The sequence below is a fragment of the Peromyscus eremicus genome, chromosome 4 (genome assembly GCF_949786415.1).
Source record: "Peromyscus eremicus chromosome 4, PerEre_H2_v1, whole genome shotgun sequence".
In the NCBI taxonomy this organism is placed as follows: domain Eukaryota; kingdom Metazoa; phylum Chordata; class Mammalia; order Rodentia; family Cricetidae; genus Peromyscus; species Peromyscus eremicus.
Genome location: NC_081419.1, coordinates 96152680 through 96292031, shown reverse-complemented (window position 1 = coordinate 96292031; position 139352 = coordinate 96152680). Strand labels below are relative to the sequence as shown.

The window sequence follows — 139352 nt, the reverse complement described above, 5'->3', positions numbered from 1 at the left end:
GGTTGGATTTGTTTCTCATCCTCTGTTGCTCAATGAGTCCAGTATGGATAAGAGTGCTTGCTGTACAAGTTTAGAACCTTAGTTCAAATCTTGTGACCATATTTAGAAGAAGAAGGAAAAAGTAAGCAGAGCATAGCCATACATGACTGCAACCCCAGAACTGGGAGACAGAGACAGGAAGGACTTGTTGGTGGCCAGGTTAGTGAAAAGCTCTGTTTCAAGGAAATAAGGCAAAGAGTAACATAGTAGAACACCTAACATTCTCCTCTGGCCTCTGCATGTATGTATTGGCATGCCTACACACACACATGTGCAACACACGCACAACTAAAATTTACAAGTAACATTTCACTAAACATATATAATCAATCTTGATTGTGTAAATTATGCCTTCCTGTATAGGACAAGATACCGGAATTTCAACTGAATATTAAGAAAGCTGGCAAACCAGGCTTCTACCCTCCTCCAATGCCCTTGCTTACCCCGGCCTGTGATCCCTTGTAGCTTCTTCTTGAAGACTAAAAGAAAAACACAGGAGCAAGCAGAGGTCCCCATCATCAGTCAGCTTTGTGCCTCAGGCTCTCCTTCACTGTGTCTGCCCTTGCTGTCTGTTTAGGAGTGCAGCTCTCAAGTTAATATTTATAGATTTTGGGCTATTTTGCAGGTCTAAGAATTCTGTAGGAACTTTCAACCCAGGGCCTCACACCTGCTAAACAACCATTCTACCACTGAGCTACATCCACAGCTAATTATGCTGAAGATTTTAACAGGTATATCTGCAGGAGCATTATCCACCACTGGACTGGTTAGTGGGTGGTATGCAAACAAGGTTCAGTAATTTTGTACTGGAAATATGTTTCCTAGAAAACAGGACTATGCATGACTTTATGCCAAATGGCTGATAGGAATCCCTTTATTAGTCCTTTTGACAAATGTGTAAGTACTCACTATTACCCTGGCAACTGCCTTGGTTTCTGAGGATACAAGACAATGTCTTTTCCATTCAGAAATTTAGTAATCACTAAGTGTCGCATCCTGCACTACAGGATCCTGGAAAACTGATGGGGGCAGATGCGGGGATGAAGAAATAACACACTGCAGAAGTGATAGACACACATACAGAAAAGTTGGGATTGGGTGAACTGTGCTTGCTTTGACCAAGGGCATCTACTATCCAACCCAGAAATTCAATGTGTTTGTTATATGTAGCACCAAGAGGCGGGTTTAGCTCATCTTGTGAGGAGGTCTCTGTAGAGGAGCAGTCTCAGGCTCTAAACACCTGGAAGAAGGGAGCTGAGGTGGTTGGTGCTTTCTGCACACTGTCAACATTCACACATGGATCAGTGGAAGGCTTTGCTGTTTCTCTGAGCCTGACCTGGGGAAGGTTTTGCTATTCTCTTGGGTCTGAGGCATTGAGGTCCTTGGCATAGCTTTGCTCATGTCAACAGTACACATCCATTTAGGATTTCATCTGCTCCCCACAACTAAGAAAAGGCAGGTGTGTCAAGATGCTAATAACACTTGTGCTGAAGAGGCCTCAAGCTAGATAACAAAGGGTATTACTGAGAAACTGATAAAGGGAGGTTGGGGAAAGGAATGGAGAGGGGTGCCATTTTGTTGAGCTTGTGTGTTTGGTGTTTACTTAGTCCTTATTTGCCTAGCTGCTGTACCAGCATCCTTTTTCCTTTCTCAGAGCCTTTGAGTGTGTCAATTTTCTCTTCAGTCTGAAAAAAAAAATCCTTTTAGTGTTCTCTGTAGACCTGGTTTAGTGGTTACAAATTTCTTCAGTTTCTTTTTGTCATGGAAAGATTATCTTTCTCCTTCAGTTATGAGATACTTTGCTAGGGAAAGTAACCTGTGTTGGTACCTGTCTCTCACACCTTGAAGTATCTCCAGCTTTTGACATTTCTGTTGAATAATCAGCTGCTATTCTGATGGGCATGCCTTTATATATTATGTGGTGTTTCTCTCTTGCAGTTTCCAATGTGTTTTCTTCATTTTATGCCTTTAGTGTTTTAACTATTATAAGACCTGGGGAGCCTCTTTTGTGGGCCTGTCTATTTGGTGTTCTGTATACCTCCTGTTCCTTGATGGGCATCTCTTTCCCTAGACTTTAGAAGTTTTCTGCTATTTCTGCATTTCATTTTGGTTTTTATTCAGTATTTCTATTTTTTTATTGTTCCATTTTCACATCCCATATTGACTTCCTTATTTAATTCAGCTGTTTTTGTTTCCTTGGGAATTCATCCAAGAGCTTATTTGTGTCCTCTTTTATTTCTTTGAACATATTTATAATCATTTTTTAGAATTCTTTGTCTGGAACTTCATTTAAGTCATTTTCACTGGGATCATTACTGTCATTTTGCAGCATTGGGAGAAGATGTGTTAACTTGTTTTTCACGTTACTTATGCTTTTGAATTGAAATTTGCACACTGGTCGAATTTTTTAACTTTTAAAAATTTCAGTGACGTTTCTTCTGTCAGTGAAACGGTTTGCAGTGCCTAGGGGAAGTAGGTTTTAGTAAGACTAGGGTGTCATTTTCCTCTGGTAGATGGTTATTTAGGGCACAGGAACTATCCTCAATACTTCCCTGAAAGTAGAATGCTATCTGTAACAATAGTCACTCTGTGAAAATGAATTAATAGTAAATTAAAAATCAATCAGCCTCAAGCATCAATCATTTTATGGAATAAAGGAAAAATGACAATATTGTGTGTGTTACTATATTAGTTACTGTGAGTATGAGTGGAAAGAAACAGAAAAAAAAAAGAAGAAAACAGAGTGGTCTAAAGTGAGTAGTATCGGGTTAATTGGAATAAGCAGAGATGGGGACAGTAGTAGGAGAAGTAACTATACAGGAGAAAGGGGAGACGTATGAGTAGCTTGACTAAATGTAGACTGAAAAGAAAGAGGAAATGTATGTTATCAGATAATATGGGACAGTCCAACACCTTAGGAGGCTGAGCCACAGAGACCCTGCACACAGGAGGCTGAGCCACACAGACCCTGCACACCAGGAGGTGAGCCACAGAGACCATGCACACCAGGAGGCTGAGCCACACAGACCCTGCACACCAGGAGGTGAGCCACACAGACCCTGCACACCAGGAGGCTGAGCCACAGAGACCCTGCACACCAGGAGGCTGAGCCACAGAGACCCTGCACACCAGGAGGCTGAGCCACAGAGACCCTGCACACCAGGAGACTGTGCCACAGAGACCCTGCACACAGGAGGTGAGCCACACAGACCCTGCACACCAGGAGGTGAGCCACACAGACCCTGCACACCAGGAGGCTGAGCCACACAGACCCTGCACACCAGGAGGTGAGCCACACAGACCCTGCACACCAGGAGGTGAGCCACATAGATCTTGAACACCAGGCTTCCCTAAGTTCTTTGGAAGAGGAAAATGAAGAAATTCAAAAGGAAAAGGTAAGAAGAAGAAACCTGTACAGAGCAGAGAGTATCCCGCCTACAAAATTGGCATTGCGTGTTAAATAAAAGAGAAATAGATATAGTGGGACAAGAGAGGTGGATAGGGGTGTAGGATATGAAAACTTGCTGGGCTGAGTGGTAGATTTAGTCTTGAATCTCCTGGCATCCCTTTCTCATACCTGGAAACTTCTGTGTGATAGAAGACCCTGACCTCCTTTGAATGACTGAGTTAAAGATGCTAGTCCAATCTGTGAGCAATGCTCCACAGGCAGAATCTCAGATGCTGGTGGCACTTGCGTGTTCCTTCAGCGCTCCAGTTGCAAATGCTGGCCTCACTCCTGCACAGCTCTTTCCAATGCCTTGCATGCTGCCTGGAGTCTTTGCGAAGATCCCTCTAAACTTTGGGTTTTGAGCTCACAGAATGGTGCACCATGGTTGGGTTCTAGTAAGGACTTACTTCTGGGCTGCAGGCTGTACTTTCTTTTCCTTCATATACTCACCGAGTCAACAAAGGACTAGAAAGTTCTGGGACTTGTTTTCCAAAGACATGAACTCAAATCATGAAGGCTCCATTCTCATGGCCGTGTGGCCTTCCAAGACTCTCCTTCCCAATACAGTCACATTGGTGGTGGTTGGGACTTGGCCCATAATATGATATCAGACAAAAACTGACACACATCAATTGAACAGAATAGAGAGTACAGCAATAGACCCAAATCAATTTCCCACAAAGTTATAAAAGCAGCTCTATGAGGAAATGCTGTGGGATGTTCTGTACAGCAAATGTGTTGCTCTGATTGGTTAGTAAATAAAACACTGATTGGCCAGTAGTCAGGCAGGAGGAAGTATAGGCGGGACAAGGAGGAGAAGAATTCTGGGAAGTGGAAGGCTGAGTCATAGACACTGCCAGCCGCTGCCATGACGAACAGCATGTGAAGATGCCGGTAAGCCACAAGCCACGTGGCAATGACGAACAGCATATGAAGATGCTGGTAAGCCACGAGCCATGTGGCAAGGTATAGATTTACGGAAATGGATTAATTTAAGGTGTAAGAACAGTTAGCAAGAAGCCTGGTACGGCCATACAGTTTGTAAGCAATATAAGTCTCTGTGTTTACTTGGTTGGGTCTGGGCGGCTGTGGGACTGGCAGGTGATAGAGATTTGTCCTGACTGTGGGCCAGGCAGGAAAACTCTAGCTACAAGGAAAAGATAATCTTTTCATGAAATGACACTAGAACACACATCTACACACAACACAAAAAGCAAAAACACGACATTTAATTTATTATTTATGTTTTAAAAGTGATTCAAAATGGATTTTAGACCTAAATCCAGACATGGCTGGGTACAGTGGGATAGCTTATAGTCCCAGCTATTTGGAAAGCTGAGACAAGAGAATTGCTTTGACCCTAAGAGCTCAGGGAAGCCTGGGGGAGAGACTAAAAAGAAGGGAAAAATTTTTTTAGGTATACAAAGATTATTTTAGATACAACACAAGCAGCAAAATGCATACAGAAAACTAACAAACTCAATTTCACAAAAAAAAAATAAATAAGAATTTCTGCTCTTCAAAAGTCTCCATAGAGAATGAAAATAGGCTGGCGAGATGGCTCAGCGGGTAAAAGTGATCGCCAGGCAGGCCTGATGACCTGATTTCTCTTTGTTTTCTCTTATTTAATTAATGTTTTTTCATTTATTTTACATACACAGTTTCCCCTCCCTCCTCTCCTCCTGCACCACCCCCCCCAGCCTCCCATCTACCTCCCTCCCCATCCACTCCTCCTCCATCTCCATTCAGACTGGGGCAGGCCTCCCATGGGCTTGATCAAAGCATGGCACATCCAGTTGAGGCAGAACTGAGCTCCTCCCCCAGCATCAAGGTTGAATGAGGTAATCCATCATGGGGATTGAGTTCCTAAAAACCAGCATCCATCATGGGGACTGGGTCCCTGAAAACCAGCTAAGCGCCATGGACAGGTCCTGATCTCACTGCTAAGAGCCTTACAAACAGACCAAGCTATACAACTGTCACACACATGCAGAGGACCTAGGTTGGTCCCATGCAGGCTCCCTAATGGTTGGTGATGACCTACTTTTGATCCTGAGGCCCATAGTGGAAGAAAAGAACTACTCCTGGAAGTTTTCTCTGACCTTTACGCACAAATAATGGCATACAGATGCCTGCATACACACACACACACACACACACACACACACACACACACCCTTAAGGGTGTGAAAATAAATGCCCTAAATAGGTACAACATATCTGCAAATCCCATCAAATCAAGGACTCACATGTATACATATACAGGTTGTATACTTAAATACCTAATATAATGGGTTATTATTCTAATTCCATCATCTATTTCATCTCTTTGTGGTTTCTTCTTTAGACATTTTATTGCTAGTATTAGGGTATGTTTGTATATGTACATGACATGTGCAAGTGCCAGCACCCACTAAGTGGAGGCCCGAGGACAACCTTCCAGAGTAGGTCTTCTCCTTCCACCACTTGCTCTATGGATTCCAGAGGACTGAATCAAGTCCTCAGCCTGGCACAGCAAGTGCTCTTACCCACTGAGACATTTCGCAGACTTCTATCTTGTATCTGTTAGTTTCCTCCTTGTTAAGGGTCATTTATCACATACGGGATAATCTATGGTACAAATATGTCCTATGTCAGTGGGCAATAAATTTTTCTTTATGTCCTTAAATATTTCTGGACTCTATCCCTGAGTATTAATTAGATTACTTAGAAAAGGGTTAACCTGTTGAAACTTCCTTTATACTTTCTTAGGTGCAAACAGCCTGTAATCCCCAGCTCTCTGGGCTGGAGTCTAGGCAAATATGTCCCTGGAACTTTGCTCAGTGCTCCAGTGCTACATAAAGTCAGGTCTTTCCACTTTGGCTGTTAGGGTCCCAGCCCTGTGTGAATTCCAAGGACCCCCCTGCCAGGTCTCTCAGTGGTTGTTTTCCGATCCCAACCGTCTCCTGAAGTGTACTCGCTGATCGGCTCCCTTGTCAGACAGCTCTCTTCTCCGAACTCTGTTCTGTGAATTGCAGCCACCTTGGCATCCCTGATGTCTCAGCTCAGTGAGACCACAGGGCCATACCTGGCATCCCTGAACTGGAACTACTCTCAGGCGGTCAACTGAGACATTGACTGTAAGGTCCATCTTGTTTACCTTCTTCTAGGGTTTCCATCTTGCATATCTGTTCTCCAGGATCTGAAAAACATTTTCAGGATTGAAGCTGGGATTATTCGGCTGCTTAAGGTAAGAGGATAAAGTTGGCCCCTATTATTCTATCTTGGCCAGAAATGAAAGTTCATAATTATCAAGCACTTACTATTATGTTGGACACAGCCTTAGATGTTGAAGATACAGTAGGGACCCTCACAGGAAAAGGCCCTGGCCTCCAGGAGGATGAATTTTAATAAAGACCTGTGAAATAAGTATGAGATCCAGCCAATACACAAAGATCTGAATGTTCCCTTGGTAGGGACCTTCCATGTCTACAACTGTGACTTCATACAGCAACAGACTGCATAGAGGGCAGAATGGGTTACATAGAGAAACACAGCTAAATTGATACAGATAGACTAAATTAAACGGGTATTTGGCAATAACAAATCTGAAACAGGCTGCCTGAGAGGCTGATGTGGGAGGCTCACTTGGATCCAGGAGTTTCAGGTCAGCCTAGGCAACATAGTGAGTGCCCCCACTCCACTCCGTCAGAAGAAAGGAAGATTGAGGAAGAGGAAGAGGAAGAGGAAGAGGAAGAGGGAGGGAGAAGGAAGAGAAGTGGGGGAGGGGGCAGAGAAGAGAAGTAGAGAGAAGAGTAAGAGGGAGGGAAAGAAGGGAAGGGGAGAGAAGGGGAAGGAAGGGAAGAGGGAGAAAGAGGAGGGGAGGGAAAGAGAAGGGGTGAAGAGATGAGAGGAAGGGGAGAGGAAGGAGAGAAAGGGGAGGGGAAGGTGAGGAAGGGGAGGAGAAGGAGGGGAAGGAGAGGAAGGGGAGGGGAAGGAGAGAAAGGGGAGGGGAAGGAGAGGAAGGGGAGGGGAAGGAGAGGAAGGGGAGAGGAAGGGGAGGAAGGGGAGGGGAAGGAGAGGGGAGAACTAATTGGTTAATCATAGTGTTCATTTCCCAGCTCTTTGTGAGTCTAAACTGAGTTAATCCGTGTAAATCATTTAAAGCTCAGTGTCCACCGCAGGTTAATTTAAAAGCTATTTAGGAACTCAAACCCACATTTAACAGACCCACACTCAGAACGGTATTCAGTATCTGTCTATCCATATCCAGTATTTGTTATTATTCCTATTTTTCTTTTATTTTTGTTGTTTGGCTGGTTTTTTTATTTGTGTGTATGTATGTGTATCTGTGTAAATGTACACGGGTGCTATTGGAGGGCAGGAGAGGTCATTGGACCCCCTGGAGCTGGAGTTACAGGCAATATGAGCCTCCCAGTATGGGTGCCAGGAATTGAACTCAGGTCCTCGGGAAAAGCAGGAAATGCTCTTAACTACTGTGCCATCTCTCCAGCCCCTTGTTGTTTGGGTGTTTGTTTATTACTCTTCTAGCCTAAGATTCATTTCCCCCAAAAGACTATGTCCTTTCCAGGAGTAATTATATAAATTTCAAGTGCTAGTATAGAATGAAAACATGTGCTGGGCGGTGGTGGCACACTCCTTTAATCCCAGCACTCGGGAGGCAGAGGCAGGCGGATCTCTGTGAGTTCGAGGCCAGCCTGGTCTCCAAAGCGAGTTCCAGGAAAGGCGCAAAGCTACACAGAGAAACCCTGTCTCGGAAAAAAAAAAAAAAAAAAAAAAAAAAAAAAAAAAACATGTGTCTCCTTTCCAAAATGTACAGAATATTCCAAGACGGTATTAACAGAACCTTCAACCAAGCACACAGCCCTCGGTCCTGTGATACTGCCCAGGTCACATACACACATCCCCGGCCCTGTCTAACCTCCAGACAAGTCCCAGCCTCTTCCAAGATGCTGCCAGTCACGTGTTAAACAGACAAAACCTCGGTAGCAGCCCCGGTAGCCGTAAAACATACGTAACCGACCAACAAATCCGTCACTGGGACTTCCACACGGTGCTTGCTGGGGCTGCTGTGCCCCAGGAACTTAGGAACTTTCTGGATGATGAATGATGAGAGAGACAGAAGAATCAGAGGTCTCTCTAGAGAAAATCCAGAACATTCATTTAAAATGGAGGAAATATTTGGAGGAAAGAGAAAGAACCAACCAACTTAAAAGTTCAATTTTCTTATCTTTGGCCAAGCAGTTTACTAGGTGGATGCACTGTGTGTTACTTTGTTATCAATGAAGGAAGAGAACAAGCTTGGGAAGCTTCCTGATTCCAAGAAAATGATGGAAGAAATCAAAGTACAAGGGAGCACTTGGAGGCCAACGAATCCCTTCCTTATTCAGTTCTACCTGACCTTAGCACCATCCAAAATGACCATTGTTAATGGGTGTGAAACAGAGATCCTTGAAGCAAAATGAGCTGCCAGGATCTCTGGAGATCTTCTTGATAATACCAACCCCACTGGCTGGGATAAAACAGGTCATCAAGCTGCAGGTATGCCTGGTAGACATGTCACAGGGACATTCTACAGGTCATACACTCAGGTCCACAGTGAACCTGCCATATAACTTAGTAGAGACAGTATGCATTCATCTCTCCCACCCTGGTCTCCCATACATACTCCTGATTTTGCAAAAACCTGGTCTTACACCTGCATGGTAGTGCTCAGGAGAGTTCAAGGCCAGCCTGGGCAACACAGTGAGACCTGGAACTCCCCTTTCCATTACAACAACAAAATTATTTATCTTCTCCCTTCCTTCGTCCTGCTGACAGAGGAAGTATTCCTTATGCTTGCTTCTGTGGTTCTGTAACCACATTAGCACTTTCTTCATATGGCCTTGTGGGGAAGTTAGATGTGCTCTCAGCAGGGCGTTCCAAGAAAGTTGTGGAGAAGAAATGGAGGCATGGAATAGAATGCAAAGGAAAGCATCTAGAGATGCATTTCTCTGGCAAGGTGCAGTGGCTCACACATGCAAACTCAACACTCAAGAGGCAGAGGCAGGAGGATCACCAGAGTTTGAGGACTGGTCTACATAAAGAATCTCAAGTCAGTCTGGGCTATAGAATAAAACCCTGGTTCAAACCCCATTCCCCCAGAGAAGAAGAACTCAGTGTTTTCTGAGCACAGGAAGTAGACTAAGAATATAGCCGCTCCTAAGGAGCTACGGTGTCTCTGTGGTGCTGAGCCAAGGCTTCTGTCCTGTCTCCTGAGTGTGATGGGGCTACTTGAGGCATAGCAGGGCGGGGCTGGAAGCACACTTGTCAGTTCTAGAGATCCAGCCTCAATGGCCTTCGGGAATCATCTTACTGGAGCTCAGGATCTTTATTCTCAGAAGCTCTGTTCTTGAGAAATTTTTGAATTGAACTCTGATTTTAAAAAGCCTGACTTCAAGCATTCCTCATTTAATATTAATTAATGTCTTATTGATTTGGAGTTGGCTAATCATCTGCATGACTAAACTGTTAAGAGGGACAAAGTCTGAGAAGATCATTTTCCATTGACCAACTCCTGGCCTTCCTACTATGTGTTCTAACTGTATCCCATTGGAGAAAAATCTACCTACATTTGAAAAGCAAGTATTCAGGGAATAATCATTGGTCAAACTATGTGCTTTTAATTATTTCAGAGCTTGAGTCCTTTTGGGTTTGGTTTGGTTTGGTCTTTTATTGTTAAGACACGAATACAAAGATTTGAATTTGGAAGTTCTGTGGGCAGAATGACCTAATGAGGAGACTACCGAACTTCCTCAAGCCTCAATCTCCACTTCTGTAAAATGGAAATGATAGTCACATATGCTTGTAAGGTTACTGGAAATGGGCAGGCAAGATAAAGGTTCTTGCCACCAAGCCTAAGGACCTGAGTTAAGTCCCCATATACATAAACGTAATTTGTAAAAAGTTTATTGGAGACATTAAATTACAACAAAAATTAAGGAAATAACAAATGTGAAAAGTTATTCCAAAAATATTACTGTAATAGCCACTTTAAGTATGAAGATGTTAATAACGGTCACTTTTTTCTCTCTTTTAACTTAAGCTAGATTGTTCTTTTACATTTCAGGTACTACTACCTCCATTTTACCTGCATTTTCTCACTGACTCCTAACCACAAACTTCTGAGGAAGGTACCTACTGTTATGGTAGTTTTCCAATTCAAAGAGATGAACTAACTTGCCAAAGCCATCCAGTGGGCAAATGGTTATTTGAGCCTAGAGTCCTCACTGTTAACCCGGACTTCACTGTTCATCCTGCCTCAACCACCCATGCCTTCCTCATCCCTTCCTACTCCAATTTCATGTATCCTTTAAGACCCAACTCAATCCTACTTTCCCTGACCTCAGCCTTCAGACTACAGTCCAGCACCCTCATGTAAACTAGCTGTCTTCTGCTACTGCCTGAGCTATTCATGCAACAATCACGTGGTGTCATTTGTATTTCTTTCTAGTCTTGCTGTTTGTCATGTCGTCTTGTATTGTGTCCTAGAAGAAAATAAATTATTAGCTTGTTAGTTTTTTTTTCAACTTGGCATATCTAGGGTCATCTGGGAAGAAGCTGCCTCAACTGAGTAAATGCCTCTCCAGCAGATTGGCTTGTAAACAAGTCTATGAGTCAGTCTCTTGATATGGGAGGCTCCAGCCAAAGGTGGATGGCAACACACGTGGAAAAGCTCTGAATTGCATAATAGAGTAAACTGTGAGAGCAAGCCAGTAGACAGTGTCCCTCCATGGTGTCTGCTTCAGTTCCTGCTTCCCGGTTCCTGCCCTGTGTCTCCCCTTCACGATAGACTGTAAGCTGTAATACGAAATAAACCCTTTCCTCCCCAGGTTGCTTTCGGTCACTGTGTTTTATTGTAGTGATAGGAAGCAAATGAGGAGATTCATGTAAAAGCCAAGGGGCGATCTGGAGGAATTACACAGCACCAGGGATGCAGGTCAATGATAGAGCACGCACTTAGTGTGCTCGGAGCACTCAGTTTGATCCCCAACATCAGAAAAAGCAAACAGGTAGAGGAAACACTTATTCTTATGAAATGAAAAAATTTTTTGCTTAATTCTGGAACTGCAAATACAGTTTATCAAACACTTAAACTATTAAACACTTAAACTACTGTATTTGCAGTACCTGTAATCTCAGCATTCAAGAGACTAAGGCAGGAGGATCACCGTGAGTTTAGGGCTACCTTGCACTACATGCTGATGTTCAGACCAGCCTCAAAAACACCAAAAAAAATGTATTTGGCAATTGTCTTGATTGGCTCTTTTGTTATGAAAAGCCATGAGAACAGAGACCCCAGGACAGTAAAACAGTAGTTGTGTAAAAAACATTAAAAGAAAAGAGAAGTTCCTAGGATAGTTGCCTGAACCATCCACAACAAAAGAGAATGAGCCTGCTGTTCCAAGGTAAATATATTCGCACTTATGTATTTATTTATTGTGTGTGTGTGATACACTTGTGTGTTGTATGTGCATACGTGAGTGTGTTCACCTATGTATGTGTGTGGAGGCCAGAAGAGGATGTGGGGTGTCGTACTCTATCAGTCTACACTGTGAATCTGGACCTTCACTGACAGCTAGCAAAGGTAAAAGATCCTCTTGTCTCTGCCTCCCGTGATTATGGGGTTCTGTGTGTATAACCACACCTGGCTTTTTTACATGAGTGCTGGGTATTTGAACTCGGGCCCTCATACTAGTATGGTAAGTGCTCTTACCCACTAAGCCATCTCCCCAGCCGGAGAATGCCCACAATTACTTGAGAAACGAAAAGCACTTACCTGGTGCCTTGTGACCCACACAAATTCACTGCATGGTGGTCAGAGTGTTCTGCACCAGTAACACAGGGAGACTCGCTGGAGCGTCTTGGGAGAAGAGACAGACGTGAGCAGCACACAGGCCAGGCCAGTGAGGTCTTCGCAAAGGGAGCAAAGGCAAAGAAAAGGGGCCTGTAGCTGGGGACATAAGCTCAGCTGTTCAGCACTTGCCTACCACCCAAAATGCCCAAGCCCCATTACTGCAAAAGAAAAAGAGACAAAAAGAAGGAGGCTGAGAAAGAAAGGGGACCTCTAAAGGTCATGTGCTAAAGCTCAGAGTGGGGGTTCACCCCTGTGACCCTGCACAAAGGAGGCTGGCACAAGACATCACAAGTGTGAGGCCAACAAAGGCTACCGAGTGAGACCTTGACTCAAAACATTGTTCTTCCTGTGCCGAGGGGCGGCTTCACAGGCCTCCTTCTACAAAGTTTCGGGAACGTCTGCTGGAGACATTGCTTGCTGTCAGCAGTATTTGGAGTGTTCAAGATGCCGGGTGATAATTTTAAGACTTCAGGGAAGTGGAGAGGAGATGGGGGGATGGGAGCGAGGAGGGGTTTTAAAATTAGCCCACTCAGCAGTGAGAGATTTCAGAAGAAGCAGGCAAACAGAACTAGGGGTTGCAAAGAAAGAAGTCCCCCAAATTCACGGAAATATCTGAAGTGATGATGTGATGGCTGAAAAAACTCCATCTTGTGCTGGGTATCCATCTTGGTACCCGCTAGCCATGTCTCTTACTCTCATCCCTGTAAAGTAAGTTCCCAGTAGCCCCGACTCAGTGACCATCTGCCTGTTATGATGTGACTGACTGCTTTTTGGCTTCTGTAACCTGCTTATGCAGACATTGAAGGACTATTTTGAGGCCCCCCTGACTATTTAATCTTGGCAGAGCAGAACAGCTCTTGGCTTGCTTGTGCAGATATTTGTAGCTAGAGTTTTCCTGCCTGGCCCACAGTCAGGACAAATCTCTATCACCTGCCAGTCCCACAGCCGCTCAGACCCAACCAAGTAAACACAGAGACTTATATTGCTTACAAACTGTATGGCCGTGGCAGGCTTCTTGCTAACTGTTCTTACAGCTTAAATTAATCCATTTCTATAAATCTATACCTTGCCACGTAGCTCGTGGCTTACCGGCATCTTCACATGCTGTTTGTCATGGTGGCAGCTGGCAGTGTCTCTGACTCAGCCTTCCACTTCCCAGCTTTATTCTCCTCCTTGTCCCGCCTATACTTCCTGCCTAGCCAATGGCCAATCAGTGTTTTATATATTGACCAATCAGAGCAACACATTTGCCGTACAGAACATCCCACAGCACTTCCCCTTTTCTTTCTTTCTTTTTTTTTTTTTTCAAAAAGGAAGGTTTTAACCTTAACAAAGTAAAATTACATATAATTTGGGAATTTGGGCGTAGCTTCTCTTACTACTTCCTGCTGGAGGGGGCGCTGTATCTTATGGGGACACAAAGAAAATTTTAGAATTATGGAATAGTCCATGAGGCTGTATTGTCTGAGCCAGTTGCCTTCAAACCATTCTGGATGTTGGATCATCTGGGCCAAGGTGTCACCGGAGACCTTTCAGGGGGTCTTGGTTGGTCAAACCTGATGTATCTTAATCTGGAACAAATCCATAGCCTCTGGCTTTCTGTGGGAACAAAAGCAGAGTCTCCTTTCCAAAACAACACATCCTTACATCCAAATTTTGAAGTCAAGGTATCTTTAAAATATACATATTGGTTTAACTCAACATCTTTTACGATCAAATGTTTTTATGCAGTTAAAAATCCCAAAGACAACACAATCCAGATTCTCTGTGTAATATTCATCTTTACGTGGCTTATTTTTTATATTAATTTTACTGTCTCTTTAAAGACTTTATTTTTAAAAACTATGTATTTGTTTATGTAACAGTATATATCACCTTTTTTGTCTCTTTCAAGCCTACGTACATTTTACACACACTGTAAACTATTACATCTGAATCTGTCTTATTGTGAATCTATTGCTTTAAACTGCAGCATTTGTAAGACTGAAATGGCGCTTTGGCTGCTGGCTCCGCCCACCTCAGCTTCCCAACATGGCGGTGGTACGTTTACTGCCAGCTCTGGGAGCTATCGTGGGTTTATGCTTTTAGCCAAGCAGCATGTAGCCCAGAAACCTCTTTTTTTTTGTTTTATACTAGCAAAGGCTAAATCCACGACGCAGCTTAATGTGCCACTTGCAGAGGCCTCATTCCCACCACACGGCAGGTCGAGCACGCACGCTAGGAACCCACAAGTAGCTCAAACCGGCAGCTGCTGCTCATTTGAGAGAGACAATTAGGAAGCTGTTTTTAGCTCTGTTTTAGAATCTTTTCTCAGGTTTTAGGTGGAAACTCTTTTTTTTTTCAGAATATGAAAATTTATTATTGCATTTCTGTTGTCAAAATTTAGGATCTTGGTCTTTCCTTCTTGCCTTTGTACAGGGCCAAAAGGGACACATTGGCTACTTTAACAACCTTAAAGCGGACTCCAGGAATATCACCTACAGCATGACCTTTCCGACCAAATCCAGCAACCAGAACTTCATCGTTTTCCTCAGTGAAGTTCAAGCACCCATCGTTGGGCACGAAAGCTGTGATCTTCTTGCCATTCTTGATGAGCTGCACCCTGACACACTTCCTGATGGCAGAATCTGGCTGTTTGGCTTCAACCCCTACTTTCTCCAGCACAATTCCCTTGGCATGAGAGGCACCTCCAGACAGATTGGCCCTCAGGGCTGTGCCCAAGTGGCCTTTCTTGTATTGTTTATCGTGCCACTTCTGGTCCCGTCGGTGGCTGCGGAGCTTCCTGGCAGTACAGAGACCACAACACTTGCCCATCTTGCCAGTGCCATGGGCCCGAGAGAAAGAGAGAGGTGGAAACTCTTGCCAACACGTTGGGTGCCATTTGTAGCTAGAGTTTTCCTGCCTGGCCCACAGTCAGGACAAATCTCTCTCACCTGCCAGTCCCACAGCCGCTCAGACCCAACCAGTAAACACAGAGACTTATATTGGTTACAAACTGTATGGCCGTGGCAGGCTTCTTGCTAACTGTTCTTATATCTTAAATTAATCCATTTCTATAAATCTACACCTTGCCATGTAGCTCGTGGCTTACCGGCATCTTCACATGCTATTTGTCATCGTGGCGGCTGGCAGTGTCTCTCTGACTCATCCTTCCACTTCCCAGCTTTATTCTCCTCTTTGTCCCGCCTATACTTCCTGCCTAGCCACTGGCCAATCAGTGTTTTTTTCATTGACCAATCAGAGCAACACATTTGCCATACAGAACATCCCACAGATTTTCTTGTGGTTTCCATCATTAAAAATCCTTCCCTCACCCCCTTCTAATGGCAATCTCAAGTTTGGCTCAGAGATTGTTGTCCTACTAATGGTAATCAATAAATCCTTTAATCATAATTGGATTCAATCTATAGCCTTTTCCTGGGGTCATGAAGTCCATAACATTTGGAGGTCTCTAGTCTGGGAGAGCCTGGGAGGTCTGAGAGGTCCCTGAGAGACCCTAGATACAGGACTGGGGGATGGGGCTGGGGTGGGGGAGTGGGGGGATTGGAGGGGTGAGGGTGGGGGATGGGCTTGGGAGAGGTCCCAAGCGGGAGCAAGTCTAAAGTGGGCTTGATAGGCCCTTGGGACTCCAAGGTTATGGCTACCACAAATTAATGATCACTAGTCAGGGATTGCCCCAAGCAGAAGCAAATCCAAGATGGACTTGAGAGGCCCTGGGGAGCCCAGACTGTAACTACCACACATTTACAAATTGAAAACAAAACAAAAGTAAGAATTGCTAGCCAGCAGCATCTGCAACTCAGACCTGATTGGTGAGGATGAGTTTTGTTGTTGTTGTTATTGTTGTTGTTGTTGTTATTGTTCTGTTTTGGAGTCTGGGCATTTGGAAGAGAGACATGAGGACATGGACAGAGTCACAGACCCAGTCTCCATGACAAAGGAGATGTTCTTCTGTCTGCTAATCTGGCCTATGAATGACAGTGGCCACCATGTGTCTGTTTGTTTGGTCTCCTCTGGTTGTGTGGACAGTCTGCCTTTTTTAAAATGCTGTTTGCTTTCATTTGGTGGATCTGTGTTTTCTGATGTGCTCCTAAGTTTTGTCGCAGACCAGACATAGGAGCTGGATGGAGCACGGCTAAGATCCCTCCGGGCTGCAGGCTGTGTCGTTTTGGGGAGGATTTCAGGGAGGCAGACTGTTCCTGGCTGCCTCCATGCCAGCTCCCGGAGCTTGCTCTGTCTGTCCCTGTCACTGACTAGCTGGGGCCTGCTGTCTAAGCCTCATGGGTTTCACAGATTGTTATCTCTGAGCTCTCCTTGCTTTCTGTTTGATTGATCTGGTTCCTCTCTGCTGACTTGCCCGGATCCAAGTGTCTTTGGGGGTATGGATAATATTGAAGTATTGTTTTATGCTGTTCTACTTTACTGAAAACCTGGCCCTGGAGTTGTGTTATGGTCCCCTTCTCCGGACCAAAGCATGCTTGTTTAAAAGTTTCTTCCAAAATCTCTGTCCTAGGTCTTGGCCATTTGACTCTAGGACACAGAGAGAGGGAGAGCAAAACAGGACAGCCCAAGGAAAGACACTAGGTGCTCTAGACGAGCTGAAAAACAGACTGTCCCGACAGGAGTTACTGCTGCTTAGCTCACACTCCTTCCCTTGGTTTTATTTAACTCTCTAAAACTTTTGCTAAAGTATAAACTTACCTCAAGATTTGTAAGACTATTATATAAACTTTTTGTACCTTAAAGTTTGTAAGCTTATTGTATATACTTAAAAATTGGGCGGTGGTGGCGCACGCCTTTAATCTCAGCACTCAGAAGGCAGAGCCAGGCGGATCTCTGTGAGTTCAGAGGCCAGTCTGGGCTACAGAGCAAGTTCCAGGACAGGCACCAAAACTACACAGAGAAACTTTGTCTCAAAAAACAAAACAAGACAAACAAACAAAAAATGTATTGTGGCGGCTAAAGTAACGTTTTAAGTTTAAATTACTGTATTTAAAAGATCTATAAAGCAGAAATTCCTCTAACCTGTAAACCCCACTTGCCCAGGGACAGATAATTTCCTGGAATGCTGGGGGCTGTTGTTCCTGTAAGATAACAAGCCACATGTTTTCACTTCCGTAAACAAGCTTGGTTGCCCAGCTACACAGGATGTGCTCGATCACACCTAGGCAGGGGGTACTTCGGCAGGAAGTATGTCAGGATGTATGCTTGCCCCCACTTAGAGGAAGGCAGGAAGTATGTAGCCTTGTGGGGTTTGCCTTTATAAGCCCCTGATTGATGTAATTGGTGTCATACTCTAGGAATCACAGATATGGACCCAGCCAGCGTCTGTTGTCCTGGCTAGTATTTAATAAAGCTTGCTTCAAATTTGGCTCAAAAATTGTGGTAGTGGTCTTATTCTGGCCTCGTAGGATTAAGAGCATTCAATTAAGCTCCTTAAATTGAATTGTTATAGTTTTATCCTTTGAAAGTATAAATGCCTTTCCAGGCATTTGATGTAAGAATTAAAATATAACATTAAAACTGCCTTTCGCCGGGCGGTGGTGGCGCACGCCTTTAATCCCAGCACTCGGGAGGCAGAGCCAGGCAGATCTCTGTGAGTTCGAGGCCAGCCTGGACTACCAAGTGAGTCCCAGGAAAGGCGCAAAGCTACACAGAGAAACCCTGTCTCGAAAAACCAAAAAAAAAAAAAAAAAAAAAAAAAAAAAGGAAAAAAAAAAAGACTGCCTTTCAAAACATAAATTGGAGGCAGGAAATTTTTTGCTAAAACCTCAAAGGAAGCAAGGGCTGTGCCTGCAGCAGCCCTGCAGAGGCACTCTGGGGGTCTGCTTTTCCCAAGGGACGAGCCTAGGGTTCAGCTCCTTTTCCAAAGAGGCCTTGTCTGTGACTAATAAGGCCGCCACTGCACGTTTTCTAAGACAAATGACTGTTCACACGCATGTATTATATGTCTGTTGTATTCAAGATGTTGTATAATACATGAAGTATTAGTGGGAAATTTTAATTCAGTTGAGACAAATTTATTGACCATTATCTTTTGAATTTATTCAGGCTTTGCCTCATAATTATAAATTTCATACTTTAAAAAAACCATTTGATTCCTTACTAATTATAAAGTCAAATACCACATTTTATAAATTAACCTTCTAACTTCCCTTACTTTAAATTTTCTTCAGCAGCAAAACATAGTCCCTAATTATTGTTGTTGCTGTTATTGTTATTATTATTAATTTTCAGAACATTACAGAATGTAAGAAGGATATGCTGGACAGCATTAGTAACACTGTGAAGAGTCATGCTAATGGAAAATACTCCATGGTCTGGCAAGCTGAGTGCCGCCTGCCTGGAAGCCCTGACCTGAGCTTGGTGTCCCATGGGCTGTGGGACCAGCCCAGAGCACTGGGCCTCACTGAGATTCAGCTCTGGGTCAGAACACTAACTAGGCTCAAGAGAACTTTGCAAAGGCCAAAATGTCATCATTCATGTGTCGTCTTGCTGAATTTTCCCAAAGTAACAGTCTCTAATTTTTCAAATCCCTATTTACAAAAGATGGAGCTTTGAGAGATGAAACCATGTGCCCAGCTGCTACTGAGTGGGCTCTTCCCTACGGGTCCAGAAAGCTGAGACGGTCCTGAGGCACAAGCTCCAGACAAACAGGTTGCAAACATGCCCTCGGTATTTCACAAGTGTAGAGGACACTGATTACGGAGACGCTCTTGTCTGTAATCATGTTGTCCCAGTTCCTGAAAAGCCTTCCTCAAACATCCTTGCAATCAAGACAAGCCTAACTGATACTCCCATGAAACAACGGGGATATCTGTGACAGTGGGGAGGGAGTCGAGAGCCGCCAGCTCTAAAATCTGCAAACACCACCCATGATTCAGCCCATAGGCTGGGTTCTCTAGAACTTTCCAAGGTGACATCTTGTTGACCCTACCAAAGACCAGAATGCTACCTGGGAGAAAGGCAGAATGGAATGCCCTGCCATGGCCTTTTAACGCTCATACCCCTACCTTACCCCACGTCCCAATGTCACAACAGAAAATCACTGTTTCTGAAAGGGTGAATGTGTAAGAGTGGAGAGGAGCCATGGCTGAGGCAGCTTATATACTAAATGGGAAGCCAGAAGAGTCTTGGGAGTGAGTCCTCTCTCACTTTGTCCATTTGTCCAGCCTCGGACTTCCTCTCTCTGGTTTGGTCATGGTGAGTTTCGTTTGTGTTATGCAATGCTGGGGAGAGTTGCCTAGGACCCCAGGAACCCTGTGCAAGTCCTCTTACGCTCATCTACACCTCCAGCCCTCTCTGGCTTGACTAAAACTATCCGCGAGAAATAGATCAGTGCCCTTGCTGGAACCCCCAAATCAGAAAGTACCTCTGTGACTTCTGTCCTCTGTTGTTAGAGGGAGGCAGCCTATATCCCTCAAGGTTATTTCTCTGACACCTCCATCAGTGTCTGGCTCCTTATCATTTGTAGAATGAAAGCATTTTGGAAGCCAGTGAATCCTTGTCGAGACTGTAAAATCACACCTTTAGTCTAAATTTGCAGATGGACAGGAAGGCTGTGTGTTGGGCTCTTGAGCTACAGCGAAGCTATCCCATCAAAGCATTCCTAAGAATACTTTAAATGCTAAAACTATCTTGGGGAAAACTGGTCTCTGGTCACTTAGAACAGCCACAGATTCCTACACAGTGTGACCCTGAGCTTAAGGTTAACCGCCTGATTATTTAACTGCTCTCCCTCTCTCTCTCCATTTCCACTTCCCTAAACAACTCTTTGCAGCAGATGTTCGGAGATGCCCTTCTGGATATTTCACAGTTGAGGGGTTTGCCCTTTAAAGCACCAACGGGAAGTGGAGACTGCTTCCCGATAATCTGCTTGGGACAGTCCCACTGGCAGTTCAAAAAGACTCCGTTTGACTTATCCGGGCCTCTCGGGAGTTTTTCTCTCTGGGTACTCCATAACAGCTGCCTGTGAGCTGCCTGTGGGCCAAAAGGTGTTGGACAGAACTGTTGAGCACAGGGACTTCACGTGACAAAAGATCTCAGTCCTATGTAGGCCCTAGACAGAAGAACGAAGAAGAAAGTTAACTCTAATTTCTGCATCGCTCTGGGTCTTGGGTGGCCTCACAGCTCCTCTCCCTGATGTATAAACTTGTCCTCCTACTGGGGTCATAGGACACCAGTATGCCAACTGGGATACTGGAGAATATGTCCCCATCTTTCTAAGCCACACAGCAAGTGGTCCGGGTCAAGCCATCCCTGCTTTGTGTTTCTCTCAAATTACAGTCAAATTAAGTCATAAGGGTGGGACCCTAACCTGATAAGATTAGTGCCTTCTGAGAAGATATACCAGACAGCTTGCTCACTCTTTGTCATATAAAGACAGGATGATGTGTGACATGTGATAGTCTGCAAGTCAGGAACAGATCTGGTCAGCAGAAACTAAATCACCTGGGACCTTGACCTTAGGCTTCCAATCTCAAGAAATCATGAAAAAGCAAATACCTGTTGTTTACGCCACTGAGGGAAGAGAGATCTGCCCTGCTGAGGACGTCAGCTCCTCTTGACCTCTTCAACCTTTCCCCACCTTCAGGACTCTGAATAAAGTGATTCAGCTGCCCATAAAAGCAGAGAGATAGCTTTGAATAAGTAAACAAATGAACTAAAGGAGCAGCAACCAAATCTGTGGTGTTTTGCTGTGATAGTCAGAGCAGAGTAAGACACCTGCCTCCTCGTTAATGCTTTAAGACCTACGCTGGTCTGCTAGGGCAGCTCAGGGATAGAGCACTTGGCTAGCATGCCAGAGGCCCTGGGTTGAACCCCCAAGACCATGAATAAATAAACAAGTTAATTATTTTTAAAATTATATTCAGAGGCTCAGATAAATAGACATACTCAAACCAAGATTTTAAAAGACAAGAGCAGGCCGGGCATGGTGGTGCATGCATGAAGTCCTAGCAACTTGGGAGGCCAAGGAAGGATGGTCTCCTGCAAGTTCGGCACCAGCCAAGTGAGTTTCAGGCTACCCTGTATGGTTGTGGTCCTGGTGAGACTGAGGTCCTGCCTCCTTAAAAATAAACTAACCAACCGGGCGGTGGTGGTGCAAGCCTTTAATCCCAGCACTCGGGAGGCAGAGGCAGGCGGATCTCTGTGAGTTCGAGGCCAGCCTGGTCTACAGAGCGAGATCCAGGAAAGGTGCAAAGCTACACAGAGAAACCCTGTCTCGAAAAACAAAAAACAAAAATAATAATAATAATAAATAAATAAATAAATAAATAGAAATTAACTAACTAAAAGAGAAGAGCACACTTACTGGACAGTGGACAGACTGTGATGGAGAAGGTGACCTTCCCGAGGTGACGCCCATTCATTGCACTGCTGACCCCTAGATTTCCCCACTACCACATAATATGTGATAATGGGGAACTTCACTGATGCCCTCCCCTGTAAATTAAAAAAAAAAATTAAATATCATAAATAAAAGCCAAGAGCATAAACTCATGAGGGGTACAGCATCATATATACTCTGTGCCTAATGACCTGGCCCAGGAGGTTCCTTTGGAATTTGTCAGGAAAGGAAGCATGCCGCTGCTTCCATTGGCCCAAGTTCCTTTTTTTTTTAACCCCCAAATTACTCTGCCTCTGTTTGGTTTGCCACTAGGGGTCACTATGTTTTGTTTTGTTTTTTTCTGCTTTGTACACATATCCGGCCTGTGCAAAGTTGGTTTCGTCTTGGGTAAAAACACTTTCGGTTTAAGCAATAGTCTTTTTAGTTCTGAAGATGCCTGCTCAGAACCAACAAAAATGGCCTTGTACCACAGCCCTCTAGACACATGTGACTGGTGGAAGTTCTGTTCTCAGCAGACCTCCACAGGTTCAAAGATATCAGAAGAGCTCCTGTTATTTATTCTTTCTACAAAGCATATTTATTATTATTAATAATAAATAATATTATTATTACTCTGTGTGTGTGTGTGTGTGTGTGTGTGTGTGTGTGTGTGTGTGTGTGTTGCATGGGGACACATGGAGGTCAGAGGCCAACTTTGTGCACTTGGTCCATTCTCTCTCTACCTTTACCCGGGTTCCAGGCACTTAACTCAGGTCACCATTCTCACCCATTAAATATCTTTTACTTTCCTGTGGCTGCGATAAAACACCGTGATCGGGACGACTTTCAGAAGAGTTTGTTTGAACTTATTGTTCAAGAGAGATAAGAGTCCATCGCGGCAGCAGGGCACGGCAGCAAGAAGCAGGCACGGTGGGAAGTCAGGAAGCTGAGAGCTCGCATCCTCAACGGCAAGCGTGAAGCAGAGAGAGCGTACTGAAGGAGCACAGGCTTTTACTCTCCAAGGCCCAGTGGTGTTCTTCCTCATGTTCCTCCTCTAGCAAGGAAGCACCACCTGCACCCCTCCAAACAGACCACCGGCTGGGAACCAGGGCCTGCGGGGGGCTTTCCCCTTACCGTGTTGTGGTTTTGCCAATCTTGGAAGAAATAGACTCTATAGGTCAAAAGAACTTAAAAACTCCAGGTGCACCATGGGGCCTGGCAATACCGGAAAACATGTCTTCATTTCAGCCTCACTGTGAAAGACGTGGATTTGAGGGATCACTGTTGAAATGACTGTTACCTCGAGGTCGGAGGATGCTTTAATATCCTTCAACGTCATCAGTTCAGCTGGTTCCCTGTGAAGGGAAATGGATAAAGAGGTATATTTAATTAGGGGAAAGAATATTCAAAAGCCTTGGGGATCGGGGTTGGTCTCTGTGAGCACACTACACATCTGAAATCAGCTAAACAATTTGCTGACTAGAACTATTTCTCCAGGTCTCTCAAAAGATAAAAAACAATAAAGTACTTGGTGCTAGCAGAGCATAAACCGTGGCAAAGGTTAATAAGCAGTTATAACGCATGAAGGATGGAATTAGATGGTGATTACCTTTCAGATTAAGGAGGGGTGTCCTAGGGTTTGCAGAGCTACCAGGTAAGTTAGATGTGTGCAGTGGGGACAGCGTCAGGAGGGGGTATGAGGCTACAGGGTGAAGAAGCCCAGGAGAATTGGCTGGGCAGACAGCCAGGAGTAGGGGAACTGAGAAAATCTAGGGGCAAGAACTGCTAACTTTGGTTGACTTTTCGGTTGACTGGCAACTGGGCACTTCCCAATCCCATGCTTTGGGGTGGCCATAGAGCCAGACACCACAAAGACACTTTCAGATTGATACACAACCAACTGCCTGCAAGGGGAGGCCATAAAGAGCCTACTGGTAGCATAAAGGTACTTTTTAAACTGTTACAGTATTTATCTGTATGGTCTCATCTTAACCTTCTTCCTCATTAAAATGGCAGGCTGTCAGAAATGTCCACCTCTGCTATGTTCTGTAGAAGTACAAGACATGTCTACAGCCTGAGCTTTCATGGCCTTGGAGACTTCCGGGAAAGCAGGTCCTACATTCCTCAGCACACTCAGTAACTTTTTCTTTGCAGCCCATTGAAAAGTCCTGGTATTTCCCCTGCTAAAACAGCTATTCATCTATACCTGAATAATTTAGAAATGTTGTTTATGTATAAACCAAGTATTCTAAAAAATTTCCTTTTCAGCATTCATGAAGTCTGCACTATGAGCCTGGTGTGATAGAGTATGCCTTTAATCCCAGCATTCCAGAGGAGAGGCAGGAGGATCTCTGTGAGTTCGAGGACAGCCTGGTCTACATAATGAGTTCTGGGACAAGCCAGGACTACATAGAAAGACCCTGTCTCAAAAAACAAAACAAAAACTGCACTATGGCCTTCTGAGACCCAGCAAGTTAAAGTTAGTAAGATGACTGGCAGTATGTACAAGAGACAGAGATTTGCAAAAGCGTCTGTTGGGCAATCAGAGATCCATGTTTCCTTGAGAGCATGGAGTTGTTGGGCAATCAGAGATCCATATTTCCTTGGGAGCATGGAGTTGTTGGGCAATCAGGGATCCATATTTCCTTGGGAGCATGGAGTTGTGAGCTGTTGAAGCAGAAATAAGATGCCTTTTAGGTGACGGTCAATTTCACTTCCTAAGTATCCAGCCCCACCGCAGTGCAAAGGTGGATAGGTTTCACTCTTTGTGTCATGGTGTTAGCCACCAGGAACTACACAGGGGTCAGCTGTCTCCCACAAGTTACTTTGCGTAAAATAGCACTATTTCTGTAACCTTGATAAAATGAACCAAAGAATAAGAGCTGTGGACTCTTCAGGATTCATCCAGTCCAACACCATTCTTTTACAGATAAGAAACCTGAAGCCCAGAGAAGGATGCTATTTGATCAGCTTATAGAAGACTAAATGATGACCCCTTAAAAGACACTTCTCATCACTGGGCTGGCTAGACCAGAGCCTCCCTGCTCTTCCAGAGGATGAGTTTAATTGTAGAGGCCTGGGTTTGATTTTCAACATCCATAAAGACTGTCTTACAACCACTTGTAGGTCCAGTTCCAGGAGCTCTGTCACCCTCTTCTGGCCTCTGCAGGGATTTGCATGCATGTGGTAAATAGTCACTCAAACACACACATACACATAAACTAAAAATGTTTTAATAAAAAAGATTTCTAGCAGGCATGGTGGTACAGGCATTTGATTCCAGCACTTAGAAGGCAAGAACAGACAGACCTCTGTGTGTTGAGGCCAACCTGATCTACATAGCAAATACCAGACCAATCAGAGCTACATAGTGAGACTCTAACTTAAAAAAAAAAAAAGAAGAAGAAGAAGCTACTATTTCTATCTACTAAGCCCTGAAATGTCGATCATAGCCTTAGTTGGAAAGTTGTCTTTTTTCCAGGTATGACAGTGGTCACCAGTCAGGATTTATGTGGACCCTAAGTTAAAAAGCCAGAGTGTCCTTATTGGAAGGAGGCAGAGGGAGGTGACATGTGAAGATGGTGTTGCAAATGCCACTGGGAAGCCAGAAGGGATGTGTGGAGCCACCAGAAACTGAAGGAGGTAGGGAAGGACCACCCCTTGAAGGAGCCACTGGAGAAGCCCAAGTCTGCCAGCACCTTTTCCAGCCTGTAGGCTCTGAAACAGGAAGGGAACAAATGTCTTTTGTTTAACACCATTGCTGCTATGGCAACCCTAGGAGATTAAGATGGTGTGCAAAGGTAGAAGCCGGCAGGAACCCAAGTCTCTGGACTTCTCCCTCCATCCTGTCTCCTTGCCACCATTTCACGTTCTGTGAATTCTGACCTTGTCAAAGACATGAAAGTCTTCCCCTTCTCCACATGACCTCTAAGACTGAGGTGACGAATATTGCAGATACTTCTGTTTCCACAAGTTGATATTTAGTCCATCCAACCACTAGGCTTTCTGGGCTGGGAGGTACTAGATCTGGCTATAGTATTGTTAATAAGGTGGCTGTGATCTGGAAGACAGGAGTCATAAAACATAGCCAAGAGAATCCATTTGTTTCCAACAAAATATAAAGAAAATGTGTAACAGCTTTCTAGCTATTTATTTATTTATTCATCAAATTGACACATACTAGAGTCATCTGGAAAAGGGGAATGACAATTGAGGAATTGCTATCATCAAACTGGCCTGTAGGCAAGTCTGTGTGGCATTTTCTTAGTGGTTGGTGTGGAAGGGCCCAGTCCACTGGTGGTGCCACCCTTGGCAGGTGGTCCAGACTCTCTAAAAAAGCAAGCTGAATGAGCCATGGGGAGCGAGCCAGTAAGCAGCGGCCCTCCATGGTCTCTGCTTCAGTTCCTGCCTCCAGGTTCCTGCTTTGAGTTCCTGTCCTGCCGTCCCTCGGTAATTGACAAGGATCAGGATTTGTAAGATGAAATAAACCCTTTCCTCACCAAACTGCTTGTGGTCACAGTGTTTCTCATAGCAATAGAAGGCAAAGTAGGACAAGACACTTGGGTTTGGTTTCAGCCTTTGCTCTCACACTATCCCCCTCATCCTAGGATGTGAGGATGAGCACATCGACACCTTCAGTATGAGTTTTATGACTACGAATGAGAATCAGTGGCAACTATTCTATATGTGTTACCATATAGACAGAGAATGTTATTGCTATGATTAGATGATAAATTCGAGCAGTTTTATCCAGAGTGTGTAAATTTAGTCTCACTCATCTTTTCCTTAGCCCAAAATTATTTCCTTTTATGGAATCATGTCCCTCTAAAATTCCAAAGTTAAACTAAAACTCATGCTTCAGACTGTAACCTATGTGGAGGGGTCTAAAGAGGTTAAAATGGGGCCAGTTAGGACTAGACTACTCTATTCCAACAAGAGCCCTTATAGAAGAGAAAATGTTATATCTAAAGAGATAACATGGCTATGCACACGCAGAAGGGAGGCCGTATGAGAACACAACAGGGAAGCCACTGTCTGCAAGCCATGGAAAGAAGCATTGAAATGAGACCACTTTGACCTTGACTTGTGGCCTTCAGAACTGGCTCCCATTTGAGGCCCTCACTAGGCCACACTTTGTCACGACAGACTTAGCAAACTGGTAACTTTCTCATCTGTAATCCCAACACTGAAAGGGCAGTGGCGGCAAGATCACAAACTTGGGGTAGCCTGAGAACTTGATGTTGTGAGTGTTCCCTTCGTGACTTGATTCGGGGCTTGAGCACCCAAAGAAATTAATTCACACTCCCAGCGGGGTCTTCACTCATCTGATTGATTCCACGGCAGGGTAGGAGGTCCAACACCCAGCTGACTGCCACTAGCCCTGTGGTAAGGTGTGGGGCCTGCGGAGCACCTCCTGTCTATGCTGGGAATCTGGCTGGCTTGATGTTGTGTGGGGAACCATGGCTTCTGTGAGCTCGAGAGTATGACAGCCACATCGTGTCTGGAAGAGTTTTCACAGCACTCCTCCACGTTTGCAGCTCTTCCATCCTGCCCATCTCCTCTTCCAAGATGGCCCCTGAGTCTTGGAAGGGTTGATAAAGATGTCCTATTTAAGGATGCGCCTTTGGCCTCTTTTTTCTCAACACTTTGACTAACTCTGAAGCTCTGCACTGACTGATGCCCCTGCAAAAAGAATCTTCTCTGACTACAGTTAAGAGCAGCAATGATGATATGATATAAATATTTAGAAGACAATTTGACACGACCACTTAGAAAAATAACAAGAGCAGGTTCTGTTCCAGAGCCTGTGGCCTCACGCTCATGGATTTTTGACCAAGGTTACGTACAGTATAGGCATGAAAGTCCCTGTGGAACAGGCCTCAACCCAATCAGAAATTGGTTGTTACTCCATAACAGCTGTGTGCCACTAGGCATATCTTGCCTGGTGGGCCTGTATGGTGGTGTGCAAGGTCAAGCACTGGATAATACCATTGATGTCTTATCTCCCTCAGTAGCCTATGTGGTACCTTCTGGCACTGTGAAAGATGGCCACAAGGAGAAGTCTCCAGGTAGATTTGAGATTGATTTTTTTTTAATGTAACTGCACTCTTGAGCAATAGGGTCTCACCATGCAATCTCCCCAAGTCAAGTAACTAAGGGCAATGCAATAGCCCAAGTTGTTTTGGATACCTCTGGGGTACCTTTGACCAGTAACTCAGGATGATATCCCCGATCCTGCAGTTTTCATTTGATAACACATATAGTCTGGGAGTGAAACTGTATATCATTACAGAAAAATTCTGTTAAAATTATTTTTAAGTCATATTTTGAAATTAGCTTACTAATTAGTGGATTTCTGTCTTGGTTAGGGTTTCTGTTGCTGTGAAGAGACACCATGACCACAGTAACTCTTATAAAGAAAAACATTCAATTGGGACTGGCTTAGTTTCAGAAGTTCAGTCCATTATCATCATGGCGAAAAGCATGGTGGTGTGCAGGCAGACATGGTGCTGGAGAAGGAGCTGAGAGTTCTACATCTTGACCTGCAGGCAGTAGAAGGAGACTGTGTGCCACATTGGGCATAGCTTGAGCATATGAGACCTCAAAGCCTGCCCCTAACAGTGACACACTTCCTCCAACAAGGCCACACCTACTACAAAAAGGCCACACCCCCTAAAAGTACCATTCCCATTACCTATGGGCCAAGCATTCAAACACATGAGTCTATGGGGGTCATACATATTCAAATCACCACAGTTTCCATTAGATATTTTCATGCACCCTTAGCTTTGGTTAACCTACTCAGTATCCCCTCCTCTCATGAATTCTCCCACACCATCCCCCCACTTAATCCTCTAACCCTTCTCTTGTTTCATATCACATGTATTCCCTCTAACTAGATTTTAATTGGGTTGTGAGATATTAGGCTCCCAGAGGGCTTAGCTGTCCCCACCCTGCACACCTTAGACCTTCCATGTATCAACTTTTCACCTCTCTACTTTAATTTACCTATAATTTACTACCCTTTCCCCTAATGTGCCCCCCAAAATGCCCCTTTCTGGTTTCCACCTGTGAAGCATTCATCTAACTATTCTTTATCAATAAAAACTCAAGAGTCAGATATCAGGTAGAACTTGAATGATCAGAGAAGCAACCAGTGACCTCTTCTCTCTTTCTCCTTCCTCTATCCAAAAAGGCCAAGAGTCTTTCTAGACCCTTCCCTACTACTTCCTGTGTCTCTCTATCTGTCCTCAGTCTCCTAAAACTTCTATTGCTAATTTTGGTCAGCTAGTAGCTAGCTCCACCCTCTGGTTCAAAGTAAACTTTATTGTCAGTCTCAGGAGTGTCAGAATGAGATCAAAATATCCCACAACATTTCCCCCTTTTTGTCTAAATAAAAAGGGAAGGTTTTAATTCTAACACAGTAAAACTATATACAATAAGAACAATTATCAAGTAAGATTACATTCACAATGTCCAGTCCATTTGCATTTAGCAAATTCAGAGAAAATACTCCATTATCTATCCTGTCTTAGTAAGTTCAAAGTTTTGTACCTAATTCACTTCCTATCCTAACTTGTATAGGATGGTTTTGTGTGTCAACTTGACACAAGCTAGAGTCATCAGAGGAAGGAATCTGAGCTGAGGAAATGCCTCCTTGAGATCCAGCTGTAAGGCATTTTCTCATTTAGAGATCAATGGCAGAGGGGCCCAGCCCATGGTGGGTGGTGCCATCCCTGGGCTGCTGGGTTTAGTTACCTGTTTCAGGCTCAAGCCCAAAATCATGTACAGAAATCTAGATGAAGCCTATTTCTAGAAATAGTGCTCTATATGACCATTAATATCATGACAGAAAGATATATGTATATGTGTGTGATATTAATTTTGAGAAAATATTTATACCTTAAGAAAAATTTTAAAGAGACAAAATAAAACCAAAGGATTATGAGATTAGTTGCAATAGAATAGTCCCTGAATTTTGGTTTTTTTTTTTTTTTTTTTTTTTTTTTTTTTTTGGTTTTTCGAGACAGGGTTTCTCTGTGTAGCTTTGTGCCTTTCCTGGAACTCACTTGGTAGTCCAGGCTGGCCTCGAACTCACGGAGATCCGCCTGCCTCTGCCTCCCGAGTGCTGGGATTAAAGGTGTGCGCCACCACCGCCCGGCTGAATTTTGTTTTTTCATCTGCCCTATACCAGGTGGCTCTTCTGACATGAGACAGAGATTTGGGATTTTCCTTTTAACATGCTTGCTTAGGTTTAGAGAAGCCATGCTCCAACTACAAAGCCAGCTTTAATTTTTAATTGAATTGGGACTACAAAAAGAACATTTACCTTATATGTCTGTAGAGAACAGTAGAGACAAGCATTTGGGAAGATTTATGAAATTTTATCCTGCTGGAAGTGTGCTATACCCTTAGGCCAATTTATTCTTTTTCTTGGGACATTTTCTCTGGATGATTCTCCCTTCTTCACATGTCTTATTTGTTCAGTGGTCTTCAGATTCCTTAGTTAGATGCTTTTATTCTCCTAGAAAGACAAAAACAAAACCCTGCCCCAACCTTAACTTTGGGGAGTTTCCCTTTTTTGGCAGGTTATATCTGATCCAATGAAAGGCATTTGCTAGTCTTATAAGTTAGCTAAGATTGAATGGCTATGCTGTTTGATGAACTACGGCCTCTGCTAATCAAGAGGTCTCTCCTGTTTGAATCTAATCTTAATCAATTTTGATGGTATCCATAGCTTTTCTTCTCCTGTGGAAACAAAAGTAAAACCTCTTCCCCAATGTAATACATATCCTGGTTTCCATTCTGAGGTCAACACATCCGTAAAGTACACAGGCTGATTTAATACAGTGGTTTTTTTTCTACTATCCAATGTCTCTCCACAGCTGTCATTCCTTTCTCAATGGAATTTAAAAAACTTAAAGTTAATAAAGCATTGTGTAATCTATCTCTGGGGGATCTTTATTACCCTTTTCTGTTTATTAAACGTAACTTTGTTTTGTTTTGTTTTGTTTTGCCTTGCCTTGAACTCACAGAGATCTGTCTGACTCTACTGTTATTTGAATCTTAGATAGTCTTATAATTAAAAAAAAAAACTCAGAGACAAATGTCAGGGTGAAAGCTGAAAGATCAGAGAAGAAGAGCAAGCCACAGCCAACCTCACCTCACCAACTCCTCAGCCAATCTTGTTTCCACGAATCCTCAGACTAAAAGCCTCTGAGTCCTCACCCAACAGGGTCTCAGCTGAACTACCTTAGCTCCTGTTTCCTCACAACTTATATACCTTTCTTTACCCTGCCGTTACTTCCTTGGATGAAAGGCATGTGTGCTTCCTAGTACTGGGATTAAAGGTGTGTGCCGCTACTGCCTGGCTCTATTTTCAATGTGGCCTTGAACTCACAGAGATCCAGATGGATCTCTGCCTCCTAAGTGATAGGATTAAAGGTGTGTGCCACCACTGTCTTGCCTCTATGTCTAATCTAATGGCTGGCTCTGTCCTCTAATCCTCAGGCAAGCTTTATTAGGGTACACACTATATCACCACACTCTACCTCCCGAGTACTGGAATTAAAGGCATGTGCCACCACCACCCAGCTTATTAAGCATATCTTTTAAAGTGTGATTAGATCTTTCCATAACTGCTTGTCCTATGTGGTATACCTGTAATATGCTTTATATTGTAATATGCAAAAAACTGTTTCATTTTACTAGACACATATGCTGGAGCATTGTCAGTCTTACTTTGTATAGGTATCCCCATGATGGCCATAAAATAAAGGTATCATGTCCTTACAATCATTGTGGGTAAATGATTTATGTGGATGCTAAGAACCTGAACCATTCTCTGTAACAGACTGTCTAATGGAACTCAGCATCCCACTGCGGTGTTTCCCCAAGAGTTAGGAAGTCTGGAACTGAAGAAATGGCTCAGTAGGTAAAGGCACTTCCTGCCAAGCCTGATGACCTGAGTTTAATCTTCAGGACTCATGCAAGTTGTCTTCTGACATCCACTAGTGTGACAAGGTGTACATGTGCAAACACACACACACACAAACCAGCAACTTTCAGGACAATATTAAACAGTCATCTATGTAAGGGGAAATGTGTGTGTAAGTTCAGAAAAAAGAGAGTGACAAGAAAAATGTTTCAACAAGTAAGTTTATATTTCCAAACTTCAGTTTGAAAAGAATTTCAACTAGTTACAAGTAGAATAAAGATAATAAAACACATACAGGCACATCATAACAAAATTGCAAAAAAAAAAAAAACCAAATGATAATAAACAACTTTTCAAAGTGCTTAGGAGGTAAAGATTGATATCTTACATAGAGAGAAAGAACAAGTAAGAATTCTGTAGTTTTCTCATCAGAAACAACGCGAGCAAAAGACAGAGAACAACACCTTTAAAGTTCTGAAATTTGAATGTAAATTGTTGGGATTCAATACAGAGAGGAAATTCTTTTCCAAAACAACCGCAGGCCAGCAAGATGACTTAGCCAGGAAAGGTGCTTGCTGCCTGGCCTGACCACCTGAGTTCCATTACCTGGGCCAACAGGACAGAAGGAGAGAACCAAGCAACTCCTCCAAGATGTCTTCTCTCTCTCTGTGTCTCTCTGTGTCTCTCTGTGTCTCTCTGTCTCTCTGTCTCTCTCTCTGTCTCTCTCTCTCTCTCTCTCTCTCTCACACACACACACACACACACACACATTAATAAATATATGTTGTGAAAAAAATTTTAAAGGCAAAAAAGTGACCTTTCCAGGCACCCAGCACAGGAGGGGATTTACCAACAGACCAGCAGCATGAGAAATGTTAACAGAGGGAACATTCAGTAACGGGAAAAGGACACCAGGACAAGGTAGGTACCACACAAAAGATCTAGCATGCCATAGTGGTAAATACATGAGGAAATTTAAAAGGCATTTTTTCTTGTTTTTAAATTCTGTTTTAAACGTTATCAATTGCTTTTTTTAAAATACTAAAGTATTGTGGTGTTTATCACACATGGGGGTGTAAACATACATTATCAATAACCAAAAAAAAAGGTCAGGAGAGGAAAGATACTACATAGTGAGTTCATGGCCAGTCTGGGCCACACAAGACCTTGTCTCAAAACAACAAAGAAAAAAATGAAAAAGGAAGTTCAGTTCATCAAAAAAAAAAAAAAAGTAAGAAAATAGAAAAAACAGACTTAATTTAGGAATCGGTAACAAAGCTTTGGTTTAGGGTTTGGGTTTTTTAGTGTTGGAGACTGAATGCAGGGTTTCACACAGCTGAGCACGCTGAAATACTGAACTGCCGAGCCCAGCCCTTGACATTTTCAAACGTTGACTTCACTGACTCTGTGACAGAAAATCCCTTCCTACTGGTCAGTTCTAGAACTGGAAACCACTCTCTGCCATCTTGCAGACTCAGGAAAAGGTTTCAGGTCTTGGGACAGGAATAAAGTCCCACAGGAACTCCCCGTGCCCTCTTTTTAATGAGTGTGGAAAGATCTAGAAACAAGAGGCCAACTAATGCAGGTGTCTGTGCTAGTCACTTGACATGTGTGTATCTCGGGTGACAACAGCAGCCGGAAAAACAACCACTCTGGGCCAAAAGTGTCTTACACAGCTTTGTAGGGCCCGCCATACTCAATATTTTAAGAACAAAATAAATCTTGTTTACGGAATGATGGGAGGAAGGGAAGAAGGAAAGGAGGGAGGGGAGGATGAACTTGACTATGGAATTTCCAGAGAATCCCTGAGGGTCGGCTCAATTAAGTCAGATGTGTCTTCCAAATTAATAGACTCTCACAACCGCTGCTTCCCAAGTCAACCTCTTGGGATGCAGCACCTCCTGGTGGAGACCTGGGTCTGCTGCTGGAAAAAGTTAGGGCGCTGGAGAAGGGATGTATGCTGGAGGAGCTCTCTCTGCCAGCTTCTTTGTTGGCTGTCAAACCTAGGGAAGACCTTGGACCTCAAGCTGGAAATGTGGGGTGTGGTAACAACACTTGTAGAATCAAAAGGGAAAAATAGTTTTAAAAAGTGAGAGCAGCAACTATATTCATAGCAGCATTATTCGTAATAGCCAGAACCTGGAAGCAACCTAGACACCCCTCAGCTGAAGAATGGATAAAGAAAATGTGGTACATATGCACAATGGAGTACTACTCAGCAGTGAAAAACAATGACATCATGAAATGTGCAAGCAAATGGATGGAACTAGAAAATATCATCCTGAGTGAGGTAACCCAGACTCAGAAAGACAAACATGGTATGTACTCACTCATAAGTGGATACTTGATATAAAGCAAAGGACAATCAAACTACAACCCACAGCTCCAGAGAATCTAGGAAACAAGGAGGGATGTACGGATCACCTTGGGAAGAGAAAATAGAGGAGATCCCAATGAGTAAACTGGGGACGGGGGGGGGGGAATAGAGGGGAGGGGATGGGGGATGAGAACCTGGGGGAGGGACAGAGTGGGAGAGCAATGATTGAGATATCTTGATAGAGGGAGACATTACGGGGTAAGGGAGAAACCTGGTGCGAGGGAAATTCCCAGGAATCCACAAGGATAACCCCAGATTAGACTATTAGCAACAATGGTGAGGGTGCCTGAACTGGCCTACCCTGGTAATCAGATTGGTGACCCACAACCAAGCACCAGGCCGAGCTCTGGGAGTCCAGTTGAAGAGAGGGAAGAGGGATTACATGAGCGGGGGTGGGGAAGTGGGGGGATGGGGGGCATCAAGATCATGATGGGGAAATCTACAGAGACAACTGAACCAAACTCGTAGGAACTTACGAACCATTAGACCAACAGCTGTGGAACTTGCATGGGACTGGACTAGGCCCTCTGCATTCGGGAGGCAGTTGTGTAGCAGGGTCTGTTTGAGGGGCCCCTGGTAATGTGATCAGCATCTATCCCCGGTGCATGAGCCGGCTTTCTGGATCCCATTACCTATGGTCAGACATCTTGCTGACCCCTGATAAAGCAGGGAGGGGCTTGGTCCTGCCTCAACTGAATGCACCAGGCTTAGCTGTCCCCCCATGGGAGAACTTACCCTGTTGGAGGTGAGGATGAGGGGTTGGGGGGTGATGGGGAGGAGCAAGAGGAGTGATGAAAGGGGGTTTTTGGTTGGTATGTAAAATGAATTAAGAAAAAAAATTTTTAATTAAAAAATAAAATAGCCAGGTGGCAGTGGCGCATGCCTTTAATCCCAGCACTCGGGAAGCAGAGCCAGGCAGATCTCTGTGAGTTGAAGGCCAGCCTGGTCTACAGAGCGAGATCCAGGACAGGCACCAAAACTACACAGAGAAGCCCTGTCTTGAAAAAACCAAAAATAAAATAAAAATGTTTTTTAAAAGTGAGACCAGGGAAGGAGGGTACCAGATGGGCACTGAGTGGGCCAACTGGACCGTGCTGAGGTCATCCCAGGCCAGGCTCTCCGGGTCTCTAGCTCTTGGCTTTGCCATCCCAGAAACAGCATCACCCGAGATAAGCAGAGGAAATGAATCACACCCGCCATACCCAGGAGTCTAAACTGTAAAACCACTGTAAGGTGAACCAGCCAACAATTCAGAGGCTTGAGCACAGCCATGCCTGCCCTTCCCTGCGGGCAAGTCTGATTGGCAGTCATATCACTGATGAAGACTCATCTGGGGCCCCGAAGTCAGAGCAGGGAAAACAGGCAGAGCGGCCCTAACAGAGGATGTTACAAACTTTTGATTGCTGGGTTGACCCATGTCCAGAACGACAATATTCCTGTCTGAAAGACCGGTTCCGGGAAACACAGGAGAGCATCCTCCTCTGCCCTCCTGTCCCCCACTCCACCCACAGACTCTTCCTGCACCTGGGTCATGACACATCCACTTAGCCTCCTTCTGCTCCCTGGTCACAGAGGCGGGTGACCAGTGGGGTACCTTACGTGCCAGATGTTTCCGAGTTGTGTTTTCTTGGTTGTTTTACGTGTGATGCTTATAGAGGGTTGACATAGCAACAGAAAAGCCCATTCAGGGAAAACTAGTTCCTTCTGTCAACAGGATGAAATCTCTTGCCTGGGTGTAGACCTCCCATCCCAAGCTACCCAAAATGTAAGATGGTTAGTTAATCGAGTTCAGCCACCAATCATCTTGCTAAGAGACCACCCCTAGGAAGACTCACCTTAAACCATGCTAAAGAGATGGGTGGCATAATTATCTCTTTAACAAAAGTTCATACTTTGGCTTCTCAGAATTTCCACCCCCAGTACAGCCCTACAGGCCGCTATGAGATCCTGCTGGGTCTGCCCACCTCAATGAGTCCTGACTAAGAAAGGTATAACTGTCTCCCTTTTCTTCTTTTTTGGCTACTTCTTACTGACCAGAGCCTATACATGCTCCCCACCCCCCACCCCCCCAGTACTTTGGGCTTTTCTTACTTTTTCTCTAATCCACCCCTCCTTGTTGGTTTAATTCGAACAGCATGGCTTTTCCCTTTCTCGCCTCCATTCTCTTCCTCCGGGAAGCCGCAAAGATTGACAGCTCGCCTGCCCTGTGGAAGTTTTTTCTCTTTCTTTCTTTCTTTCTTTCTTTCTTCCTTTCTTTCCTTCTTTCTTTCTTTCTTTCTTTCTTTCTTTCTTTCTTTCTTTTAAACTCTAATAAAATTGTCCACTTTGAATAAAATTTGACTTTGCTTGAATTTGAAACTTTTCCTGCCTTTGACCTAATTGGCAGAGAAAATGAAATCGTTTCTGCACCAATAAACATCAGAATGACTGCTCCTTCCTCTCTGGTCATCCAAGCAATATAGCCACGGACTTGACCAGATCAGCTGAGCCTGGTTGCAAGAAGCCATCATGATTGAGCCAGTGGTCTTCTGCTGTTCTCTCAAAGAAGGAAGGGGTGGAGAGGGTCACCGAACTCTCCCTGAGATTCCAGCCACTCTTCCTGGCCACCTGTATGTCATTCTGCCCTAACTGCCCATGACCTCGGATCTCCAGAGACAATACAGTTTATATGCTAGGGGACTGAAGTGGGGTCCATCTCTGTGACTGTAGGAAGAAGCCATCCTGCTGGGTGAACACTTTCTAATGTGGCTGCTTTCTGGTCACCTGCCAGTAACCCCTCACTCATGCTAAGTAAGTACACCCAAAAACCTTCTAGTTTCTGGGGGGACCTTTGGTAGAATTGCACTTCGGTTTGTTAGGACCTTAGAAGGAGTGGGTAGACGTGGTTTATGTCTTCCCAAGGAAGGAATGCTTGCAACACCCCCACTCCCCATTCTGGGTGCAGCTCACAGGAACATCGAGCCACAGTCCTGGTGACTTGAGTGGTTCGCTTTCTGTTGGTGACACTGATTTCCTAGATACACAACTTTTAATGCAGTTTAATGGGTTTTCAGGTTCGCCTCCTATGTGTCCTGTTCGGAACACTCTTAAGGTACAAGCTGTCCTGTTACATGGCTTTAAACTCACCAAATCTAGTAAACTCCCGGGAGACCCAGGGAAATTACAGCCCGCAAGGGTGTTTTCTGTTTGGTTTTGGTTTGTTTGCTTTGTTTTGCTTTTTATCTTGCCGGGCTTTGGGAGTGCAATGAAGCCTTGATTTCGGGCACTGTGCAGTAAGTAAGTAGTTCCTGATGGATTGTGGGTAAAAGAGGAGCACAACCCCATTACACTGTCCATCTTTCCCAGGAATGTTTCGGACTTGTACTGCCACCCCAGACCCCCTGGGAGGAGCTCTCTCATGCCTTTCTTGACAGTCAGTCACGCAGCCATCATCACCTGCCCAAGAGCCAGCGCCAGAATTCACTTCCAGTTGGCCTAAAGCCAAAGGACAGGACTGACTTGGTTGAGACTGGGTTTTTTTGTTTTTAAGCACATAAAACAAAGCAGTAAGTGCATTTTGCTTTACCCTGAGGTAGACTGGTTAGAGGAGGCTCCAGGAGAAAACACCGGCACCCACGAGGCTTTCATTAGCACTCAACAGTGGCCACAAAAACTAGCGCCTCAAGTACGGTGGTAGCTTTCGTTTGTCACATGGTTTGGTATGTTTTCCTACCCACCCCACTCTTAACTCTTAATGTTTGCTTTGTTCCTATTCTCCCTATGTCACCCGTGATGGAGTTTTCAGTCGTGTGAGGTTTTTAAAGGACTAATATTTGGCTTAGCCACTGGCGGGGCAAAAATGAGGAAAGTACCTCGGAGAAATACATCCAAAAGCGTGATACAGTACTTCATCTGTCAAAGTTGCAACGTTAAGTCCCCACACATGTCATCTCTGAGAATTAACCAAGCATAGGGGGAGGATGATTAATTACTGGGGCGTTACAATGACTTCGCCCCCAGGGAGGACATGACATGGCTAAAAAGGCGCCCTTGCCGTGCCATTGTTGCCACAATGCCGTGACTCGGATTCGAACCGAGGTTGCTGCGGCCACAACGCAGAGTACTAACCACTATACGATCACGGCGAGCTACCGGAACGCCACGTCGTAGCACGTATCCAGTGGCGTCCTTGAGATGAGAACGACCAATGTCCTGCGATCCTTATACTGTTGAACCTCACAGACCCCAGCTGACCGTAACGAGGAGCTACGCATTTCCCGCGTTTCCGCTTGGCCTTGGGAACGCTCCACAAAAAAAGACGAACATCAGAGTGCCTGACAAGCCCCGCGTGATCGCGACTGGGAAAACTAAAACTCGGGAGGTGGTGGCGGGAAAATCTCGAGTTCGAATCCAGCCTGGACGAAATGAGACCCTGCCTTTAAAAAAAGGGGGGGCGGGGGTAGGCCTCAGCCCCTACCTGTTAAGACCGCGGCGAAGCGGAGGGATTCACCCAGCCAGTGAGCGGACCTAGCCAGGGAAACCAAAGCGCTTGCGCGCACTCCCGAGTCCCGCCGTTGACGATAGGCGGAAACAAACGCCAGCAAGCCAGTGACATCAGAAGGGGGCGGGACAACGAATAGAGAAGAGATCAAGCAAAGATCCCTGACCCTAGGTTCCCGGTAGCTCGCCGTGATCGTATAGTGGTTAGTACTCTGCGTTGTGGCCGCAGCAACCTCGGTTCGAATCCGAGTCACGGCATTGTGGCAACAATGGCACGGCAAGGGAGCTGTGTTTTGTTCTTCGATTCCATTTTAATCCTGACCTCACATTCCGGAAAATGGATCTCGAACCCCGGTGACAGTTAAGAACTGCGTTTATACCAACCGGTGGTTCTGGCTAAATTGGACTAGCAGAACACAGGAGGCTTCCATTCCAGTTCATGATGAAAATGCATTTTCACTGCAAAGTACAGAGATCACGTCAGCCTGGAAAGTGAAACATACATATGTGTATGTTTTCATAAAAGTACGGTGTCTTTTTTTCTTAGGTTCCTATACAGCTTTGGCTTTCTACAAGCTTCCATCAAAGCACTGGAGTAGACGCCAGAGTGATGAAGAGTCTCCGCAGAGGGAGTGACCCTTGAGACAGCTCTTCTAAGTAGGATGGGACTCTGTCAAGCAGCAATTTAACGTGCAAAGACTTGACCACGGTCATGAAAAGGCGTTGTGAGTCCTCTCCCAAGTGTTCCCCCTGGGTCATCTTTAGAGCCTGCCCGCCTCCACCGTGCTGGCGGGACCTGTTGACTGAATGGGCACCAGTCGGTGGGGCCGGGAAATGACACCGAAAGCCACGCCAGCAGGGAAAGCGGGCGTGAAATGGTGAAAGGATTTAGCTGGTGTTCAGCGAGATCTCTAGTGGCCCTGTAATAGGAGAGGGTTGAAAAAGTGGCCACTTGGAACTCACTTGTCAGAAACTGCTGTCACATCCTCTGCTTAGTAAACAGCCACTGCCCTCTGTGGAAGCCGTCACATTCTAGGCGCCGCGTGGGCGCGAGGGTGGATGGACAAGGAGAAAAACCGGACCGAGTCCCAGCTGCCGCCCAGAGGGGTCAGAGGTGGGCGCGAAGCCGAGAGGGAGCATCCCGGAGTGGGAGAGGCTGGAAGGAAGAGGCGGGCGGGGTTGAGGCTGACACCCAGTCACTGAGTTAGGTCCACACGGTCAACCCCGGACTGAGGACTTTCGCCCCCTCCGCAAAGGTCGTGGTGGGTCACTGCTGGGGGCGGGGGACGATCAGCAGCCCGGAGATCCAATAGGGAGCGCCCCCAAAGGCCCGGGAACTCTGCACAGAGCCCGCAGGCAAGTGTCCAGACCCCCGGAGCCCGGCCTCCCCAAGACAGTCAGCTCGGGTCCCTGGACGCTCAAAGGTCTCCCGCCAAACCCCACACCTGTCACAAGCGAATTCTATGCCCGGGACTAAGAAACCAAAAAGCCCAGCAAGCGGCGCGATGCGCCTGCGCATTCTCAGGCCATAGGTTGGAGTCCCGCCCAATAGATGGGTCATTTAGTGACGCAGGAAGTGGGATGGCCTATGAGTATTGAAGAGAATATTCGGAAGAGCAATTTTACAGGTCCCCGGTAGCTCGCCGTGATCGTATAGTGGTTAGTACTCTGCGTTGTGGCCGCAGCAACCTCGGTTCGAATCCGAGTCACGGCATTGTGGCAACAATGGCACGGCAAGGGGTCCGTCCTTTTTTTTTTTTTCTTTTGAGTCTTCATTTTCTTACAGGAACCACGGTTTCTCTCTCTCTCCCTTGAATACTAACTAAGCTCTTCTAAAGATCGCCGCCTCTAAGAATTCTTTAACGCTCCGAATAGGGCTTCAGCTCGAACAGCTTCGGATCCCTTCCTCCTGGAACCCTGTGTCTAAGCCATTCAACACGAGCGAAACAGCACCCCTGTGACCTTGTGGGATTTTTCTCTCCCCGTTTTTTATTTTTAAAAATTGCGTCGTTCGTTTGTAATTACAGACGGCAAGTGCCCAAGCTAACCGGAAGGTTCTCATTCTTCACTTCGTCCTCCAAGTATTGCCGTTTTCCAGTGCTGTTATCTTGTCATGATAGTGGAAAAAAAAAAATACTTATGTATTCATATATGTAAAGATAGTCCTCTTCTTCCATAAAATACCTATACCTCCAACTCCCAAAAATCATAATACGAGAACAGACCACGAAGTGATAGCTTTGCCTAGGTGGGTAAGGGAGCTCACACTGAGGGAACCTCCACCCATCTGCAGGCCTGTCTTCCTTCTATCTCCCACCTCCCAGCCCTGGTTCCCATCTAGTTCGAGTAGAAAACATTAGGGTGAAGAAGAAGAAAAGAGAAGAAAGAGATTATCCATTCAGACCTGAATTTAGAGACTAGAAGAAGAAATTGTCTTGGCAGTCCACTTGAAAGCCCTTCAGTCTCATCTCTTAGTGCCAAGAAAGATACAATGTAAGTGAGTCCACTAAAGCTAGAAAATGCAAGGCGTTTGCCAGCAGGATTCACTGGGTCTTTTTTGTTGCTTGTTTACTCGGGCTTTTGTTGTGGCTTTCATTGTTTTTAGGACTTGGATTTTTTTGTTTGTTTGTTTTTTAAGATCTTAAAAATATTTATCTTTTTTATATGTATTAATATTTTGCCTACATGTATAGCGCATACCCAGGGAGGCCGAAAGAGGGTGGTGGACCCCAGAACTGGAGTGCTGGGACTGGACCCCAGTCCTCTGCAAGAACAGCAAGAGCTCTTAGCCACTGAGCCCTCTCTCCAAGTGCTCACTGTGATCCTCCTACTTCAACCTTCCCAGGGCTGGGATCACAGATGTGCACCACCATTCAGATTCTCTAAGTTTTGACCACGATTGTGTTCCAAACACACACAGCTCCACCTCGATTTTTTTGAGGCAGAGTCTCATGTAGCTGGCCTTGAACTCACTTTATTGTCAAAATTGACTCTGGATTTTCCTGCCTCAACTTCCCAAGCACTGAGATTACAGAAGTATACTACCACACCCAGCTCCACAAATAAATATTTGAACAGAGGGCTTTTTGTTTTCTGTCTTTCCCCTCCCCCAAGATCTTGCTATGTTCCCTCGCTAAGCTAGCCTCAAACTCGGTCCTCTAGCCTCCAGAGCAGTTGAGATTACAATATACGTAAGTGTGCCTGGCTTCAGGAGGTTCCTTACAGCCTATAAATGAGTGGCAAGGTTTGCTTTATGATTGCAAGATTTTGCTTTATGCTATGTTCTTTCAATATAGAACCGTATTATTTTCATATTAAAGAGAGAATCTGTGATTCTAAAAAAAGAAAGTGGTGCTCTCCCATTTTCCAGTAACACGAACCCTCTGTACCCACGTCCTTCCTCCTTCCTTTCCTCTCCTCACTCCCTTCCACTTTCTCTTTCATTTTTCCCAGCCTTCAAAGGGACATGACAGTAAGAGAAGAAGTGAAAGTTGGTGGTAAAAGTTTGGAGCTTCAATGAAACCCTAAGATAGTCTTTGGCAGTGTGAATTCATTCGAGGCACCACGGCTGTTTGTCCTCTGCCAGTTGTACTTGGTGGGAATATAGCCCAGTGTGCCAGACTTTCTGGTGTTTTAGGAGAAGCCAGGAGCTTGGAGTTTTATGCAAGATGTCCAATAATTATAAACATTGGAAACTAATTTAATTTTTTAAAACAGTGAGTTGATCAAACCTATGTAGGACAAACAGAAGTTGATATAATGAGGAGCAGAGGTTTAGTGGCAAGAGCACTAGGACCTGGGTTCTATTCCCAGCACCCACACAATGGTTCACAACCACCTGTAATGGGATCTAATACCTTCTGGCATACAAATGGTACACAGATGTACAAGCAGGCATAACACCCATGTGTATTTTTTTTAAGTTGGAACAAATGGAGCCCACTCTCAGTCTTAATGAATAACAGAGCACATATTTGAGAAAGAGAAAAAATTGATGTGAAGTTGATGAGACCAAGTAAAAAGCACACAGGCACCTCTTGAGAAGGCTCTCATTGGCCAAAGGGGGAGAATTTGAGCATCAGAAAGAATAATCATATAATGATGATGTAGTAGTTTTAATAGATATGCCCCCTCCCTTAGACTCATGTGTTTGAATGTGTGGCCTATAGGGAGTGGCACTATTAGGAGGTGAGGCCTTGTTGGAGTAGATATGGCCTTGTTGGAAGAAGTGTGTCACTATGGAGGCAGGCTTTGAAGTCTTATATACTCAAACTAACCCCAGTGTGATACACAGTTCACTTCTTGTTGCATGAGGATCAAGATGTAGAACTCTCAGCCCCTTCTCCAGCACCATGTCTGCCTGCATGCTGCCATGCTTCTCAACATGACAATAATGGACTAAACCTCTGAAACCTTATGCCAGCCCCAATTAAATGTTTTCCTTTATAGGAGTTGCCATGGTCATGGTGTTTCTTCAAAGCAATAAAACTCTAAGACAGATAGCAATAGATTATATCACACTGAAAATTTATTTTTGGCAGATTTGTTTTTTTAATTAATTAATTTAGTTAGTGAGCGAGTGTGTGTGTGTGTGTGTGTGTGTGTGTGTGTACCATGGGTGTGCAGTTGCCTATGGAGGCCAGAAGACAGTGTCAGATACCCTGGGAGCTGGAGTTACACATAGTAGTGAGCCTCCAGACATAGGTTTAGAGAGTCAAACTCTAGTACTCTGAAAGAAAGCAAGTGCTCCTAACTGCAGAGCCTGAAAAAAGGTCTTTTTAAATGTGTATGGGTGTCTCACCTGCATGCATCTCTGGTCCCCATGTGCATGCCTGGTACCTGTGGAGGCCAGAAGAGGGTGTCAGGTCCTCTGGAACTAGAGTCACAAAGGGTCCCAAGCTTCCATGTGGGTGCTGGGAACTGAACCCAGGCTCTTTGGGAGAGTAGCCAGTGCTCTTAACTATGAAGCCATCTCTCCTGCCCCTGAAAGAAAAATTACTTTTGCTTTCTTTTTTTTTTCTCTTTCTTTCTTTCCTTCTTTGTTTTTTTGTTTTGTTTTGTTTTGTTTTGTTTTGTTTTGTTTTGTTTCCCCATAGGCTCTCACCAGCTTTGGCTGGTTGGGGGCTTGTTTAGGCTAGCTTCAAACTCACAGAGCTCTGCCTGCCTCTGACTCCAGAATGCCAGAACTAAAGGTGTGAGCCATCATATTCAGCTTGAAAAATGATTTTTTAAATATATTTATTTTTATGTGGATGTCTGTGTGTGCCTGAATGTATGTGCACCATGGGTGTACCGGAGCCCTTAGAGATCAGAAGAGGGCATCAGATTCCCTGGAACCGGAGTTACAGGCAGTTGTGAACCATCATGTGGTCACTGAGAAGTGAATCCAGGTCCTCTGCAAAAGCAACAAGTGCTCTCCACCGCTGAGCCAGCTCTCCAGCCCTGTGCTATACTTTAATGTCGTCGTCTATCCCCCTGCCTCTCTGAGATCTTGTCCCCTTTCCTAGTAACTGTATTCCTACCCTCCAGTCCCACCCCTGTGAACACTGTCTGCCGCATGCTGTGGCCGCCTCTAGGCCTTTGCTTGACTCATAATGCCCTCCTGGGTTGGAAAGGCACTTCACCTTTTATTTCATCTATCCAAATCTTGAAAGAGTATAGAAAGACAGGGAACCATATAATAACATGGGGGAAACAGAAGATTTTTCTCACCCAAGAGTCTGACTGAAGCCTCGAAAGGTTCCTACCACCAAGGCTAGTGACCTAAGTTCAATTCCCGGTAGAATTCTGGAAGGAGACAACCAACTCTAACCTACACACACACACACACACACACACACACACACACACACACACACACATTGGTGGAAGTATTAAGGCAACTCCACGTAGTTAAAAGGGAGGTTTATTTGGGGGTTTTACTTACAACAAGTAAAGGGATAGGTTACAGGATCTGGGAGAGGTGAAGTGCAGTCCAGCGGTGTTCTCTGGAGAACTCCACTCAGTCTACCATCCGGCATCCAGGATCACCTGGAACCAAGAGAGCCAGCACATCCGGATCTCAGGTCTTAAGGGGTCTCATCTTGACCCCACCTCAGGGGCAGGCCATAGGTAGGCGTGACAGTTACTGGAAGCCTCACTGGGGGTAGTACTTCCAGGTCAAAGCTAGAACAGCTACCCACCACACACACACATTTTTTGTTTGTTTGTTTTTGTTTTTCAAAACAGGGTTTCTCTGTGTAGCTTTGCGCCTTTCCTGGATCTCGCTCTGTAGACCAGGCTGGCCTCGAACTCACAAAGATCCGCCTGCCTCTGCCTCCCGAGTGCTGGGATTAAAGGCCAGCGCCGCTGCCACCACCACCACCCGGCATCACACACACATTTTTTAAATGTTAAAAAATTCCAAAACAAGATTTGCTGTAAAGGCTGCCAACATAGTATTAATCTCCCTGTCATACATTGATATTTCACGCTACAGTAATAGCAGGCTTAAGTTCTGGAAGTATGTGACCTTGAGTAGGCCCTCATTCATTTCCCCAAACATCTCCTGAGAATCTCTAACAGAACAGCTAGCTTTGCTCATAGTAAAGTTATCCTACATTCATTTATCCTTGTGAGCTAGGCTTTCACCTTATCAATTATAGTCCTGTCCAGGACCCCTGAGGAACCACCTTGTGGTCTCATTTGGGTTTCTTAGCAGCACTTTGAATATGTTAACTTCAAATCCCTCCAAAATCCTAATTACGATTATTGTAAAAAACAGAAGCCACCAAAAGCAATGAGCATTACTCTCTTAGGGAGCCTACAGGAGCCTGTACCCACACATGGGAATGTCTTGCTTCTTCAGCTGTTCTTTGAGAAGCCTACACCCATGCTTTTCTACTGAGAACTTCTCTTTCTCTTAACATTTATTAGTAAGCCTATATTAGAATTTTTTAAAAAATTATTTATTTTTATGTGTATGGGTATTTTTGCCTATATTTATATGTGTGTATGTGCTAGAAGCATGGGAGCCTCTGAGACTGGAGTTGCTTGACATGGGTGCTGAGACCAAAGTCAGCCTTCTGGAAGAGCACCAAGTGCTCTTAACCACTGAATCATCTCTTCAGCTCCCACTTTCTTGGTTTTTTGAGACAGGAGTCTCCCAGGATGGATTTGAATGCATCAAGGGACTCCTCCTGGTATAGCCTCCAAGTGCTAGATGATAGGCATGCCCACCATATTTTACAGGGTTCTGTTTTTGCTTTTTGAGACAGGGTCTCTCTGTTATGTACCCCTGGCTGTTCTGGAACCCAATATGTAGACCAGGATGGCTTCAAACTCCCAGAGATCCTCCTGACTCTGCCTTCCAAGTGCTGGGATTAAAGTGGTATGCCACCACACCCAGTCATCACTACAGATTTGTTTTGGTCTGTGGGACAGGGTTTCAGACAGCCCAGGCTGGCCACAAAGTCCTTATGAAGAACTGGGATTATTTGTGTGTACCATGTATTAGTCACTGTTCTGTTGCTATGAAGAGACACCATGACCAAGGCAACTTACAGAAGAAGACATTTAATTGAGGACTTGTTTAGAGTTTCAGAAGGTCAGTCCATTATCATCATGGTGAGGAGCATGGTGGCAGGCTGGCAGGCAGGGCGCTGGAGAAGTAGCTGAGAGCTTTAGGTCCTGATCCACAAGCAGCAAGCAGAGGTGGGGAGTGGGGGAGGGGTGACAGGGGCTGGGCCTGTAGTGAGTTTTCGAAACCTCAAAGCCCACCCTCAGTGACACACCTACTCCAACAAAGCCACACCTCCTCCAGCAAGGCCACACCTCCTCCAGCAAGGCCACACCTCCCAATCCTTCCCCAAAGCATATGAGCCTATGGAGACCACTCTCATCCTAGCCACCAGGCACCACCATGCTCCCCGCATTTTACATTTTTTGAAGTAAACACTAGTGGGGTGGCTCACACCTGTAACCCCAGCGCTTGGGAAGCTTGAGACAACAGCCTTGCTGTGAATCTGAGGCCTGACTCTAAGGTGACTACCAGGCCAGCCAGGGCCACACAGCAAGGGCCAGTCACAAACAAGCTAGCTCATATCATTCGTCACCCTTAATCTTCACACCAACAACTATCATTACCCTGTTCTAGGACAGGAGCAGGGGCATTGTCCTGCCCACGTAGCTGGCTAGATCATCCAGCTGTTGACTCCTGACCAATGACTCCTCCATCCTTTCACATTTGGTGATTGTGGCGACCCTTTCATAGGGATTAGCTAGAATCTCCTCAGGTACCTGCCATGTCTTTGTTCCCCTTTGCATCGTTAGTTAATATTTTAAACTGTACACTCTGGAATGGGAACCTCTTATTTTCTGTATTATACCTCACGAAGCGACAGTTTTCAGTGTCTTTTGTAGGCCCACTATCCAATGTGTAGTTGGAGTCCAATAGCATTTGTATTACCTGGGAGTACCCCAGCTAGACCAGAAAAAAAAAATGATAATCTGCAATACAACAAGACACCCCACCCCCACCCCAGGAGATCAGAGATCACATCACTGTATGGGAATTCATATACATTAGAATTTGCACACAGCAAGAAATTTAACATATTTGAAATCTGGATTCACAGGAATAATAGATTTGCTGTTTTCCCATCACACCCTCCTTCCTTAGCTTTGAACTCACCCCTCTTTGGAGACTTACCTTCTCTCTGCTCATACTAAAGGTGGTGCTAACCCATCAACTCGACCCTCTCTGGAGCCTGGGGCAGAGGATCGCTAGTTTAAACCAGACTGAGCTTTTACAGGGAATTCCTGGCCAGCTACAGTATGAGGCCCTGTCTCAGAAACAACCATAAGCAACTCCGAGAGAGTGTCGAGGCACAGAAGCAGTGTGCAGAGCCAGTGCCACGGGGAGGTAAAGCACATAGTTTTCCGCGGTGTGTTGTGGGGGTACCTGTTGGCCTTAGCTTTGGGGCTACAAAACTCCACTTCGTTTCTAAGACAAAACGCCAAGCACCTGGGCATCAGAGCAGCGTTGGGACCCTGAGAGGTAAGGGGCTGCCGACAGACAACATTGCAACTGTTTCTCGACTTGATTTATTGACTTGTCTGTTTCTATTCTGTCAGTAACCTGATTGACAAACCCGGGGCGTAGCTTGAGGGATTTCCACAAGAAAGCTGTGCCACCTTCAGGGCTGTGTGGGCCTGCTGGGGTCAGGTGCGACCGTGGATGGGAATTGTTTGTGCGAGGGTTGTTAGCATGTGAAGCGGGTGGGTGTATGTGGAAACCAGAGCAATGGGTGTCTCCGGGGAACTGATTACATGCGATGTGAGAAGTTTGCCTGGATAGAAAAGCAACCTAGATTTGGGTATGAGCTGAGGGGTAGGAGGAGGTAGGCGAGACTCCCAAGGCGAGGGCAGTAATAGGTACATCTAAAGAACAGTTTCTTCCTAGACTCTTCTTCGAGAGTGTTGTTTCTGGGCTTGTGGGGAAGGAATAAGATGGGTGGGATGTGCCTGGGGGCTCGTCTTTCCGCGTCTGACGCCAAGTGGGGAGCTGGAGAAGAAGAGCAGATGGGACCAGGGAGCCCCCACCCCCCACAGGAGCACGCGCAGCGACACGTGGAGGAGTCTCCCTCGGCGCGGCAATCGCACCCCGCACCCCTCCGTCTCCCACCCACTTCTCTCCAGTCCTCGGGTCCCCGTTAGGCAGCGGGCCCCGCCCCTCTTGTCGCTGCGAGCCCCGCCCCTCCCGCCGGCGCGGCTCCGCCCCTTCTCGCCCCGCCCCCGCCGCCCCGCGGTCGGCTCGCTCAGTTGGGAGGACCCCATGCTACTGAGCGGAGCTCCTCCTCCGGGCTCCGGCCCGGGGCCGCGGGCGCAGGGCAGCGCGGGGGGCGGCCCCGGGGGATCTCGCCGCGGGGCTGGGGGTGCGGGGGCTGGCCCGGGAGGGGGCGGCAGCGGTGGAGTCGCGAAGTGGCTGCGGGAGCACCTGGGCTTTCGCGGGGGCGGCGGCGGCGGAGGGGGCGCCAAGCCCGCCCCCCCAGAGCCGGACTACCGCCCCCCAGCGCCCTGCCCGGCCGCGCCCCCTGCGCCGCCCCCGGACATCCTGGCCGCCTACAGGCTGCAGCGTGACCGCGACTTCGAGGACCCCTACTCCGGGGGCTCCTCCGTGTCCGCCGCCCTTTCCACCCCCGCCGCCCCTGGCCCCACTCCGCCCCCGCGCCACGGCTCACCCCCTCACCGCCTCATTCGGGTCGAGACCCCCGGCCCCCCAGCTCCCCCTCCGGAGGAGCGGATCTCCGGACCCCATGCCAGCAGCGACAGGGTGAGTGCCGCGCCGGGCGTGGGTGGCCAGGAGGGGTGGTGGTCTGTGGTCTGGAGATTTGGAGAGGGACAAAGGTAGCTTGGTTGGGGCTCAGCCTGTAGCTGTCGGTGTTTCTGGTTGACACGGGGGCTCAGGTTTTAACCCCTTTGTTAGATTCTCCACCGGCTAATCTGAGCCCCAAACTGCCCTGTTTCCTGTTAGGGCCCCAGGACTGGTGGTGACCTGCTCCCTCATGGGTACTCCGAGCTTTGCAACCTCCACCCTGATCCTGGAGCCTTTTTTTTTTTTTTCTAACGGACATGGAGAAGCATCCCCCCCCCCCCTTTGCTGGTTTATGGCCTTTGTGCCCTCTACAGAGCAGCGGCTTCTCTGCCCTTTGATCTCTGACTCTTTCCCCCAAGGCAGAACCCGCACCAAGCTTCTCCCCCGACCCTACCCTTTCTCCTTCCCTCCCACCCTGTCCTGGAGTCCAGGCATCCCTGCAGTCTGAAGCCCCAGAAAGGAACTGAAAAGTGAGATTTCTTACGTGAACACAGCAAGCGCTGGCCTTTGCCTTTCCCAGTGAGACTAGAGGGGGTGAGCTGTTTGTTGGACGGCAGATGCCAAGATGGGCATTGTGCAGCTCTTGCTGAAGAAACTCACCACTGGGGTACAGGGCGCACTCCTTCCAGTGTTCCCCCCAGTATGAGGAGGACACTTGATGGTCAGGACCTGTTGCCAAGTTAGGGCTGAGCAGCCAAGTCCATTCACCATCTCCACTTGGCCTCCCTCTTCCTCAGTCCATCCTGAGAGAGGTTGGAGCTTTTCTTGGATCTGCAGATGCTGGGGAAAAGAGGAAAACTCCCAACAGTCCCCCCCCCCCCCATCCCCAGGACACCTGCTTTCCTTCTTAATTCCAGTTTTATCCTGTCCTGGAAGACAGACGGCTGAAAGCCATCCTTAGGCTCCCCCACCCCTAAATTGGAAGATGGTAACTCCGTGAGCCACCCCCAGCCCTGCTGTCCTCCACGTGTCTCAGAGCTGGTCTCTCCTCCGTGGAGAAGATTTTTATCTGATGAGAGAGCAGTTCATGTCCAAATCCTCAGGTTTCAGAACTGAGGTTTTCAGCCGAGAGAACTGTCGGGCGAGGCTTCCTGGATAAGAGAGAGGTGTCAAGGTCGGAACAAGAACCCCAGATGGGTGAATCATTCGCCCCATAGTTCTTTCCATGGAGCATGGCTACCCATCCTGGCCCAGCATCCTTAAGCTGTAAAGGGAGGCTCAAGGGTGCTTCTCCCAGGCTGTACCGTCTCCTTCCTAAGGGCCCTTGCTGCTGTATGATGTGCTGGTGGATGGCAATGAAGCAGAAGGGAATAGCTAGGCCTTGTCCTCCCACTGACCAGTTAGTCTCCTCCTCTCTGGCCACTGGCTGTTGGCCCATGGCCTAAGCTGTCCTTGGCTATTTTCCCCCCTTTCGTGGCTTAGAATGGCCTAACAGGCTGCCCACCAGGCTGTGGGTTCCTCCAGGAAAATGTCTGTTTTTCCTTCATGTCTCTGCAGTGTCTGGCACAATGTCCTGAAATGGTGTCTGTCCGTTCTCAGGGACTTCCAAGACACAGTTCTTCCACTTTCTCCCAGAAGCCTCCAAGGAAGGAGCTGTAGCCACACACACACACACACACACACACACACACACACACACACACCCTCAGGGCCTTCTTGCCAAGCCCATCCGCGCTTCGGTTGGGTCAGCTCTGATCTGTGGATTGTTCAGACCTGGGGGAGGGGGTGCACAAGAGGTGTCTGATTCTCCTGTCAGCCAGCCACAGAGACAGGAATGAAATCCAACAGGCTTTCCCAGGAGCCACACAATCTGCGCTTTCTTTGGTGGGTGTGATAAAAGGATCCAGGATGTGCCATCTGAGCTGTCCCAGGGGCTGACCACGGGCTTCTTATTATTCAGAGATCAATCAACTCCCCCACAATCTAGGAAAAGACTTGGGGAGGTCCCAGAGTCTTCCCCTGGGAAAAGCTAGGTCCAACAAGATGCCTGAGCTCTTACCCTAAACCAAGTGGCCAGACACCCCCAGGGCCTACAGAGTGACACGTGTACGCTGCCACCTCTGGACCTCCACTCCCGCTGAGCTGCTGTTTCTGTGCTGTGTGGCTGCTTCCTTCCTCTTCGGAGCTCTGCAGAGCTCCTTGGCTGGCAGAAAGAGGTGCCAGGACGCTCCAAGAGGGGCTGTATCCCGAGGCTGGATGAAATAGTTAGAAGTACTTCCACTCTAGGCTGGAGAAGCCAAGGAGCCCACAGGGTGGGGAAGCGGGAGGGAATGGGGATCTGGACAGGGCCCTGACGTCCCGGAGGGTTCATTAGCCTTCTTCCTATGCAGGGCTCTCTGGCTGCCAGCCCCTCCTGAAACCCACTGGTATAATTGGCAGAGACACACAGCTGACCATCTGGCCAGGCCTGGCAGGGCAGGTGTGGGAACAGCAAGATCGACACCCTGTAACCGGCAGCTAGGGCCTGGCCAGATGGCCCCCGAAAGAACTCCCTCTGGTGCTGGGCCCTCAGCCCACCTCCAGGCTTGGCTCCGGCAGAAGGGCCAGCATGTTGGGCCTCCTGTCCATTCGTTCACTGCTCTCCAAGCTTCAGCAGGAAAAAAACGTGATCTAATTAGGGAAAGGGAATGAGGCTGTGATTAAATGAAGGCTGACTTGCCTATCACATCTGCAGTGTGTCCTCTGTGATGCCAATAGAAAGTGGGACCGGACATGGATAATAAAACAGGCGCCCCGTATTGAAACCAGACCTCTTATTCGTAGCTCGTGGGTGAGACCCTAGGGCTGGTGAGTACCCAGCAACTGTGTGTAGATATTTCTCATTTTTATGGGGAAAGACTCATAGCTCTCAGATTTTTACAGGAGTTTATAGCCTGTCAGAGTGGTATTCATTAACAATTTAAAAAATTATGTTTGTATGTATCTGTGTATGGCTTTGTGTATGTGAATGCAGTGCCCTTAGAGACCAGAAGAGGGCATCAGATTTCTGGGAGCTGTAGCTACAGGACCAGATGAGGGTGCTGGAGACCAAACTCAGGTCCTTTTCAAGAGGAGTGTGTGTCCTTAACTACTGCACTGTATTTCTAGCCCTATACTGGGAACCTTTTAAAAAATTTAAACATTTATGTATATTGTGTGTGTGTGTGCTCACACACAGACACACATGGGAAGGTCAGAGGAACCTCTGGGAGTCCAGTGTCTCCTTCCACCATATGGGTTGCAGGAATCAAACAGAGGTAGACTTGGTGGCGAGGACCTTTACCCCCGGGCCAGCTTACTAGCCCCAGTATTGAGAACTTTTTTTGGTTTTTTGAGATAGGGTTTCTCTGTGTAGCTTTGCGCCTTTCCTGGAACTCACTTGGTAGCCCAGGTTGGCCTCGAACTCACAGACATCCGCCTGGCTCTGCCTCCCGAGTGCTGGGATTAAAGGCGTGAGCCACCACCGCCCGGCGCGGCTGAGAACTTTTAATAACAAATGTGTGTCACAGTGTACAGCACAGGCTTGGGTCATCAAGGCCCCTTTTAGAAGGGAGTGGGCAAGCAGGAACAGTAAAGTGAGGCAAGAGGTATCTGTATTGGATCAAGGCCTTCCTGTCCCGATGTAGTGGAGGACTCATAGCCAGTGTTCACATGTGGAGTGTGTCCTTCTGTGACACTGGCCTGGGTACTGAGAGGGACACCTGTTCCTGGTATTTTTTTTTTTCTTTTAAGGTTTTTCCTCTCTCCCCCCCCCCCCCCCCTTAAGCTCTCCTTCCCATGCCTTCAAGAGTGTGGAAGTCTGCTTATCTTGTGCTTATTCTGTGTTGGAGATAAAGGGGGAAGTCGTGGCAGAGGGAGGAGTCCAGGGGAGGGACTTCTGTGGCCCAGTTAGACCCGCCCTGGGCTGGTTGTCTGTGTTATCACTGGCACTTCAAGGATGCCTGAAGAATAGGACTGCTGACGGACGGACTGTGGGATGGGCCTGTTTTCTTAGTGCCGCCCCCTCACACCGCAGTCCCACAGTCTGGAACCAGATGTCTAGGAGACATCTGCCCTGGCTTGGCCCGTGAGCGACTCGGTCACCATCGCAGCCCTTCTTGCACTCTGCCTTCTGAGAGCTGGCGACAGCTGAGCCCCTGGTGCTGGCGGATGGGAAAAGAAAGCTGCCTGAGCTAAGTGAGTCTTGGCTGGGGCCGAGTGCTTAGAGGGGTACCTCCTGCGCATTCTACTTGTCTTCATCCCAGAGCCAACATGACGTTATGTAAGAGCAAAGACGGGGCCCAACTCCTGCGTGCTGTAGGCTTGTGGGTAACTTCAGAACCCTCCAGGTGCTTTACCTTCCTAGAGGTGTCTATCAGTATGAGCTCCTGGAGGACCCCAAAATTTGGTCTCTTTGACCTTAGTGATGCAGCGGCTGGCATTTCCTGAGCATGTGTCCTGTGCCTGGTGCCGTTTTCCAGCAGCTAATGTGTATTGGACCAGTCAGCGTTTATAGCAACCCTGTAATAAAGACTCTATCCCGGGGTTGTACACGGGGATCAGAAGCACAGGGATGTTGAGTCACACTTGCAGGGCTTCTCAGCTAGCAAGAAGGAGCCATGAAGTCTACAACACAGTAGGACTTGGGACTGAGCCCCACGCCTGGGCCCTCAGCACCTGCCACCAGTGCCCAGTAGAGAGGTGGTGTTCATGCAGCATTTGCTAACTAGCAACGAGAGACTCTTAGAGAAGAGATGATGTAGTTCAGTGCTGAATTCACTGTTTCCCGAATACGAGGGCCTAGCCCTGGTGGGACTGTCTTGAAGTGGGCACAGACATGGTATACCCCAAGGCCTTATGAGGGTTGGTGGCAGCAGCCACATGTCCGTGGTGGTTGAGTGTTTTGTAAGTATGGCATTGCTTTTGTAATTAGAAAAGGGGAAATAACCCATATGTTTGATGTTGGCATTTCCCAGGCATAGACAATAGGAGAAGGTATTACAGTAAGTAGGAGCAGCAGGGACAGATGTTTGACCTCAGGAAAGTAAGTGCTGTACTGTTAACCACACTGATTAGTTCATAGGTTTTCAGTGACTGTAAATATGTTGGGGGAAATACTAAATTAAACAGAATCAGACTGTCAATGGACAAGTGATTTTTTTTTTCTCCACTGTTGGTGGTGGAGGTGGTGGTGGTGGTGGTGGTGGTGGTGGTGGTGGTAATGGTGGTGGTCTTGTAATGCTAGGCAAATGCTTTTATCATTGAGATATGTCCCCAACCCTAAACTAAAATATAAACCTAAAAATTGGGGGGCGGGGATTGGAAATGCCTGTGAAAAGGCACTAAATGTAAACTTGAAGCAGTGGAGTGAGTGAGTTTGGGAACTCTGAAGTCCCCTGAGCACCTGTTCTGCAAACCCCGGAACCCATGGTCGGCTCAGGAACATGTTGCTTGGGCCACCTGCAGCGTGGACGAGGGAAGCAGATGGCAGGCCTGTTAGCTACCGTGGGAGAGCTGCGGGAGGGGCGGGCAGGAAGGAGATGAGGAGGCTGAGAGCGGCTCCGGGAGGGCCACTGCCCAGCTGAACAGATGGGTGGCAGGGTCCTAGAGACAACCTACCGGATGGCAGAGGAGAGGGCGGGGAGGGACACGGGCCCCTTTGAGTAGCCTGCTTTACCTCCTTGCTGGGAGATACTTCAGCGTGTTAGTGGCACGCTGGCTAGAACAGAGGCCATAGATGCTTCAATGTCACCTTCGTGTCCGGTGCCTTTCCAGTGCCCTAACTGGCGGTTCCTCCCATCTGCCCTTGAGCCAGAGGCTTTGATCCCTGTTCAGAAGTAGATTCTGCAGTCAGCCTGCCCCTCCCACTGCCACTCTGGCCACTCGAAGAGCAGAGCGATTGGGGCGGGATGGGGCATGTTGGTGTCACCTCTGGGATAGAAGCCTGTGTAGCAGCTCTAGCAAATATGAATTCAGTATCTATGGTGTGCTGGGGCCTGTGATGGGTACTGGGCAGAGAGTGGTCATATCAGAGGGGGTCCAGGCCACAAACAACAAGTCAGAGTAGGCCAGACATAGTCCACAGGGACAGTTTTTCTGTAAGCAGTTTATCCCCCTGTAGACACAGAAGCACTGGGCAAGCAGGCCTGGGCTCTGGCTGGAGTTGTCTGTGCCCAGAGTGGGTACCAGTCCTGCCAGCCTTCCCAGCTGGTACCTCGGCTGTCACTCCTGTGCTGGGCCGCCTTGTGGGTAACCCTCTGGATGCCCCAGCCCAGGGCGGGGGTCTGGGGCTTCCCAGAGCAGGGTGTGGAGCCAGGAGTGGAACAGAGGAGCCATTGAGCTGCCAGTAGAGCCGCCACCACCTGGTTGCCCACGGGCACTGTCAGCTGGCGCTGGGGAGGCCCACACCAGCCTGGGAGGGGTCAGGACTCCAGGGAGAAGCAACCGTGTGCAGCTCTAACCAGGCTTGCAGAGGGAAGGCCTGGAAGGGCTCTGAAGTGGGGCCCCAGGAAGGGTGTTGAGGGCTTGACCTCACTGAGAAGCTGGTTAGAACCCAATCCTGCTTGGAGAGACTTGGTCCTCCTCTATGACCCTACTCTACCTAGGTTCATGTTTTCTCCCTCTTCTAAGTCAGTCGAGGAAGGGTGATTCTGCCCAGTCCTCTCATCATGAGATGGATTGAACGTAATTACTGAGAGCTTTCAGTTCCTGGGTGTTTGGCTGTCAGTGTGGGCCCTGCCCCCTGGACGAAGTGCACAGTCTGCCTGCAGACACCCAGGAAAACAAGCATTTGCCACACAAAGCGATCAAAGCCTGGGACAGAGGCACCTCACAGGCCTGGAGAAGCATGGGAAGGTCTTTTGAGGGAATAAAAATGAGTAAGGATTGGCCAGAACAGGAAAGTGGTCCAGGCAGAGAGGAAACAGTTGAATAAAATGACCATAATGCTTTCAGAGCAGTGGTCCAAAGAGAAAAGGAGAATCTTACGTTCTTTAACCTTAAATTCTTCCCGCAAAACACTGGCGACCTGTGTATTGTAAGGTTTGAGGATAATGTGTCAGGTGACTCAGACACTTGTTGAGCTGCTGCTGTCACACAGGAGTTGATGCTGTGTGCTGACTGGCAGAGTTGCAGCAGTGGGCAGTGGGTGATGCTGTAGGTGCCGCTGACCGGGGAGAAAAAAGCTGGGCATGGTGTGATGGATTTCTCTGTTTCCTGGAGAAAGGAGGACCTGGGGTGAAGGGTGAGGGTGAGGGTGGTGATACAAAAGAAAGATTTTTCTCGTACCCCTGATGGTTGCTTATTGAAGCTAGAGACACAAAAATGGGAGTTGTAGGCTGGCACATGGCTTGGAGTGCTGATGGCTTGGTGTGACGTCCCCCAAGCAGGCAGGTAGGAGAGGAAGTAAAGGAGCTGAGGGCCAGACTGAAACAAGGTAGTGGGAAACACCTGAGGATAAGCTAGAGGCCGCCATTGGGGCACCCTCAGAAATCCGTAGATGGGCCAGATGGGGTCAAAGGAACAGCCAAGGGATGCATGAGGTAGGGTCGGTTCTTTGTCCACCTCATCCTTCCAGAGGCCCCGGTTCTCAGATACTCTCACCGAGGGCAGGGTGGTCGCCCTGCTCAGCTGGCTCCCACAGCTCTGATCCAGCTCAGATCTGAAGTCTAGGCTTCAGTTTGGTGAATTGCAGGATTGGCCTCTCCCTGTGGCACAGGCCCCAGAGCCACCTCGGACTCCACCTGTGACCCAGTGAGTGCTGTAGTGCTCCAGGGTCTGGCTTGGTGAGTCCTACCTTCTCCTGCCCAGTTTGGAGAAAAACCCCATTGTCCTCAGCCCTACCCTGACCTGAGCACCTCAATTCATCTGCTTTCACTGGGAGAGAGTTGATGGCTAACCACTGTATGAGAAAGAGATGGGCAGCTGGGGAAGTGGGAAGTTAAGACTGGCTTTCTGTCCTGATCTATGTGACCTCAGGGGCGCTCAGTAGTGTCCCAGGGCGCCCCAAGGCGTTTCTCTCCCAGGAGGCTGAGAAGCCCACTGGCTACAGGTAGATAGCCCTGTGCACAAATAGCAAGAGCTCCAAATTGGATTCTTCCATTTAAGCAGAATGGCTTGGGGTGTGTTCCCTAACTACCTGTTCTCCAGTTTCTTCAGAGAGAGTGTATGATACCCCCATGACAGGGACGTGATAAGGCTCAAACACCGGAATGGTGACGAAAGTGATGTCTCTGCTTTCTTTTCTTTTTGTGTTTCGTTTGAGACAGGGTCTTCCCATGGAACTCTGGCTGGCTTGGTATTCGCTATGTAGACCAGGGTGGCCCAGAACTCCCAGAGCTCCACCTGCCTCTGCCTTCTGAGTGCTGGGATTAGGGGCGTGTGCATCACCATCTGCTTTGTTCTCGCGGCCACTGGCTGTTTCTTTGTTGACCATCGGAAGTGTGGCAGGCTGCACTGGGCCGATCTCTGTTGCCTTGCTGTGCTGCTCTTCCAACCCCTGCAGAACAGTTGTGACCAGTGCTTTTGAGTTCTCTCTGGTGAGCCACTGTGCTCCAGCCTGGACCCTAAGATAAACTCCTAAGACCGAGTGGCATCCTGCTGACTGTTTAGCCTAGGACATGACCACGGGGCGGAACATTAGCAGGAAAGAAGGAAGCGCCGCTTCTCCTCAGGGAGCAGAGCGGCTTGCCCATGTCTGAGCCTCGTTCTCTCTGCCGACCCCCACAGCTGGCAATCTTAGAAGACTACGCGGACCCCTTTGACGTTCAGGAGACCGGTGAAGGCTCGGCAGGAACCTCAGTAGCTCCAGAGAAGGTCCCCGAAAATGATGGCTACATGGAGCCTTATGAGGCCCAAAAGATGATGGCTGGTAAGTACTGAGGATGAGGGAGATGCTCCCTGAGGCCTTGGTCCTGTGGTCCCTGGAAAATGGGGAGAGAGCTTGTGCCCAGTCCTCAGGAATGTGGCCAGGGCCTTCAGGATAGTCATTTTGGGAGAGAAGGTGTAAGGTGTGACACCTGAGGCCATAGAGGAGGCCACGTAAGCAAAGGCCCAGGTGAAGCACTGGGGACCGGAGGGGCAGGATAGTGGTAGAGATCAAGTCAAACAGCCCCCAAAGAGTCAGTAGTCTTGGAAGTGTGATGAGTTTGAACTGACATTGTCGAAGAGAAACACTGACAGATGTTGAAAATGTAGATACATTAGGTGTCATGGAGTGGTGCGAGTATTTCCCAGTTGGAGAAGAAAAAACTGAGTCAGACCTGCCCTTGGGGAACAGGCCAAGAGATGACCCAGGGAAAGGGTCAGAGTGGGGTGAACAGAGAGGACAAGCAGGCCAAGAGAAGTGCTGGTTAGCCTCTGAGATGGCCGAGACCGAGAGGAATGCAGAGGGTGAGTGAAGAGTCTGGACTTGTGCCAAAAGGAAGAAGCAGGATTAATGTGGCATTTAAGGGGAAGTTGAGGCCGTGGTATACAGAATGGACTAGAAAAGCTGCCTGTCGTAAAGTTGAGTTAGCAAACTGTTTCAGAAAGGATTGAGCTTGTTGCTTCTTGATGTTGTTGTTGTGTTTTTGGTTGGTTTTATGAGACATGGTGTCAAAACGTAGTCCAAGCTGGCCTGGAACTTATTATGTAGCCCAGGCTGGCCTCAGATTTATAGCAATCTTCCTGTACTTACCTCCCAAGTGCTAGGATTACAGGCATGTGCCACCATGTCCATCCCAGTTGTTTGAGTTCTAAGGGGCCAGTAATTAAAAATTCTTTCTTCCTCTCCTTAGAGGAAATAATTAAGACGTAAGATTAAGGAAAGGGCTAATAGAGACTAGAATGTCAGCTTTAGTACTGGTAAAGTTGATCGAAGAATATCACTTATGGAAGTTAGCACAATGGGCTTCCTAACACTTTTCAAGAGAGTCAAACTTGCCCACTCAGGCTTGGTAGCGCAGGGTAGCTGTGGGCCTCCGCACTTCATGGAAGAGAAAGAACCCAGTTATTGTCTGTCTGCAAGAAAGCAGAGCTGAGGCAGAGAGTGAGCACTCACTGGCCAATCAGATAAGCTGTTCTGCCCTCTTCCTCCTTAGAGATGGGTGAAGGGACAGAGTGTCACCCCAGGAGGGTTATTCCAGGGAGCCCTGGAAACCTGAGCCCAGAAAGTGGAGGTTTGTCCTAGTAAAATTCTAGATATGGAGAGGTGAGGTTGAAAGTCATGAGGTATTTGCCATGAGCAGATGAGATTTAGAATGCAGAGGGGGGCTGGAGAGACGGCACAGTGGTCAAGGGCACAGACTGCTCTTGCAGAGGACTCGAGTCTGTTTCCCAACACCCGTATCTGGTGGCTCACAACAGCCTGTGACTGCAGCTCCAGGAGTATACAACACCTCTGGCCTCTGTGACCATCTTCGCTCATGTGTGCAGACCTGCATTCACACAGACACATACACACGCTCAAAAACTAAATGAAAAAAAAAGAAAAGAATGCAGTAGGGTCAGGCCCAAGGGAAACATCATAGTGACCAGAAGTGGAGAAAGTGAGAATGCTACCCTGTTTAGGTCTGAGAGATGATAGCATGAGCCATGAGTGTTCTGGAATTATACGTGAAAATGTAAGTGTTTACGTGTGCATTTTTCTTTTCCTTTTCTTTTTTTTTTAAGATTTGTTTATTATGTATACAGTCTGTCTGTATACTAGAAGAGGGTACCAGATCTCATTACAAATGGCTGTGAGGTGCCATGTGGTTGCTGAGACTTGAATTCAGGACCTCTGGAAGAACAACTAGTGCTCTTAACCACTGAACCATCTCTCCAGCCCGTGCATTTTCCTTTTGGGACAGTGGGACCTGGGGGAAGGGGATGGTACTGGGCATTAAACCCAGGCCTCATGCATGCTAAGCAAGTGCTCTACCACCGAGATACAGTCCCAGTCCTAAAATATACATTTTTGTGGCAAGTTAGCTCTGAGGCTTTTTATCAGATTTGGGTCAGTGATCCCCAAAAGATTTCCCAAGCTCCCAAGAAGGTAGTGAGTCTGAAGGGAGCTGATGTCAAAATGAAGGATCGTTAACTCCTGTGCGAAGAGGACCAGAACTCCAAACGCAGGGGTGCTGTAAGTCGGGGCAAACAGTCAGGAGTCAGGGTAGAAAGTAGTAAGTGAGACCTGGGCTTGGAGACAGAGTCCAAAAGAAGATCCGGGAGAAAAGCCCAGTGCGAGGGGGAGAAGACAGTGGATGACATTGACTGGTCAAAGGGGAAACTTTTAAGAGGAGAGGTGGATGAGCAGCCGAGGATTTCCTGGCTGTGGTTATTTCAACTGGAACAGAAGTGGAAGTAAATGAATAAGGAAGTGGAGCTGGGCACTAAGGAAGAGTGGATTGAAGGAGGACTGTGCCTCAGTTTACTTCACATGCCCAGCTCTTGCTGGCCATCCTGGGATCCTTCTCCTGTCTTCCTTCGCCACTTGTCTGCCACTTCCTCCCCTGAGTCCCATGTTCTGAGAGCCCTGGAAATGTTTTGAGTGTGAGGGACCAGGATTTGTGACTGCTGAGTTGCCCCAGAGCCAGGGCATCAGCTCTGGAGAAATACTACCAGAGACGGTCAGGATTGAGCTTACTCACCACGCGTCTCTCCTTTTTGCCCTGGCAGAGATCCGGGGTTCGAAGGAGACTACAGTCCAGCCCCTACCTCTCTATGACACACCCTATGAACCTGAGGATGAGGGGGTGAGCCCAGAAGGTGAGGGGACTCCCTGGCCCAGGGAATCCCGCCTGCCCGAGGATGATGAGAGGCCTCCAGAAGAGTATGACCAGCCCTGGGAGTGGAAGAAGGAACGGATTTCCAAAGCCTTTGCTGGTGAGTCTTGGTATCGAGGGCAGCCCTGCTGGGGCCTCTGAGCGCTTCCCAGGCTCAGGAGAATGGAAGGAGTGGACCCTAGGAACCAAGCAAGGTCTAGGAGTGGAGCTCTAGAGCAGGATAGTGGAGTTCTGTACATGGGGTTTGGGACTTGGGCAGTGTGGATGCAGTGTTGTGTGCAGGGTGTGGGCACAGGATGTAGGAAGGCGGTTTCCTGCATCTCACCTCTTCGAGGCTGAGAGGCTTGAGCTGTAACTACCTTTGGGGGTCTGGATAAAAATAAAGAAATTCCAATACAGAATTATGAAACTTGTGGCATATGTTAAATACATTTGACAAAGAGGGTATTTAACATTTCAAATGATGAAAAGAGAGGTGTATATAACCTGGATTCTGGGGCTGCGTCTCCAGCGGCAGGCCCTGCCATACCAGGGGGGTTTGGCTCCAAGGGCATTTCTGGGCTACAGATGGAGGCTGTGAGGTTGCTAACTGAAGATCAGGTTTCTCCTGTCCCAACCACATACCACTGTGTCCCAGGCCCAAGTCCACCATGGAAACGTACGTATTGGCAGTCTGAGTTGAGCGGATCAAGGGCCTGGAATTGGGAGACAGCCTGAATCTTGAGAGCTTAGATGCCATTAGATTTCATTCCTGTTTCTGTGTCCCTATACGCGCGCACGCACGCACGCACGCGCGCGCGCACACACACACACACACACACACACACACACAGGCAGCTCATCCTGCATCCAGCCCTTGGCTCTGCCCTCCCCTCCCCACCCCGGCAGCCAGACTGGGAAACCACAAGTTCCTGCTGTGCTTCCTGTAAAGCACACACCCATCAAGGATGGGCCATTTATCTCCAGAGGTCTCCTTGGAGAATCAATACTGTTTGGATTGCTTAATGGGAAAATCTATGTTCATCATTAGGAAACCTCATCAGTGGTCCTACAGCCACTGGTGATGTCACTCTCTCAGGACTGGGAAGAGGAGAATTTGGTCTCAACATAATTCATCTGCCTCAAGCCTGAGTATTCCAGATATCCCCAGGCTTTGCCCCAGTCTTGGGCCTGCCAGTTCCGAGGCTGGGGGTTAGGAGAGAAAAGGAGACAAGGGGTGTCAGGGAACGGGGTGTGGTCCTGGGAGGTGTGGGCAGCTCCTGTTCCCATGTTTCCACTCACCTGGTCCTCTTGGTCCCCGGAAGCTAGTGAGGGGTGAAAGATCAGGGCTGATCAAGCAAGATCCTGTGCCTTCCTGTTTGCCACTCAAGATTCCCACCTTTTCCTTACCAGGCAAGGCTGGCGTTAGTCCCAGCCCTGCTAGGCCTCGGAGTCCTGTTCCTCCTCCAGTGTTGCCTCTGCCTCTGAGCCTCCTTCCTAGGCTGCTGTGTATCTTGCCTCTGCATTTTGGTGTTTCAACCTCTGCCTCTCTCTGTCTCTGCCACTGTCTCTTTCTCTTCTCCCTCCTGCTGCTGGCTCCAGTTGACATAAAGGTCATCAAAGACCTACCTTGGCCTCCGCCTGTGGGACAGCTGGACAGCAGCCCCTCCCTGCCTGACGGGGACAGGGACATCTCCGGTCCAGCTTCACCCCTCCCAGAGCCCAGCCTGGAGGACAGCAGCGGTGGGTCCTTTGGGGACTTGTGGCCAGGGTGATAGGTCCTTTACCCATTAGGCCCCGTGGGCGTGGGTTGGAAGAACTCCCCTCACCCTGGGGAGAAAGCAAGAAGACAGGCACATCTCTCTCTCCCCAGAGCTGTACGCGTGGTCTTTTAACCAAAGCAACCTTTCCTAGGAGGTTCTGCCCGGTGCCACGGAAATCCACTGCCGTCAGCTATAATCCCAGCACTCGGGAGGCTGAGGCAGGAGGACTGCCTTGAGTTTGAGACCACGCTGAGCTGCTATATAGTTCCAGACCAGCCTGGGCTATAGAGTGGAACTATGCCTTAAAAAAGAATCCACTATTTTAAGATTGAAGTTCTCTTTGGGTGGAGCTTTGGGCGCCAAAGCAGGCATCTGTGAGGCATGGGGAAGTGCTGGCATCTGGTGACTGAGGGACAATAAGGCAGTCATTCATTCAAGAGCTACAAGAACAAAGAGGCTCCGTTGGGAAAAAAAGAAGGCGTCAATTTCTACATCCAACTTTGCCCAGAATGAACTCCCAAGGGTGTGGGTGGGTGTTGGTGTGTGAGTACAGGCATGAGCATCTGTTGTACACTGTGCGTGAGAATTTGTAGATATTTTGTAAATGCAGGGTAGAGGGAGGGCCACCTGTGCATGTGTACCTGTGGGCATGTGACCCCCTGGGGGGTCCCTTTGTGCTGACTTGGCTATCAGGCTGCCCTGCCCTGGAGATGCTAGTCCCTGGGCTTCTGTGGATGGGGGAGGGAAGACAATGGGCAGCGACCTTGGGGTGGAGAGGGCCGGCAGTCTGGCGGCTTTGGACAGGATTAGCCTGTCAGGATGGCACCAAGGGGAATCAGATAATTGTTCTCAGATCGATAACGTCATTTTTACAGAATGGCTTGGCAAGGCGATTTGGAGAACGGTAATGAACTCTGAGGAGGAGAAAGAAACAATATTATCAACACTGAAGCCACCCTGAGGGGGATGGAGGAAGGGAAGGCAGTCAGCTGAGGGAGAAAGCTTAAGTGGTTTCTCATGTTTTGTCCTCCTTCGCCTGCCAGTGTGGACTGGGAAGCCCCAAGGGGCCTGGTGTGGTTCAGTGACTACCTCCTCCCCCAACCCTGTAGTGGCCCAGGATTCTGTCCCTGGAGTCAGGCAGGCAGGGCAGTGAGCATGCCCTCCCAGAATATGCCTTTGACCCTTGTGGGTCTTGGAAGTAGGGTGGGGAACAGGCTCTTTGAGAGAGCGCTGCCTCTAGGGACCTCAGAGTCCATGACCAGTGTGTTCCTTACAGCCCAGTTTGAAGGATCGGAGAAGAACTGCCTGTCACCCGGCCGGGAGGAGAAGGGGCGGCTTCCTCCCCGGCTTTCTGCTGGGAACCCCAAGTCAGCCAAGCCCCTGGGCGTGGAACCCAGCAGCCCCCTTGGGGAGTGGACAGATCCAGCATTGCCTCTGGAAAACCAGGTGTGAGTGTCTGTGTCCACTGGGGACTCCTTCCCTGTTCCTCCCCTCCCGGCCTGGCTTCCCTGCAGGGGACACCCAGAATGGGTGGGCCTGGACGGCGGCGGCGAGGGACCCAGCAGAGATGCCCCCCTTCCTCTCTCTCATCCTCAGCTGGTACCATGGGGCCATCAGCCGAACAGACGCCGAGAACCTGCTTCGGCTCTGCAAAGAGGCCAGCTACCTGGTGCGCAACAGTGAGACCAGCAAGAACGACTTCTCTCTCTCCCTCAAGTGAGTGTGGATGGCGGTGGGCGTAGAGGAGCCCGTTAGCCTGCAGGGCATAAGAGGGTTCTCATAGTCTCTTCTAGTCCAGCCAGGCTGGGAAGAGCCACATGCCCTGTGAACATCTGCTGGCTCCACCCAAGGCACTAGGGAACCTGAAATGTCAAGAGACTCCCCAGCCCCTGTACTTCAAGGAAAAAGCACTTCAAGTGTAGTGTCCAGTTCAAAAGGCTTTTGTCACTGGCTGTTCAACCCCTCTGGGCCTCCGTTTCTCTGTGATAAGATTGAATACGATTCATTTCATTGGGAAGGATTAAATGAAGTCCTAGCGCTTGACTTAGCGTCTTAGCACCTAGCATGTTTTTAAGCACCACGCTAAGTGCTTCATACATTATTATTGTCATCATTGTTAAACCCTGACATGTAGAAGCACTGGCAAGGAGATAGAGGAGCTTTACCTGAAGTAGTCAGCAGGGTGAGGTGGGGGGCTAGGTCTTGGGAGGAGGACAGCAGTAGATGCAAAGCCATTCCACTGAGGAACTCTGTGTGAGTGGAGAGGGAGAAGTAGCCAAGAGAGGGCTCTCCTTTCCCCTCATCTTGCTCCTTGAGGGCAGCTCCACACAGCCCAGACTCAGACTCCCAGGCTCTCCAGTTACTATTGGAGAGCATTGCTATTGGCCAACACTCCTCTTGGCCACCAGGAATTCTACCCAGGATAACCCGTCATCTACATAAGGTGGCCAGCTGGAGTGAGGTATCCCATTTACCTCCCTCCATCACTGCAGGAGTATCTTCAATACCTCACACCACATTCCCCTGGTGCAGTAGATACTGGTGTATCTACACCTCGAACAAATCCAGGGGTGTAGAATTGCATACGTTTAAGAGGTGATTATTCATGGTCACTCAGATCAGAAAAAGTATCCAAGAGAGTTAAGTGGCCTCGATTTTATTCTAGGGTTTAATTAAAGCTAGCTGTGTAACCATAGACAAATCATTCTCGGGGCCTCAGGTTCTCCCCTTGCAGAATGAGCTGATATCATGGGTTTCTTCCAGCTCTGGTATTCTAGGAGTCCACAAGCTATAAAATCAAAAAGAGGATGTTGGAAAAATTCCTTTGTCAAGTTTGATTTACACAACTTCAGGTGGTGCATTGTTACTGGGATTATAATTGAAATTCTTAGCACGTACCACCTAGCATATATACCATGTCCAAATCAACTACCTCTCTGCTGATGAATCTCTTTTTTATACAGATGAAATAGATTCAAGGAGCTTTGTTACTTGCTCAAGGTCACCAGCTAATAATTAAGTCTCCAAGCTGGGCATGTTGATAGTAAGCAGTCTCGGTTCCTCAGGAAGCTGAGGCACGATTCCGTACACCCAGGATTTCCAGACCAGCCTACAGACTGTTTCAAAATACACAAACACCAGGGCCTAGCTCAGTCCGACTTCAGGGTTCCACCCCTCACCAGGTGCCGTATGCCAGAAATCTGGTATTATCCAGCACAAAGGGAGATGCGCCAAGGTTTGGGTCTTTGGAGTGGAACTGGGCAACTAGGGGTGAGGGACTGTCTTAGTCTAGGGAATAAAAAGGCAGGTCTGGATGCCTGCTCCAGCTCCAGCTGATCTGGCCCCAGTGGCTGTCTGCCAGGGTCTCGTTTGCATATAAATGGCTTCTCTGAAATACAATTATGGTTTCTCTTCTTTCCCTAATGGAAGGGCTTTCACTGGTAATTAAACAGCTTCCTCAAAAAGCCTTGCCAGCACCGGGCCCTGTGGCCCAGCTGGTCCCACCCAACCCCCTGAGGGTCTGGCAAGGACCTTTGCTGTGTCTTAATGGATCCTTGGGACTAGTCCCTGGAGGTTGGAAAGCACAGATCCCCCTCCTCCAGAGGTTGGTAATGCAGACGAAGGCCATGGTACCCTTCCTAGTGAGTCTGCTCCTTGAGAAAACACTCCGAGCACTTTGAGAAAGGTAGTCCTCCCAAGTGGACTGTGGAAAAGGGGGTCACTTTCAAATTGTGAGGTGAGAGAAGACAGGGCCCACACTGCTTCCTACAGCACATGGAAGCTGCTGCTTCCGGCCTTACCTCCCCATTGCCCACAGATCTCTGTTGGCTTCATACCCTTGGCTCCTTTCCCTAGGGCCTGTATGGTCACTGTGTACACCAGACAGTACCTCAGACCAACAGATGGCCCCACATCCTGATCCATACTCAGGCAGATTCCTAAGAAAGACTTCAGGGGCCGGGCGGTGGTGGCGCACGCCTTTAATCCCAGCACTCGGGAGGTAGAGCCAGGCGTATCTTTGTGAGTTCGAGGCCAGCCTGGTCTACAGAGCGAGATCCAGGAAAGGCGCAAAGCTACACAGAGAAAAAAAAAAAGACTTCAGGGTATGTGATGCCAGGGTCTGGGGTGGAGCGTCCACCAGAACAGACCCTAAGAGGAGTGGACTTAGAGGCCAGTTTCCCTCCATCCATTCCTCCTCTTCAGTTTCCCATTCTTCTCACGTGTTTCCCCGTGTAATAGGTCTAGTCAAAGTTTGTTGTTGTTGTTTGTACCCAGGTAGACGGGGCAAATGATGGAATGTGCCATCCCCACCTCTGGTACAAGAGTGTCAGATGGAGGCAGCCTGTAGATGGATTTTTCTTTGGGCTGCCAGCTCACAAAAACAGACACAGAGACTTATTAATTATGAAAGCTCGGCCTTAGCTTAGGCTTGTTCCTAACTAGTTCTTATGACTTAAATTGACCCATGTCTTTTCATCTACATTCTTTTATGTGACTCGGTTACCTTTACTCTCTACTGCCCATCCTGCCCATCCACGGCTAACTGGCGACTCTACCTTCTTCTTCCCAGCATTCTCTCTGCCGGGAGGGAAGTCCTGCCTATTTCTCCTGCCTACCGATTGGCCATTCGGGTTTTTATTGCACCAATCACATAGTGCATAAATACCCCACAACAGGCTCCTCACTGGTCCTGTTTCCCACACATAGGCCTCTAAGCCCTCTTCTTGCTCCTCTGGGCTCAGGCTAGGAGTAGGCAAATTAAGCTTCAGTGCTCTACCAAACATCCCTTAGCCTGTGCCTGTGGGTAAGTTACAGACCCAGGGCTTGGCAGACCAGGCCTGTGGCAGTCTGGACAATTGTTCCTGTTGAGTGCCTCACCCCTATGCTTTCTAACATGAGGGTGTGTTGGGGGGCGGGGTGGCATTTGAGAGCTGGCTGGAGCTTTGCTCAGTGGGTCTCTGTCTGGAATGCAGAGGGCTAGCTAATACTGATTTTCTGGCTTGTTCAGGAGGGTGAGAGAGATAGTGGGAGGTGTTTTCTTGCCCAGCATTTTAGGATACAGGTAAAAGAGGTTCAGTGTCCCACTATCATCCTCAACAGCTTGAATTCCTGAAGAGTTCTAGGAATCTCAACTCATGCCAAGCCAGGGCTGGTGACTTTGATACCAAAAGAATTTCAGGACTAGCCAATTTATGAAGTGAAGTTTGAGGTTTTCATTAAAGTTATTTTAGTATATAGTTAAACATGAGGAGAAAAAGATATGCTCAGAAGAAAATAAGATATACGCAAGTGTGAGTACTTTTGTTTTGTTTTTACCATAGTCATATGTGGGATTTGGGTTGGGTCTGAAGTTACTATCTTATCTCTGGTTCGCTCCTGATAGGATTACAATCACTAAGGTAAAAGTTTAACCCACCGGAATACAGGAAGGTGGGATATCTTTGCTGTAAACAGGGTTTTCGGTGGTTTTTTTTTTTTTTTTGTATTTTTTTTCCCTCCCACAATTTTCAATCAAAGTATAGGAAAAGGTATGAGGCCCTCCCCCAAGGGCATACACATTCAGGCTTAAGACCTGCTCATTGCTACTTTAACATCTATATTTGAAAGAAATATTAAGTCTGTGTCAGCAGCCTTTACAGATGTCAATTGTGCAAGAATTCTTGCTGCTTTGCTGGCAAGAGGCTTCACTCAGACTCCAGGATGAGGGGCTCTCCTCCCCTCTCACCCCACCCCCACTGCGATCTTTCTTTCTATCCTGTCTTACTCTGAGTAACAGCGTCTCCAGATAATGTCACTCCAGGCCTACAGGGCTGGGTGAATGAACTGAGGGCTTAGCCTAAGCCCTAAGTAGGAAGAGAGTGAAGGGATGTCTCCAGGAGGCCGTTGAGAGTTCTTAGATGGGGGGAGGTGCTTCCAGATTAGTGTAGCCCCTCCCCAGACTTTGCGAAGGAGAGCTCGGGCAAAGATTAGCTTGATTGTCAGAACTGCATATTCTCCCTCCTGCCAGGAGCATCTGTGGCTCCCCAGGAGTTTCCAGGAACCCCTCACAGGTGGTGAGGGTAAGGCTGGACCTGTCGTTTAGCTGGTAGAGTGCTTGCCTAGCATGTACAAAACCTCAGTCCTCAGCACCCCATAAACTGGCCCACACTTGTGATCCAGAAGTAGAGACAGGAGGATCAGAGGTTTGATTTGACTATGTAGCAAATTTGAGGCTAGCCTGACCTACATGCGCCCCTCTCTAAAACAAGATGGACTGAGATCACAGAACTAGAGGGTGCTGCTGGTCACTGCACTTTTCCCCAGCACACACCCTCCCTGTACACTCACCGTACACACATTCTTGGCACACCCAGTATTCTCACCACAAAGCCAGTGTCTCATGCTACCTGCTCATCCCCCCATCATCCCATCCCCCTTCACCTCCTACTTGAACCGGGCTTTGGAACCATATTTGCTGGGGTGGGGGTTAGGGGGTGGAAGCAGGGGACTGGGAAGAACCCCCGGTCACCAGGATCTCTTCCTCTCCCTAGGAGCAGTCAGGGTTTCATGCACATGAAGCTGTCCCGGACCAAGGAACACAAGTACGTGCTGGGCCAGAACAGCCCACCCTTCAGCAGCGTCCCTGAAATCGTGCACCACTATGCCAGCCGCAAGCTGCCCATAAAGGGGGCGGAACACATGTCCCTGCTCTACCCTGTGGCCATCCGGACTCTGTAGATGTGAGACCAGGGCGCTACGAGAGACCTGGACCCAGCCTTTGTCACCTGCCCGAGGGCTCCTCCTTGTCCTAGGATCTAGCGGGCGCTGAAGATTCCTTAATTTATTAGAAAGGGGAAGGAATCCTGGGCCTTGGAGTGCAGGGGGGCTGTGTGGGGCTGGGCACGGAGGGAAGCCCGAGGAGGAAGGAGGCTCCCGCACCGCCGCCCTCCGCCCGGTCCCCTGTCTCCATCCATCCATCCATCCCCTGTCCCCGGAGGGCCAGCCGGGGCTCGGGGGCTGCCGGGAGGGGCGGGGGCGAGCGCAGACTGTTTATAAAGCCGCGCTGGAGCGGCCGCCGGCGAAAAGCACTCTCCGAGCATCCCGACCCTTCCTTTGACCGAACGTCCCCGGCCGCTCCCGCCGGGCAGGGCGTGCGTCCGGGCCGCGCCGCTCCCGCCCCGGCGCCTCCGCGGGACCCGCTTCCCGCCAGCGGCCGCTTAGCTGGGAGGAGGGAGGCGCGGAGAGACAAAGAGGGCGGGCGGGAGGACGCGATCGAGCGGGCGGGCGGGCGGCGCTGCCACGCGGAAGGCGCGCGCTGCCGGAAGGCGCGTCCCCCTCGGCCCCTGACCGAGGGACCGACCCGGCGCGCCGCGTCGCGCTCTCGGCTCCCCCTGGTGGCCGGGCCTCAGGGAGGCGATCCCGGGGCGTCGGCCGCCCTCGGGTCGGTGGTCCCGACGGCCCGGAGGCCCCTGTCCTCCACCCAGTCCCGCGTCCCGGGTGTGCCGGGTTCAGCTGGGAGTTCCTGACTCGGTGGAGGTGCCCTCCAGAGTGAGGGTGTGTGGTCTGAGAAGCCAGGGCGTCCCTCGAGGCCCAGGGGGGGTGAGGAGACGTCTGTCTGTCTCCTCATGCTGCCTGGAATAGCTGATGTCCCGAAGGAAGCCAGGCCGGCTGCCCGCCCCTAGAGACGCTTCTCTGCCCTTCCTGACCAGCCATCAGCAGCCTGACACTGGCTAGAGGGAGGCAGGGAGGGTATCCCCGAGGGGAGGGAAGGGACCTCCAGTGTGGTACTCAGCCTTAGCTGGTTTTTTTTTTCTCTGAAGATACCTGGCGAGATGTCTGGACATTCCTGCCAAGCCCACTGGGTGGATGGTGTCCTTAGCCTCACCCTGAACTGAGGCAGAAAAAAGGAAACCCCAAGGGTGGCATACACGCTTTATTTGCAAAAAGAGAGTACTGGGGTAGGGAGGTAGGGCTGAGGGGCACTGCTCCGGGCGGGTATTGGGCGAGGAAGGGTCTGACAACACTGTGCACTGAGGCTGGTTCTGAGGGTTTCGTTGAGTCGCCCCTGCCCACTCTCAGACCTCTCCCAGCCGGAAGACGGGAAGGTCACGGGGGGAAGGGGGCTCAGAGATGCCAGCAGCCGTACCACCACTTCATCCGCAGGCTCACAGTTACCTACATGAACTTGACAGCTTGTCTCTGGAACTGTCGTTTTTCCTTAGAGGACTCCTCACTTTGTCCCCACCCTGAGAGCTCCCCTACCTCTGAACCTGTAGTTCTTAAGCAGGGCCCCTTCTCCAAGCTCAGACACATTCTGGTCCTAGAGATTTCTGAGCCCACACATGATGCCTGAGCATATGGCTACCTGGACCAAGGTGGGGGGCGGGAAGAGGGCCAAGGCTGAGGCAGCCAGAAGAAATGAATACTGGGTTAAGGCACGGGCCAAGGCCTCTGCTCTGCTGGGCAGTGGTGGGCAGAGCTGCTGGGCAGGAGGCCTAGAAGTTCTCATAATGGTGCGAGAAGTGAGTCCGGTCCTGCTTGTTGATGAGCTGGCAAGCTTTCTCCACATTCTTGGTCATGCCAGGGGGACCACAGCTAAATACTCCAATCTTTCGGACCTGTTGCAGGAGGAAGAACCAAAGTCGAACGTGTTTACCGGGTCGGTATTCAGAAAAAGAGCAAGGATCGTGTTTAAGGTGCAGGCTAGCTCTCTGGTCCTGTTAAGAACCATCCAGTGTTCTCACTGAAGGTTTATTTTTCACTATGCGTGTGACGGCTGGCCCACTCTAAGTCCAGCTCAATTTTGCAAGTGCTAGGTCACTGTAAAAAGGCCAGCTTCATCAGTGTTCAAATTGAGGGAGGGCTTGTTGTCGAGGAGGTCTGTGGCCAGCCCACTCACTGTGTTCATGGTGAAAATTAGTTCCATCTAGGGACAGGGTAGTATAGTAACGAGTATTTCCGTTATTGAACTCTTCCGTTTGGTGGATGAATTTGGGCTTCATAGTTGGCAAATCTTTGTTTCCCGCCTCCTTCCTTCCTTCCCACTTGAGGGGGAGCCTCTAACTGTGCTGTTCTAGTCTGTAACCTACCAATCCCCTAAGGAATGGGTTCTCAGCAGCGACCAAGTCTTTCCCTGAAAGCGGGTTGGAGAGCTTTGCTCAGACCCCAGATCATAAAAGGAGAAGAGAACCGGATGTGGAATGGACTCACCTGGGGGTGGACTTCCTGCAGAGAGTTGAAGAAAGGCTCAAAGGGAGGGCGGCCAAAGTGGGTGACAGAGCGCAGGCCCGTGAACAAACTCCGGTTCAGCACCTTCTGGAAGTGCCGCTCACAGATGTACTGGGAAGGAGGTGGGGAAGAGGATCACAGCCGGGCATGACTAGGACTGACCCCTGGCCCTGAAAGTGTCCCACCTGCCCTACCTACCAGCATGGTGGTCCTGAGGTCAAACTTCTCAGCCAGCTGGGTGATATAGATGTGCACGGATACCAGGTCCTGGTGGTCATTCTCCTCCACCTCCCGGATGATGTCAGCCAGCCACTCAAACTGCCGCTGAGTCCTTGTCACCCAAATGAAGTAGATCTGAGGACACACACCGGGGCTCAGGGCCAGCTCAGGGATCTCAACACAGAATTCTGACCTCAGCCAGTTTGTGCCTGTTCCCAGACCACCTGGGAAATAAATTGTATGGGCAGTAGGGCCAGGTTCTGAGGCCAGAGGTGGGTTCCCCTTGGACAAAGAGAGGTAGGCGTGAGCAGCAACCTGGCGCCAGACCAAAGAGCCTTCCACAACTGAGCTGAGGGGTCTGTTGGGTGGAAGCAGCTTCCTCAGGCCAAGCCCGTCCCAGCACTTCCTTCAGTGGGAGCAGCTAGGGCAGGAGACTGGCCACCTCTGAGCAGCTGCCTAGAGGCAGAACTTTAAGCAGCCACCTTGGGGATCCCCAGCCGCCTGAAATGTGATGAAAGGTAGGCTCCCCTGGGGGTGGGGGGGGACAACTTCAACTTTGAGGAGGAAAGGCCAGGTGCTGCAGGTGAAGGACCAGAGAATATGGCACTGAACAAGGACAGGAAAGGAGCTGTCTGTCACCCTTTGAGTGCTGACAGCATGGAGGCTGGGCCTCCGCCTGCTGCATTCCAGCACACCTGATTCACCTGCCAGGCCCAGAGAGACAAGCAGGGGCCTGCCATTGGGTCCGAACTACAGAAAAGGGGCCTGTGTGGAGGGGGCCTGAAGGCTGGGCTGTGCTGCCAGGGCCAACCCACCCGCAAATCCTACCTTGGCACCTCTCCTCAACCCTGAGACCTGAGCCAGTTCGACTTGTGCCCCACCCCAAAGGTGCCCTTCCCTCTCCCAGCCGGCGCTCCAAGGGCTGGCCTCTTCTGGATGAGGGAATGCAGTTTCGTTGGTCGTTTATTTTATTTCACCTCCCTTCAGCCCTTCCTGGAGGGACTCCCACAAGCTACTCCTGTGTGGCTCACCCCGTGGCTGAGTGAAGGAGCTCTTGGAAACTGGGCAGGGTCCCACAGACATCAGTATACCGAGTCTGCCCGTCAGGACAACCTGGCATCTTTCCAACACACCACCCCTCTCCAGGTTTCAGACCAACTTGTCCTTGCCCAGATGGCAGAGACACAAACAGAGGCGGGAGCTACGGGCAGTGCTGAGGGATCCGTGGGCTGGCTGGCACTCACCTTCTTACAGAACACTTGGCAACTGACTGATGACTTGAAAACCAGGTCTTTGAGGATGGAGGCAAAGGGGGTGACCCCAATTCCAGCTCCCACTAGCACTGACACCTCAAACTTATGCCACTCCTGGTGGCCCTCTCCAAAGGGTCCATCGAGGTACAGCTGTAGGGAGGGCAGTGGTTTTTTAAATTCAGCTTAGCCGTCATTCTGAAGCCAGACATGAAAACGGTGGACAGGGAAAGGGAGTCACATGACATCAGGAAGAATACAAGGTGGGGTTGGGTCTGTGATGCTCTCTGGGACAACCAGTCTCTGGATTCAGGGAGGGGGCAGTACAGTCGGGAGCCTGGTCATGCTGGGGGGATATAGAAGTGTGTAGGTATCTGGCCTGATGTCTGGGCACCTTTGGGTATCTGGCACTGGTGTCACCGGTCGGAGGTGAGTAGATCTCCCTGAGGCGGGTGGTCCAGGGTCCAGCTGCCCGGATGTGCAGGCTGAGTGTGTCCTCGTGGGGTGCAGAGGTCAGCGTGAATGGATGGTACTCGGTGGTCCCCAGAGCCAGGCATGCGATTCTCACCCACTGCCCTGACTTATACTCAAAGCCCTGGGGCCTCTGGAATCGCAGGTGGGTCACTCCTGGGAAGGGATGATGCAGGAGATTGTTGCCTTGAACCTAGCAACAGCATGGCCTCCAGAAAGTTCCCCCAACTACAGCCTCAGCTCTGATGACAAGGTAGACATTCCCGCACTGGAACCTTGCCTTGAAGAGGAGCTAGGGGTGAACAGGGCAAGGGGAAGCCTGGCCTGGCCTGGGCTCCTCCACACTGTCTTAAGAGGGGCCCAATCCTCTAGCAAAGAACATTTCTCATCAGATTAATCCTCCCAGTGACCCCAGGTCCCTTCCACTTCCACTGGGCCAGGCCAGTAGACTGGAATGGTCCGGGCACTGCTTGTGCCCTGTCAGTTGCCTTAGTAACCAAGCTGGTTCCCTCACAATCTCCAGGCTTGTACCTGAAGGCAGCAACTCAGCCTTCACCACGCTGATCTCCACCTTCTTCCGGCTCAGGCTCACCAGCTTGTCCCCCACATAGATAATTGCCGGGACCAGGAAGAAGATGTGGAATCGGGGCATCTGGATCAGAGCAAAGCTGCCATGGATGATGAGCTGAACAGAGTGGAGAACACAGCTCAGACGAAGTGGTACACACAACAGACTGGGGCCAGCATTGGCCTTAGACCCCATGACCACACCCACTGGTGCATCCATCCCCCACCTCGCCATGTATCAATTCCTTCTAGATTCTAAGATAATCACCCCACCTTCATCCTCCAAAGCACTCCAAAGGAATACTATCATTCCAGACATAGCCAAGTTGACTGCCACCTGGATTCTGTAAGATATCCAGTGTGATGTGGTGTGTGTGTGTATGTGTGTGTGTGAGAGAGACACACACAGAGACACAGAGACAGAGACAGAGACAGACAGAAAGAGAGAGAGACAGAGAAAGACAGACAGACCAGGTTGGCCTTGAATTTGTGGCGATCTTCCTGCCTCAGCCCTCTGGGTGCAGGATTTACAAGCCTGCATCAACACACCTGGCAGATGTGACTTTTTGAAATACTTCTTCTCATGTCCTCTGTCTAAAAAGCTTTGGTGAACTTCCCATGGTACCCTCAGGCCTTGCAGCACTCCGACCTCTAGAATCCTACTAGCTGGTTCTCCCTCCCTGGTCCTCAAACACAAGTCCTTTGGGGTTCAGAGTCTGCACTTAAGGGGTAAGGGGAAGCCTGAGCCATCCTGCCCCTAGTTCTGCCCATGGCTACCCCCTTTTCCAATCCTCAGCAGAAATGGCACCCCCTCCGCCTTATGTCCGTCACATCCTAACATATCTCTTTCTTAACTTAATCTTCCGGCATCTGTGATCAGCTTTTGTTCATTCGCGTGTATATTATTTTCCTGAATGGTCTGTGGAGGTGGCGACTGTGCTAGCGTGGTCTTGGATCTCCGTGATGCCTGCTGGGCACACATTTGGCACTCAGCAATTGTTGGGAAAGGGGCTGCCCTGTTTCTTCCACCTTTTGGTGGCTAAGAACACCTAACTAGTTTATCTTTTCCATGAACTAACCTGACAGGGTATAACCCCACCTCAGGACTCTCTCCCTCCCTTTCTTTTCTTCTGTTCTCTGGGGATTAAACCTAGAGACTCATGTGCTGGGTAAGTGCTCTACCACAGAGCTACATCCCAGCTTTTTCTTACTTTTTATTTTGAGGTGGTCTTAATGATTTGATTAGACTAGCCTGAAACTCACTGTGTAGACCAGGCAGGCTCTGAACTTGTGATCCTCCTACTTCAGTCTGGGACTGTAGCTAGGACTACAGCCATCTGCTACCCCCCGCCACACACACACACATACACACATACTACAGGGTCTTCTGTAAGCCGTGCCAGCTCCCGCTCTGCAGCCTGTGATACTGGTGACCCCCTCTCACCTCCCTGCCTCACTGCTACCTCAGCAACAGGGTTCTGCTGCTTCTGGCTCAGCCTCCCCGGCCACTCATTTCCAGCTCCTGCGCTGGCCCCAATCCATCTGCCACCCCAATCATGGGTGTGGTCCAAGCCTAGTTTCCTCACCCACTGCTCTTTTCTCTCTCTCTGCTCCACCATGCAGCATGACCTCTCTGATAAGCCATAACCATTCTGCCTCGTCGGCCACCCCCACATGTCAGCAGCATGTCCCGCCACTCCCCAGGCCTGTCTCCTCCGTCCCCTGAATATCCTAACCCTGTTCTGACGCTTACATCCATGCGCATGCCCTTCTCCCTAGGTCCTGCTACCGGGATTGCTCTTCAGTGTCCACTCAGCCTTGTCACTGTTTAGCTTGTCTTTTCTAAAGCTGTGGCCGAGGTCCCACAAAGTCGCCCCTAGCCGGGTCAGTGTAAGTGAAGCTCTCCTCCATGCTTTCCTACAGCTTACTGTTGGGACACTGCACAGCAGTTTCTTCTGTTTGGTGTGCACAGGGCACTGGTCTCTGCAGCAAATCCTAAATTCCTGAGGACAGGGCTTAGCGTTGCCACAGAGCTAGGACAGAAGAGACACTTGGTTGCTATCTATGTCATTGAATTCAGGTCTCTTGGTCAGGAATTCCTTCTCCAGTCAAGGGTTCCACATGTTTTAACCTTTCCTCTTGGTCAGGAATTCCTTCTCCAGTCAAGGGTTCCACATGTTTTAACCTTTCCACACAGGTGGTGGGGAAGCTCAGTCTAGGCTGAGGTGTCATCCTAGATATTGTTTCTCAGGGTCTGCTCCCTCCATCCCGCTGTGATAAGTGGGAGGAAGCTGCTTTGGCCCTGCTCTATACTGGGGGTCTTTTACTTATACCTTTCCTCTCTGCACAGAGCCAAGCCTCCCTCCACCCCCTGTGATAAGCGAGACGTTGCTTTGACCCTGATCTCCCTACCCGGGTGAAATGCTCTCAATTTGCTGGGCCAGGGCTGCCCAGCAAGCCAGTGATGTCTACGATCCAGCCGTGAATCAGAAAGCAGTCCTGGGCTTAGGGAATCAAGCTAACCACTCTACTGGGTCTCCCCACTCATTTTACCACCAGGAACAAGAAAGGACATTTTCTTAGCAAAAGCAGTAGGCAGCGGGTTAGGGCTCCACCCACTACTGGGGAGGGAGGGAGGGAGGAAATTAGTTAACCAGAGCTCCCAAAGGAGGGAGAGATTCTTTGGAAACAAACATCAGCAGTTCTAGGAAATATCCTAAGCCAAGGCAGATAGTTATTTCAAAATCAGGAAGTGCTGAGCCACAGGCAAGATGTCCTCCCAACTATCAGTGGGGACAGAGTTGCATCTGGGAGGGGGAAGGGGGATAACAGGATTCAGCCACACCCAGGCAGTGGTACATTCTGCATCTCAGAACAGAGACCCCTGTGTACTGTTCTGCTAGGAGATAAAAATGCTGGTTGTAGGGGCTTTGGGTTCTCTGAATGCTAGCAGCCAAGCCATCGATCAACTGGTGGGAAAGTATGGGCCTTGGGACTTGGTTCAGCTTCTCGGTCAGCTGAGGGTGCCCTTTGGGGAAAACTGTGTACCTGAGGAAGGTGGGCAAGCCCAGGGACCAGGTCAGAGTCAGCTCAGTAACTCAGGCGAATCAGCTGATGAGAACACAGTAGGGGGTGCAGGGAACAGGAGAGAGGGGATGTGAAGGGAAGGAACCCTGGATCCCAGGTGGAGAAGGAAGCAGGACAGGCCTGTAAGAATGGTTAGAACCAAGCCTCCGCTTGGGTCTGCTCTCAGACACTGACAGGCATTGTCTGTGAGTCCTGAGTTAGCTGACTGGCCAGTGTCATAACATCTCATGAGTCTACATCCAAGGGGTGCCACATTCTGTTCTCCACTTCCTTCCCTGCCTCCTCCTGGCTGCAGGCTCTTGCTGTGAACCTCCCCCATCCTCAAAAGGTATAAGAGAGCCCTTCCTCTGCCACCTAGGCTCTGACAGTCTTCAGAGACCCGGCCATTCTGTCTGTCTCTGGTGCTGTGTCCTGAACTCTCCTTGGAGCCTAGACCATGCTATTACATCTCTGTCTGTGCATGGTGTTAATAACACTTGTAATAAACTCCTTTTCTCTAGTAATCCATCTCATTGTCCTCTTGAACCACTTGCCCGTCCCAAAACCTAGCAAGGTGGAGTCTTAAAGTCCATCTTATCAATCGGGCTGGTGTTTTTGAGCAATCTTATTAACTTTATAGTTGTATATATTGTTTAGTTGGGTGGTATGGCTAATGCATTCTCAGATGAGATCAGAACAAAAATAGAACCCATTAAAGTTTCTCTAAAAGAGTAATTCCTCCTTAAGATGCAGGAACCAAAAACCAGCCATGTAAAGGTAGAGAAAGACTAGAAAGATACGGTGTGGGGGAGCCTGTGAGGAATGTGGATGAACCTGGCAGGGCTGCTACCAAAAAAAAACCCATGGCAGGGAGGGATCCTCTGAGAGGTGCATAATGGGGTCAACCTACTGGAGATCCCCACACTATAATTTCCCTCTTTGTAGAGGGATGTGGAGAAATGAATACTTGAAATAACTAAGGGGATGGAAAATCAATGTCCCAGCCCTCAGTGCCTCCCTAGGAATGTCTTGCCTATACCCCACTAGCCTGGCTCACAGCCAGAAACCCTCACCAGGACATAGAGCAAAATGTAGAGGTGGTGGGTCAGCCAGAAGCCTCGGAAGCTGCGGCGGCGGAAGTGGTGGGAGGCGAAGACATACATGATGGCCAGGGCCAGGAGCAGCAGGACTCCAGTGAGGCCTGTGAAGAGAAAGGGGCAGGAGACTAAGGGGGTGTGCTTTGTGGAGGGGGTTTCTGAGGTTCAGCCAGGGTCCCTATCCACTCCTCCTCCAAAGTGGAGGGGTGACAAAGTGGTCATGGACTAAGGAGCCTCTCTTTTCCCCTCCCTGGCACATCCCAGATCATAGGTACCATTCATTTCAACAGACCCTGCTCATCTTCCATAGCTGTGGTCCTTTCCACTGGTGTCGTCACATTTTTTTTTTTTTAATGTCTGTCCTTATCCTGACCCTCAGGTCCTCAAGAACAGTGCTAGGCTGTCTCATCACTGATCCTCCTGACTGTGGCAGGGCTGGACATATTGCAGGCTTTGTATAAATGTGTGCTAAATGAATGAATGAATGAATGAGTGAGTGAATGAATGAATAGATGCACAGACATCTCCAGATGAGACACTGGAAATACCAGGCTCTGTCACCATGGAGTCAAAACTGCACCACTCTGCTTGGTTATCACAGGACATGACATGAACTCTGGACCAATTTGTGCATGGGACCATACTAAACCAGCAAACGGACAGCGTCCCTCATCCAGCCTGGAGTTTGCAGAAAGCCCCATCTTTCATGGGGGATCCCATGCCAGGGGTCCAGAGAGGGTGATGCTGAAGCCAGAATGGGGTGTGGAAACACAGAATAGCCTCCAGTGATCAAGGAGGAGAAAGACAGTAATTAGGAAGATTAGAGCCCTGATGTGTGGAAAAGCAAAGGTTAAGGAGGGATTGAACCACAGCCTGTAAAATCGTCAACAGAGAGAAGAGCATAAATACAGCCTTATCCACCAAATCCCAGTGTGCGGAAGTCAGCAAGCACCCTCTGAAGTTCAAAGCAGTAGGATTAAAAAAAAAAAAAAAAAAAAAAAAAAAACCACTCCTGCTGTATTTCACAGAAAGGAGTGAGAATGAATGAAAAACACATTACCCCAAGGAGGGAAGGGGCTGAAAATATAAACAGGTTTAGGACAAGTCTTAATAGATTCACAGCTGTAGCTTTGAAATGGGTGATTGTAGTAAGCTAGAATACACCCCTCCAGTCTTCCTCAAGACATCTTATGGTGTGGGTGGGGGCTTCCGTCTGGCTTGATAAAAAGCCTGGTCCTTGTCCTGTGCAGCTGGGTCACAGCTTTCCTCCAAGCCATGGTCATGGTAGGTACAAGTATTTATGAAGGTGGGCCTACTCCCAGCCCTCTGGGAACCAGTCCAGAATAGGGTCCAGTAAGCCCCTCTTAGAGGAGAACTGGCCCAAGGTTGGGGGGAGCTGTAATGCAGTCACCTAAGGCTCTTACTGCTCAGAAGTGTCCTCTGGGCCAGAGGGCAGAGCCTAACTCATCACAGGAATTAAGTGAATTTGGCTATTTAGTGACAGAACCCTGGAGTTTGGAGTTAAGTCTAGACATTCGGAGAAGGGAAGAGTTCTCACCTGGTACAGTCTGGAAGAACCACCAGTAATACTTCTGAGGGAACTCTGACCTGTGTGAAAGACACAGCAAAGAGTCCTGAGATATGTTCTTCAGGCCCTCTCCTGGAGTTCCCAGAGGAGCAGCACAACAGCCCATCAGGTTGGTCACTGTCAATCCATCCCAGAAAGTGACACCGTTCACTGTTCAAGAAGATTTATCCTCTACCTTCAAAAAATTCATTACACACACACACACACACACACACACACACACACACACACACACACTTACCCGTTGTCATGGAAGAGGCCAGGGAAGAGGCAAGAGAGGACACTGAGTGGACTGATGGAAAACAGGTACACATTCACTACATGGCCAGCACTGTGTAAGACTAAGAAAGACCAGACAGGGTGATGAGCCCAGGGACAGCCGAGTGAGGGTGCTCAACACGTCTAAGTGCCAAACGGTTATGGAGGACTGAAACAGCACCCTTGGGGTCTGGGCCGCTGGCTTGTAATCAACCTTCTGGTCCTCCCCCATTCCACCCACTAACACAACCACACAAGTCTGAAATTATGCCATTAGAAGCTCATTCCTTTGGTTTCTTTCACGGATCTGTTTAAAGCCTAAGAACTAGGAAAGCAATAATTTGTACCCTTGTGCTGGAGTCTTGGTAGATTGTCAGTTAGTAGTTGAGGGGTGCCCTTGAAAGTACAGGCAAAGCCATTTAGGCCAGGGTGGGCTCCTGGGCTTAATTTCACCCCACAGCCCAGCTAACTCCATCCTTATGGAGAAGGCCACCCAAGATCCACGTTAAAGTTAAGTGCAAGTGGGGATGGGGAGGAGTGTGAGAGGAGCGGAAGCTAGCAAGGGCAGCGGGCACCGAGAGAACCCCAGGGCGGCAGCCCCTGCCTGTGAGGATGATGGCTGTGGAAGCGATGAGGCGATGGAAGTCCACAGCGGCATCGAAGGGAATGTAGCGGTTGAGGAAGGTCTCCCGCAAGAAGGTGATGAGGTTGCGACACATGGTGAGCAGGATGTAGGAAAACATGAAGGAGATGCTGGCCGCCGTGCCCCGGGACAGGATAATGCCCACGCGGGTGGTATCGGTGATGCCACTGTGGTGTGCCGCAAAAGCATAGTCTGTGGAGGAAAAACACTGCAGTTGTAGGTGACGCTGTTGTCACTTACCCTAGGGGATGTGTGTCACTCACAGTCGGCCCCAGTCCCAGGCCCCAGACTTGTGGCATATGATGTCACTCACAGTAGGCTCTCTCCAGGAAGAGCGCCCCAGTGATGGCGTAGAACACGGCCACACAGCCTATGTGGCGCCGGTAGTTCTCAACGAAGCGCTTGAACTGCTGCAACGTTTGGTGGCGGCGGCTGTGTTGAAACTTCTCTCGGTGGGCCTCAGTGAACAGCAAGGGCTGGAACGAAGTTACCCTGGGAGACAGGAAGCCTTAAGCCCTTGGTCGGTGGGACTCAATACCAATGGAAACCTGCTACCCCAAGGGGGCGTCTCTGAGGGACAGCCTGGGAAGGACAGTCTCGTGAAGCAGTGTTCAGATCCAAAGGCTACGCCTATTGTCTAAGTGAGAGCGGACCTCCAAGTGATCATTTCATCTCTGGGGATACACTCCACCTACACCAGGGTCCATTCACAGACGGCCCTTTCCCTCCCTGTCTGTAGTTCCAACCAGGCACCCACAGCGAGCCTTTAGAAGGCTCCATGGGCCTGTCATAATTAGCTTTAGTTAAGTTGACACACCCGGGAAGAAGGAGCCTCAACTGAGGAATTACCTCCATCAGATTGGCATGTCCAGGGCATTTTTTTTTTGTTAACTGATATAGGCAGGCCCAGTCCACTGTGGGCCACTAGTGCCATCCCTGGGCAGGTGAGCTTAGGCTGTATAAGAAAGGTAACTGAACAGCAAGAGGAAGGAACTCACTGCACCAAAGCATTCTGGGGCAGAAGAGTATTTGTCTGCCTATAAAGCAGAGTGCCCAGCACCATGGCATGGATTGCTGAAGGGATGCACAGACCGTAGGGGCAAAGCAGGCATACTTCTTGCCAAATCTCCGTCGAATCTCTTGAGGAGGGTCTGTGTCCATGGGGCACTGTAGTCTCTGTGGTGACGCCTCAGTCTTGTTGTTGCGGGCACAGTGGGTCCTCATCCTGGGCGAAGGGCTAGGAAGGAAAAGCAAAAGGTATCTACCATCTGACCTCCTGCTGCCCCGTTCTGCCTCCAAACCAATTTTGTCGAGGAAAGATCAAAACCCTCCACACAGGACAGCAGGAGTCCCACAGACAGTTAGAGAGAGAGAGAGAGAGAGAGAGAGAGAGAGAGAGAGAGAGAGAGAGAGAGAGAGAGTCCCAGTTTAGGTCTCCATATATAACTGTGTCCTCTACAAGGACACTTGGCACCGGCACTGAGTGAGCTTTGCCGAAACTCAGCAGGCAGGCTTTCTCCCCACCCTGATGCAGGATGTACCCACTTGGAGGAAGTGGGCCCTTTTTCTATTTGCAAGAAGGTGCTACATGGGATGGGGGCAGGTGCCCAACCTCAGCCACTTTAGGGACAAAAGGGCAACTACCCAATATTTCCAGATGGAAGCTCACCAGATCTTCTCCTGGCTAATGTAGGAGGCCCGACGGCAAAGGTTCTTGATGACTTCAGGCACTTCCACCCCTGCAACGCAGAGCTTGGTGAGGGAACAACTCAGAGCCCAGAGTCTAGGCGAACCTAGCTCAAGGCACAGGGTCCCTCCCCTCTTTCCTATGTTCAAACCTGTAGAAAGTCTCCATCCAGAGGAGATCCTGCCTCTGGAGACCCCAGCCTCAGCTCTTGGCCCCAGTGAGAACTGGACTCACCTATCTACCAGTCAATGATAGAGAGCTATAAGAGAGGTTACTCAAAAGTCTTTCTGTGTTTGAAAATGTTCATAATAATAATAATAATAAAAACTTCATCTCATTGTTCCCATCAGGGCTAAACACTGAGAGCAAGGCAAGGCTGAGCTGCAAATCTAAGTTCTTTTTGGGGAGTGGGGGTTGGGGAGGATGTTGAGACAGAGTTTCTCTGTGTAACAGCCCTGGCTGTACTGGAGTGCTCTTTGTAGACTAGGCTAGCCTTGAACTCACAGAGATTCACCTGCCTCTGCCTCCTGAGTGCTGAGATTAAAGGCATGCACTGGTTGGCAAATCCAAGTTCTTACGTGGACCTGGAGCCTCCAGGCTGCTTCTAAACTCTGAACCAACCCCAAAGATGTCTTGGCTTATGGTAAACTGATGTACATGAAATTCAAGTGTTTAAAGAATTATTTGTTTTAAATTTATGTTTATGAGTGTTTGTATCCATGGATTTATGTGTATCACATACATGCCTGATGCCCGAGGAGGTCGGAAGAGGACATCTAATCCCCTGAAACTTGGTTACAAATGGTGGTGAGCTGCCATATGGGTGCTGGGAACCGAACCTGGTCCTCTACAAGAGCACCAAGTGCTCTTAACCACTGAACCATCTCCCCACCCCAAGTTCAAGTGTGTAACACCAAGTACAGATATCTATACGCTCCAGCTGTTCAGCGAACAGCAAATGTGGCGCAATAGTGATCACAACCCAGTCTTGGCGACAGAGAAGGGCTGTTTATAAAATCCTTGAGCCCTTCCTTTCTGTCACGTCAGATCCTTTCAAATAATGTCAGAAGGGAAGAACGAAGCCCAGTGCTGACTACTAGGGAAACAAGACACTGCCCGTTGTTAACTGAATCCTCAGTCCCCTGCCCAGTCATCCCAGGCCTGACTATCCCCAGGACTGTGTAGCCTGGCTTCCTTCCAGGGGCCTCCCTGGCCTCTGCCCTCAGGCCAAGTGCTCATTGTTTGGCTTCCTAGGAAGCTACGGGATCAGCTTTCCTCTTCACCAGCTCCCCTTGCCCTCAGGCCCGAGGAAGCCTTTGCAGAAGTTTAGCCGCATCTTGCCCAACGATGCTGCCAGCCCCCACTTTTCTCATAATCCCAGGAAGGACGGGGTTCGGTCTCAACATGTCCCAAGGAAAAATCTCAAGCTACGAAGACATTGTGACAGCCCAGAGCAGGCCACACACAGACCCCTGCTTTTGTTATCGGTCCCTTCCCTCACTCAGACCCTGGCCCCCACCCACTTGAGTCAGACACAGGTAGGGCGGGGAGTAGCGGGGATGACAGTAGCGTTGGGTCTTGATGTACTCAGCAAATGTTTACTGAGCACTTAGCCAGGAGATAGGGTGGGAGTTGGGGGACAAAACCCCCAATATACCACCCTCTGTCCAGAACCATACAACCTAGTCACTGAGAATGTAGCCTGGCCCAAGCAGAGTTGTAACAAAGAGACACTGTTTCCTCCCTGCTCTGGGCACTAAGCTTGGAGGTGCAGGGGTGGGGTGGCTTTGGCAAGGAGCCAGGAGAAGCAGGGTTCCAGTCAACATCTCCTACCGCAAAATGGGTGTAGTAGCATATGTCTGTTGTCTCGACACTTAGGAAATAGAGGCAAGAGGACTGCCACAAGTTCAAGGCCAGCCTAGTGTAATAGCAAGTTCCAGGCCACCCAGCCATGACATAGCAAGACTCTGTCTAAACAAAAAAAGTATCCCACCCCACCCTCACCCCACCCACTGCAGGAGCCAGGCTACATTCCTGGGCCCGAGGCTTTTCTACCCTTCTTGGGCCCTTTTCTCTGTACAAATAAAAATAAACTAGCAATTTTATTTGATAATTACATGGGTATAAAAGAGAATATAATCCATGCTGGCTATCTTATGTATTCATTATTCTATTGATTTTTCTTCTGGTTTTTAAATGAAGTATTTCTGTGGGCTCCTAAAAGTATGTAGGGATTATGCCTGACACTAAGCCAGCCCTGCCAGCCAGGCAACCCCACCTTTGACACAGAGCTGCGTGAATCGGAGATCACTGTCGTGGTCCCGCAGCATGAAGTGGAAGTCCTCCCAGGTCAGCTCCTCCTTGTCCTGGAAGCCGGATTCCCGGAACATGGACTCCACCACCTCAGCCAGCTGGTCCTTGGACAGGCAGTTGTTGGAGATCTCGATGAAGGACCTGGGGTTGGGAGCGGGCACCAAGCCCAGACGCAAAGGCTCACTGACTGTCCCACCAGGCCTTCGCGCCCCCCCCCCACACACACACACAACAGGGTCCCAGCTAGCTGAATCCCAAGTTCCCTACTGGTTCTAGAAGGCTCTGGTTACAAAGAAGAGGAGGAAGTGCCCGACTTCTCCTTCACAGCTATCCCTCTGGTGGGCCATTCTCCTCCTGGCAGGCCCGGTCCTGACTGACTCTCCTGGCTGTTGGAGTGAACCAACCTTAACATCCTAATGAACTCATCCTTGGAAATGAGGCCATTCCCGTCAAAGTCATACATTCGGAACATAAGGCGAGACTTCTCCTCGGGGGAACCTGAAAGAAGGAGGCTTCTGTGAGGAGAGCCCTACCCAACCTCCAGAACCCCTTACTAGACTTCCAGGCATCTGCCAGAGTGAAAGACCTAGCCTCAGGGCTCTCTGTTTCCAACAGGTCAGCCACACTTCAGCTTCAGCGACCCACCTCTGTCTGAACAATTATTTTCTCCTTTCTCACCTTTCATGAAGACTACCAGAATGTCCAGGAACTCCCGGAAGGATAGGTAGCCATTGCCATCCTTGTCGGCCAGAGAAAACATGGACTCCACAAACATGTCCTGGGGCTTGAGGCCCAGGGAATCCGCAAATTCAGCCCTGCTCAGTTCACAGGTCAGGGCCTCACGCACTTTCATCGAAGAGTCCAGGGGCAGAGTCCCTGCATCTGCCTGATTGATGTCTAACACCTGCATTCAGGCAGACACAGGGGTGGGGTGGGAGGTCGGTGAGAAAAGGCATCCTTCACTTGCAGGTGGGTGAGGCCACTTTCTGAAGCATCTGTCCAGCACATACCCCATAAGCAGCCCAGGTCTGTAAGTTACATTTACACTACAGAGGCCTGGCCCCCTGACTTAGCTGATTGAACCAAGTATGTACATTTGACCCAACCTGGGTATTTGGAGTTACAACCAAGAGGTCCCAGACACGCTGTAACCTGAGCACGATGTGTTCAGAGACACAGAGAGGGAAGAAGGGTCAGAGAGAAAGTCGAGAGAATCGAAGATAGGCCTTGCTTGCTAACAGCGTTCTCTCCCAGATCTTCCCAAGCCAAGCGGAAGTCCTCCCTTGGGGTGCCTGAGACTATGTGACTCCTTTATGTCTGTTTTACATCTAAAGGGGTTGGGAGAGGAGAATTCTTATTACAGGCCATCTCCATTTCACCCAGGGACTGCCCCAGCACTAGAAAAGACAGTGAGGGAAGCAGGTAGGCCACAGGCCATAATACCTGTTTTTCCTGCCTGTCAACAGATGCTCAGTCCAAGCCTGGCTGTGTTTTCATGAGGCAAACACTGCACCTTCAAACAAGGTGCTTTAGTGGAAAGAGCCTGGGGCTGGAGGTAAGAGACCTGGGTTCATGTCCCAACCCTGCCACCGGTGTGTTACATGACCTCGGGCACATCCCTTTGGTTGTCTGGGCTTCCTTTCCTCACTTGCCCTACTTATCTCCCAGGTTATTATGAAGATCAACAAGAGAGGCTGTGTGGAAAATGGTCGGAAAGTGGAAAGCACAGGGCAGCTAGGGAGAGACCTAACCATCCACTAAGCTCTCAGAACGAGGTCTTCCCTTCATCTTGAGGAAGTCTGAACTGAGTGCAGGCACCCAGATCCCACTTGTGCCCTAGCAAAGAGCCCCACCACACCAGCTGAGGGTCCTCTGGTTCTTGTGCACACTCTATATTTAGTAGTTGGAGAGTTTATCTGGCCCAGAGTCCGTGTACACATGCCCATTAAATGATAGCCTCCGGTATGAATTCTCTCCCAGCTAGCCAGCTTGCTCCTTCTTAGACACTAATTTTCCCTGTTCTACAGTGCCCCTCTGCTCAGTCCTACCCACTGCTTTCTCCTGGGCCAAACCTTTTCCAACTTTGTGCCCTTCCCAGTCTCACCTCCATCATGATCTCACACCAGACTGGAAGCTTTTCTTCTCTACCGTCTTAGATCACGTGTTTCCTGGATCACCTTTATAACCTGCATCCCTTACCAGTCTTTTGTGTGAATATCATCACCATCCCAGTAGAGCAATTAGCTTCTTGGAACTCACACTGTATTTATGTCTACCTTGAGCCCCATGCTGGGAACAGAACCCTGAGTCTTACACATCCCAGAAAGCACTTCATTACTGAAGTGATATCCACAGACACTTTTGGTTCTATGACAGTAGTCCAGGCTGGATTTGAACTCCCAATCCTCCTGTTTCTCTCCCTTACAACTGTGTGCCACCATGCTTTCTACATTTCGTCTCCTATCTCGACTTCAGTGTTCTATCCAGGTTATCTTTAATTTTGTACTAGATGTGGACATCGGTCTTGGGATTTCCCCTTCTACCTAAATTTTCACAGCTTTCCGGTAGTTCACAAGTCCATATAGTAGATATTAATGCTTCAAGGTGCACTCCCCAAAGAAGGGATGGACTATGGCTCTCGGCACCCCCCACCCCACCACCCCATCCCCCGCCCCCCACAGTACCGGCTTGCTCTGCTTCATTCCTGCACGCTGTCTCCCTGGAGCCTTGCATTGGGAGACAGGATTGTGATGGGCAGAAACATCTCCACAGTAAGTGTGAAAAGAACTCAGAGACTGTTTTGCAGAAGAGCACCAGCTCTTCCTGTGGTTCTACAGACGCCTCAAAGCAGATTAAATCCTGGCATCTATGCCTTTATTTTGTGTATCTCCTTTAGGCTCCGGTTTCCTGCTCGGGCTGGACAGAAGACTAGGCAGTTAAGAGCACATACTTTCCAAGGGAACCCAAGTTTAGCTCCCAGCACCAACATTCGGTTTCTCAGGAGGTTCACAACCATTTGCCCATCATTCAAGTTGTAGAGGGATGTGACGTCTCTGCCCCGTGGACATCCACAACCATGTGTGCACCTCCCCGCCTCCATGGACATAATTAAAACAAACCTTTTTTTTTAAAAAAAAAAAAAAACAGCCGGGCGGTGGTGGCGCATGCCTTTAATCCCAGCACTTGGGAGGCAGAGCCAGGCGGATCTCTGTGAGTTTGAGGCCAGCCTGGGCTACCAAGTGAGTCCCAGGAAAGGCGCAAAGCTACACAGAGAAACCCTGTCTCGAAAAACCAAAAAAAAATAAAATAAAAAAAATAAAATAAAAAAAAATAAAAAATAAAAAAAAACCTTCCTGTGGTATTAGGGTGATCAGCCCTAAAATCTACCCAATCTACCTCATTCCTTTCAAGGCTGAAGGCGTCGAGAAGAGAGAAAAAAAGGTGTTTGGCCACCGGACTTTACAACCTGTTCCAGACCCCTGCAAAGGAGCCTGAACCCCGTAGTTATGGCCTGCACCTACAATCCCCTTGTCTTCAGGAGCAGCGGAACCAGCAGGCAGGCCAGCCCCTGATGAGATTACGCCCTAAAGAGAGGCAGGTACTTCATGAGGAACTGAGGCTGCTCACCTAAGCAAAGTGAATCATCTTGTGGGAACCAGAATGTCCCCTAAGGGACAAGGAGTAACACATTCTCGGGAGTCAGTGTGCAGAACTGAAACTGAAATTCTAATCAACCCCACCATGTCTTGACTAAGGCTGACTGACAGTGCCTCTGGGCTCCCTCCTCTGCCCTTACCCTGTATAATCTGGAAGAATGTGTCGGATCCCCCCCAAAGACAGTGTGGCAGTGTTCCCTCTCTGTCTTCCCCACATGACTATGTTGATTAGATTCCTTCCCTGACTAGCCACCATTACCTTGGTTTGTGAGGCAAGTGGCTGAACCCAATTAGTTGGGACATGCCCCTAGCCCCGCCCCTCCAGATCTGGTCTCTGGCCTAGGACTCCAGGAACGTAAAAAAGTCTGGTGACTTGACCTAAATCATGGCAGACTTACGAGCTGAGAATTCAAACCTTGAGACACCACCCACATGGCCTCAAGCAGGTAAGGATGCCACCATAGGTGCGCGCGCACGCGCGCGCACACACACACACACACACACACACACACACACACACACACACACCAGATCTGATCCCACGCACACACCTGGGAGAAAAGGTGCCTGAAGAAAGTCTCCAGGAGGTGACTCCTTTGCTCCCTCGTCACTGCTGCCCTCATCAGCTCCTGCTCTCGCAGCTCCCACTCCTGGAAGCTCAGCTCACTCTCCTTCAGAGCCCCCCTGACGTTTTCTACCAATGCTTGCCGCTCTTCCTCCGTGTTAAACAACAGCACCTACAAAGGCAGCAGGAACAGACAGGTCAGAGCCTCCCAGAGAACGGCGCTTCACCTGGATCACACGAGGGCTCATCGGTGTGGCCTTGCAAAAGAGATACCGTCTTTCCATGTCCAGAAGAGAATATGAGCTTACGGGAGCCGTTTGCTCCATACTGGACAAAAGCGGGGGGTGGGGAGGGGAGCAGAGAGTGGAGTGGACCGTGAGTCGGGTAGTCAGAACCCACAATCAGCCTCCTGTTTAACTCCCCTCCAAGCGCCTGAAAATCCACTTGGCTGAAATGGGAGAATAGGGAAGAGGACCCAGGTTCTTCCAGGAACTCCTAACTAGGACATATAAGAGCATCCTTCATAAAGAAGGAAGCTGCCGTGGCTGCCAGCATGGTCCAGGACAAGACAGACACATTCATAGTTAACTCTCTACCAATCACTACATCTGGGGACTAGAGGCGAGAAACCCTGCCTCTCGGCTCAGTGTTCCCTCCCTTCCACTTAACTGCCTCATCTGTGATGCAGCTAGGCCATACCAGGTCATACTCCTTGGGGATCTTGAGCAGCAGGGTGCGGCGGCCACGGTTGCTGGACAGGATGAGGTTGACCTGCTGTGGGGGCCGCAGCTGGATGGTACGGAGCACGGTGAGCCGGCCATCTACTACCCGGATCTGTCCAGGCTGCAAGTGTACGAGCACTGGCCTGCAGGGTTCCCTGCGGCCCTGCCACTCCAAGGCTGGAAAGGAAGAGCCGGGCCTGGGTCAGCTGGGGTGTAGCAGACCACATCAGGAAAGAGGGGGCCAGGAGAGGGTCTCAGCAGCAGCGTGGCCCCTTCCTAGGCCCTGAGGGTCACTCTTTCCTCAACAGTTCTGCTGTTCCTCTAACCTATGAGGAGAATAAGGACCACTGTTCCCTGAGTGTTTCCTGGATGCTCACCGTAGTGCTTTGAATTAGTTATTGCATTTCTTCACAACCTACAGATACAGGCACCGTGAGGATCCCCATTTTACAGATAAGAAGAAACAGGTTTAGAGTTTTAAAACAAAATCTGCCTAAGGACCAACAGCCAGTCCACAGCGGAGGCACGAAGATTCCAATCCATGCTTGACTTCAGACCTTCATTAATTACCCCTGTTGCCTCCAATTCCAGCGTAAGATGCCGCAAAGCCATCCAGAACTTGTGAGTCATAGCCCTTTGAAATGAAGGCAGGATCTTATGACTTTTCCACTGCTCTATCACATTCCATTTCTTTAGGATCATCGGGAGGAGCTTTAAAACTTGGAAAACTGCAGGTCCGATGCCTACCATGCCTTTCCTCCACCTGCCCAGGCTTCACCTATAGTAGCCCTAAATCACGAGCAGCTTTTTCCACAGGCTTCTGGGATGGGGATAGGGACCAGATCCCTAAGTCATATCCTTCCCATCACCACCCCGGCTACCCCCAGGCCTACCTTCCACTCCCCCTACGAGCTTCTCAGACATGATGCTCTGACGGTCCTTTCTCTGGAGCCTCTTGAAATTCCTCATCCGAAGCCGGGCAACAATCCAGGCGCTGAGCAGGCTGACTGATGCGAGAGCAGGGTAGGGTGTTCAGGGCCCAGTGAGGGTGGAAGGGGATGGGAGAGCAGGGTAGGGTGTTCAGGGCCCAGTGAGGGTGGAAGGGGATGGGAGTCGCTCCCTTCTCAACTCCTTTCCTTAGGAAGGGTGCCTACTGGTCCTGACTCTCCTGCTGCAGCACAACTTTCAAACTGTGTGAGGCTCCAGGAAAGGAGCGACTTGGCCTCCCATGGGGAGCTCTGGATAATGTCTAAAGTATCAGTCTTGTCACCAAACGCGTCCATGACTCAGGTCCCTTCCCAGCCAGGGACTAAGTCCACACTTGGATTCCCCAAGCCACAAGCTAGACACACCATACCAGACTGCTGGGCCACCCACACACAGCCTTACCGTGTTCCTGCTCCAGAAACTGTGTCTGCCCCAGCTCTGCTTCTCTCATGAGCATTTATCTCTGACAGTCCCCTAGGCTGGCAGGCTCTTACAAACAGGTGTGGGCCAGGACTCTTACAGACTTGACCAAGCCAGGCCTGGGGGCACCTCCGGAGATCAAGGAGGCAAATCTCCTTGGAGCTCACTTATCTGCAGCTAGACACCTTTCCTTCCCCTTGTGTTTTCTTTCCCACCCAGAGGGACATTGCTCTGTACTATTCATTGTCACACACGAAACAACCCCAACCCACCCCCTAGATGACACCTTTCAATAGCCCCACCTTGCCCACCCATCACTCTCCTACCTAAGGGGAAGCAGCAAAGGGTCCCAATGGTGAGTCCGAAGCCAAATCCACTGCCCTTGAAATAGTCCCGGATGAAGAGGGGGACACAGGCTGGCAGGCCCTTGGTGCTCAGCTGACTTGGCTGTGGGCAGGGGTCTCCTGGGGAGGCAGAGGAGGTCGGAATACTGGGTACTGGGGCACAATCTGGCACAAGCTCACTGAGAAGGGTGATAACAGAAGAGGTGAAGTTATCCTGGGGACTGGAGAGAAAGGAGCTGTTGACCCCTGTCACTGCAGCAAGATCATGGCATTTGTTTGTGTAGGTAGCAAGCAGGTCCCAGTATGAACTTCAAAATCTCTAATGACTCCCCCTTTCTCTAACACACACACACACACACACAGAGAGAGAGAGAGAGAGAGAGAGAGAGAGAGAGAGAGAGAGAGAGAGAGAGAGAGAGAGAGAGAAGCTTCTTTCCCCACCCCTGTGAGTATAATAACCTTGCTCTCACTTGCCTCTCCCAATGCTGCTCACATCCCGTTTGAACGCAAGAGTCCTCCCCCAGGTCTTTGAAAGAGTTGATCTCTGCCCCAGTTTGTCACCTCCTGGGCTTGCACACAGGGAAACTGTATGTGACAGTCCTGGTGCCCCAAACCAAACTTCTCAAGGGCAGAACCCTAGCTCACACCACACTTCGGGTGTTCATCCAGGCACATCAAACTAAGCCTGCAGTTGAGGAAGGACAAGACTCTGGGCCTACACCCCTCCAGCCATCTCTAGGTCACTTACCTGCAAGCCAAAAGAAGACACTGGGCTGCAGGGCTCTGGGGTCCACCTGGGTGACAGCCACTAGAATGTCCCGGAGGGAAGTGTTTCTGATCTCTGCAATCTCTTCCTTAGAGAACAGTCTGGGCGTAGGAGAGGTGGGGAGCTGTCATGGTTAGGGAGAGACCTAGGACCCCACACTCAGGTATCCCATGCAAAGAGTCCCTGCTCCACAGCTGTTTGTGAGAGTCTGCCAGCCTAGGGAGCTGTCAGAGACAAATCCTCACTTGAGAGACCCAGAGGGGCTGGAATTGAGGCCTGCGGGGGCCGTGTAGGGCCAAGCGGAGGGCCTGTGGTCCAGGCCACAGTGGATCTGAGACAAGGCCCAGGCAAGCCTTACCCATTCCTGTTGTTCTCAAACCAGTAGCGGTCACCATCTCGCAGCCTGACAAATTGGTCCAGGACAATGGTGCTGAAAAGTGGTCCAGGATCCCCATGGCTCTCCAGAAGCCCTCCTGGGAGCAGCTCCAGCCTAGACAGGTCCTGATTGTATAGGGCAGCCGTGGCCTCCAGCACCTGGAACACAGGATGATTGAGAGGACCCAGCAATCAGCCTTGGGCAAAGAGACAGCTCCCAGGGATTAGCCGCAGGGATAATAATAATAAATGACCTGAACAATAACTCATTCCTAGAGAGTATCTATCACACCCCCAGGCACTGCTCTGAGTGCTTTACATAAATTAACTCATTTACACGTATTCAGCTTTCCACATATTCAACTTCCTGTTCTGTGAAGTTTGAATAAAACCAACAGCCAATCCTCTACACAATGTCTTAAGAAGGTACGGAACCTGAAAAGCAAATCAGCATGTAAGAGGTTGAATGATATTTTAAAAGGCTTCTATTCCTAGAGTTAAAGAAAAACCTTTAAAAAACTAAATCCCTAGCAATTTGTGGCCCCAGTTGCTCACATCTGTAATCCCAGCACTGAGAGACTGAGGCAGGGGGATCACCATGCATGCTGCTTGTTTTGAAACAGAGTCTCCCTCTGTGTGCCAGGCTAGCCTGGAACTGAGGTATTCCTGTCTCTGCCTCCCAAGTGCTGAGATATAGATATGTGCCACCTCACCCAGTACCAGAGCTTTCCACTCTGTTTTTAACTTAATTTTATATTTTAATTTTTTTTTGTGTGTGTGTAAGTTGTATATGACTTGCACTATGATCCACATGTGGGGACCAGAGGACAACTTTCAGGAATCGGTTTACTCCTTCCACCATGGGCCCTGGGGAATGAAACTTGGTGGTCAGACTTAACAGCAAGTGCCTCTACCAGCCGAGCCATCTGACTGGCTCCTGTTCTTTACTTGTGTTCTAAGTAGCTGACCAGATTCATTCCATGATACCTAGCTAAAGCCAACGAACTGTTATATTGATTTGTCTCATGATTCCTACCTATCTTTATAAAAAATGTTCTTTAAGTTTGTGAGACCGTTGTACACATTACTTTTGGGGAGGGGTGAGGAGAGTATTTCTTCAGACAGGGTCTCCTGGAGCCTGGGCCAGCCTGGAACTTGCTGGCCTTGAACTCCTGAACCTCCTACCTTTGTCTTCCAAATCCTAGAATTATAGGCAAGAGACACCATGCCGGGCATAGCACTTCCTTATAATAAGCCTCTTGATTCTTCCCAGTAACTCTCCAGTAAGGACAAAACACAATGCACTAGGCACACAATTATGGAAACACCTCTATGCCTAGGTGACTGTGCCAAGAAGAATGTGCCAAAACGGTAAGGCAATCAAACTTGGTCTGTTGATGAGTAGGCAATGCCATTTGCCCACAGGTGATAGCTCAGAGTGTAACAGCTAGCTTAGGGTGAAGGCAGCTGGAATATTGATTGATACATAGAAACAGAGCTTGTTCCTATGTCAAGGACCTGCAATACCCACTCTAGGATGGTTAAGAGTAACAAAACCAGTGTCTACCAAGTACATGCATTGCAATAGACAGTCAATCCATATCTACTGGACCGTGGCCTTCAGACTCAAAAGTCTAATCCTGCTGGACTTGGAATCTCTTGGAATCTGGACTTGGTGTACAAGGTTGGGAAAAGCGACATGCATGAGTGTTGCCCTCGTACCAAGTGCTTGTCTCTGGTCACCATGTTTTACTCCCCATCTTCCCTGTGTGGGAATGGAGTACCCAGGCCCTCCCACTCAGCCCCCTGGGCCCTGACCCCTCCTCACAGTGCCGTTGCTCCTCCAGAGTGTAGGGTTGATGTCCCGCCAGCGGGAAATGGGAGACAGGCCCAGTGCTGCCCTGGCTTTGGTGTAAGAAGGCAAGCCTAGATCCCGACCCCGCTGCAGGCAGCTGGCCAGGTAGTCTGTACGGGAGAACTTCAGTGGACCAGGCCAGAAATCTGAAAAAGAAAGACTAAAGAGGTGGAGAAAGTCGAGGGCCACCAAGGGAGCCTCCAGCCCTGACCACTCCAACCAATGCCAGGAACATTTGAGCCATGGAGAAGGAATGGGATTATGGTCAGTGGATCAGAAATTCTCTCAGCAAGGGGTGACATACAGCCCTCAGCCCCGAGAATTCCTCCCTGCCTGCCTCTGCAGGTCCAGCTGGATCTCCTCTCAGGGGTCAGAGATTCACAGCCTGCAGGGGCAGCCTCGGGCTCACCTTGCACATCCTCAACCACTACATGGTCCTCTCTCTCGGCAATCTGGGAGACCATGCCCAGCAGCAGCGCATCCACATCTTCAGCACTTCTTAGGTTTGGGTGCTTAAGGAGTGAGGAGAAGAGGACGTGGCTCATGGGGCCAGAGGTTGGGCAGCCTGGCTCCCTCTGCCACATCTGCCACAACCTTGAGCCCACTCAGTCATGTTCTTCGTCCTGGTGGGCATTTCTCAGCTTCAGGTTAATTCTTCACTCAGGGTAAATGAGAGTCCCGCCCAAAGCTGACGTGTTGGAGCACAGAGGATCTTTAAACTTTTATTCTCTCCTAGATTTGACACTATAATGGGCAAGGGTACTAGAGCATCTAGACGCTTATTTTTGCTCTCTCATTAGCCAGCTGGGTGACCGTAGAAAAGTCATAGGACCTGTCTGAACTCACTGTTCTCCTTTTACTAGAAGAAAGACCCAGACTAGGGGTATATACGCCATGGTCGAGCAATTATTGCCTAGGAGGGATAGCATATCTCGGTGCTCCAAAGCCTTCAGGGACCCGGAGCTGTCAAGAGGGAGGAGATACCTAGGAGGAACAGTGACATAGTGCCCCTCCCCTCCTGTCCTTCATGTATATAGCCCTTAGGTGAGGCTAGGGGACTGACTATTAACCAGGTCCCCAAGCTGTCCCCTTCACTCTAGTCCATCCAAGCTGCCTACTTCGGCCCCATTGACTACCTTCTTCACACACTCAGACACATGCACATACAGCATACACACACACACACACACACACACACACACACACACACACACACACACACACATATCTCCAATATATGTCTCCAACCCTGACCTCTCGACTCCAGTAGCTGTTGCAGACCCGGAGGGCTCTGGAGAAACTTGAGTTATGATTGGCAATCCTCTGGAAGTGGCAACTGGCATTCCTAAAATGTAAGGAGCAAGAATGGTTACTGAGACCACAGGGTCCTAATGTCAGACATCAGCTTTGATCTCCAAGACTTCAGCCAGGGGTCCTGCCTTTCCTATTTGCTGTGTGATCAAGGCATCTGACCTTGGTAGTTGCTGAACAGTCAGACTTTTGGAAGGTTCCCATCTCCCATCTGACCAAATGTCTGAAAATTTGGCCATAGATATATTCTATCTGCACGCTCTCCATGTGGATAAGAACACACACAGAGCTAGCAGCCGTGCACACAGTTAGGGGTCCTTTGACAGCCACTGGACACTGGTTCTAGCACCCTCAAAAATAGCAGATCCACTGATGCATACATCCTCTATGTAGAATGGCATAATATTTGCCTATAATCTATGCACATCAGCCCACACAGTTTAAGTAATCTCTGGGTCTTTGTATGTATGTATATGCACAGACATATTCATGTACAATTGAGTGAGGGCACATGTGTGGGTGTGTATGTATGTGTGTATACATGCATGTGGAACCCAAAGGTTATCCTCAGTGTCAGTCCTTGGAAGCTGCTCACCTTGGTTTTTTGGGGGTCTTTCACTGGGACCTGGGACTTGACAATTAGTCTGGGCTGACAAAACAGCCACCCGAAGTGGGTCTACCTGTCTCTGTCTTCTCAGCATGGGCATTGCGAGCTTGAACCACCACATCTGTCTTTTCACAGGATGTCAAGAGATTGAACTCTTGAACTAGGGGCCTGTGCTTGAGTGATAAGTACCTTTATCAATGGAGATACTTCCCCAGTCCCTGCGTTTTTATAATACTTAATAGAACATCAATGTTATCTAAATAGTCATTAGATCTTATCATTTCAGGAAGAATGGCCCTAAAATGTCTACATTTTCAGTACAGAAGGAACTTTTCCAAATACTTAAAATCTGAGTTGACTGAATAGATAGGGAGCCTAACATTATAAGGGCTGGCTATATGTAAACTACATACCTCTATTTTTTATTATATGCATATCATCTATACATAGTTTTATTTATATGTATGTGTACTTTCTTTTGAGAGAGGGTCTCAAGTAACCCAGGCTGGCCTTGAATTCTCTGTGTAGTAGAGGATAACCCTGAACTCCTGTTCCTTTTTACGCCATCTCTTGAGTGCTGGGATTAGAGACTATAAGGATGTACCACTTCTTTCTTTCTTTCTTTCTTTTTTTCTTTCTTTCTTTCTTTCTTTCTTCCTTCCTTCCTTCCTTCCTTCCTTCCTTCCTTCCTATCTTTCTTTCTTTCTCTTTTTAAGATGAAGTTTTCCCATTTTGCCTACACTGGCCTTCTGAGCTCAAGCGCTTCTCCCACATCAGCCTCCTAAGCAGGTAGGACTATTTTAGAGACATGAGCCATGCAACCAACTATATGTACACATTTCTAAAGGATGTAAACATTTCTCTTTTGATCAGTCAAGTGCACGCTTCTGTAATCCAGCCTAGGAGGCAGAGGCAGGATGATCTTGGCAAGTTCCAGGCCAGCCAGCGCTACATAGTCCTGTCTTGGAAAACCAGTGACCAAACACATACAAATAAAACACATGATTGTGGACTGCAGACAACCAACTGGATGCACAGTGGTCTATTGAAATCTTGTTTCTCCATTTTCCCTATTCTCTCTAGAAACAAACTGCTTCAAACTGATATAACCCTATCCTGAGGGCTCCAGAAGGCAGGTTTTTGTCAATAATGGGTCCAAGGCACAAATATGTGAACCCCCTCTCCTACCTCATGTAGACCCCAGGAGGCACCATGGTAGAGAAGAACTGCTCAGAGGCCACCACGAACTCTGGGGAGATGCTGGGGTCCAGAAATGGATGGTATCCTGAGGTAAGAGGAGAAATGGGCACGTTAAGGTTGTAAATCCCCACTACCACCCTTCCTTCAAAAGACACTTGGCCATTCCTCAGCCCCCTTCCCCTTCCCCTCACCTGCATACTCTGGGGGAGTTTGCTTCAGGAAGCTGGGCAGCCATTCATACATCGCAATGTTCTGTGGATCAAGAGGTAAAGACACATGTGTAGGACTGGGCTAGGCAGGTCACTGAGCCCAGGAAAGCTTACATGTAGACATGAGGACCCAGCAGAGACGATGACGAGAGGAAAGATTTAAAAACAACGGCACTAAGAACCAGGTTCTTCTTCAAAGAATTTACTGAGGAGAAGGAAATGTTAAGGAATGATCAAACCCAAAATGATCCGGCATAAACAGAGCTCTGCTTCTCTATTATGTACAGTAGTTTTTTCAGGCTCTCCAGGAAGAGGGGCCATCTTGGAAAGGGACATCAGGGGGAGGGGCGTTGTCCAAGACTGGGGAAGCTTTGCTGGGGGAGCAGAGCCTCCCTGGATCCTGCACACCGGTGGGCAAGGGGCAGGCGACACCACTCACCTGGTAGGTGGCAATGACCCTCTTGCGCGCATGCTGGAACAGCTCCTCATCCCCCCAATGTGGGTGCTCCTGCGCCAACTTCCTGGCACACAGATTGTGGTAGCGAAACCACAGCAGTCCCAGCGCCTGCAGGAAGGGCTCCCTGTTCCCACGCTGGGCCCCAAAGGCTGCATCCATGTGGAGACGGTGGGGGGTGGAGGAAGGAGATGGGGGACACCATGAGCCAGGGGAGCCCAGACCCACAGACAGACCCCTCCAGCCCAGCCCTCCACCCATCAGCCTGATGCCTCCAACCCTGCTCCTTCTGCCAGGACCCTTCAGTCTCACCGAACATCTCCTGCGGCCCTCCCTGCCTTGTGGCGGGGTCCGGTGCCATCCACATGAGCAGAGGGTCCTGGGATTTCCGTGGGAATGCAGGATTGGCCCCCGATGCCAGCTGTCCTCCTGAGAAGCTCCTCAGTGCGTCGCTCCAGGAGTGAGAGGAGCCATAGATGGCACTGCCATCCAGCCAGCCAGTCACCTGGTTGGTCTGTGGGAACATGTGGGTGCGTGGGGTCAGGTGCCTGCGGGTGGGCAAGAGCCTCACCCTGCCCAGCCTCGGCAGCCAGACCCCAGGCCTCCAGCGGGTCCAGCTGCAGACTCTCTTCCCGCCTGCCTGCCTGCCTGGCCTCACCAGGTCCCGGGGGTTGCTGGGGCTCTGTCCGGTCTTGCGGTCCCAGCGACTCCTCTGAAGGGGCAGCACCACGTTCCCGCGCTTGTCAGGGTCGAACACGGGGTCCCCACGCGGGATGTAAATGTTGAGGAACTCTGCAGGGCAGCCTGGCGTTTCCACACTCACCAGGTCCGAGAGCACGTGGTAGCCTGCCCATAATGCAGGAGGGGTTGCTGGGCCAGCCAAAGGCCATTCTCTTCCCTGCCTCAGGTATGGAGTCCTCCCCCCCCCCCCCCAACCCTCTCGAAGCTTCAGAATAGTCATCTCTTATTATGGGCAAGTCCAAGACCTGACCTCCACATTCCCTCCCAGCTCTCTTTCTCCTGGCCTGCCTGTGCCTACACCTGCTCTAAGATGTTGTCATTGTCAGTTTGGCAGTCTCCTTGGTAACTGGGAGGTGTTCGGTGATGATGCCTCAGCAGGCAGGGTTGTCAGCACCAGCTCCAACACGTAGCTCAGAGCCTCGCTGAAGGCCTGCAGCCAAGCAGGAAGTCACATGGGAGCCAGCACGGGCACCCAACATGGCCAGCAGAAGTCATCATTGCTGCAGGACTAGCCACTAACCCCGTCACTGAGCTTGCGATACCCTAACATCCCCATACAGCTCTCCGCTGAGGTCAGGACCCTTCTCGCAGCCTGTTCTAGAAGCCACTGGGGCAGCAGGGTCCCAGAGACAGTCTGTCACAGTCTGTACCCCAACCCTCACCCCAAACAGAGAGGTGCCCCTTGCCTTTCCTCCACATCGTCTTCCAACACAAGGAAGATTCGCGCCCCTGTCAGACTTGATTTCAGCAGGGGTCCTCCCTTCTTCTGCCTTTGCCCCTCCCCTATTTCGCCCCACCTTTGTTTCCTCATCCTCCATCATATGTTTTCTACACACACACACACACACACACACACACACACACACACCCCGACTCCTTAGGCACTGAGGTGTGCAGCGGACCCCCATGGCTATGCTCTTCCGGAGGCTGGTGTTCTCACCAAAGAAGACGCCCAGGACTGTGCGGTTCCGCAGCGAGGGCTGCCCTGCAGGACCTCTCATGGCCGTGTTGCTAAGGTCTCGGGGGTTAGGCAGGTGGGGTTCTCTCAAGGGCTGGTACACACCATCAGCATAGCTGGCTGGAACGAGGCGCTGCAGACGAGAGCCTGGCACAGGAGAGGTGAAGACACGGATGGATTGTGTGTGTGTGTGTGTGTGTGTGTGTGTGTGTGTGTGTGTGTGTGTGTGTCTGTCTGTCTATCTGTCTGTCAGTGCAGGTGCCAGTAGAGGTCAGAGGCATCAGAACCCCTAGACCTGGAGTTACAGGTGATTATGAACTGCTGGACCTAGAAGATTTGAACCCAGGTCTTCCATAAGAGTAGCAAGTACTCTCAATCACTGAGCAATCTCTGTACTCCAAGGGGCATTCTTGACCTCCAGTCTCAGGCTTCCCTCCATCTTCCTTCCATACTTTGAATCCTAAAGCCTTAGACACCGGCAGCCTTTGATGATACTTGCGATAGCCTTTTGTGATGCTTGCCAACCCTCAGTCTCCACCGGAGGGTACCACCTTGATGCTCGGGCTAACTTTGCCCTCACCTACCTTTGCTGCCCCATCTGTGCTCCATGAGGTTGTTATACCATCCATCAAATCTCTGTACCTCCCAAGAAATGGCGTTCTGGGCTCCTGTGTGAGAATGAAGGGAAAGAGGAGCTGGGCAAGTGCATGCAGAGGAGACCACGCAGGCCACGAGGGAACAGGCCCTGTGATCCTGATTCTTGAAAGAGCAGGAGGCAGAGGAAGTATGGCCCTGAGGGAGAAATCGGGGCAAAGCGCTGTCTAAACTCAAGCCTGCTCTTTAAGACATCCAGTGAGGAAGACTTGACTACCAAAGTGGAAATGGTGCACGGGCACGCAGTGCCTGCTAACAAATGAGGGAGGACAGCGGCAGTCCGGAAGACGATGCACAATCTTGGACTCCTCATATTTCAAGTCCTTGGGAGATACAGCAGGACAGAAGTTATCCCTGGCCCTCAAATACCGTATGGAACAAGAGCCAGCCACACCCTATAACTGGGAAGGACAAGTCATTCTGTGACCCATCACTGGGCAGGCACGGTTGAAGAGGGGCTTGGCTCTTTCCCACTGAACAATGCTCCAAGGCAGGGTGTGTTACCGCTACCCTGGTCTTTTTCCCAGTTTCTTGGGTGAGACCAAGGACTGGTCATGGGAATGACCTTGCCCCTTCCCCCTTTGGAACATCTTGTCCCTGTTTCATTGCTCCCTCCTCTTCTTTTAATTTATCTACTTTATGTGTATGGGTGTTTTGCCTGCATGCATGTCTGTGTACCACACACATGCCTGATGCCCACAGAGGCCAGGAGAGGGGTGACTGACCTCCTGGAATTAGAGTTATGGACAGTTGTGAGCTGCCATGTGGATGTTGGAGACTGAACCCAGGTCCTCAGAAGAGCAGCCAGTGCTCTTCCCTGCCGAACCTCCGTTCCAGCTCTATTCCTGTTTGTAATGCTACTGTAAAAACCTACAGTCCAGGAGGGAGCCTTTGGCTGATGTGGGGAAGAGCTGAGGAAGCAGGACAAGAAGGGAGGGTCTGGAATCTTCTTTGTCAGTAAGTCAGGTGACTAGCCAGACACCCCGCCCCCCCAAAAAAAAAAACCTAGAAGACTTCTTCTCTGCTCACCCAAGAGAACAGAAGAAAGGGCTCTATCAGCAAGAGGGAGCCCACTCCTCTGACTGTCCTTAGACCAAGACAGGATGTCCAAGCTGTGGGTGCTGCTTGCACACTGGCTTACACACACACAGGTGCACATACAGACACGCTCACCAGGGGGTCAGGAAGGAAAACACCTAAAGCTCTGATATTTGAACCTGACTAAAGATCTGGGGCAGTAGATAGCCACTCACATAAGACCTCTAAAATAAGATGAACTGGCGGTAGGCTGAGGAAGGAGTCTTTGGGGAAGAATATATCTTAGGGATCAGAGGCAAGAGCTGGGAGAAAAAAAATGAAGCCCTAAGGAGAGTACTGGAAAGAACTCAAAGGTGAGCAGCTTTGGCAAGGGAGAACGTAGGTCCATATCACTGTCTTGCCACCGCCAACCAGGAGGTGCTACTTCAGAAGGATATCCTCACTTATCATCTCCCAAGATACAAAACACTTTCCAGATTTGTTTGCTTGTTTTGAGACAGTCTCAAGTTTCCCAGGTTGACCTTGAACTCATTATATACTGGAAGATGACTTTAAATGGTTGATCCTCTTGCCTCTATCTCCAAGGTCCTGGGACAGCAGGCTAGAGACTTGCTCTTTTTTTTTTTTTTTTTTGGTTTTTCTGAGACAGGGTTTCTCTGTGTAGCTTTGTGCCTTTCCTGGAACTCACTTGGTAGCCCAGGCTGGCCTCGAACTCACAGAGATCTGCCTGGCTCTGCCTCCCGAGTGCTGGGATTAAAGGCGTGCGCCACCACCGCCCGGCGAGACTTGCTCTTTTTAACCCACCTTGCACCATCATGGGTCCACTTCCCTCTTCAGAGCTCTGGATTATAGGGAACAGCCTCTAATTCTAAAGCTCTCAGACTTCCAAAGCTGGAATTGCTGTGGGCCATATTGTGTTCTGATGCTATTATTTTATTTTGTGCTTTCTTTTTTCAGCACTGGGGATGAAACCCAGGCCCTCATATATGCTGGGCAAATGCTCTACCCCTAAATTATATCACCTGCCTAAGACCATTTTATTTTATTTATTTGTTTGTTTGTTTTTGGTTATTTCAAGACAGGGTTTCTCTGTATAGCTTTGGAGTCTGTCTTGGAACCCACTTTGTTGACCGGGCTGGCCTCAAACTCACAGAGATCCATCTGCCTTGCCTCCCAAGTGCTGGGATTAAAGGTGTGTGCCACCACCACCCAGCCCATTTTATTTTAAAAACACTGGTGACTCCTCTTTAGCTTTGGGTTTGGTTTTACCCTAAGATGCTTTATTATCTTATGTGTCTACTCAGTCTTTCCTATTTCAAGTCAGGAGAACTTACCTTAACAAAAAGGATAGAAAACAGAGGAGAGAGAAGGCACCCCATACTAGAAGAAATTATTTTCATTCTACTACCTACCCATTTATTCAACAGCTAGAAACAAGAACCGATACGACACATGTCGAGAAGATCAGTGGACATAGGTTCCCCTGCTCCTACACAAGCTTCTCCTCCAGTCTGTACTCACCCAAACAGGCCACCGTCCCAACCAGGAGGATCCAGGCCAGAGCTAGGTGCAAACCCATGATGAAAGTGGTAATGAGGGATTAAGTGTCAGAAAACGTCAAAATAGAGACCTAGAGAAACATAGGACAGAAGAGTGAGTCCAGCTACTCAAGAGAATCAGGATAAGCCTTCTGCAGGGCCTCTAAGAATCAAGACTGGGGAGTTGGACCCACGTGGCTTGGGTAGCAAGAGGCTCGCTCTCTCCGAAGGTCTCTCACTCACTCAACAGATAACTGATGAGCACATGCTGTGTACAGAACTGACCTAGGCTCTGGAGACCAAGCGACTGACCTTTAGTTTCTCAGTAGTTGAAAACCCTCGATTTGGCCCAGCTGCCCACACGGTCTGCTCCACTGCTTGGGTGGAGGGGGCCGAGAGACCCGGCCCGCAGAGGTCTCAGGTCTGCTGCTCGCCCTCTGTGGGATCGGAGGGAAAACATTGATCGGATCCAACCTCGTCGTCCTGGTGGTGGATGTGCCTGAACTGTTGGCCTCTCAGCACTGTGATCAGAATCTGACTCGATGGTGAACACTGACAGAGACTGAAGCATGGCTCCTGTGAGTGCGTAGACTCGGGAGGAGCGCCACGTGAGCGGCTTGTCTTTCAGTCCTGCTTTCCCTCCACAGGCCAATAAAGCACGGAGGACAACAGAGAAACAGAGACAGGAGGAGACTCCAGCCAGGACTCCTCTGGCAAAATTTCACTAAAGATGTGCTAAAGATTAGGGGTAAGGTGGTGAAAGCCCTGTGCTCACGGAAGGCCTCATCTTTAGCCACAAGTCCTCCAGTCCAAGGAGAGAGGCCCCAGAGAGTGGCCTCATCCCCTCCCCATCTCCTACTAAACAAGTGAAAAAACCTAACTCGGCATTGCATCTATGCTAGAGAGTCTTCCGGGTGTGGCCTTCGGCAACATGTGAAGAGCGGGGCTCTTGAAACGTTGAGTTGGATGTGGTGGAGAGGCTGGCCACAGTTGTGCTTCCCTAATCCAAACAGTCTGACCTCTTTCCCCTTCCCATCAAGTCTTCAGGAACCTGGACCCCAAATGACGGTAGAGCACTCCATCCCTAACGGCCCGTGGGCTTGCAGGCCAGACTGTGGGGTCAAACTGCCAAGGAGAGTAGCCATCCTAAAAATCTCCTGTGGGTAGGTAGACCTTAACAATTTACACAAGACACTTGGGTGTGGTGACTCCCCAAACCATCTGGAAACGAAGGCACAACTCCCAGGCAATGAAACCCCAGGCAGTGGCAGAACCAGGGTGAGTACCAAGCCTGCCTGGTTCTTGCCCCACATGGCCATGCTTCCAGACCACAGTTTTAGAATGGTGATTCTGTTGGCCCCAGGGTAGGAGAGGGAGGAAGATGGGTTAAGACGACCGAGATTCCCAACCTGGAAGAGCAGGGAGTAATGCCTGTATACTGTACACCCAAAGTCGCTCGTTGACAAAACCCTTTAGACCCAAACAAACTAGGTCACTCAACGTGCTTAGGACCAGATGACCCTGGTTTTTCAAAACCACAGTGTGCTGAGCTCAGGCCTTAGCGAGGTCTGTTTTAGCCTCGGGAAAAGATTGGAGGTAGGTACACGAGGCTACATTTCCCGTTCTGCAGAAGGGGGACCCACCGGCGAGCCTTTCCCCCTCTGTCCCCGCCTCAGAGCCCTTTCCCTCGGAGTACCCTTTCCCGCGGGCCAGGAGAAACGCTCTTGGATCTGACCTTCGCCTCTGGTCCCCCAGCCTGGGACTGCGGATTGCCTCCGGCCTGGGTCCGGGTTCGCTGCAGCCGGCTCGGTTCTGGCTGTCTCTCCAGCTCTGAGCCGGGGCGGGCGGGGCTCCGGGCTGAAGAGCGGCTTAGCGCGTCCCGGCGCTGGGGCGGGGCACAGTAGGGCGGGATAGAGGCCGGCACCCCGACCCGCCGCCCGGGCACTCCTAGGGACCCGAGCGTGAAAGGTGAGACCGTGTGGGATGCTGGGCTCCTGCGGTGCCAAGGGTTCAGGCCGTGTGGCCGCGTGGGAGGCGGGAAGGCAAGTCTCCTCCACAAGTGAGAGGGGTCGGAGGAGAGGGTGGAAGACCCGAGAGGGTGTGAGGCAGGAGGACTGTCCCCAAATCCTCGCCACGCAATCGGTGTCCGGGCTCTCAAACGAAGATAACCAATCATCCAACACCTACCTACAGATCAGACCTGGCTCCAAAGCAAGGTATCCATCTGTCCCCCCAACCTGTAAGTCTGGGTAGCCAGGGTTCCTGGTGGGACCTCCCAGGTCTCACCTCCCAGGGAGCCTGGTCGCTAGGTTTGCGTTGCAGCTGCTCGGGGTGCTGGCGTGGGTAGGGAATAGGAGGTCTCTGGGGTGATGCACAGGGTCCAGGCGCACACCAGTCCGTCCGGTGCCCGAGGGCCGGGTGCCGGGGCCGAGAAAGTTGAAAATGACTTGCAATGGAAGGCGGGGAAGACACCAGGCCGAGTTTGTAGGGTCATAATTTGGTCCGCAATTGAGTTAGAAGAATGGGAGGTTGGAAGGGACCCTGGCGGGAAAAAGTGCGTAGTTTGGTGACAGGACATTAACGTCTGGACTGGATTCCGGCCCCATCTCCACGACCAGGAGTGTTGCGAGTGAGTTCCCAAAGGAAGAGACGAGCGGCGCCGGGTGCCACGCACACAATATCTGAAAGAGAGGAAGGTAGGGAACCATGGATCGCGCGTGGATGCGGGGTCTGTGCGGTTTCCTTGCGATCAGACCTTGAAGTGCTGCTCTGGTACCGACCCCTAGGGGCGCACTTCTTGAGTCTACACAGATCAATTCAGATTTGGGGTGGGGGGACGGTGAAGGAGAAAATTTGACAGGAAATTAAGACAAGGCAGACTTCTTAAGGCTATAAAAGTCACAAGATTTGTCGACACTAAATCTTTATTTCTCTTAACTGGAGTCTGGGTAGGTTGGATTGTTCAGTTCCCCATCCGTGAGTCCATTACCACCTATCACTGGGGAATCCTCTCTCTCTCTCTCTCTCTCTCTCTCTCTCTCTCTCTCTCTCTCTCTCTCTCTGTCTCTGTCTCCCTGTCTCTTTCTCTCTCTCTGTCTTTCTCTCTCTGTCTCCCTCTCCTTCTCCCTCTTCCTCCCCCTCCCTCTTCCTCCCCCTCCCCCTCTCCCTCTCTCTCCCTTCCCCTCTTCCCCCCTCTCTTTCCCTCTCCCTCCCCCCTCCTCTGCCTTCCTTAGGAAGGAGGACTAGCAGTTCCTGAAAAGGACTCTCTTTAGCCAGCCGGAGATGTAAACTTTTAATAGGTTTTACTTCAGTCGGAGACATAAGCTACCCCATTCCTGTAGCCACGCATCACCCATCAGAGTGCTCGACAGTATTAGACATGCCACCTAAGCTGCCTTTATAGGGAGCTAGCAGTCCTTACAGGAAAGCTTTGGGAAGGAAATCTTGTTAAACTTCAAGAGAGGTTCCAGATCTCTCCTTGACTTTAAGTGATGAAACTAGGACTTTACGAGGCTGGGTCTTCGAGACTGTTAACTTTATCTCTACCCACCTGTCGTATAAACACTGGGAACCCACTGCATCTTGTTACAGGTAAGGACTAGATAACTACATTGGAAAAACTATGGATCACTGGGGGAAAAGCCTCTAGCACTTAAAGGTCACTCTCCAGGCCACGTCAAAAAATAGAACCCCAGAGTGAAGGAACTGGCCCTTCACCCAAGTCATCATAGGGACCCCTGTAAAGAACTGTAGGTGTCTGTGTTGCTGAGTATGACAGAGTCGGGGTGTGCCCCTCTTCCGTCTGTCTATCTGTGTTTATGTAAGTTTGTAGGTGTGTATTTATTTAACTGTCTTGTGCATCAGTATAGACTGCATGTATGTACCAGTCATGGTGGTGAGTTGAGGAACCAGAGGGTATAGTTAACATTGACGTGAGGTTTTGCTAGGTTAGAACCAATTCTGCCATCGACTCCATTTGTCGAGCCTGAGAGGGAAAGATGGTCCCAAGAGAAACTCGGAAAAGCAGAGTTCTGCTGCTTTTTTATTTCAGTCCATCTCCTCATGCGGGAGCCCTGTTTGCATACTAATGAACCCAAATTAGGTTCAGTCATGAAAATTCAACTTTACTACATCAGGCAGTGTAGAAGAAGGAATATCTAAGTCATGAAATCGCACGACTAATGGGAGAGACCAAGCAAAGCATATTGTAGTCACCAACTAGCATTTGCTCTAGTCATCCGTAATACGTATTTTGGAGAATCGGAAATGTTAACAATGTCCTTCTGTACTTGAGATACAAAAAAGCCTTTTGTTAGTGTTTCTTTGACGCATCATGTTAATAGAGATGAGCCATGCTCACAAAACTTATATAACCTCTCATTAAAATAAGCACAGGACTACTAAGTATATGTGATCCTGACCAAGATTCATTAAGTTAGTTGATATCTGCTTGCACTGCAAATACCTGTTGCTGAAATTGAACCATATGATACTGGTTCTTTTTCATTTTTCGTGTGTGTGTGTGTGTGTGTGTGTGTGTGTGTGTGTGTGTGTGTATACATGCACGCACACACCTATGGCATGAGTGCAGACATGAGAAGACAACTTTCAGAAATCAGTTCTCTTCTTCCACCATGTGGCTTCTAGGACTCAGACTCAAATTTTCAGGCGTGGCAGCAAGCACCTTCACCCACATATCCACCTCATGGGCCCTAATATGAGCTCCTTCTATGAACAATCTTGCTTGCTTTATCTTAAATCATGTCTTCTTTTTTCCTCCTCTTTCCCTCCCCCTCCCTTTCCTCTTCTTCTTCTTCTTCTTCTTCTTCTTCTTCTTCTTATTATTATTATTATTATTATTATTATTATTATTATATTACCATCATCATCGCCATCATCACTTTTATCATATAGCCTTGGAATGCCTGGAACTCATTGTGTAGACCAGGCTGCCTTCAACTAAAAAAAAGATCTGCCTGCCTTTGCCTCCCAAGTACTGGGATTAAAGGAATGTGCCACCATGCCTGGCTATCTTAACTGAGACCTAAGGCCTTCTACATTGTAGAGCTCTTCTTCCTATAGAGATTTTCTTAGAAATGATTTCAGTTTGGGCATCATAAATAAACATTTGCTATAACAAAAAATATGCTTTACAATAAATGTCACTAGGCCAGCAAGAGGCTCATCTGGTGAAGGCACTGGCTGGCTATGCCTGACAACCTGAGTTAAAGCCTCGGAACCCACAGAAAGATGGGAAGAAAGAACCAACTCCACAAAGATGTCCTTTCACTTCTATAGGCATGCCGTGGAAAGTACACACATACACACACACACACACACACACACACACACACTCACACACGCACACACACGCACACATGCACGCACTATTAAATATAAACATTTAAAAATAAAATGTTACTGTTAATTATTTTATTTAAAAAACTGGTTCTACTTTATTTTAAAAAAAATTGTGTGTATGGGTGTTTTGCAGGTATATATGTCAATGTACATGACTGGTGCCTGCAGAGGCCAGAAGAGGGCATTAGATCCTCTGGAACTAGAGTTACAGACAGTTGTGATTTGCCATGTGGTTGTTGGGAACTGAACCCGGGTCCTCTGCAAGAGCAGCCAGTGCTTTTAGTTAACCTCTGAGTCTTCTTTCCAGCACTTCAAAATAACAGACTTTTAGCTATACATTTTCAGCTGAGCTTACAATGTATGCTTTATGTTCAACTAAATGCAAACATTTATGTTTTTCTCTTTACTATTCTTAGAGACTCTAGCTATTGGAAGAGGGTTTCTAGACAGTTTTGTTTTTTTTGTTTTTTGTTTTTTTTTTTTTTAGATTACTAAATGTAGATCAGGTCCATCAGATCCCTTCTTATACAGCTTTTAGCCTTGTCTTGGTGGCACTCAGTTAATGTGAGTACAGTGTGGGTAATGAGGGGACATAGCTCCCTCTTGTGTGAAGACTCAGAAGGAGACGCCTGTGGGAAGAACTCATTTATATTCATTAATTTGATCCAGATTTGATTAGAATGTGCTACATGCAGATGATGCAAAGATGGGAAGATTAAATCTCTGCCCTCAAGGAGACTGTGTCCAAAGGGGAGACAAATGTTCAAAGTGATGGAGTATAGTAATTATTGTGATCAGGAGATATGATCAAAATACAACAGGAGTGGGAGAGTGGGAATCTTCCCATTGGTCCAACGGCCTTAGAGGGAACTCCACAGAGAAGGTGAGGTGAGCTGAGACTGGAAGTGAGGACAGGCATTTGCCAAGGGTGGAACAATCCAGGTAGAGGAAATAACACATTCAAAGGCAAGAAAGCTTGAACAGCATGTCAGTCATGGAGAGGGAAAGAGGGGGCCCTGCTCATAAAGCACTTTACACGTGATAGTGAGAAAATTAGATTTTACCCAGGGCAAAGAAGTGACATGACTAGATTTGTTTATTAGAAAATAACCAGGCTAGAGAGGATGAGACTAAAATCAGCAAAGGCAGTAGCCAAGGCAACCAACAGATAATTTCAAGAAATACTCAGGGGGTAGGATGACCCTGGTTCTGGCATCTTTGTTTGATTAATGGATGGTGGTAAAGCTAAAAAGAAAAAACAGCAGAGAATTCCATTTGGAGCCTCTTCAATTTGAGACATCAAAATTCATGAGGTAGTTGGTCCTTTTGAGTTTGGAGCCCAGGGAGACCTTTGAGAACTATAAGCCATGGGAACAGATGAGACTACCTAGGAGTATTTTGTTTTGTTTTTGAAAGAGGGTCTTACCTTAGTTCAGGCTAGCCTTGAACTCTCAGCTCTTGCCTCAACCTCTTCATTGCTGAGATTACAGGGGTGCACCACCACGCTGGGCTATCCAGGGAAACCTGAATGACTAGAGGAAGTGAATTATGATAGAATCCTGAGCAGCGTCAATATTTAACAGAGAGAAGAAAGAGAAGCCTATATAGGGTGGCCAATGATAGGGGACCCAGAAAACATGGTATTGTGGAACCAAAGAGTAAGTTTCAAGAAAGAAGATGTGCTCTATAGTGTCAAATACCACAAGTTTAAAAAGTTTTAAGTAGTGAGACTTTCCCTTTAGGTTATTTAGTGATGTAATGCCACAGATAAAGATGCAGAAAAGTTAGGTTACTATGGGCCAAGGCGACAAGGAATAGATAAGAATACGGAAGCACCAACACAGACTGTTCTGTCAAAAATCCTGGCTGTGAAAAAGAGAGAGTAGGACCAAACAAGGAGTGGAGATCCGGAAATGTTCCTTCTTTTGTGATCTGAGTTGGGAGAAACTTGAACCTATGCTTGGGAGAAAGATCCAGCAGAGAATGAAAAGTGAAAAGCCGTGACAGCACCGAGGATGACTGATGATAAGGGGGTTGGGGGTTGGGCAGGAGGAGCTGCTTTTCCCCAGGGCTGGGGAAAAGATGAGTATTTCTCTGGGGTGGAAGAGTTGAGTACTTTAGAAGAAAGCGAAACTTTCACGTTAAAGACTGAAACTGCGGTTGTATGGCTTGTCCAAAGGACAGGATTAAAGGCTAAGCTATGTGTCTCCCTGTCTCGTTGCCATACCATACACTCCCTGTTTGTTCCAGTAGTACTCACTGCACTCTCCATACCCAAACTCATTCCACCCTCATAGGGACACACTGAAGGAAACATTATTGTTTGGTTTGTTTGTTTGTTTTTGTTTTTGTTTTGTTTATGTTTTTGTTTTTCAATAAAGCTACATAGAGGTGAAGTTGCAAAAGACAGAGGCAGAATGCAAACCCTCCGGAGCTGTTCGACTACGAAGCTGCTTCTTTTTTTTTTTTTTTTTTTTTTTTTTTTTTTTTTTTTTTTTTGGTTTTTTTTGAGACAGGGTTTCTCTGTGTAGCTTTGCGCCTTTCCTGGAACTCGCTTTGGAGACCAGGCTGGCCTCGAACTCACAGAGATCCACCTGGCTCTGCCTCCCGAGTGCTGGGATTAAAGGCGTGCGCCACCACCGCCCGGCTCGAAGCTGCTTCTTTTACCTTCCCGCTAAACATGATTCTCCCTGCTCAGGTTAAATGATGGGTTCTCCTGGATAATATGAGACCCCAGTGCAGAGCACACTTGGAAGAATGAACAGAACTGGGGCAGCGATTCTAATTTTTCACCCCTGATTTTGATATCTCTCAAGTTGGGGTGCATCTTATCACAATGGTTGTGATGGTTTAATTGACCGTACTTTCTTTATGATTGTGAAAGAGTAGTGTGTTTTGCAATTAATTCTGTCTAAAAACTGATGAAATGGACAGGTATCATTTTTACTAACGTCCTGTGTATAAAGGGACAGACAGGAGTCAAATACGCTCTAAGATCAATCAGGCAACAGGCAGAGAAGACCAAAGTCAGTATTTGAGTTGAAGTACCACATAGGGAATGTGAATGGAAGAAAAAGGCCTATGTTGGCGATGCATGGAATAGTTAGGACATTTGGTCCCAGCACTGTGCCTGACAGAGGGCAGGTATTCCTGCAATGCCTACCTAGGTTGTTCTGGACTCACCAGACTCAGGAGTTCGGGTACTTAAGCAGGCTGGGCAGTGCTGGGTCTAGGGATCAGCCCCTGTTAGTGTACTTGGACTCTACACTTAGCAGCTTTTTGGCCTTTGTTCCTTTGGAGACTGAAGAGGAAAGGCAATCTCTTTGTAATCTGCACCATCTCCTACCCTTATGACTTTGTTTGATAGTAAATACAGTTCTTTTTATGTTCTGTGATCTGCCTGTGCTAGAGCCTGGGGGGGGGGGTAATGAAAGAGAGTTCTTTTTCTTCAGATATTCCCAGAAGAAACAAAAAAGGTCCCAAAGTGAGTGGTTAGGAAGGGACCACAGGGCAGCAGAGACTGATTGCCAAGACCCTAAATCTGCCACAGCCCAAAGACGAGGAGATGGACCGCTGAAAGGCAGTGGAATAGCGGTAATGGTAGTGAAGGTCAGAAGGCACACACACACACACACACACACACACACACACACACACGCACGCACACACACGCACGCACATACGCACGGCTTAAGAGATGACAGAGCCGGGTTGGCTTATCCTCTGCAGCATCCCCAGCCCCACAGTGTGTCGGGTTCACAGGGGGCACTCAGTGAATACCTGTTGTTCCAGCCTCTCACCACCTCGGCTCACCCCCGACAAAATGGCTGCTCTTGGATACACACTGCCCTTCTATCCGGGTCCCAAGCCAACCTTCCCAATGGACACAGCTTTGGCTGTTATAATCACCATCTTTCTGACTGCACTGGTCACCTTTATCATCATCCTGCCTGGCATCCGTGGGAAGACGGTAAGAAACAAACCCAGCCCTGTAGACTCCAGCCCTAGGGAGGACTTCAGCGTCAGGATGAGGAGTCCAGATTCTGTCGAGAGGCAGACTCAGGGAAGGAACTCCAGGGCTGAGGAAGCCTCGTTACCATCCCTAGAGCAGAGCTCCCCATTCACTGAACCAACAGATTGAGAATGATTTTGTACCAGACACTCTGATCTTAATTGGCCAAAGAGGCTCAGTGGTAGAACCCCGTCCCTCCCCACCATAGGAAGAGGAAGGGTGACCGTGGATGGAGGGCTATGCTTACTAAACCTGGCCCCTCTGACTCAGAGGCTGTTCTGGATGCTGCGGGTGGTGACCAGCTTATTCATCGGGGCTGTGATCCTGGGTGAGTGCCAAATGCCACAGGCTTGGGAAGCTGCCTCTCTCCTGTGAAGTTGCCTTTGTGTCTGCCTCTTCTTTTTGTTTCTCCATAGTGGCCACTGATTCAGGGTGCCTTCCAGATCTAGCCCACACACCTCTCTCACCATGGGTTTTGCCCTTTACTCTTACCCTTGCCCTGAAAGGTGTGGACCAGGGAAGCCCAGGAGGATCCATCTTTTCAATCTTGCTACTATTTTATTTGGGTTGTAATGAATGTAGGCAGGAGGACTCTGGGGGAGGGTTGTTGGCTTGGCTTCAGTGATTAGGGGAATAGGAAAAACAGACCATTTTTATTGAAATTGTCTGTGTTTGCCCATCATGGTCTATGTTAATGCTTCCTTACCAGTTGCCTGAGTGGCTGTCCATAAACGGGACTGGGAGGGGTAAGCGGAGTGTGAGCATGGAAAATTTTAGATTCTGACCCTTTTCTTCATCCCACAGTAATGGTTGGCAGACTTAGTATGAGCCAGGCCTGGACTAGTGAATGGGTATACAATTATGACAAGTTCAGGCATGGAGCCCCTGTAGCTTTCCTTCTGACTAATCCAGTAATGCCCAGGCCTTCCTGAGTTGCAACTCCCCAATCCCAGCTGTGAATTTCAGTTCTGAGTGGTCTGTGGGCCAAGTCAACACCAACACGACATACAAAGCCTTCAGTCCCGAGTGGGTCAGCGTGGATGTGGGACTGCAGATTGGGCTCGGAGGAGTCAACATCACACTCACAGGTGAGGGTTCTAACTCGTGAAGGAGGGAAGGCTCTGCTCTGCCTCTTTGAGAGATGTATTTTATGTGGTGTGTAGAACTACAGTGTGCCCAGCACCGGAGCCTGGAAGTGTAAGCGTTCAGGGGGAGGGGAAATTCAGAGTTGTCTCCTCTGTCGGCTGTCAGCTCTTGGCCATCTGCCCAGTGTGAACGAACCCCTACCCAGGTGCATGGTCCAATCCAGTTCTTGGGTCCCTGCTAAGCACAGCTGCTCTGCTCCTCAGGGACCCCAGTGCAGCAACTGAATGAAACCATCAACTACAATGAGGAGTTCACGTGGCGCCTGGGTGAGAGCTATGCGGAGGAGTATACGAAGGCACTGGAGAAGGGGCTTCCAGACCCCGTGCTCTACCTGGCTGAGAAGTTCTCCCCTGGAAGCCCATGTGGCCTGTACAACCAGTACCGCCTGGCAGGACACTATGCTTCAGCCATGCTGTGGTGAGCATGGATATGGGATGAAATTAGCCCCCACTGGCCTAAACTCAGGAACAGATAATCTAGTCATCTCATTTCCACTCAAGGGGGTATCCTAAGTGGGAGGAGCTGGCATCAGTCACTTTAGTTCTTGGTTGGGAAGCCCACAGGCAAGAACATCCCTTCACATATTTGGGACAGCCTGTACCTGGGCCATCCCACCCTCTCCAACAAGTAGAGGGGCCTGGGCCAGTCCTCACTGCATCTTGGCTCTCCAGGGTGGCCTTCCTCTGCTGGCTGCTGGCCAACGTGATGTTGTCTATGCCGGTGCTGATTTATGGCGGCCACATGCTGCTGGCCACTGGCCTCTTCCAGCTGTCGGCTCTGTTCTTCTTCTCCATGGCCACATCACTCATATCACCCTGTCCCCTGCGCGTGGGCACTGCTGTGCTGTCCCCTCACCATGGGCCTGCTTTCTGGATCACGTTGGCCACAGGTGAGACCCTCCCCTAAAGGTAAGGGCTCAGGATGGAGGCAAGGGACTATCATGTTGGCGGGGTGGAGGGTCTACTTCTAGAGGTCAAGATGTCGGTGCCTTTTCTAGAGCCCCATCCTTAACTCCCTCATCTTCTGGCTTTCTCTCTCCCATGCCATTTCCTCTCCTCATCCATGCTCACTTCTCTGTATCTTCTCTGTCACATCCGTTATTCCCTAACTCTCTTTACTCAAGTCCTCCACATCTTCCAGTCGTGTGTCCTCTCCTGCATCCCTAACCACAGTTCTCATTGTGTCCTAGATCCCTTGCGTGTCCCCACCTCACACTACCCCAAACGCCCTAAATCCACCTGCCTTACAGTGTCACTCTCCTGCCGTGCTCCGTCTACTCATCCACGTCATCTTCATGCCTCCTTCCTTTGTCTCCATCTGTCCCTATTTTCAGTCTGTCTTCTCTCTCAACCTCAGTTTGGAGTATGAAAATTCAGGACAGTAGACCCATACCAGCGATATGGACCCTAGGACATTCAGTTAACTCTGTGAATTCTAGTCACCCTAAGGCAGGGACCCAGACCTCCCTTATAGAGTTCTTCTGATGCTCTTAGGAGATGCTCTTGGGAGGACCTACTAGAACTAAGGCAAGACACATGTCACCTTCCTCCTCAGGACTGTTGTGTATTCTGCTTGGGCTAGTCATGGCAGTGGCCCACAGGATGCAACCTCACAGACTGAAGGCTTTCTTCAGCCAGAGTGCAGAAGACCCAGTGCTGGAGTGGGGTTCCGAGGAAGGGGGACCCCTGAGTCCCCGCTACAGGTCCATGGTTGAGAGTCCCGAGACTCAGGACATCCCCATGTCGGAGGCTTCCTCTGAGATATGTTTTAAGGAGGAACACATCAAAGAGTCTGACTGTGCCCTGTAATGCCCCTCTGAGTTTCCAGACTGGCTCCAGACCTCGCTGGAGCCTCCCTAAACCCGCCAGAACGGCCCAGGAGGTGGGTTTGGGTTGTATCAGATGCTCAGCTCCAACTTTAAAAAAAAAGATCAAAAGTCTCAAGGTTCTGAAGAGATGTCAGCCATGCCTCGAAACTGCTGTTATTAAGAAAGACAACGGGGATGGTTGTTATTCTGTAAAACATCCACCCTCTTAGATGCTTTGCCTCTTCAAAGTCAACCTCCCTCTCATAACAAACATTTTGGGCATCAAGTGATCCCTCAGCACCCATCGCTTGGTTTTTGGGTGGTCTCTCCGCCCCCCCCCGCCCCATTTCTTTTTTCTGTTGCATTCACAGCTTATGTGACCTCTGGATCTGCACTGTAAAGGGACCAAGCATCTTGTTCCAGTTCTAACATTAACCAGTTGTATGCCACATCCTCTTTGAGTTTCAGTTCCCAAATATGCTATGTAAGATTCTAGGACTTGGGAAGAACCGCTGAAAAAAGTCCCAGATGTACACAATGTGTGTGAGTGGTTTGCCTGCACATGTCTGTGCACCGGTTACATGCAGTGCCAGCAGAGGCCAGAAGAGGGCGTTGCAGAGATCTCCGGGAACTGGAGTTACAGGCAGTTGTTAGTTGCTCTGTGGGTATTAGTACTCCAACCCCAGTACCCTCTACCTGAGCCATCTCTCCAGATTCCCAGGATTTATATTTTTATGCCTCGCTGTTTCTCTTTTAGCTCTCGAGCACAAACACAAAAGAAGACAGTGGGAAGAATTAGTGAATCAACGCTAAAATCCTAATATTTCCCAGTACATTCAGTTTGGCTAGTAGAGAAAGATTTGGGCAGTGTGACGCCCCGTGGGGAGCTCACGAAGATGCAGGTGCCTGTCAGTTCCTCTAGGGCCTCACTAGAGGGCGCGCCTCTCCCAGATTCCCTTCTGGGTTTCTCTGATTTCTCAGCACCTGAATTTACAATACCAGATTATCACTAGCCTAGCACGAAGCTTCTCAAAGTTGTGGACTCCAAGGGCCAAGAGATGTCAAGAAAATGGATGGGCGGGGAAATTTTGAAAAATAAACAAACAAACAAAAGTTTATTTACAGCTCTTCGGAGAAATTCATTCCCTAGAGCAAAGGGCACATCCGGGGCTCCCCCTAGTCCTCCTGCGTGGGCATTCAGTTCCCTAGATTCAGCAGTGCTCCTAGGGCGCGCCTTCAACACTGTCTTCGGGTCTGCGGGATCCCAAGGAGATTGGGAATCTGGACCTAGTTCTCTTCACAGAACAGTAGTAATATTCAAATCTGGAGCCTTGACCTGCTCGTGTTGCGGGTTATTGAAGATGAGAGGCGAGTTCCCTTTCGCCTGACTGCTACAGTCTTTGCCACTTTGACCCAGAACGGAGCGAAGAACGCTGGGTCGAGTGTAGTGGAGAATCACCACCGCCCCTCCAAGGAGGAGGCTCAGGATGCCTGAACCGGAGGGCGGAAAGACAGAGGGAGTCAGGGGTGCAGGCGCTCCTCGCCATCATCTGGAGCCCATCCTTGGAATTTCCTACACACACAACCCTCAGAAAGTACTCTTATGTATATTACACGATGCACGAGTTCTCAGGCTAACTGGGGCAAGATACTAAACCCTTCCGAACTAGTTCTACTCAATCATAAAACGAGAGTAACAGCGCCTGCTCCACCTTCTGCCTGCTGTCGAGAGGAAGAAATTAAGTAAGAACTCATTCTATAAGCTGGGTAGCACGCATCCTTTACATATCCCGGTCACCACCAGGTTAGCATCCCCTTGGTACTCACCGGTGGCCAGCGTGACCCAAAAGGAGGCGCCGTAGTGAGGCGTGAAGGCGGCAGAGCCCAGACGGAAGGGGCAGAGTGGTACGCTGGAGACCGAGGCGAAAGCGAAGACGGCGAAGAGCGTGAAGGCGCTGGTGGTGAGCAGCGCCAGGCCTCCATAGAGCGGGGTGGGCATGGAGAGCAGCGCGTTGGCGATGATCCAGAAGCAGAACGCCACCCTGGGGGAGACCGAAGCAGTGCGCGGTGAGCGGGGTTCCCCGGCCAAGCCTGCAGGAGGCGCAGGGGAACCCGGAGGAGAGCCCGCTCCTGCGCGCACGCGGTGCCTGGGATTCCCACGGTTTTTGCAGATCGCCGGACGATCCTGCCCGCGAGGTTGCAGTTCCAACCTGCAACTCCCGAGGCCATTCTCTCCGGGTCACACGCACCCTGCCCCGTCCCCACCACAGGCTCACCACAGCGTTGCTGCGGCGTAGTGTCCGGCCAGATGATACTGGTGGTACAGCCCGCAAGGGCTGCTGGGTGTAAACTTCTCTGCCAGGTAGAGCACGGGATCCGGCAGTCCCTTCTCCAGGGCATCAACGTACTCCTTGGTGTAGTCTTCGTCCAGACGCCAAGTGAAACGCTCATTGTAGTCAATGGTCTCGTTCAGCTGCTGCACTGGTGTTCCTGTGGGAAACTGGGGTTAATGCACTCTGCAAGGCCAGGGACCCGGAAACTGAATACATCTCAGATAGGGAACTAAGGGTGGGGCAACTGGCAGGAAAGAGAACGGTTAGGTAGTCGTTGGGGGAAAACCCAAATCCATGTCAATCAAAGGCTTTCTGAGCCTGAGGGATGTAAAAGATCTAACATCCCTTGGCGCTCAGCTCCCAACCGTTTGATCTCCCAGCTCCAAGAACTCACTTTGCCGCAGCCTCCTCACCTCTGAGTGTAATATTGACGCCCACCAGTCCCACATGCAGACCGACATGGACTTGAACACGGGCCGTACTGAAGGCTTTGTAGGATGTATTGGTCCACACTCCCCCCACGAACCAGTCTCCACTGAAGTGCACAGCTATGGGGAGAGGCACACGATGACTTAGGGGGGAGGGTGAGAGGGGTAGGAGGTGGAACAGAAAGATGGAGGTTTAGGGACCTGGTGTAATAGCAAGGTAAGGCAGAAAAGTGAGCACTAGCCAAGAGCAGTGGCGGAAGCAGGGGGGGACCTGGGCAAGTAAGCACTCCTCAAGGTCAGCCTAGACTACACAGCAAGCAAGAGACAGTCTCAAAACAAAAAGCCCACAGCAAAAGAACGGCCAGGGGTACCAGAAATAGGTGCCAAGTGGGAGGGGGGCCAGGAAACCGAGCTAGCTCCCCATTTCTCAGGGCCCTCTGCCACCCCCCTGCTCCAACTCCTCTCTCCCACGAGTTGCCCCATACACTCACCCACAATCTCTGCACCGATGAACAGACTAAGAAGAACTCTCACCAACCAGAACCATCGCTGTGGGAAAAGACAGACACTCAGGTCAAGATTGGGTACTGCCCAACCCACCCTCAAGACCTCCCTTGACCCCACTCATCTCAACCTGACCTTTTGAGACTGATGTCACACCTGCTTTTCCTTCAGTTCCTCTAAGCCACTGGCATTTGTGGTATTTTCTGGTCGTGTGCTTATGTGACCATTTCCCCGGTCCTATTTTCAGATCCAGCTTGCCTTGCGCTCTCTGACCACCCTTTCTACCCCCCCGCTGTCTGGCGCCTGTTCGCTAACACTAGTTCAGTCACTGCTTGGTGAGGCTCAGTGAGTTCAGAAGTGCCGGGCAGGCAGGGGTCACCTCTCCCTGAAGAGGGAGGCCCAGGACCTGGTAGTCAATGAAAGGAGAGGAACTGTGCATATTTCTAGATGAACCAGTTCCCCCAAACCACCACCAACAAAAATCAACACAGAAAGATTGGGGTCTTCTCAGACTTGAAAAAAAATGTACAGTTTAGGATCTGGGGTCTGGGAGCATTTAAAGGAACTGCCCAGGCTTGCTACAAGTTTGAACCCTCTGTGTCTTTAGCTGAACACAGTAAGGAAAACACCACAATCTAAATTGCCCGTGCCCATCCTCTTGGCCAAAAGGTTATTATTGTCCAGATGACAGGACAGGGGTGCTCAAGCGTTCAGAGAGAGGTGGGAGGTCCCGGCAGCACTGGAAGCCTGGACTACTGGACTGGTTCCCACTTTCTGCAGCAGCCTCCAAAATAAGGCAGTTGGAGTCTCTTCCCGGGAATTCCTGTCCTCTCCCATGAAGAGTGGATTGTTGCACCAGACTTCTAAATTTACTCCTGCTGATCCCCAGTTTAACTATTTATGAAGAATCTTCCTTAGTCTTGTCTGCCCTGAGTCTCCGAGAAATGCTCTCCGCATCGCTGTCTCGCCTACGATGTGAGCTTCTAGAATCCCCCTAAGAGGAGCTCTTAGTACCCGCTTACCGAGTGGCCACGGATCCCAGGCAAGATGAGCAGGAAGCTGACCGCCAGGCACAAGAATACCAGAATGACAATGAGCAGCGGGACGCTGAAGCCTGCCGCGTGCCTGGGCTGGGGGTAAAAGGGCATCACCCCATCCCACATAGTCATCTTGCAAGAAGTTGGAGAACTGCACACAGGCAATGAATGAGATGGTGTGAGTGAAACAAAGTCTGAGCCCCGCGGCTCTTCTAAGAAGCGCAGAAGCGGGATCCTGAAGCTCTTTCCTGACTTGGCGGCTTCGTGGGCAGCGTTTGCAAAGCAACGCAGACCCCCCTTTTATAGGAGCGTGGGCAGCAAGCTGGGAGGTGTCCTGATTAGGCGACAGGGTCCTATCCAGATAAGATCAAGCAAACGAGGGCGGGGACATGCAAATAACGGCAACCCTGCTCCTTAACTGGAGGCCAAGCCTCTTTGGTCCCCACATTCGCACCTGGAGCTGTGGCCTGAGCTGACACCAGCTAGACAGGAGACAGAGTGAAGGTTGAAAGTGCATCCAGGAAGTGTGAAGATTCTCGGAACTGAGAGAGTGGAGTGCGGGGGGAGCAGAGCAAAGAAACAAAGTCTCCAAGAACACGGAAGACCGTTGAAGCGACCGGAGCCTTACCCTAAGGTTGGGTCCTCCTAGCCCTCTCCTTTTCCCACAGCATTCACTGCAGATGAGAATGAGGTGGGCTGCGGGCCCCTGGCTCTCAGTTCATTAGCCCCTCCCTCTTTTCTGCCACCTTGGGTAGAAGCAGTCTGTGAGAAATTGGAATGAGAGTACCGGGTTTTGGAGCAAAGCCCCGGGAGGTTGAGACAGTCCTACTAGAGACTAGGCATCCCAAAAGACTCCTGCGGGGGGGGGGGGGGTGTTCCTGTGGTTGAAATCAGCAGGGTTAGGATGGGGGACAGTCTCAGTATCTCCCAGGTTGTCCCAGAAAGAGCATCGTGAAGATGTAGGACCTGAGTAATGAATGCTTTTGCGCTCCTCTTCCAGTACCAGCTGTAGGAGTGTGTGTATGTCACACACCACCTCCCACCTCGAGGCTGCAGGGACAGCATGCTTCCAGCAAGCCCCAAGACAATAGTGCTCCTGGGCACTCTGCTAACTAGACTCCTGGATCCAGCAGGTAAGTAGAAGGGACCTCTAGCTGAGAATGATCAGCCAGTGTCCCAGGGGAGTGTGGAAAAGGAGAGGTGCAGTTGGCACCTGGAAGCTGGAAGGGCTGGTGCACCTCCGATCCGGTTTGGGAGATGCAAGACTTCTCCGGAGGCCTCCCGCCAGGTGTGGAAGGATTGGAAATGGAGTTGGTTGGGAGGACTTAGCCAGCTGGGGAAGGACGCTAAGCCCGTCGTGTCATGGAGGGGTCTCTGAGAGGTTAGTGCTAAGTGGAGGACTCTCTGCTCGCACAGGTGGCCAGGATGCACCCTCACTGCCCTGGGAAGTGCAGCGCTATGATGGTTGGTTTAACAATCTCAAGTACCACCGGCGCGGTGCTGCGGGTAAATCCTGGGTCCTGCGCGGAGGGCAGGGTCGCAGCAGTGCGCGTCTGCAGTTGGAGTGTGGTGGCCAGTGGGATTGCATTCACACCACGTTCTTGTGCATTCCTGGGACCAGGAGATGAGAGAGAGAGAGAGAGAGAGAGAGAGAGAGAGAGAGAGAGAGAGAGAGAGAGAGAGAGAGAGAGAGAGAGAGAGAGAGAGTGTGTGTGTGTGTGTCTCAGCCTGGGTTTGGGACCGGGAGCCCTGATCCAGCTCAGCTCTCCGCCTCCTCCAGGCTCGCGCCTGCAGCGCCTAGTACCTGCGAATTACGCTGACGGCGTTTATCAGGCTCTGGAGGAGCCGTTGCTGCCCAACCCTCGGCGGCTAAGCGATGCTGTCACTCAAGGCAGAGCCGGGCTGGCGTCGGTCCACAACCGCACAGTGCTGGGGGTCTTCTTTGGTGAGTATAGGAGGAAACCAGGGTGGATCTGGAGCTCACTGAGTGCCCAGGGAAAGGACCCTGGGAGTCCCACCGCAACTCGCAGGAAAAGAATACTTTCTAAGAAGCGCTTCTTCTGTCATCTTTGAGTACTTGGGTGTGATGCGGGGGATCTTTCTCTTACACCTTACTCCAAACCAACGATCGTCTTTGGGTCCCCATTAGAACTCTTAGGAACTGGATGCCCTCTGGCCATTTGCTCTCCTCACGACTCTAACGACTGCCACGCAGAGGTGAAGGGAGCTTGTTAATCACATCGTTTTTGATTGTAACAACGTTGGCATGTTCAGGAGAGAATGCTACGTTCTGTTTGCACATTAGAGGATCGAGGCTCCTAGGGGATAGCCCAATAGACAGCGTTGGCGCTTGTGCTCTGACCTCTGCCTTCTGTACCCTGAGAATTACTAGAGGCCTTCCTGGTCCTAAGAAGAGCAGGACCAGATGATTGGCTGACCACGTTGTCCTCTTAACCCAGGCTACCACGTGCTCTCGGACCTGGTGAGTGTGGAAACGCCAGGCTGCCCTGCAGAGTTCCTCAACATTTACATCCCGCGTGGGGACCCCGTGTTCGACCCTGACAAGCGCGGGAACGTGGTGCTGCCCTTTCAGAGAAGCCGCTGGGACCGCAAGACCGGACAGAGCCCCAGCAACCCCCGGGACCTGGTGAGACCAGGCAGGCAGGCAGGCAGGCGGGAAGAGAGTCTGCAGCTGGACCCGCTGGAGGCCTGGGGTCTGGCTGCGGAGGCTGGGCAGGGTGAGGCTCTTGCCCACCCGCAGGCACCTGACCCCACGCACCCACATGTTCCCACAGACCAACCAGGTGACTGGCTGGCTGGATGGCAGTGCCATCTATGGCTCCTCTCACTCCTGGAGCGACGCACTGAGGAGCTTCTCAGGAGGACAGCTGGCATCGGGGGCCAATCCTGCATTCCCACGGGAGTCCCAGGACCAACTGCTCATGTGGATGGCACCGGACCCTGCCACGGGGCAGGGAGGGCCGCAGGGGATGTACGGTGAGACTGAAGGGTCCTGGCAGAAGGAGCAGGGTTGGAGGCATCAGGCTGATGGGTGGAGGGCTGGGCTGGAGGGGTCTGTCTGTGGGTCTGGGCTCCCCTGGCTCATGGAGTCCCCCATCTCCTTCCTCCACCCCCTACCGTCTCCACATGGATGCAGCCTTTGGGGCCCAGCGCGGGAACAGGGAGCCCTTCCTGCAGGCGCTGGGACTGCTGTGGTTTCGCTACCACAATCTGTGTGCCAGGAAGTTGGCGCAGGAGCACCCACATTGGGGGGATGAGGAGCTGTTCCAGCATGCGCGCAAGAGGGTCATTGCCACCTACCAGGTGAGCGGTGCCACCTGCCCCTTGCCCACCGGTGTGCAGGATCCAGGGAGGCTCTGCTCCCCCAGCAAAACTTCCCTAGTCTTGGACAACGCCCCTCTCCCTGATGCCCCTTTCCAGAACGCCCTTGTTCCCATAGGGGTTAATGTCTAGAAAAATATGGAAAGCCCCTGCAAATGTTTATGTGGGCGATTTCGCTTGTGATTATAGTTTAGTTGCCTGCTCTTCTATCCCGCACAACTGGCCTTCCCTGGGTCTCATCTCTGTACCTAAGGCTTCCTTCCTCATAGGCTCATTCCACCTTCTCCTTTCCTCTCACTAACCCTCAGAACATTGCTCTATACCAATGGTTGCCCAGCTTCCTGCAGAAAACACTCCCAGAGTACTCAGGTAAGGGAGAGGAGTTGTGAAGGGCGGGGAACACCTAAACTGAAGACTCCTAGAAGAAAGAAAGGTAGATCTGTGATGCCAGGGTGTGAGGTGAGGCACCTGTCTTCATGCAGGGTACCGCCCTTTCATGGACCCCAGCATCTCCCCAGAGTTCGTGGTGGCCTCTGAGCAGTTCTTCTCCACCATGGTGCCCCCTGGGGTCTACATGAGGTAAGGGAAGACTGGTGGAGCCGCACAGTGTTGGAAGTAGGTAGTCCGTGAGTGAGCTTGGGGCTTGCCCAACCCTCCATAGTTTCATCAAAAGAGAGGTGGAATGGGGCGGGGAAGACTGAAACAGGATCCTGGGGTGGGAGGTTCGGGTTCCATAGGAAATCCCTCAGCTCTCCTAATAACCGCGGTTTGGTTTCTGAGTATGTCTGCGGCTGTGGTACCTTTTCACCTCCCACCACCCATAGGTCATAGAGATCACTCTATCTCCAAATACTTTGGTTCAAGAAAGTTCGTGGGTCATCCTTCACTCCTGGCCAGTCCCCAGAATTGCTCACCTCACTCACCATCTTAGCTTCTGCCCTGAATTCCTCCGTTGTATTTTTTGGCACTCTGTTTCAGAAACTCCAGCTGTCATTTCCGGAAATTCCCGAAGGAAGGTTCAGGCAGTGCTCCAGCTCTCCGGGTCTGCAACAGCTACTGGATCCGAGAGGTCAGCACGGGGTCAGGGTCGGAGAGTGGGGCCCTGGTTACCGTGATTTATCATAAAAGCTTGGAGAAGTAACAATGTGGGTTCTTGAGCAGTTGTGCTGCAGGTAGGGAGCAAAAGGTAGAGAACATTATCTGGGGAGACTTGTCCAAGAGAGTCTGGACATGCCCGGGCACAGGGCAATGTGCCTGCTGCCTGGGAAACTGAGGCAGGACTACTGCTGGAACCCAGGTGTTCAAGGCCTGGGTAGTCTACCAAGATAGAGAGGGGGAAGGAAAAGAGAGTAGGAGAGAGAAAGGAGGGGCAAGGAGGAGGGGAGGGGAGAGGAGGGGAGCTAGAGACCAGAGAGGGCCTTCTGTCCTGGAGTGCTACTGTGGTCCAGGGTAAAAATCTTGAGTGTATTGTTTGCTTTCAGAACCCCAATCTGAAGAGTGCCCAGGAGGTGGATCAGTTGCTGCTCGGAATGGCCTCCCAGATTTCAGAGCTGGAGGACAGGGTAGTGGTTGAGGACCTGAGAGGTGAGCACCGAGGGTGGGGTGTCCCAGCTGGGAGACTGAGGATCCTTCTGGGTTAGTCAGCAGGCAGACCTAAGGTACCGATGATGCAGACACACAGACATACACTCACAGACTTCAGACAGATGTCAGAAGAAACTGAAATTTGTTCCCCACCCCCTTAATTTATAGTTTTGTGTTGCTTTTATTGTTAACTATGCCTGACTATGGAGGGGGCCCTGGGAGCAGCACCACATGTGAATATCATCTCTGGTGTTAACTTAGGTCTTAAGGGTTCCTATCCAGGCCTGTTATAAAGTTAGGAGGTACAGAGATGGGAATTTCTGGTTGGTATCAAGAATTATCTTGAGTCTTAGGTGATCTTTTTAGAAAAACTGTCCCTGATCACATATGGCATCATTGGCTCCACACCAAACAGGGTCACTGGTGTCATGTAGAGGAGTGCTGGGGACTGAGGCTGGGGAGAGTTCTAGACAGCTAGATAGAAGGATGCAAGGCAACAAAGGTTTGGGTTACTGACTCAAAGTCTGGTCTCTTTTCAGATTACTGGCCTGGCCCAGACAGATTCTCTCGCACAGACTATGTGGCTAGCAGTATTCAACGTGGCCGAGATATGGGGCTGCCCAGCTATAGCCAGGCTCTGCTGGCCTTGGGACTGGAGCCTCCAAAGAACTGGAGTGCTCTCAACCCCAAAGTAGAACCTCAGGTCAATAACAACAACAACAACATAATAATAATAGCAGCTAGGGGTGGGGAAATGGCTCGGTTGATAACATGCTTATTACATGTTATTAACATATTAACAAGCATGAGGACCTGAATTTGGATCTCCAGCACCTATATAAAAAGCTGGGATGTTCCTGTGATCCCAGCTCTGGGGAGGCAGAAATAAGTGGACCCCTAGACCTTACTGGCCAACCAATCCAGCCAAAGCAGTGATATCTAGGTTCAGGGAGAGACCCTGTCTCAAAGAATAATGTGGAGAGTGATTGAGGAAAACACTCAGTGTCAACCTCTGCCATCTACATGCACACAGACTCATGTGCAAGAGCATGTGCTCCCACACACATATATACACAAGATAATGGCAGCTAAAACTTCCTATGGCACTACTGTTCCAAATCCTCTACATGGGTGAACTCACTTAATCTACATAAGAATACTATAAGGTAGTTATTCTCAGTGTTGCAGTCTTACTGATGACATTGTTGGTGAGTCTACATACACATCTGTTACCTCCCATGATGCTCCAGGTGCTGGAGGCCACAGCTGCTCTGTACAACCAGGACCTGTCCCAGCTGGAACTACTCCTGGGTGGGCTCCTGGAGAGCCATGGGGACCCTGGACCTCTGTTCAGCAACATCATTCTTGACCAGTTTGTGAGGCTACGGGATGGGGACCGTTACTGGTTCGAGAACACTAGGAATGGGTAAGGCCTGGCTGGGCCTCAGACTTCACCTTGGCCTGGGGACCCAGACTCTCTGCCTGACCCTAGACAGCCCCCACAGGCTTGAATCCAGGGCCCTACCACACCCTTCTGTCCACTCCAGTCTCTTTCTTCACATGAGTCCTTGGGCTGGGGTCCTTGGGGGACTGAAATCCCCTTCCTATCCCAGCAATGGTCTTTCTCCCGTTTAGGCTGTTCTCCAAGGAGGAGATTGCAGAAATCAGGAACACCACCTTGCGGGATGTGCTTGTAGCTGTCTCCGACATAGACCCCAACGCCTTGCAGCCCAATGTGTTCTTTTGGCAGGAAGGTGAGTAGCCGGGAGAACAGACAGTAATGGTATGGGGCAGAGTCACCTGGTGCTGTACAGGGAGCCCTGTTCCTTCCGTGTTGGGCTGCGAGGTCCGTAAGCGGCTTCCTACACTACAGTCTGTGCTGGCATGAGGGCTAGACCTAGCCACCAAGCTGGGGTGGATGCTGAGAAATTAGATATGGAAGGGGTCTTTTGAGGGGAACAAGTTCCAGAGAGGTGGACCTTGGAGTGGGAAAAGATATTTGGTCTTTCCTAAGACAGGGGAAGAGGCTTCCCTAAAGAGTAGGAGTCTTGGGCTCTGAGCTCTTCCGTGACTTCTCCCTCAGGTGCACCCTGCCCCCAGCCTCAGCAACTCACGACGGAAGGCTTGCCTGAGTGTGTGCCGCTTACTGTGATCGATTACTTTGAGGGCAGTGGTGCTGGTTATGGCATCGTCATTGTGGTTCTCTGCTGCTTTCCCTTAGGTAAGCCCTTTGCCTTTCCCTATCTCTCTTTTTCTGGCCTCCTTCTCTTCACAGACTGGCCCAGTCCCCCCATTACTTGCTGGCTTGCAGGGCTAGCTAGCTCCTTTGTATAGCTTGAGCCAGGCTCAGGGAGCCTTGGGTGTCTGAGGAGGAGTAGCTGAAGCCCCTGACTCCCTGAAGTTATGAGCAAAGGTTTCTCCTCCCCTCTCACTGGTCTCTTCTGGTCCCCTTCAGTGAGTCTGGTTGTCGCTGGGGTGGTGGCTCATTTCCGGAACCAAGAGCGCAAGAAGCTACAAAAGAAAGGCAAAGAGAGTCTGAAGAAGGAGACAGACAGTGACGGAGTGTCAGGTGAGATGACTCACAAATGGAAGGAGGGAAGGGGGTCTGGAGCCTGAGCTCCAAGTTACAGAGCGGGGTGGAAGCCAGGCTCAGTGGAAACACATCAGAGAAGGACATGGACTCAAAGACCTCTGCTGATTCACCACGGTCCTTTCCTCAGTGATGGAGTGGCCAGGCCCCAAGGAGAGGAGCTATCCTGTCACCATCCAGCTGTTCCCAGACAGGTGTCTACAGGTCCTTGACAAACGTCTCACCGTGCTCCGTACCATCCAGCTGCGGCCCCCACAGCAGGTCAGCCTCATCCTGTCCAGCAACCGAGGACGCCGCACCCTGCTGCTCAAGATCCCCAAGGAGTATGACCTGGTACAGCTCCTCCTGCCTCCCTTTGTGGCCTGTTTTCATTCATATCCCCTCTCATAAAGGAGTCATCTCAGCTGTTTCCACGGCTGATGCTGCAGGAGGCTCCTTTCAGGAACTCCCAGACCGACGTGACCCCTGAGGCCACTTCCCTGGATGGTCAGGGAAGAGACTTCTCTTCCTCCCTCAACCTGAGGTCCTTTGAAGTGGGGCTGGGCCAGAAGAGCCAGCTCCAGACGTGATGAGGCCCTTTCTCCAACACAGGTGCTGCTGTTTAACTCCGAAGAGGAGCGGGGTGTCTTTGTGCAGCAGCTGCAAAACCTCTGTATCTGCTGGGCTCCGGGTCTCCACATAGCTGAGATGGACGAGAAGGAGCTATTTAGGAAGGCTGTGACCAAGCAGCAGCGGGCAGGCATCTTGGAGATCTTCTTCAGACACCTTTTTGCTCAGGTGCCATGACTTAGCCCTGGCACAGGGAACGGAGCCGACCTGAGCTGGATGGGAACTAAGATTTCACCCCGCAGGCTAGGAACAGACAGTCTTGGTTAGATCTTTAAGCAAGTCACATGTTCTTGTCTCTGCATCCCCACTTCCTTATCTAATCAGCAGTGGAGCCAGTGAGACCTGATGGATTCTCAGACGGCCCCCCTGGACCAGTAGCGTCAATTCACTTGGAAACTTGTTATAAATGCTGGTTCTCAGGCTCCTCCCCAAACAGAGGAGCTGAATGAGGAGCTCTGGGGATGAGCCCCAGGAAGCTTCATTTTAACAAGTCTCTCCAGATGATGCTGATGTAGACTCAAGTTTGAGAAATATGATTCTGTAAGCAGGGCTTAGCCTAAGTACATTGTGGGCATTTGATGAATGATAGTAATGGGTTAGTTTGAACCTCTCTGCACAATTGACAGGGATCAGATTCTAGGCACACAGCAGTGCTATCTGAATCGGCATGAGCCTGCAGGCCCAGCCCTTCACTGTTTGCACTTCATAGCCACTATCTTCTGTCTCTAGTACAGGCTCTTTCTCTTTGCTCATCCCCCAGCTTTGTTCCCTGTCTCTTACCCTTTCCTCCCCTACCAATGCTACCCTTGCTGAATGGTGCTCGGGTCTGGAGAGAAGATGAAAGCCTGTAGAGAGTCAGTTGGCTCCTACTGTAGGAGAGTAGAGCCCCAAATTGGCATGTCTAAGCACCAGGGGCTGGGTTTTCTGAAGTGCACGTTGAGGAGCTGTGAAGTCATTGAACTGCTTCCATCCCAGACCTCACCTCCTTCTCTCCCTCTCTGTGGCTGCCCGAGTACAGGTGCTGGACATCAATCAGGCAGATGCAGGGACTCTGCCCCTGGACTCATCCCAGCAAGTCCGTGAGGCCCTGACCTGTGAACTGAGCAGGGCTGAATTTGCGGATTCCCTGGGCCTCAAGCCCCAGGACATGTTTGTGGAGTCCATGTTTTCTCTGGCCGACAAGGATGGCAATGGCTACCTATCCTTCCGGGAGTTCCTGGACATCCTTGTGGTCTTCATGAAAGGTAGGGATAGGGACTAGCAGAGCATCTGAGGACTCATGTGTTTGTTAGCAAGGAGATGGCCTGTATCCCCTTTCTCTCCTAGGTTCCCCAGAGGATAAGTCCCACCTGATGTTTACCATGTATGACCTGGACGCAAATGGCTTCCTCTCCAAGGATGAATTCTTCACCATGATGCGGTACAGGCTGGGCCTTTCCAATCCTGAAACATCTTGATGTTTTAAACAGTAATTCAGGTCAGAGGAGGACAGGCAGGGAGCTGAGTGGTACACACTGCATCCTGGATTTTCAAGACATCCACCTTCAAAAGGTTACCTAGGCAGGTCCCTACCTCTAACAGGGTCCGTATCTACTGTCTGAAATCACCAGAAACATTGTCCTAGTTTTAAAATGCCAATAAAGAGCAACTGTGAGCATCTTCAATTTCTCATTCCCAAGGACAGAACCTTAGTAACAAGCCCCCCTTGAGCACCAAAAGTCATATATCTCCTCCTCCTCCTCCTCCTCCTCCTCCTGCTCCTCCTCCTCCTCCTCCTCTTCTTTTCTGAGACATGGTTTCTCGGTATAGCCCTGACTGTCCCGGAACTTGCTCTGTAGATAAGGCTAGTCTCAAACTCAGAGATTCACCTGCCTCTGCCTCTGGAGTGAGGAGATGAAAGGTGTGTGCCACCAACATCCGGCTTTTCATCTCTTCTTGAATCTGCTTTCTCTAAGTTGAGATTAACGTGTAGGCATTTGGTACATAGTTCACTGAAAAAGTGAAATTAATGTGAGTGAAGGGCACAGCAGCCCAGATTCTTTTAAAGTGCTTTTCTCTTTATGCCTTCCCACTGCTTTTAACATTACCTCTTCCTGACAATTCCAACCCAACACAGACGAATACCACCATCACCACCACCACTACCACGACTACTTCAGAGGTTTTATCGATTTATTTATTTTTATCTTATGTGTATTGGTATTTTGCCTGCATGTATGTCTGTGTCAGGGTGTCAGATCCCCTGGAACTAGACTGTATAGACGGCTATGAGCTGCCATGTGGGTGCTGGAAACTGAACCTGGGTCCCCTGGAAGATCTAGTGTTCTTAACTGCTGAGCCATCTCTCCAGCCCCCAACATAGACTTCCAAAAGAGCAAAAATGACTTCAGCCTGTACTGCACCAGTATGTCACGGCCAGGCCAGTCCTGGTTAGGTTTTAGAAAAATCCAGACGGAGGTCAGCAATGGCAGCTTCCGGTTTCTCATCCTGTAATCCTACAGTCCTATAAGAAAACGGAGTGGGGGTACTCCACATGCTCTAGGGTACTGGCGTAAGAAGAGCTGCCATTCCAGCTCTGCCCCTCCCACACTCTAGTGTCCTCTCTGGGTGGGAAAGTGTGCATCCCTGGGGTGGATGGATGTGGGCTTCCACAGAAGAGAGTGGGCAGGGAGTCTATCACGGGAGAGGAGCATCAGATGTCCTGGATCAGTCTCTGCAGCAAGTGTTACTCTTTACCATTTGTTTTCATTCCTTTGGGCGGGGTGAGGGGTGGGGAGTGGGAGATGCTTTTCCTAAGCGGTCAAGGTCCTTTGAGTCTGTGTCCATCACCTCACCCAACTTAGTGTCACCTTCAGGCTGAATGAGCACCTCCCAGTGCCATTTCCCAGGTGGCTGGTAACCACACGAAGTAACCCCATCTCAGACCTGCCCGAGCCTGACCTTGCTGGATAACAGCTACTCTGTTTCTGTTCTCCTCCAGGTCCTTCATCGAGATCTCCAACAACTGCCTGTCCAAGGACCAGCTGGCTGAGGTGGTGGAGTCCATGTTCCGGGAGTCCGGCTTCCAGGACAAGGAGGAGCTGACCTGGAGGACTTCCACTTCATGCTGCGGGACCATGACAGTGATCTCCGATTCACGAAGCTCTGTGTCAAAGGTGGAGCTGGAGGTGCGTGACTGTGGAAGGAACGTTCAGAACCAGGAAGACAATGAGTGTGCAAAACAGAGCTCCTGGTGGGCACCACCTAGGCCTTGTTTTCTTTCCTCTAAGTCCTTGGTGCTTAGCACCGAGCTGAGCATGGATACTCAGAGACAAGTTGTGTATTGCACAAAGTTGCTCATGAGACCAAAGGGCCAGCCATAGGCACTAGCCTAGGGTGTGTCTGGCCAGAGGAGGGGGCCTTGTTTTCACAAAGGACATGCAGAGTGGTGGCCCCTTTCTCTTGCACGAAGTTACCACACTGACTGCCCTATGTACAGTGAGTACCCAATGTGCACAGGAGGAAAATGGGGCTGAAGCCAGAGATCGGGACAGGATTAAGCCACCACCCAGGGCTGAGGCAGCCTTGGAGAAGACAATCTCCCACCCCACTCTCTGCCCTTCTGGAGAAGCCAACTGGGGCTCCTGTTCTCCTTCCAGGCGTTGGGGACATCTTCAAACAAAGCAGCAGCTGTAGAGTCTCGTTCATCGGCCGGACTCCTGGGAACCGGTGTGTAGGGCCTGGGTGGTCTCCTTGGTTAGATCCATGTAAACAAAGGGGGCAGAACTGGCCGATCAGTCACACTGGTCAGGTATTTGCCCTCTTACCACAAGGTCCGTGTCAGCCCAAACTCCAGCTGCTTCCTACAGCCTGTGTTGCTCAAGAGCTCGGCTCTCTCCTGACCACTCCAGGCCCAAGTCATCCTAAGGACAGACGAGCAGATTGTTGCTGCTTATCCCAATTTGTCCCTACCTGGTCTCAGGGTCCTTCCCTGGACTCCATCCCAACTTTGACATGGCAGTTCTTATCCTGGCTGTAATGACCAGAAGAAAACAGGTTCCATTTTCTTTTAGCTCCTGCCCCCAGGAACAGGTGCTCCCTGACTTAGAAACCCCAGAGCTGGGAAACACTGGCCTAAAGAAGAGGATGGGCAAAAAGTGAGTATTCCCTAGATCCCTGAGTACAAGCATGCTTGGAAAGATGTCTCGGGGTCTCTGAGCCCTGACACACCGCCTCCAATCCCCTTCCATTTGACACACATGATAAGCATCAGATGTGAGTCTCCAGGAAACACCTGAACTGCTGTAGTGTCTGGGTCAGGAAATCCACTGCGTCTTCTGCGGGGTGTACAGTCAGGGACTGTAGCATGAGAGGCAGGACACTGGTGAGGAAGTGGCTCCTTGACCTTCCCTCAGGGCCATGCTCTGGAGGGTTGGAGTGTCAAATGACTTCATCTTCACTCAGCCTCTAAACTCATCTTCGGGCAAGATGCTCAAAGCACCTCCACCATGGCAGCAAGAGGTCTCTTGGCTTCTGCTGTACGGAAGCTGGCCAGTGTAGAGAGCAAAGGACAGAGGTGTAGAACAGAGAGAGACAGGAAGGAGGCGGAGGTAGAGTGTGGGGAGAGAGTGTTTGGAACAAGTAACAATGGAGATAAAGGGTTGAGGGAGTAGGGTCTGCTTGTCTTCCTGCCACTGTTATGACCCATCCTTCATGGTTACCAGATCTTCATTCGTGGGTGGCACTGGGGGGAAGCCAAGGAGCCCCTTCCTTACCAGTGCCTTGTCTATCACTGCTACAGGGCAGTGGGGCCCTCTCCCCGGCTGTACACGGAGGCCTTGCAGGAGAAGATGCAGCGAGGCTTCCTGGCCCAGAAGCTACAGCAGTTCAAGCGATTCATAGAGAACTACCGGCGCCACATCATGTGCGTCACAATCTTCTCAGCCATCTGCGTGGGTCTGTTTGCAGACCGTGCCTACTGTAAGAGTGCCAGGTTGTGGGCAGTGGGCAGGGAACATGCCATACCTCAGTAGGGAGTGAAGAGTCCTCTGGCTGCCCTTACCAGTCCTCAGTGTCTGGATGGCAGAGCCCGGGCATTCTGACTCAGGCTCGGGATCCTGTCTTGTGTGCTATGCTTATCTGCCTCAACTCTGACCCCAGACTATGGCTTTGCCTCACCACCCACGGACATTGAAGAGACCACCTATGTGGGCATTATCCTGTCCCGGGGCACGGCGGCCAGCATCTCCTTCATGTTTTCCTACATCCTGCTCACCATGTGTCGCAACCTCATCACCTTCTTGCGGGAGACCTTCCTCAACCGCTACATTCCCTTCGATGCCGCTGTGGACTTCCATCGCTGGATTGCTATGGCTGCAGTTGTCCTGGCTGGTATGTGGCTCCTGGGATGGAAGTAGACTTGGTCCCAGTTAATATCGCTGATGTGATGTCTCTCTCTTTCAGTTCTGCACAGTGTTGGCCATGTGGTCAATGTGTACATCTTCTCCATCAGTCCGCTCAGCCTGATGACCTGCGTCTTCCCTAATGTCTTCGTGAATGATGGGTCAGTTCATGGGATGGCACCCCTAGGGTCCTCTGGTTGGGCCTAAGGGTGTAATAAAGAAGAAATAGATGATCACAGAAGCTGCTCAGTGGAAGCTGAAAGGTGACCACTTTCTCTCCAGGAAGGAAGTTAGCTGTGGTTGGCCAGGAAAGGACCTTAGGAAAGGACATCAGAGTCTCTTTCTCATATGTACCTGACACACAGTTTACTATCTCAGTTTGATTTCCACTCGTTGGGCAAATATTTATACACCATGTGTTGGGTGTTTCATTCAAGTTCTAGAGAGCAGGGCTGTCCAGATATGTGCAATTGCCCAACACTTCTGCTATGAACTTGGTGTTAGCGTCACTCATCTCACAGAATAATAAACCAAGTACTCCAGGAGGCAAGGCTTGACTGCAGGAAGAGACTGTAAGATAGAATAACAAGAAAAGCAGTGGTGGGTGCGGAGAGGATAGGACCACGACAATGGACTCGATGTTCCTTGGAAGGCTCTCTTAGCCATCTTGGTGGAGCCCTCTTAACCTCAGCCGTCAGGGCCAGCATCAGGCTGTGTTGTGGCGGTGATGTCCCTTCTGCCCAGCTGGAGGCTCACTGTGCCTTTCCCCCCCAGGTCCAAGCTTCCACGCAAGTACTACTGGTGGTTCTTTGAGACAGTTCCAGGTAGGAAGTGGGGCCGCATGTGGGATCTGAGTACCTCCTCCCGTGTCTCCTCCTCCTGAATACACACTGGTCCGTATAGCCATAGGCTCCTTCCTGACAGACCAGCCCCAGCTCCAGCCCCTACAGACACTCTGTTCTGGAGCCCTGAAGGAATGGGAGTGGACGTGGGGTAGAAGGGGTGTGGTGCCGGGTCCCGCTGTACTTTCAGCTCAGGCTGAGGTTCTGAGGATACCCACTGACCCTGACCTCCTACTCCTAGGTATGTCGGGAGTCCTGCTGCTCCTGGTCCTGGCCATCATGTACGTCTTTGCCTCCCACCACTTCCGACGCCACAGTTTCCGGGGCTTCTGGCTGACCCACCACCTCTATGTTGTGCTCTACGCCCTGGTGAGGATCTCGGAAGGGCAGGGCTGGACCTTGCGGGGGGGGGGGGGGGGGGGGGGGGGGGGGACGACACTTGGGATGGAAAGGGAGGGTAAAGTAGGGAGTGAGGCAAATTAGACACAAGGACTGTCATCCTGAGATCTGAGACCCCACACTGGGGTCTGTGCCAGCCCATCTACCAAGACCAGACCCCAGTGCCTGGGTGCGCCATGCCTGGCAAGGAGGAAGGCGGGGCCTGGCTGGGCGGTGCCATACTAACTGTCCGCTTCCAGCTTATCATCCATGGCAGCTATGCCCTCATCCAACTGCCCAGTTTCCACATCTACTTCCTGGTCCCGGCAATTATCTATGGAGGGGACAAACTGGTGAGCCTGAGCCGGAAGAAGGTGGAGATCAGCGTGGTGAAGGCCGAGTTGCTGCCTTCAGGTAAAGACTGGTCTGATGCACGCACGGAGAATCAGTCAGCACTCAGACACGGCGGGAGCTTTTCAGGTTTCTTGACCCCTACTTCTGACACCCTCTTGAAGACCCCTGAGCCCTGAAGATTTTCTGATAGAAATGGCATCCCAAGAAGGGCTATGCTTAGTTCCTCATGAGACTTGCAGACAAGGGCTGGGGAGATGGCTCAGCAGTTAGGAGCACTTTCTGCTCTTTCAAAGGACCTCGGTTCAGTTCCCAGCACCCATGTCAGGTAGCTCATAACCAGCTCCAAGGAATACAGTGCCCTCTTCTATCCTTCATGGGAACCTGCACTCACAAGACCTACACACAAACAAACATATATACGCCTAATTAAAAATACAACAAATCTTTAAAGAAGAGAAAGACTTGCAGACAGTGAGAAGCAATGATGGGAAGCTGCAGGTAAAAATGATGCAGACAAGTTCCAGGATGAGGAAGACTGTAGCCTGGTGTACCAGAGAGAGGTAAATAGCCCTGGCAGCCAGACTGCCGTTGTGTCTGGACTGGCTGTTATGGAAATGAGAACCACTATGAAGGGAGGTGGGAAGTGTCAGATACCATAAGGTCATCTAAACTCCAAGATTCACACTGCAAAGAACTCAATCTCATTTCAGTTAAGATTACTTAAGGATTAAGTTAAAGTAGACTTTCATACTCTCCATGACTTTTAAACCTCCTTTTTCAACAAATAGAAGTGAGCCTGAGGCACAGCTGTGGTGGCAATAGACACTAGCCAGCTAAGATGCAGTGACCAGATCCGTTACTTTGAGGGTGTGCAGATACTTCCCACGGTGGAAGTCACCCTCTAGTGGGGAAGGTTTGATAAGCCTCTGGGGTCTGAAGGCCCCTCCAGCCTGTAGGCTGTTTTCTGGCAATGCTATGAGCCTTCACCCTCTGTGGATGAGGGAGGAGAGAGGAAAGACACCGGATTGTGTCAGAGAAGCCCAACTCTCAAGCTACCCAGGAAGCAGAGGAGACTCCACTACTGTGGGCACCTGGAATCCATCTGCCTAGGTCATGTGACTGAGAGGCCCTCTGGGCCTCCACAGTGTAAAAGAACAGGTACCTGCTGGTCTTCAGGAACAGTTTCTAATCTGGGCTCTTCTCTACCTATGGCCCCCAGGAGTGACCCACCTGCAGTTCCAGCGACCCCAGGCTTTTGAGTACAAATCAGGGCAGTGGGTGCGGATCGCCTGCCTGGCTCTGGGGACCAATGAGTACCACCCCTTCACGCTGACCTCTGCACCCCATGAGGACACACTCAGCCTGCACATCCGGGCTGTGGGACCCTGGACTACTCGCCTCAGGGAGATCTACTCACCCCCAGTGGCCAAATACCCAAAGGTGCCCATCCCTGGGAATGCCCCTTCCCCCTCTGTTCTGACACTAGGTGCCCAATCATGACAACATTAGCCTGAGAGGGGGATGAGGTGCTCTGTCCCCTACCTCTTACAGTCTTCCCCATGTCTGGCTCAGAGTTGGGGCAGGGCCCGGCTCATCTCACCTTTCCTTCTCTCGCCAGCTGTACCTCGATGGACCTTTTGGAGAGGGCCATCAGGAGTGGCATAAGTTTGAGGTGTCAGTGCTGGTAGGAGGGGGCATTGGGGTCACCCCCTTTGCCTCCATCCTTAAAGACCTGGTCTTCAAATCATCCTTGGGCAGCCACATGCTCTGTAAGAAGGTGAATCTCCTTCCTCTACTCTGCATGGGGAATATGTGGCCTGATGGTGTCCTGACATCATAGCAGAGCACTCCTGGCTTTCAACTACAGGGTCTGTGGGGACCATTACACCCAGTGACCCGGATGCCAAATATTGAGGGTGGATAGGAGAGTGACCAGAAAGATCTCTGCTGGCCTCTGTCCTTTGGAAGCCAAGATCAGAACATTACTCTAGATGGGATATCTGAGACTGCCTGAGCTGGCCCTGAGCCCCGGTGTGTGTCCTCAGATCTACTTCATTTGGGTGACAAGGACTCAGCGGCAGTTTGAGTGGCTGGCTGACATCATCCGGGAGGTGGAGGAGAATGACCACCAGGACCTGGTATCCGTGCACATCTATATCACCCAGCTGGCTGAGAAGTTTGACCTCAGGACCACCATGCTGGTAGGTAGGGCAGGTGGGACACTTTCAGGGCCAGGGGTCAGTCCTAGTCATGCCCGGCTGTGATCCTCTTCCCCACCTCCTTCCCAGTACATCTGTGAGCGGCACTTCCAGAAGGTGCTGAACCGGAGTTTGTTCACGGGCCTGCGCTCTGTCACCCACTTTGGCCGCCCTCCCTTTGAGCCTTTCTTCAACTCTCTGCAGGAAGTCCACCCCCAGGTGAGTCCATCCCCCCCACCCCCTCACCCTCGCCAGGATCCTATTTAATTTTCTCATCTTGGCCCTCAAGACCCCTGCGGCTCAATCCTGAGCAGAGAATTCCCACCCTGAGCGCAGATTTATCATAACCACCCCCAGCTCTAGCCTCTTTCCCAGAGTCCAGGGTAGAAGTCTGCTTTCTGTGGTCAGGCTGGAAAAGCTGGCTTCCCTGGGCAGTGGGCAGTTCAAGGCTCCAGGACACACATCTCTCCATGGACAGGTTCGTAAGATTGGAGTCTTCAGCTGTGGTCCTCCAGGGATGACCAAGAATGTGGAGAAGTCTTGCCAACGTATCAACATGCAGGACCGGGCCCACTTTGTGCATCATTATGAGAACTTCTGAGCCCGATCTCCTTGACTCTGCCCGGTCTGTTAGCCTCCCTCTGTGGACTTCAGCACTACTGACATTTGAAACCACACTGTCCCCACCACCCTGCCTCATTGTCCCATCTACGCCACGTTCTGGGCAGATAGACAAGGCCTCTCTAATACGCAGATCATGCCATAATAGGTTATGGGATGTAAAGTGAGGAGAAGACAGTTCCTGTTCCTGACAATGGTGGAGGGAAGGGTATACTGTGGGTCACTTCTGATAGGTTTCTGTTTCTCTGTTTTGCCTTCACAGAATTGGCATATTGGTGTGGGCTTTTCTTGGGGGAATCATTTGATAAAAGACTGAGAATCTTCTTGGGGTTCCTCTCAGAGACCATAAACTGAAAGCCTCACAGCCCACCTGCCTCAACTCAGGCTCTAGGCCTTTCCCCGACCGGCTTCAGCCCCACACCTTCCTGCTCTGAGAGGGCCACAAGCCATAATGTCACCAGAAAACACATGCCCTCCTAGCCCTGAGTTCTTAATGTCAGCCAGTAGTGTCTGACGCCCTGACCCTTCAGTGTGCCCTTCTGGGAGTCTGGGGGGGGGGGCAGTCTCTGGGCTCCAGGATTAAGAGAACAATGGTTTCTCCACAACACACCCCAAACCCCTCAGCTCCTGTTTACAACAGAAAACCTAACAGCTTTCCCAGTTTGCTCAGTTCAGGTACTGGAAGCCTCTTATCCTAGGGAAATCAGGTCACCTGACCACAGGACACAGATGCCACCTCTTCCCTTCTTCACGCGGCTTTTTATTAAAAAAAAAGCTGAGTTGTAACGTATGTACGGTTGAGGGATAGTTGCATGAAGTGTATGAATCTTAAAGTAGCGATCACCTAGGTCAAGTTAGAGAACATTTCAACATTCCTGTCACCCAGAAATGTCCCCATAAATCTCCCTCATCTAGAAGCAACCACAAATATGACTTCTGTCCTTGCAGCTTGGGTCACACTGAAGTCACCCTTAATCCTGGCCTCTTCCTCACGCCATGGTGCTTTTGTGATTCATTCCTGCCCTGTGTCTGCGGTGGTTTGTTCCTTTTTATTGCTGTGTGGCATTTCGTTGTAGAGACACATCACTGTTTGTTTACCGGGTCTGCTGGGAGGCGGTTGGATGATTATGAATAAAGTTGCTCTGACCACTCATTGGTACCCCTGTCTTTCGGCGGATATAATGTACCCATTTTTCTGGGTATGGAATTTATCTGGGAGTGGAATTGCTGGCCCATGGTATTCTCTAGCTGGTAGAATTTGTAGTAAGGAGAGTTTCAGGCCGACTCCATATCCCTGAACCAGGGTCCTTCCTTAGTGGGTTTATTCAGAAGCCAAGTATCTCTATCATGAGGCCATCTCTGATAAAGCAGGACACACCAGGCCGGAGTCCAAGAGACCTGGGACTCTGGCGCCAATTTTATCTGTAAAGACTCTAATGGACACCCTTCGATTTCTTTGAGCCTGTGTTGGTGCAGCTGCTTGTGAAGCCGTTAGCACGTGAGACAGCCAAGGGTCCCAGACAAACTACACAGATGAGACAAAAACACGCCAAGGGTCCCAGACAAACTACACAGACAAGACAAAAACAAGCCAAGAGAATACATTTTTCAGTTATAGTGTGTTCAGTTTTAGTCTGTTCAATTTTTTTAGGTTTCACTAAGTGTGTTTTTTTAGATAAATAAATAAACAGTGAACATATTTAAGGACAGCTTTATGTATGCCCTGGCCCCTAGTTCTCCTAGTTCTCACCAAGTCA

The 139352-nt window shown here is 49.6% G+C and overlaps 6 protein-coding genes and 3 non-coding genes across 12 annotated transcripts; 5 read left to right on the top strand and 4 right to left on the bottom strand.

Annotated features, from left to right (window-relative positions):
* Window positions 1-14714: 14714 nt before the first annotated feature.
* LOC131908508 (small ribosomal subunit protein uS12-like) lies at window positions 14715-15212 on the bottom strand. The gene has a single exon (XM_059259554.1). It carries the CDS (start codon window positions 15195-15197, stop codon window positions 14766-14768), a length of 432 nt encoding a protein of 143 aa, XP_059115537.1. The 5' UTR covers window positions 15198-15212; the 3' UTR covers window positions 14715-14765.
* A 22865-nt stretch (window positions 15213-38077) lies between these two features.
* On the bottom strand, window positions 38078-38149 carry Trnah-gug (transfer RNA histidin (anticodon GUG)). Its single transcript has one exon. It is a non-coding gene; the product is annotated as a tRNA-His (tRNA).
* A 541-nt stretch (window positions 38150-38690) lies between these two features.
* Window positions 38691-38762, top strand: Trnah-gug (transfer RNA histidin (anticodon GUG)). Its single transcript has one exon. It is a non-coding gene; the product is annotated as a tRNA-His (tRNA).
* A 1384-nt stretch (window positions 38763-40146) lies between these two features.
* Window positions 40147-40218, top strand: Trnah-gug (transfer RNA histidin (anticodon GUG)). The gene has a single exon. It is a non-coding gene; the product is annotated as a tRNA-His (tRNA).
* An 8100-nt stretch (window positions 40219-48318) lies between these two features.
* Window positions 48319-69073, top strand: Shf (Src homology 2 domain containing F). 4 transcript variants are annotated; one of them, XM_059259553.1, is made up of 7 exons: window positions 48319-48816; window positions 57544-57685; window positions 60454-60660; window positions 62142-62282; window positions 63579-63750; window positions 63899-64018; window positions 68833-69073. In XM_059259553.1, the coding sequence occupies exons 1-7, from the start codon at window positions 48319-48321 to the stop codon at window positions 69017-69019; spliced, it is 1467 nt and encodes a 488-aa protein (XP_059115536.1). In that variant the 3' UTR covers window positions 69020-69073. The 4 variants fall into 4 exon arrangements, with proteins under 4 accessions (XP_059115536.1, XP_059115533.1, XP_059115534.1 ...); XM_059259550.1 differs by lacking the exon at window positions 62142-62282; XM_059259551.1 differs by lacking the exons at window positions 62142-62282; window positions 63579-63750 and having other exon boundaries at window positions 63817-64018.
* Window positions 69074-70206: 1133 nt separating this feature from the next.
* Window positions 70207-103109, bottom strand: Duox1 (dual oxidase 1). The gene is made up of 33 exons (XM_059259549.1): window positions 103052-103109; window positions 100423-100506; window positions 99821-99985; window positions 98798-98985; window positions 98452-98653; window positions 98125-98291; window positions 97668-97728; window positions 97465-97561; window positions 95613-95703; window positions 94768-94870; window positions 94332-94504; window positions 92487-92662; window positions 92111-92229; window positions 91345-91482; window positions 90505-90618; window positions 89589-89788; window positions 88876-89061; window positions 85347-85572; window positions 85073-85166; window positions 84634-84809; window positions 82338-82407; window positions 81783-81905; window positions 80982-81160; window positions 80630-80860; window positions 80009-80108; window positions 79738-79787; window positions 78156-78283; window positions 73981-74134; window positions 73373-73605; window positions 72973-73131; window positions 71708-71863; window positions 71492-71620; window positions 70207-70899 (listed from the first exon to the last, which is right to left on the bottom strand). Exons 1-33 carry the CDS (start codon window positions 103107-103109, stop codon window positions 70777-70779), a joined length of 4653 nt encoding a protein of 1550 aa, XP_059115532.1. The 3' UTR covers window positions 70207-70776.
* A 9017-nt stretch (window positions 103110-112126) lies between these two features.
* Duoxa1 (dual oxidase maturation factor 1) lies at window positions 112127-115395 on the top strand. Its single transcript, XM_059259548.1, has 6 exons — window positions 112127-112399; window positions 112712-112769; window positions 113395-113529; window positions 113791-114004; window positions 114259-114476; window positions 115142-115395. Exons 1-6 carry the CDS (start codon window positions 112127-112129, stop codon window positions 115393-115395), a joined length of 1152 nt encoding a protein of 383 aa, XP_059115531.1.
* A 1296-nt stretch (window positions 115396-116691) lies between these two features.
* Duoxa2 (dual oxidase maturation factor 2) lies at window positions 116692-119828 on the bottom strand. Its single transcript, XM_059259546.1, has 6 exons — window positions 119682-119828; window positions 118647-118704; window positions 118141-118275; window positions 117671-117884; window positions 117222-117436; window positions 116692-116885 (listed from the first exon to the last, which is right to left on the bottom strand). The coding sequence occupies exons 1-6, from the start codon at window positions 119826-119828 to the stop codon at window positions 116692-116694; spliced, it is 963 nt and encodes a 320-aa protein (XP_059115529.1).
* Window positions 119829-120759: 931 nt separating this feature from the next.
* Window positions 120760-137607, top strand: Duox2 (dual oxidase 2). Its single transcript, XM_059259545.1, is given in 34 exon segments — window positions 120760-120829; window positions 121113-121202; window positions 121477-121641; window positions 122156-122343; window positions 122492-122693; window positions 122854-123020; window positions 123347-123407; window positions 123521-123617; window positions 124017-124107; window positions 124520-124622; window positions 125162-125325; window positions 125873-126048; window positions 126258-126376; window positions 126706-126843; window positions 127078-127191; window positions 127343-127545; window positions 127804-127989; window positions 128840-129065; window positions 129148-129241; window positions 130802-130908; window positions 130911-130988; window positions 131460-131529; window positions 131874-131957; window positions 132602-132780; window positions 132961-133191; window positions 133264-133363; window positions 133977-134026; window positions 134286-134413; window positions 134683-134836; window positions 135996-136216; window positions 136395-136553; window positions 136822-136977; window positions 137065-137193; window positions 137453-137607. Coding segments are annotated over 34 exon segments (4623 nt in total). The 3' UTR covers window positions 137576-137607.
* The last annotated feature ends 1745 nt before the right edge of the window (window positions 137608-139352 follow it).

Excerpts from the sequence above, each read along its gene's own strand:
- Duox1 (XM_059259549.1), bottom strand. The coding sequence starts at position 103,109 with ATGGGTTTGCACCTAGCTCTGGCCTGGATCCTCCTGGTTGGGACGGTG. Across the intron at positions 94,871-95,612 it reads ACAGCTACTGGAGTCGAGAG|CACCCAAACCTAAGAAGTGC; the intron begins GTCAGGGTTGGA and ends TCACTCCTTAAG. Across the intron at positions 85,573-88,875 it reads TCAGGCACCTTTTCTCCCAG|GTGTTAGACATCAATCAGGC; the intron begins GTGTGTGCGTGG and ends GCCTGAATGCAG.
- Shf (XM_059259553.1), top strand. The coding sequence starts at position 48,319 with ATGCTACTGAGCGGAGCTCCTCCTCCGGGCTCCGGCCCGGGGCCGCGG. Across the intron at positions 63,751-63,898 it reads TTGCCTCTGGAAAACCAGGT|CTGGTACCATGGGGCCATCA; the intron begins GTGAGTGTCTGT and ends TCTCATCCTCAG. Across the intron at positions 64,019-68,832 it reads GACTTCTCTCTCTCCCTCAA|GAGCAGTCAGGGTTTCATGC; the intron begins GTGAGTGTGGAT and ends TCCTCTCCCTAG.
- Duoxa1 (XM_059259548.1), top strand. The coding sequence starts at position 112,127 with ATGACAGAGCCGGGTTGGCTTATCCTCTGCAGCATCCCCAGCCCCACA. Across the intron at positions 112,770-113,394 it reads CATCGGGGCTGTGATCCTGG|CTGTGAATTTCAGTTCTGAG; the intron begins GTGAGTGCCAAA and ends CCCCAATCCCAG. Across the intron at positions 114,005-114,258 it reads TATGCTTCAGCCATGCTGTG|GGTGGCCTTCCTCTGCTGGC; the intron begins GTGAGCATGGAT and ends TTGGCTCTCCAG.
- Duoxa2 (XM_059259546.1), bottom strand. The coding sequence starts at position 119,828 with ATGACTATGTGGGATGGGGTGATGCCCTTTTACCCCCAGCCCAGGCAC. Across the intron at positions 118,276-118,646 it reads CATCGGTGCAGAGATTGTGG|CTGTGCACTTCAGTGGAGAC; the intron begins GTGAGTGTATGG and ends CTCTCCCCATAG. Across the intron at positions 117,885-118,140 it reads CGTCAATATTACACTCAGAG|GAACACCAGTGCAGCAGCTG; the intron begins GTGAGGAGGCTG and ends AGTTTCCCACAG.
- LOC131908508 (XM_059259554.1), bottom strand. The coding sequence starts at position 15,197 with ATGGGCAAGTGTTGTGGTCTCTGTACTGCCAGGAAGCTCCGCAGCCAC.